General features: G+C 36.2%; 1 protein-coding gene, 1 long non-coding RNA gene and 1 pseudogene across 2 annotated transcripts; 2 read left to right on the forward strand and 1 right to left on the reverse strand.

Annotated features, from left to right (window-relative positions):
* The first annotated feature begins 543 nt into the window (after positions 1–543).
* On the forward strand, positions 544–3148 carry LOC141566303 (uncharacterized). The gene is made up of 2 exons (XR_012489276.1): positions 544–670; positions 1858–3148. It is a non-coding gene; the product is annotated as an uncharacterized LOC141566303 (long non-coding RNA).
* An 11053-nt stretch (positions 3149–14201) lies between these two features.
* Positions 14202–60435, reverse strand: PAQR8 (progestin and adipoQ receptor family member 8). Its single transcript, XM_074310661.1, has 2 exons — positions 60216–60435; positions 14202–15453 (listed from the first exon to the last, which is right to left on the reverse strand). Exon 2 carries the CDS (start codon positions 15394–15396, stop codon positions 14332–14334), a length of 1065 nt encoding a protein of 354 aa, XP_074166762.1. The 5' UTR covers positions 15397–15453; positions 60216–60435; the 3' UTR covers positions 14202–14331.
* Positions 60436–121931: 61496 nt separating this feature from the next.
* Positions 121932–122264, forward strand: LOC141541258 (large ribosomal subunit protein eL33 pseudogene; annotated as a pseudogene).
* Positions 122265–144179: the final 21915 nt, after the last annotated feature.

The raw sequence follows: 144179 nt of genomic DNA on the forward strand, positions 1-144179 counted from the left end.
TTACAAAGGAAGTGCTTTGTAATAACTACCCCCCCATGCCATCACAGCAATTATAAAAATGAGCTAATATTCACTAAAAAGGGGACTTTCAAAGAGGAAAGGAAGGAAAGTAGGGTGGAGAATTGAGAAAAATGTAAATATCTACAAGGGTGAGTTTGGAAAGAGAAAAAGGAAAAAGTAAAGATGGAATTTTAGTACTTGAAGGTGAGGTAGAGTAGGTTTTGGTACAGGGACTGGAAGCATTTTATGTTTTAATTGAATAACACCGATCCACAGAAAACATCAGTTAAGGACTATAGGATTACTTGATTGTTTAATTGATGTTTTCTGTGAGTTGATGGTAGACACTTAAAAAAAGTTGGCTCATTCCGGGTTTAGTGTGGTGTCTGTTAAGGGGTGGGGCGGGGACAGGGCTGCTATAATTTTGTGAGTTTGGGTTGAGGATTTTAGAGTAGAAATTCTGCTCTTTGACAGGCAAAACTTTTCCTTTTCTCACCTCTTACAAATTGAACTTCCAAAGCCAGGAAATGTGATTGGTTCCTTAAGTTGTTAATGAGAATATCCCATTCACCTGAAATACCTACTTTTAAGCACTTTGGCCCAAGGCAGTTAAAGTGGCTTCTCTTCACTGACAGAGAAGTAGATGAGAACTATTCTAACTCAGAGAAAGGTAAGTTTGGAGGTCCTTAGGGAAAAGGAGAGATACAAAGAAATAGAAGAGAAATTGGGATCTCGAGGGTTGTCTTAGATTCAGACTTAAGTGGCTTCTCTCCTAACTTCAAGAAAGCTCTAGGATTGTGTTGAGAAAGAGGGGAATTAATCAAAAGAACCGTGGAGTCGAGTCTTATGTCTAATTCACAGATTCTTAAGTTTTGCTGCCTAAAATCTTAAGTGAAAGAAACGTAATTATCCAGAAAGTCCACAGGTTAAGATTTCCTGCTTTAGGAAGAGCAGGGAAAAATAGGGAAAAAGGGGGAAGGGGAATTTCTAGAGGGTAACCCCCAAGGAATTGGGAGCACTTAGGGGTGGGGGAAATGCTCCATAGCATCCACTTACCAGTCCCTAGAATGTCTATGCTAAGAGAATATTATAGGCAATTGAATATTTCAATTGCTATTCAATAATTAGCCTGGATGTGTCAGCAAAGCCACTGAGATATGGCCTGAGGCCCAAAAAAATTCATTTTTACTTTTTATATGAGGAAAGAATTTCTTTCTCTTAAATTTCTCAGTCACAACTGAGAGATTCCTGGGCTCCTTCTTTGGTCCGGTGGTGGAGACCCAAATAAGAAGAGGGTAGAAATGGAACAGAGTTTGCTGATTTAATTTGAAGACCAAATTCAAGAACTAGAAGGAGGAATGTTATGGGTCAAGTCCAAGGAATCTCAAACAAACCCATTGGCAGATGGGAAAAATTTAATATGACTATGAATCTAACTAAGCTAAATGGATGATAATGGTTAGCACAAATATAGCAAAACATTTTACAAATATTATGTGATTTTTTTTTTTATCTTTATAACAACCCAGAAAGGTAGGTGTTATCCTCTGCACCTTACAGAAGGGGAAACTGAGGCCAACAGAAGTTAAATACTGGCCCAAGACCACACAACTAGTAAACATCCAAAGTAAGATTTGAGTTTGGGGTCTTTCTAACTATAAGTTCAGTGCCCTATCCACTATACTACAAGGTCTTTGGACTCCAAACCCTGCCCATTTTCAAATAAAAAAAGAAAAAAAGAAAAAAAAGAACTAAATAGGGCTTTGAAAAGCAGGAATTCTTCTGTTGCCTCCCCTAGTCACATGTGAATACTATTTTTCTCTTTTAGCAAATTAACCAAGTGTTAATCTCTTCTAGATGACCTCTACAAATGGCAGTGCATCGTCAATGGAAATTACTTTGGCTGAAGAAACTCGGGCACTGGTTGCCAAAATGGGGGGATTTATATATTTCCTTAATATAATGGAAAGTGAGATGATAAAAATGGCAAAAGTTCACTTAAATCTAATCCTGTGGATGCTTAGGGTCATTAAGAGGTGCCAGGAGAAGATAAGTCAGGTCAGAGACATAACTGAAAGTATGAAAAATCTAACAAAATTATTTTTTTACAAGAAGTGTGCCATGAGTAAAGAAATTGAGAACTGTCAGAGCCAAATCAAAATTAAGATAGCATTGATCAGGAGAAGTAAGACCCTGGCTGAAGAAGTGGGGGAAATGGTCAAAAAGGCTGCTAGAGAAGCAGCTTTTAGGAGTTCATGGGCAGCAGCCCAGGGACCAAAGGAGCCTGTCACAAAAGAAGGCAGTGAATTGGACAATATTTCTTTGAGTCTGGCTGAAAACTGGTGGACATTATTGGAGAAATGTGTGGAGTTGGCAGAGGCTCGGATATTGTCAGCACAAGAATTAATGAAAATAATGGAGAAGAGATCCAGGTGGGAAAAGCTATTGAGGAAACTCTTCGTTCAGGCTGCCATGTGTGCCCAATTTGGCAAGCTATTACAGAAAAGACGAATTGAAGTGAAAAACTTGGAGATACAGAAGATGGTGTCTGTCTACCGAAAACACCAGAAAGAAATTGTCTGCTGTAAGGCTCTGGAAGAATGTGAAGTCATGGACTTCCTGCTCACAGAACTGAGGCAGATCTCTGAAATGATTATTTCAAAACTCTCTTCCCAAGAAAAAGTGGAAAGCTGACTTCTTCACAACCCATCCTGCCCTAAACATGTGGGTTTTTTTTGTTTGTTTTTTTGTTTTGGGGGGGGGTGTCTGTATCACAGGACTTGCATTGTAAAGATAGTTTGGTTCCATTAGAAGTTTCCCAATTTCTTCTTTAGACTTTTAGTTGGCCAAAGATACCTGAAATATCTGTATGGATGAAGACAAAGGAAGAGAAATCTCAACAATGGCATGTTAGCCTCCAATTATTGTCTTATTGGGAAACTAAGCATCAGGATTTGATCTAAGAATCTTCAAATGAGACAAACTTTCGTGTTCCTCTCCTCACTTTTCAAGTGAGGTATTTTTCATGAAGATCTTAAAGTATTGAAAAACAACTTAAGAATTTTGGGGAGAGAGTAGAAAAAGGGAAGGAGGTAGTGGGCTTTTTTTTTTTTTTTCTTCTAGAAATAAAAAAAAATTAAGCAGCTGATTTTGTCTTGTCATCTATGTGACCTCACAGGGGTATAAAAGTAGCACAGATTTTTGGCTTGTTAAAGGTAGGACGTGGAGAATTTGTACTAGAGTTTTTATACTTTATAAGATGGACATAAATCCCTGAAAGATGAGAGAAAAGATTGCCTTGTCTTAGACAAAGTAGTAAGATCATTAATTTTCTTCTCCCCATCCCCAAAAGAAAAAAAATTATTTTCAATCTGTCAGAAGTTCAGGTGGAATTTCAAGAAGCCTTAAAATAATATGCTATCCAGAATTCAGTATTTGACAGAGGTAGTCAATTCCTAGTACCTCAAAAAAATTCAATTATTGTTCCTATTTTAATCCTATCTTGGATTTCTGTACTTTAAGTAAGAGTGTAGTAAGGGAAAAGGGATCTGTATTTCCTCACTTCCAGTTTTACAAATAAGATATCCCATTCTATCTTGGGATCAGAACAAATCCAATTGGGAAAAATGGAAATGGCAGAATGTGAAATTAATTGTAGGCTATATTTAGGGATGGTGGGAGTTTACTGGTCATTGTAAGAGGACCAATAGGTTCAGTCATTCAGTCAAGTCTGACTCCTCCACTAATCCCCAAAATTTATCCAAATTCATATTTGCTTTAATAATACGGTCTCATCGTCTGTTATGCTCCTTTCCTTTGTTTTTAGCTTTTTTAGTTTTTTCCAACATAAAGGTCTTTTCCAGTGAGTTCTACCTTCTCATTTTATGACCAAAATACTTAAGCAAATAGTCTGAATTAATTCCTTTAAGTATTGACTGATTTGATCTCCCTTGTTGTCCAAGGAACTCTCAAATCTTTTCCTTTTTTATGTTTTAGATCCATTCATTTTTTGTTTACGTATTTCCATATGAGTCATAGAGAGAGAGAGAGAGAGAGAGAGAGAGAGAGAGAGAGAGAGAGAGAATGCAGAACAAGAGGGGAAAACCATGGAGGGGGGGGGAAACAAGGAAAAAAAGTGAAAAATAGTATGTTTTTCCCTTCCTTTCCACCTTGTCTACATATGTACCATATATGAAGTACTTTTATATTGGAGATATATACTTATATCACATGTAATTTCCCATCAGTTCCTTAAAAATTAAAAAATAGTATCTATAATCACTAAGTGCTTTCTAGTAAACATCATAGAATTTTTCCTCTTTAGGAGATTGTCAGTAGTTGGCTCGGAGAAGCTCTATAGCAAGTGCAGCAGCCACATGTTGGTAAAACTTTCTGCAGATGGCCTCCACCAAATTGAAAGTAATGGACAGTTCTTGTCAGCTCTGCTCATTTCAGTCCAATTCCCATTGGAGTCAAGATGTCACCCTCGTGCCATCATTGGTCTCTTGGAGAATGAAGGTTAAACAGCAACATTTTATAGAGAAACTATATTTGTAATAACATTAATATAAGAAGAGGAAAACTCCCTGGACCAAAGCAAGTTGACATTCTCATTGCAACTGGTCAACTAGTCAAGTGCTTAGAGCACAGAGGGTTACTTGCCTAGAATTTCATAGTAAATGAATGCTAGAAGTGAGACTTGAACTGAAATCTTCTGACTCCGAGCCCAGCACTTTAGCCAGTATGTCCTATGTGTTCTCCTTGTTCTCTGCACCCTTTGACACTGCTGATCACCCTTTTCTCTTTGACACTCTAGGTTTCATGAAACAGCTTCCTCCAGGTTCTACCTGTCTGTCCACTTCTACCTCCTTTGCTGAGGCTTCATCCAAGCCACGTGCACTAAGCGTAAGAATTCCTTAAGATCCTGTCCCAAATCCTCTTTATCCATCCAGTGATCATCTCTATGCTGATAATTCTTAGATTGAATTATCTAGCTTTGATCTCTCTCCAGACCTTCAGTTTCTCATCTTTATCTCCTTACTAGACATCTCCAACTGGATATCCTTCAACCAACCTAAACTCTACAGGTCAAAATGAAATTCATTGTTTTTTTCCCAAACCCTGTCTTCTTCCTAATTTTCCTATTACTATATAAGATACTAAAATTATATTAGTTACTCAGCCTCACGACCTAGGTGTCATCTGTGCCTTTTCACTCTTACTCCTTAAATCCCCTCCGTTGTCAAATATTGCCATTTCTATCTTCCTAATTAATCTATTTGTCTCCTCTATTCTGATACTGCCAGCACCTTAGTAGGGGTCCTCATTACCTCACACCTGAACTACTGAAATAACCTGAAAGTGATTTATTTAATTCCAATCTTTCTATCCTCATATATCCTTCCCTTAGTTATTAAATGCATCTTCCTAAAGTACAGGTATGACCATGTCACCTTGCTATTCAATAAACTCCAATGGGTCCATATCCCCTTCTGGATAAAATGGAAAATTCTATTTGCCTTTTAAATTCCTCCTACTTTTCCAAACTTTTTATACCTTATTCCCTTTGGTCCTATCACAAAACACTATCTCTGAAAGTAGGGCATTTTCACTGGCTGTTGCCCTTCTTATTATGTCCACCCCTTCTATTCCTTGGCTGCCTTCAAGTCTAAGTCCCACCTTCTTCAAGAAGCACTTTAAGAAGTCATCCTTAATCCTAATGTCTTTCCTCAGAAAAATCCTCGGTTTATCCAGTAGAAATCCTTAGCCTTTAGAACAAAGGCTATTTTGGGGCTTTCTTTGTTTTGCTAATGTTTCACAATGATTGGCACAGTTTTATATATATAGTCTTGAGACTTATTTTCTGGTAATTTAATCATTTTTATCATAGTGACTTTTAAGAAAAAGATAGTTATGATAGCAATATATTATATATAATATAGCTTATATTCCTACTGAGTTCCAACTTAGTAATATTCATTCTCATTAATTGTTAAGCAATGAGGGGCTGGACCTGAATTTTATGCTATTTATTTCTTAATTTACTCTCAGCCTTGGGTAGTTTATTCGAAGAATTTATTCCCACCAAAACCTGAGTAGAATACTATGGCTTTTCCATCTGGGTTAAGTTCTGAACAAGAAAATTAGTTTAATCTCATTATCAGTAATATCCTTCAAGAGACTGAACTTTTAAAATCAGGCTTTAGACAAAAAGGGGCAACTCTGGATCTCCCCAAATCTTTAAATAATAATTTCTCACTAATAAGAGGAGAGTTTCATTTAATATTTTTGTTTTGCCTGTAACTTGCATGGTAAGTTTTGCATTTTTACTCCTATGATAATCATATAATAGTTGCATTTTCTAGTTCTTAAATAAAGATTTCAGATTCAGACAATATCTGCATTGGAAGAAATCTCAGAGGTCATAATGTCCAACTCATACCTAAATGAACATCATCTCTGCAACACTCAACTCTTGGAGCTAGTTTTTCTTCCTCTCTATGTAATGAAGCCTTTTGAATAGAAATATCATTATGCTATAATTATAGAGACCTCAGAAATTCCTTTCAGATACAAAGCCAATTCATATTATTTTACAACTCATGTCAATCTATAACCTATTTATTGGCGATATTATTAATTGTATAACAATCATTGAAGAACTAAAATTAGAGATGACTGAAAGGCATAATTGGGCTTCAGCCTAGTACCAAAGACCACTGGCACCATAGAAATGGTATAAGGGATATGGCTTATGATATGTATACTTAGAAAGGAGATAGGAAGGTCAAGGAGTCAGAGTTAGGGATAACAGAGATAATTTGAGTATCACCTGAATACCCACGGAACAATTAAGTGAGTTCAAGGTAGAATTGGGTTATACCATGAAAGGTTCATAGATTTACAACTGGGATAGACTTTAGCAGTCCTTGGGTTCAAAATTATCATTTTACAGAGGAGAGATGAAGCTAAAGCCAAGAGAGGTTAAACTACTTGACTAGTATTGCACAGCCAGTGAATATTATTTGACTAAGTCCAGTGCTTTCACCACTTTGGCAGAATGCCTTGATGGTCCTTACAGAAGGTCAGTTATGAGAAGGCAGAGATGGACTATGATCCATTCTACAGTATCAGATCCATGCTGACAAGGTCATAGATATGTTGAAGTACATAAAGACTAGTTCTCTTCCAATTGGCCATTAAAAAAATTGACTGTTCCTTAATTATTGAGGAAAGTGAGAAAAGAAGGAAGGTAAAAATATAGGCTTATACAAGAAATTCAAAGAATTCTAGTGAGGAGGAACCCACTGTCTATTCCATTTGGGGAGAGTACTTTGAAGAAGTTTCCTGTTTGTTAAGCTAGAATCTGTCTTTAATTTGTGACCTTGCTCTTAGTACTGTTGTCTGGAGGCAAATTGAACAAATGTACTCCCTCTTCGTGATACCCTCCAAATGAACATGGCTATCATATTTACCCTCAACCCTCAAGTTTATTCTTCTTGAGATTAAACATATGGTAATTTTCAATTCTGATGGCAAGATCTCAAGACCATTATTTTCCTGGCTTTCTTATCTATTCTTATAAACATAACACTTATTTATTAATTAAAAATTAACCTGTTATTAACAAAGAGATTTGAGGGAAGAAAAACTGAATCCCATCATTCTGACAGCATGAGCTCTATACTATTTTCACCCTTGACTCCCAATAAAATGTAAACTACTTGAAGGAAAGGACTTTTTTAGGTATCTTTGTCTCGATAGTACCTAACATAGTCCTTTGCACATAATACATGCTTAACAAATCCTTGTCTAATGAATGATTTCTATGATTAAAGAAAACCAATTCAAATTGTAGAATAGGTAAAATGATTTTAAATTGTCACAGGAAAAATACCAAAACATTTTCTTTAACAAGTTGTTCACATAAGTATACATGTATAAACAGAATTCCAGACTGTTTTTTTATTTGTATCCCCAGTGTTTATACAATGCCCAGTACATAGATGGCAACAAGTAAATGCTTGTTTGTTGATCAATAACTGAACAAAATTGTCAGAGGAAAGATCGAGTTTAATAGTTGTTGGAGAGGATTTTCTAAGAAAAGAGTGCCATCTAGTGAAACTAATTGAAATTGCAAATGCCGCACCCAAAGGTTCAATATTTGAAACCATTTGCTTTAAGTGTATCCACTTGCCAAGTGTGGAAAGGGTAAAGTGTGGAAAGGATTCCATTTTCACAGGATCACAGACTTAGAACTGGGAACAATCTTAGAGTCCCATCTTTTCTTCACAGATAAGGAAGTACAGGGTCACAGGAATATAGATTTAAAGCTAGAAAAGACTTTAGTGTCATTCCAGTCTCCTATTTCTCCCTCATTTTCAAGTTGAAGAAACAGAGGCCCAGAGAATAAATGATGTCTCCAAGGTCACACAGCTAGTGGCAAAGCCAAAATTTAAACCTAAATCCTGATTCCAGCTGCAGCATTTTATTTCACCTTTCTTTTATTATTTCTTAATGCTTCATGAAATCATTAGTTTACACTTGCCTAATTACAATTTTTTAGCTTTTTATTTTCAAAATTTATGCATTAGCTAAGTTTTCAACATTCACCCTTGAATAACCTTAGGTTCCAATTTTTTTCTCCCTTCCTTCCCTCCATCCCCTCCTTTAGACAGCAAGTAAGCCAATCCAATTACAATTTTTAAGGAAGTATTTCCTTCAGTGAGTTTTTGTATCTCCTTTTCCAAATGGCCAATTTTACTTTGTTTTCTTCAATTTTTTTGGTTTCCTTCCCTAAGCTGTTAACTTTTTTTTTTCATGATTCTCTTGCATCACTCATTTCTTTTCCCAAATATTCCTCTACTTCTCTTATTTGATTTTTAAAATCCTTTTAAAGTTTTTCCTATAAATCTTTTGGGCCTAAAACCAATTCACTTTTTTTCTTTGAGGCTTTGAATGTAGTCATTTTGCCACTGTTATTCCTCTTTCGAACTTGTGTTTGGATCTTCCCAATCATCATAGTGACTTTCTAAGCCCCCCCCCCTTTTTTCTATGCTTCTTTTATTTGCTCACTTTCCAGCTTATTTCTGTATTTTAGCTTTATGTTAAAGTTGAGCTCTGCTTCCAGAATGGACAAGACACTATCCCAAACTTCAGGTTTTTTGTTCTTGGTTTCAAAGCTAGTTCTGGGGGGAAAAGGGTTGTTTAAGTTTTCAGTTCTTCAGAGGTGGTTCAATCTAAGGAAAGGTCTGGTCAGTTTTTCTCCTGGCCTATGGTCTGTTCTGTGAGCATCCAAAGGTATTGTTTTCTGCCTTGAAACAGACCAGGATCCCCACTTCTCTGTTGCAAGGAACTCCAGTGTATTAGTATTCTTCCTCCCCCTGGGACTACAACTGGGATCCCCACATGGGCAATGCAACCATGTTCAACTAAGTTCCTGTAATCTTTTCCTACCTAGTTATTTGATCCTCTTACATTCTGCGAGCTGAGAGTTGAGGAAGTTGCTACTGAAAATTAAGTTGTTCTCAAAACCTGCTGTTGGCTTGACCCAGGGCTCTGGACTTGCTGCTGGCTTATGAAAGTGCCCTGGACTATTCTTCCCTCTTAGTGAGACGGATCTTTCTTTCCAACCTTCTAAACTCTCTTGGGCTATAGAATTGTTTCACCCTATTCTTTTGTTTGTGCTGCTGATCCAAAATTCTTTTTTTTTTTGAGGCTTTATTTTCAAGTTGTTAGGAAGGGAATTTGGGAGAGATTAGGTGAATCCTTGCCTTTAACTTGCCATCTTAGCTTCACCACTCCCTGCTTTACCTTTGAAACCTCAAATCTGCAATCCTTTTTAACAGTATTTTTTTCTAGTTATATGTATGGGTAATTTAAAACATTTACTTTTAATAGCATTTTGAGTTCCAAATTTTTCCTTGAAATCTGCATGCTTTTAGTCGAAGGCTTAAGAGCAATTTTCTTTGATGGTGTCCTTACAACAAAGTTGGGAATAAGGGCACCATTTCTTATGCAAAAGTAAATGGTTAGATAACTAATTTATTGCTTAATCTCCTTTTAAGGACAATAAGCAAATTTATTTCTATCCTGTAATGTGCCCACACTTTGAAAACTGGGATTTGAAGTCCTTAGGAATATGTGACAGCTTAAAATATTAGTTCTCCTAGATGAACTTACATATTTTAAAAGTATCAAAAATTTCATTGAAAAATCACATCTGTCAGTGCAATGGTTAAGTATATCTAATCCCAATTGGGTATCTTCTTAGTACCCTTGCTATTGTCTTATGAAAGCTTTGATCCAACCTGTTCTAAAATCACACATCCTCATTTTCTCTTTCCATTTCCATTATTGATACAAAATGAATTTATTTTAATTTAATATATATATTTTTATGTATAACCAAACTTCTTTAAATTACCTGAGATTTACTTGGAGTTTTTGTTGGTCATAGTCATTTCTTTTATCTCATCTCTCAAAATCTGTTTGAAGTCACTTTTTAAAAGCTTATTACTTTTATTTCTAAGAATATCTTGCTATTTCTTGATGCCAATCTGAAGTCATAAAGCTGTTATGCTTTTTCCAACTTCGTACCCAACCAATGTATGGGAAGCATATAACATTTCTTTTAACAATAAAAGATTAGTATCATAGGGCTTAAAGCTGGAAGAGCCCTTTAATGATAATTGGCAAACTCATACAATTGTATGACTAAGCAATCCTAGATTTTTTTTTCCTACTGCTTAAGAACTTAAAAAATGTATGCTTAGAATTTTTAAAATTAAAAAAAAGCTAGCACCCACCCAGAAAAAAGCAACTTAGAGTGTATTGGGATAAATAGCAGCTCTCTGTCAATTTTCTAGCCTTCTGTGATAAGTTATTCTTTCTAAGTGCACACTAGATAGAGTGCCAGATTGTAGTCAGATGAACTTGAGTTCAAATCCAGACTCAAGACATTTACTAGCTGTGTGATCTTGGGCAAGTTACTTAACCCTATTTGCCTTAGTTTCTCATCAGTAAAATAAGTTAAAGAAAATGGCAAACCATTTCCAGTATCTTTGCCAAAAAAATCCAAAAAGGGGTCACAGAGAGTTGGACATGACTGAAATGACTCAATAACTCTTTCTCTATTTTTTTTTTAATCACCCAATCCTAAACCATGGGGTAATATTCATTCTAGATAAAAGAGAGGGGGGGGGTGTCTAAATGTATAGAGGAACTCAGACACAGTTGGTTAAATATGAAACTTAAAATGATTTTCAGAACACCACTAGGTGGAAGTATATCTCAGTCAAGAACTAAGAAGATTTATCAACAGTCTAGGGCTCTTAATGTTCATACCCTGTATTGACAAATACCCTAACTGCATTATTGTCCAATTAAACTCACTCTCTTTGGAATCTTAATTTTTAGAGCTCACTGCTCTGGTCCTCTTTAAACCTCTGAGATGAATCTAGACTGGCTGAATTATATTTCCTTTTCATGATAATCATTTAGAGTTAATTGGCTCCAGAAAGGTCATATGATCATAGCATTTAAAACAGATGGCTGGTAAAAATACATGAATGGGGGAACAAATCTTAAATAAGCTGTGTCATAATATATGGGAAGTAACCAAGGCACACTCTGAATGTATCTAGAGCAAAGCTACTTCCTCTTCTGCATCATCACATTGACTGCTCTGACTCTTATCCCTCTGGGTACTAGAAAGTTAAATTTCACTAGTGTTCTAAACACAACTCAGATGGGGAGGCCTTCACATTATCTTGCCTATTAGCTGCAGTCTGTACATCCTTCCTTCCCCTTTTCAGTTCTTCTCTATGTATTCCCTTTCCATTTGAATGTAAGCTTCTTGAGGGCAAGGATTGTCTTGCTTGCTTGTATTTGTATTCCCACTGCTTAGTACATATACCCTTAATAAATTATTTATCTATCTCTTTTACTTCCTATCTTTAGCCTGGTACCTGCACTCAATGTTGATCAGTGATACTCTGAAATATCCTTTCCATCTCAGCAATACTGAAATCCTTTGCTTTCCTTTCTCCTTTTGTAAACATCTGGCCTTAGTGTAAAGATCTTTGGTATTAAACAGAATCACAGGTCAATCACAAAAACTGGCTTAATGAAAAGACAATTCTCTTCACTCCAATTCCTTTAAAAATAAAGTTTTTCAAGACATTATCAATAATACTTCCACCGTCATCTAGTTGTTGGGTCAAATGGCAATACTGAAACCAGGCTTGCTCCCTATGTTTGTATACTTTTTCAATGTAGGCTTAGCTCAAGCCTGTTCAGTTTATTTGGCTTTATTTGTACTGAATATCACAATTGTTAAATATATGAGAAACTTGTTTCATAATTCTCCAGAATTTAAAGTTCAATCATGAGATATCCAGTTGGTTGAAAGGTGACACAAATATGAGATTTCTTGTGATCAATTAATAAATGTAATAATAAAGTTTTCTTGAACATTTTGGGGGTCTTTAAAGTTGAAAAAACAATACCCAGCCTTTTCCTACCTTCTCTATTTGCTGGTTAGGAGAATGAAATGTTCCTTTGCCTTATTGCCTTAATCTTTAAAAAAGGAAAATCACCACTTGGTCAAATATGAAAACAATTAAAACATTTGAATTTATAAGGCACTAAATTCAAACAACAGTCAGCTTGGCCTAGAAAATAATGAGCTAGGTTGGCTTTGAGTCTAGAAGACTAGAGATTCAAGTCCTGCTCCTGACCCATACTGGCTTGAGTGACTTTGGGCTTCTAAGTACTAGACAACTCTCTAAGTAAAATGAAAAATAATAGGTAAGTTCTTTATTAGTAGAGTGAGTTTTCCCAATAGGAAACTTCTCTGACTCAATGAAATCATAGTTAAAAAAAAGAAAATTTGGTCCAATGGAAATGGACCTCAATGAAGGCTGGCCAAGAAAAAAAAGAAGAGTTAGAGCTTGTAAACATAAATCTTAATGAATGGGGGCTTTAAATACTGTTCTGAGAGGAGAACAGACTGACTTATTAAGCTTGACAATTGCTGATACAGGCTAAAGAAGAATTGGTGGCTTCTAAGAAGGAAGGATTTCATGGCTGTGCCAGAGATCTAAGTTATTCTGATCATGCAAAGTTCTCTGTTAGTATTGCCTGTCTTGACACATACTACAGGAATCTTCCATTCTGTAGTGCAATTCTAGTTGAAGTTTGTTCTTAATGGGAACATGTGTCCAAATCTAGGAATAGTATATTTAGACTCTTCTTAGATACTCAGAGCAATTCTGGATGATTTGTTCCAGGTCAAACTCACTTGGAGATTCACAGTAGACTATTTTTATAAGTTCCCTCAATGGGCTGGGATGATTTACTTGAGGAGTTGATAAAGTAGGAAAAATGATGTCTAGACAGGGCCCCAAGGGTTCTCTAAATCAATGAGAAAAACATGGAAACAGCTCACCCTTCCACAAGTCAGAATCTGGGTGGTTAAAGAGAGAAGATTCCCTGCTCAACCCATAGGGTTTCCCAGCCTAAAAGCATCTATAATATCTCCAAAGTAAGTTGGAATGCAAAAGAACAGTGCCCACCAAAATACATTCTGGAAAGCAAGGCCCTCTTAGACATTCTTAGCATTTCACTGAGGCTGAATGAGTTATCAGAACACATGGCTTTCTGAATGTCTCTGCAGACTCCATTTTGGGAAAACATAGCTGACATTCAGTCTTTTCTCCCCACTTGTACACTTCAGAATTGGCTGAATGGCCTGGCCCCAAGTAGCTGACAGTCATCCTGAGAAAAGGGCGAGGGAAGAAAATGAAAAGATCAGAGGAACCAAATAATTCAATGTATTTATAGGTTTTGATCACTGATCTCTGGGCCCTTCATGTTCTAAATTCAATTGAAAAAGTGTTCTGAGATCATCCCACCCTTTAGATATCAGCATAACTGGGCTGGTGTTCCAACAGCATTTCACTCAGCGTTTTATCCAGTTCAGTATTAAATCTCTCTCATTCTGAGGGTTACTAGCCTGAGGAGTCTGAAGTTGAAATTCTGCCCAATTAGGACCAGTCAATCTGGGTTCTCCTTGATTCGAAGTTATGTTGGAACCTACCCTTACTGTGCCATCTGAGGATGTATCACTGAAGGAAAAGAAGTGTTCCCATTATTAAAATAAGACTTTTAAGTTTTCCAATCGCTACAGCCATAAGCTCATACTCAGAAATAAAGTTTAATTTAAAGTATAACTCTTAAATTTTTTTCAATCTTCTCCCCCCCCCCTTTTTAGAGTTGTTTTTTCCAAGCAAATTTCCAAGAAACCATACAATCCCCAACCTGCCACCCTCAGGAATCCTTCTTGGTCAGTCTAGCCTTGATCTTGCGCCTTAGGAGGGCTGCAGTAATACCGCTACAGGCAGTCAAAAGGAAGAACGAGAGGCAGGCCAGATAGACAGAGAGAGGGCTGTGGCGCTGCAGAAAGATATCCTGCCGTCCTTGATAATCCAGGAGGATGGCCTCCAGTTGGGAGAGGGTGCAGATGGACAAAAAAGCATGGAAGATCTGATGGCCGTGACCCACAATATCACAGGAGCCTGGGAAATATTTCTCTGGGACCGGACAGGAGAAGAAATAGGCACTGACCAGAAAAAAGAAAATCTGCAGGGTGTGGTACCAGGCAGCCTGCTCCTGACAGCCAGACAGGTGGCACAGCGCCACTCGATGGGCCACGGGGCTGATGTCCAGAATGAAGGCCAGCCCCGCCGGCACCACCTGGCAGATCTTCCTCATGACCGGGTAAGGCCTCCGATAGCGGTACTTGGCATAGCAGCAGCCGGCACACGACAGCCAGCCGCAGAAGGCAGCCGCCGGCAGGAAGAAAAGCCAGAACCGCTCGTACCAGGCCGGGTCGGAGCTGTAGAAGAAATGCGCCAGGGCGCTGCCGTACTGGTACACGCTCACCCCGACGTAATCCACAAAATAGAACGTGTAGTGTGACAGCTCTGATTTGGATTGGAGCAGGTGGGCCAGGAGGCTGCAGGTGAGGTAGGTGATGGAGGACAAGATGAAGAGGAGCAGGGGCAAGGAGTGGGCTGAGGTCCACGGCAGGGCTTCGGCCTCGGCAAAAGCCTGGAACCTCAGGAGGACAGCCAGGGCTGCCAGTAAGTGGGTCCAGACATTGACCACCTCGTTGTGTTTCTGAAAGAGGCTGAAGAAATAGTAACGCCACTCATGGCCCGTGGGGCGGTAGCCGGTGTAGATGTAGGGCTCTCGGAAGAGCTGGGGCACATCAGTTTCTGGGACGGTGCAAGGCATTTTGGGAAGGCCATCTTCCAGGAGCTTGGGCAGGCGGCGGAGCTGCTGCCCACTGACTGAGAGCGTGCTGAGGCGTTCCAAGATGGCTGTTGTCATGGTTGCTCTTAACTAGGGACTCTCTATATAGATGGCCAGGACCCAGGAGTCTTTAACCTAGAAGAAAAAAAAATTTTTTTAATGCAGTCAAAGATTCATAGGTAATAGGGAAGAAACAACATATATGCTCTAGTCTAGCAATCAATCTATAGATTTATTTTTTATTTTTAATATTTAATTTAATTAATTTAATAATTAATAATAAATTATCCTAGAATAAAATTTTAAATGCTGTCAAGTTTTCATAGGTAATAGGGAAAAACCTATATATATGTTTTAGGCTAGCAATCAATCTATTTATTTTTTAGTATTTAATTTAATTAACTGTTAATAATTAATAATAAATTATCCTAAAAGAAAAATAATTTAAATGCAATCAAAGATTCATAAGTAATAGGGAAGAAACAACATATATGTTCTAGTCTAGCAATCAATCTATAGATTTATTTTTTATTTTAAATATTTAATTTAATTAACTTAATAAATTATCCCAGAAGAAAAAAATTTAAATGCAGTTAAAAATTCATAGTTAATAGAGAAGAAACTACATGTATTTTTTAGTCTGTGAATCAAGCTATAGACATTTATTTATATTTTATTATTGTTTAATTTAATTAATATTAATTATTAATAATAGTTGATAATAAATTAAACTAGAAGAAGAAAAATTTAATGCAGCCAAAGATTCATAGGTAATAGGGAAGAAACTACATATATTTTCTAGTCTATCAATCAATCTACAAAATTTACTTACTTTTAATTTTAATATTTAATTCAATTAATTTTTAATAATTAACAATAAATTATCCTAGAAGAAAAAAATTTAAATGCAATCAAAGATTCATGGGTAATAGGGAAGAAACTACATATAATTTCTAGTCTAACAATCAATCTCTAGACATTTATTTATTTATTTTTACTTTTAATATTTAATTTAACTAATTTTAAATAATTAATAATGAATTATTTAATTAAATAGCTTTTTATTTTCAAAATATATGCAAAGATAGTTTTCAACATTTATCCTTGCAAAACTTTGTTCCAAATTTTTCTCCCTCCCTTCCACTCTCTCCCTTAGATAGCAAGTAATACAATATAGGTTAAATATGTATATTCTTCTAAATATATTTCAACACTTATCATGCTGCACAAGAAAAATCAGATCAAAAAGGAAAACAATGAGAAAGAAAACAAAATACAAGCAAAAAATGTGAAAAAACCTATATTATGGGCCACATTCAGTCCCAACAGTCTTCTTTCTGGATGCAAATGTTGAGCTAAGTCTTGAATATATGTCATGACTAATGGGGAGTAAGGGAGGGAAGGGGGAGAGGGAAGAGAAGAAGAGAGGGAGGGAGGGAGGGAAGGAGGGAGGGAAATGAAAATACCATATTATGATCCATATTCAATCCTTACAGTTCTTTCTAGGGATGCAGATGACTCCCTCCATCACAAGTCTCAGTAGACATTTATTAAGCATCCACTATATAGCAAGAACTGTGCTAAGCACTGGGAATATAAAAAAATCTCAAAATTATAATTATAGCTAACATTTCTATTATTTTTGTTTAGTCATATCTGACTCTTCAGAAGCCCAAATGGCATTTTCTTGACAAAGTTATGGAATGGTGTATCACTTCCTTCTCTAGTAGCAGAAGGAAAATGGAGGTGAAATGATTTGCTTAGAATCAAACTGGAATAAGTCTTTTGTTAGTTCCTGTGTGGACAGCTTACCACAGAGAGCAGAAAGGCAGGATGCAATTGCCCCCCCAGTTAGATTTGGGGCCCCACTGGGGGCCTTTGTTAGCTTCAGTTTTGAAGGTTACCAATGAAGTCAATTATTTGAAGATTCCAATGGATGAAGAGTAATTCTTGTGGAAGGAGATAATCACTGACTATAAATATCCATCTCAGACAACTTCCTCTAACCAACCAGTCTCTGAAACTGCTTGGTTCTATCTGCTTTTATGACAATAAAGCTCCTTCCTTTGAGTAATGAGTCTGGGTCTCGTGGTAATTTTTATTGATCAAAACTGCTCCTACTGCAATACAACTAGTGAGTATCTGAGGCTGTTTTGAACTTAGATCTTCATGACCAAGCTTTCTTGGCTTTAAATAGATCTAACTCTAACTATTACGTGACTCCATGTTACAAAAATATGAGATAATCATCTTAATGTCATTACTAATATCAACACTGACATTCAATAACACTAATAGCCAACTAACAAGTATTTATTAAGTACCTACTATATACAAGTAGTCATTGTTCTCAAGGTATTAAAACATCACAACTGGAAAGCACTTTAGCAATCACTCATTCCCATCTCTGACTCTCTCTCTCTCTCTACACACACACACACACACACACACACACACACACACACACACATAGCAAGTATATACATACACATATGTATATATCAAGTATACATGTATTTCTTTATAGGGCAGCACTAGCAGTAAAAAGAATATTGGAACTAGAAATCAAAAGACCAGGGCTCAAATACTACCAGCTCCTTGATTTAATATCTAGAACTTGGAAAAGTTATTTCACTTATTTAGGCCTCCTTTTTCCCATTTGTAAAATAAAAAGATTGAACCAGAAGATTTTTAAAGTCCCTTCTGCATTTCAAACTTAGGATCTCAGACTGAAAACAAAGTGAAACCGGCTCAAGGTTCCACATAAGATGATGAAAGAATCCAAACTACAAAACAACCCAATGTTCTCTCACTTATATCATGCTTGCTTCCCAGAGATTCTCTAAAATAGCCAGATGAGCACAATTGACCATTCAGAAAATTGGTTATAACCATCACTAAGAGAGCTAACAGGTAAGAAACTAGATTTTCAGTATAGAATGATACTATAATGGCAACTATGTTATGCTCTTTTCCGGACAAAATCCTGACTATTTTATTCTATTCTTGACAATTATCTCTTCCTACAACTATGGCCTTAGGTTTTGGGGTTATTGCCAATAAGAACTTATTAAGCAATTACTATGTATAAGACACTGCTAAGAGCTGAGGAAAAGTTGGGGTACAGAACATAGCAAATGTTACAGGATTTGTTAATATGGTTGGGGTTATATAAAGAGTTGAAGATAAAATATTCAATCTGTCTATTAGTTTCTCAATGTCCCCCCCCAAAAAAAAAGGGAAAAAATTTAATTTTGAAGTCAAAGGATCTGAATCCTAATTAATCCCAGCTCTGCCGTTGACTACCATGATGATCTTGGGTAAGATACTAATTCTCTCTCTCTTTTTTTTAACTTTTCTTTTAAGTATATTTGATTTTTTCAAATTACATGCAAAGATAATTTTCAACATTCATTTTTTAAAATAAGATTTTGATTTAAAATAAAATAAGATCCCCCCCCACTTCCCAAGGGTACAAGCAATCTGATATAGGTTATACATGTGTAATCATATTACCTTTATTTCCATATTAGTCATGTTGTGAAAGGAAAAAAAACATAACAAAAGGAAAAAACATTAAAATAAAACAAAGGAAATGAAAATAACATGCTTTGATCTGCATTCAGATTCTATCTATTCTTCTTCTGGATGTGGATAGCATTTTCCATCATGAGTCCTTTGGCATTGTCTTAGATCACTGTATTGCTGAAAATAGCTAAACCTGTTATAGTTGATCATTGCACAATGTAGCTGTCATTGTATACAAGGTTCCCCTGGCACAGCTCACTTCACTTAGTACCCATTCATGTAAGTCCTTCCAGGTTTTTCTGAAATCAACCTGTTCATCATTTCCCCTAAGCCTCCTTAGACTTCATTTTCCTCATCTACAAAAGGAAGGTATTGAACTAGAGTAGGAGTTCTTAAGCTGAGGTTTATGAACTTTTAAAAATATATTTTTAGATAAATATTTTCTAATGTAACTTGGGATTTTTGTAATCCTATGTATTTTATTTTGTACATCTAAAAAATATTCTGAGGAGTCTAGAGGCTTCATCAGAGAGAAAGAAGCAATGAAAAAGAATTAGGAAGAGAAAGAATTTAAAATATCTCCATTAAAAAAAAGACATAGACTCTCAGCTAACAGGCAAGGGGGATTGTGCTCTTGAATTTACTAGAAAGGAAATAATTTTAGTAAGATATTTCTGAATGGACATTTTCCCAATTATTTTCTGTTGGCAGTTGGTGAATAACACAAGGTTTGGTGGACTGAGTAGCAGATAAAACAGAGAGAGTATGAGGTAGAATGGGTGACTGACAATTTTTCATGGTGTCCTACCCTGTGGAATTGAAAGGGAATCAGAGTTTCTAGGGACAGTCTTTCTTCAGTAAGGTACAAAGTTATATTTTGTACCCATATAGCATCTTCCTGAAGAACTCAAATAGCATCATTTCTTCTTTTTTTTTTTAATTTTTTATTTTATTTTATAATTATAACATTTTTTGACTGTACATATGCATGGGTAATTTTTTACAACATTATCCCTTGCACTTACTTCTATTCAGATTTTTTCCCTTCCTCCCCCAACCCCCTCTCCCAGATGGCAAGCAGTCTTATATATGTTAAATATATTACAGTATAATTTAGATACAATATATGTGTGTAGAACCGAATTTTTTGTTGCACAGGAAGAATTGGATTCAGAAGGTAAAAATAACAGTTTACATTCATTTCCCAGTGTTCCTTTTCTGGATGTAGCTGGTTCTGTCCATCATTAATCAATTGGAATTGGATTAGCTCTTCTCTATGATGAAGAAATCCACTTCCATCAGCATACATCCTCGTACAGTATCATTGTTGAAGTGTATAATGATCTTCTGGTTCTGCTCGTTTCACTCAGCATCAGTTGATGTAAGTCTCTCCAAGCCTCTCTGTATTTCTCCTGTTGGTCATTTCTTATAGAACAATAATATTCCATAACATTCATATACCATAGTTTACCCAACCATTCTCCAATTGATGGACATCCATTCATCTTCCAGCTTCTAGCCACTATGAAAAGGGCTGCCACAAACATTTTGGCACATACAGGTCCCTTTCCCTTCTCTAGTAGTTCCTTGGGGTATAAGCCCAGTAGTAGTATGGCTGGGTCAAAGGGTATGCACATTTTGATAACTTTTTGGGCATAATTCCAGATTGCTCTCCAGAATGGTTGGATTCTTTCACAACTCCACCAACAATGCATCAGTGTCCCAGGTTTCCCACAGCCCCTCCAACATTCATCGTTATTTGTTCCTGTCATCTTAGCCAATCTGACAGGTGTGTAATGATACCTCAGAGTTGTCTTAATTTGCATTTCTCTGATCAATAGTGATTTGGAACACTCTTTCATATGAGTGGAAATAGTTTTAATTTCATCATCTAAAAATTGTCTGTTCATATCCTTTGACCATTTATCAATTGGAGAATGGCTTGATTTCTTATAAATTAAAGTCAATTCTCTGTATATTTTGGAGATGAGGCCTTTATCAGAACCTTTAACTGTAAAAATTTTTTCCCAATTTGTTACTTCCCTTCTAATCTTGTTTGCATTAGTTTTGTTTGTGCAGAAACTTTTTAATTTGGTGTAATCAAAATGTTCTATTTTGTGATCAATAATGGTCTCTAGTTCTCCCTTGGACACAAACTCCTTCCTCCTCCACAAGTCTGAGAGGTAAACCATCCCATGTTCCTCCAATTTATTTATGATTTCGTTCTTTATGCCTAAATCTTGGACCCATTTTGATCTAATCTTAGTATGTGGTGTTAAATGTGGGTCCATGCCTAGTTTCTGCCATACTAATTTCCAGTTTTCCCAGCAGTTTTTGTCAAATAATGAATTCTTATCCCAAAATTTGGGATCTTTGGGTTTGTCAAAGATTAGATTGCTATCAAATAGCATCATTTCAATAGAAAGACATTTATCTTTTTGAATATGGCATTCAGGGAAAATGTACTCCTCAGCTCCATTTTACAGGTGACAAATAAAAACATACAATGATAATGATAATAGCTAGCATTTATATAATACTATATCCCAAGGCCTTATGTTAAGTGTTTTATAAATATTATCTTATTTAATTCCTGCAACAATCCTAGAAGGTATGAGCTATTATCATTCCAATTTTACAGATGAGGAAGTTGAGACTTAAGGTTAAGAGCTTAAGTGACAGCTATTCAGAGTCCAAAACTGGATCCTACAACCAATGTTCTATCCACTGTATTACTTAATGAGAAAATAGGGAGGATGGAGGAAGAGATTCCTGAATACTCTTAGCTATAAATCTTCACTATTTCATCAGCATTTGATAATGAACTGTTCCTCTTGGCTCTACATACCTCTACAAATCTGCTGAAACACAGTATCAATTAAGTTAAATGATACTGTAAATTATAAATTGACATCTAATAGGAGGATCATAAGTGCATATAAGTGAACTTCCAGATTTTACAGAGAATAACACTGAGGGCTTACTCAAGGTCACAAAGTTAGTAATCAATCATCAGAGGTAGGATTTGAATCCAAGGGCCTGTGACACAGAGTCAGTACTCTTTCCTCAGGTACCAGCACCTTTTTACAATGATCATTTCATCACAATTACCCTTCATTTCTCCTTCAAGTTTTCCCTTCAAGAAGTCTTTTTCATCTCAGAAACAGATAATTTCTATAATTTCTATTTTCCCATGGCACTTTTGGAGAAGGAAGACAGAACTGGGAACAGAGGGATAATTGGGACATTACTTATGGGAAATAATCTCAAATTTCAAGGGGGACAAAAAAAGCCTAGATAAAAAGCTAAAAGCTAAGAAGGGTCTTTTTCTTGCAAAGGGTTCCTCCTCTTCTTTCTAGGCTCTGTTTTAAAATGCATAATTGTGATCTCGGAGTCTCTTCTATCATATTATTCAGCAAAAAAGACTTGTCTATAACCAGAATCTCCCTGGGAGATTTCATACAACTCAACACTCCCTGGAAACAATCACAATTGCCTGGGAGCCATGTGCAAAATGATGGCAAGTCTTTTCTGCAAGTCTTCAACCATCACATCTGGTGTTGAAAAATAGGTACATTTCTCTCTGGGAGCCCAGTTTTTTTAAAAATTTAAAAATTATTTTTAAAAAATATTTTGCTATCTGGCAGGGATTGTTCTGTAGTCCTTTTATGGTCCAATTCACACCCCATTCTTTTCATTGAGTGGTCATCATTGCTAGGGGATCCAGCTGTCATCATCCAGAATTGAACAAATTCTTTGGAATAGATTAAGTCCATTTTCACGATGTCAGGGGAGTGCAAAATGCTTCCAGGGAAAGACTTTGCCAAGATCTATTCCCAGAACTGGAGGATTATGGATATGGAACATTGTACCATTAGACCCAATCAGTGTGTTAATTAGCCCTCCCTCACTTAAATCCAATTCCCTTGCATGTCATGTCATCACCTCCTAATGTTATTGTCCTCTTAGAGAATGAAGGATAAACAAGTTTTAGAAAACTACATTTCCTCTCTCTCTCTCTCTCTTTTTTTTTTAAAACTTTTTCAGTATAAAGTAATGGCTTTCTGGATGCGTAGAGGGATTATGTTAAAAATAACTGATGTAAAAAAAAAATCAATAGATTTTTATATAATCCATTTTACTCTATAAAATTAAACCTATTTGGAATAGGTTATTTACCTGTAATCAAACACTGTAATATACCTAACAGCATTTTCTGAATGACTACTTGTGACCCAAATCTTCCCTTTTTTCCATAAGAGAACCTATGGTAGTTAATGAAATCATCAAAACAGTATAGAGCAATGATTCCATAATGTGGTTTGGAGAATCCTGAGAAGTTTTTGAAACTCATTCAGAGGGTCTATAAATTCAAAATTAGTTTTTATTTCTAATATGGTATTTATAAATATAACCCACATAAAAGCTCTTTGGACAGATTCTCAATAATTTTTAATAGTATAAATATAAAAAATAAAAGCTTGAGAAGCACTGGTATAGAGTACAAAAATCATAGGGAATACTTGTGATTAGGGGATGGGGGCAAGAATGATGATCTAGCAAAGGAGATTCAGGAGGAGCAACCAAAACTGTAGGTAGTGAACCAAGAGAGAGCAACAATAGAGTCAAGAAGAATGAGGTTTGAGAAGAAGCCATCAGATCAAACTAGGTGAGCTCTATAATTCTCTACTCCAGTAGAATTCTATGATTCCATGTGTCAGTTGCTCATCACACACATAGACACACAGACACACACAGACACACAGCAGGACAGTCAGGCAGCTGCAGCTACATAATGAGCCAAAGTGGGTCAATCATCAGCAGGGAAAGTAGAAGATAAACTTCAAGGACTCCCTAAAGTGCTGCTTCAGGCAAGACTGCACAATCATAGATGACTGGTTAAGAACAGCAGTTAAAATGCCAATTTGGTAAGGGATGATAAGGAAAAGGATTTCTCTTTGAGGGCAAAGCCTTTGAGCTGCCCAGAAGGGGTCAGAGATGGAGCCACAAATAGCAACCAGGCTTCCCATTATAGTCAATAATGGTCAATAGAAAGAAGGGTTATATCCACATGGATCTTTTCAGCCACACCTGCCCCTGTGCAGCTCTGCACAGTTAGCTGTAATCTTTGTTTAATGCATGACTTTTAAATAAATCTCACTTTTTGTATAGCAGCTTTGCAAAGCCCTCTCTTCACAACAACCATGTGCTATAGATAGCAATCACACACACAAATACATCCCTGCTTTTATAGATGAAAGAATAGAGGCTTCAGTGGTTACATGATCTGGCCATGGGATCACATGTGTCTTAAGTGTCAAAGCCAGTATTTAAATCTAGGTCTCTTCACTCCAAATTATGGCACTAAAAAGAAGTTACTTAAAGATATGTCAAACACTAAGAGTCAGACCCAAATCATATTAAAATGCAATTGGGAAATATTTAACAAAATAAAATGTAATAAAATATAGGTAATATTATATTTTAAAACGACATCAATTTGCAGGCCATAGGGATCTTTATATATGTATTTGAGTTTCACAACAATGACTTATAATGCAGATCATATATTTACATAAATTTTTACCTTTTTAAAATTGGACCTATATAGAAAACTTTTAGTAAGGAAACTGTCTACCTAAGTAGAAGAGCATTTGCTTTCCAATTTATACTCTAATAAAAGAATTAGAATATGCCATAAGTCAAATTATATTTTCCCCTAACATTAAAGGTTGGAAAGGTTTGATTATTTTGTAAAGAGATTATTTTATCTTCTCCTTAAAAAATAAGCACTAGAAAAGATGTTCTAGGGAAAGGGACCCAGATGTGCAAAAGTGTTTATGGCAGCCCTTTTTGTAGTGGCTAAGAACTGGAAACTGAGTGGATGCCCATCAATTGGAGAATGGCTGAATAAGTTATGGTATAGAATGTTATGAAATAGTATTGTTCTATAAGAAATAATCAGCAGGATAATTTTAGAGAAGTCTGAAGAGACTTACATGAACTTATGCTAAGTGAAATGAGCAGAACCAGGAGATCATTATAAACGGCAACAAGAAGATTATATGAGGATCAATCCTGATGGACGTAATTCTTTCCCAACAATGAGATGATTGAGGCCAGTTCCAATGATCCTGTGATGAAGAGAGCCAATTACACCCACAGAGAGGATTGTGGGAACTGAATGTGGATTACAACATAGCATTTTAATTTTTGTTGTTGTTGTTGTTTGCTTATGTTTCACTTTCTTTCTATTTTTTTCCTTTTTTAATCTGATTTTTCTTGTGCAGCAAGATTATTGTATAATATATATATTTTTATGTTAATAACCAATTTTATATACAGGACCCAAAGAAGGTTTTTGGTTTTTTTTTTTTTTGTTTTTTTTTTTTACTTTTTTAGTTTTTTGTAAGGACAGGGCTGACAGAAACATTTTCTCCAATCTTGGGCAGAACCCCATGCAACTGGGAGAACATAGTTCTGATTAAAGGTTAAAGAGAATGTAATATAGGTGAACTCTGGCCCATTGTTCTATTCAAGTAGTAGCTACTGTTAAACAGTTCTTCTGTGTAAGTTGCTGTAGATCTAAGACTACTGATATGATTACAGACCTGCCCCCCTCCCCAGTCTCTCATTAGAATAAGGTCAGCTCTCATTATAATATTCATTTTCATTAACTGTTAACCAATCAGAATGGATTTCTTCCCATTAGGGACAACCCCCTTTTCCAAATCTAATTAAGCATTCAATATTCTCCAGGGTTCATCTTTGGTTGGAGAGAAACCACTGACCTCAATTTATTATTTGCTAGCCACAATTAATAAATTATTAATTACCCAGAAACCCTGTCCCTCGGGTTTTTCATTTATCACAAGAGGCACATGGTAGTGTTAAGTAGGCTACAACACAGCACAGTCCATCAACAGGTATTCATTATGCTACTAATAGCAGAAAAAAGAAAAGAAAATCTTTGAACTGTTTCAGACATCTTAAAGGGAGAAAGAAAGCACAATCTGATGAAGATCTTTTGGCTAGAACTCTTTGATAGGCTGATGATACCCTTCAATTGACTAATTTCTTATTTTCCTTCTCCTGCCTCCATTTCATTTCATCTCATTTTGCTTGAGTAACCATTTTAAAATTGTACCATTATAGGTCTTGTGAAGGGCAAAGTAAGACAAAGTAGCCCTTGTCTATTTTGTCTGATGTGTAGCAGGAAGAGAAATTGCAAACTAAGACGACTTGGGCAAGGAAAGGATCAGGGGAATGGACATCTTGGAGTACCTGAGTGACAAGGATGAAAAGTCAATACCAGATGATGGTAATTTTTCTTTTGAGCCATTCTTTTTGGGAAAAATGCTGATGACTGACATGCATACTAATTTAAGTCTAGGTAAAGAATTCTCCCAGGGCTCTCTCCTTGTGAGTAAATCAGCTCCTACATAATACTGGTATATATAGGACCTACAGTAAGCCAGGTTCAACTATGAAATCACAGATATTCCAAGCCTTGGGATAAGCCAAGAGGACCATCAAGAAATGAGTTTTTTCCTACTGACATCAAATCAGTTTTAAGAAGTTACTTCACCGAGATGGGGAGGGTGGAAAGGAGGAACAGATAGGGACTGAGAGGAATGTTGAAGACAAAAAGAGAAAGGCAAGGGGGCAGGAAAAGGAGAGCGAGAATCTGTTTTTATTGTGGAAATGTTTTGCATGATTTCATATGTATAATGGATATCATATTTCTTGTTTTCTTAAAGTTAGTGGGTATGTGAAGGGATGGAGAAAATTTGGGATTGAACTTTTTTTAAAATAAAAAGGGGAATCCCTTTTTATATCCTTATAAATAACTCCCCCCATTCCCTTGAGCTTAACTCTTCCATTTCTCCCTCTTTCTTCTACATTCTTTCTCTGGAGTAAAAAAATAAAAAAATAAAATAGAAAAATAGAAAAAATAGGCAATAGAAAAAAAGCCCATTAATAAAAGTAGTTGTTAAAAAGCTAAGTTTTGCTTGGTCCTGAAGAATGGATGATAAACTATATCTCTCTCCCTTCTTTGAAGAAACATGAGTGGGAGAGATGGGGTGAAGGAGGGGACCTGGGTGGGGACTATGGCACATACTATCAGGCTCAGTTATGGTGTTAATTTTGTTACAAGGTATGGCTTGCTGGAGACAGAGATAGAAGGAACATATGGAAATTAAAGAGGTATTAAATTAAAATTTTAGATTTAAAATGGTTAATTATTGCACAGATAACCCCAGGTCTATCATGACAGTCTTTGAATGCAGCACCAAATATGCTCTGTGGTTTTGAGAAAGTCTCAGTTCCCCCTTAAACTTCCTTCAGGGTAAAGCTCAAATTTCATAAATTCCATGAAGTTTTCTCTCCCATCCCAGCTGACTGAAATCTCTCCCATCTCTGATCTCTTAAAGTACTATCTGTTCTGCTAAAGAGCAGTCTGTTCCATTCATTTAAACACTTTACCATGTACAGTCTAGCCTTGTTTAATTGCTAAAATGCGCTTATTTTATCATTTCCACTAAAATATAAACTAAAAGGATTGTGTATTTTCTTATTCTATTTACCTTAAGTGGTAGTGTAATATAGTACATAGAAAACCAGCCTCCATGCCAGAAATCCTCAGACATATATATAGGTTGTGTGATGTTGGGCAAGCCAGTAATATGCTAATTTATATGAATAGTAGGGAGTTCCTTATATCAATGAAATCATAGGTCCAGGCTTATCTTATATAGAAGAGATGCAAGTGATACATGAAGATCAGAGAAAAGTCAATATCAACTTGCAGGTAGAAATTAGTTATCTATATGTAGGAGTGAGAGATTCCTGGGCTCTGAGAACTATGTGAACAAAGGTGTCCAGTAGAAAACATGTAGTGTGAATGAATTTGGCTGAAAACTAAGAATGGCAAAAGCTCACCACAATCTAGATGGCCTTCAATTTCAGGCAAAAGAAGAATGTAGTTTACTCTATAGGCAATAGGAAAGTGATGTGGCTAAATCTTTCAATAAAGTTATTTAGTCTAACTGTTATGTGAAGAATGGAATAAACCAGCAGGCAAATTAGAATCCACTGGATTTAGTAACTGGATGGATAAGAGGGATGATGGTGATATTAGAATCAAAACTGGCACCAAGGTTTCAAACATGGGATTTTGGATCAATGATAATACCCTTGATGAAAACAGTAAAGTGACAGATCTAGGAAGAAAAATTAATTTCATTCCAGGCATATTGACTTTGAGGTATTAGTAACACATGGGAATATAGGACACATGGGACTTGGGGATAGCAAGCCAAGGCAGGGTTAGAGATGTCTGTTCCTTCTCACCATAAAATGTGGCATTTTCTATCACCAGAAATAACTTCCTGTAATAAATAAGGGATCTGCTTTAAAACCTTGGTTATTTTTTTATAGCTCTAGCCTGAGAATTAATTGAATTTAATTCATCTTAGTGGTTTAACAGGCTAAACAACAAGACTTGGAGAAAGAGACCCTAATTCTAAATCCCGTTCTGCTACTCTTTTTGCTAAATGCTCCTTGTTAGGTAGATTATTTATCTGATTTTGGCTTCCTTTGGCGTGGAAACAGAGGTGTTATGAAACCAAGTGAAATCATATCTGTTAAGTGTTCTGATCTCTTCTAGAGAATAATTTGAAACAAATAAAAATCATTCATAAAACAAGATATAATCTTGTATAATAATAAACCTTATAATAAACAATTATTTTAAAATAATTTATTTTTAAAAAGAAGGTAGAAGATAGAGTACACAGTCTATAATTATGAAATTCTGAGTTCAAATCCAGTTTCAGACACAACCTGCTTTGTGACCTTGGGCAAGTCTTTTAATATCTTTCTGTCTCAGTTTTCGCATCTGTAAAATAAGTTGGAGAAGGAAATGGAAAACTTTCCAGTATCTTTGTCAAGAAAACCCCAAATAGAGGTAGCTAGATGTGGATAAGAGCGCCAGCCCTGAAGTAAGGAAAACCTGAGTCCAAATTTGACCTTGGACACTTAACACTTCCTAGCTGTGTGACCCTGGGCAAGTCACTTAACCCCAACTACCTCAACCCCCCCCCAAAAAAAGATTAATTAATTTAAAAAGAAATGGGATTATAAAAGTCAGACACAACTAAATAAGAAACAAATAAATAACAAAAGTAATAGGCAAAGTAATAATTTACCCACAGAAATACCCATCTATTGCTTTATCCATAATACTATGGCCAAGGAGGCAACATAGTACTATGGATAAAGCAATGGATTTGGAGCCAGAGAACTCAAGTTCAAACTTGAATTCTTGTCATTTGCCAGCTATTCCTTAACCTCTCTGGGCCTCATTTTCCTCATCTGTAAAGTGAAGATGGTGGAATAGACAATGATAGTCAATATTTATTTATAATGCCTACTATGTACTAGACACTGTGCTAAGCACCTGGCTAATATTATTGCATTCTAGGCCAGTTGCAAATCTGTAATTCTATATCCTTTGGTAAAGTAAAAAGCATGGCAAAAACACCAGATATTAGCAAAAATGAAAAATGGTACTATTGGGAGGCAAGTAGGTGGTATAGTGGATGGAAGCACAGTCTTGAAGACCTGAATTCAAATCCAGCCTCAGATAATTACTGGGTGTGTGACCCTGGGCAAGTCACTTAACCATTTAATCTTAATCTCCCTCAATTTCCTCAACTGCAAATTAGATACCATAATAGCATTTGCCTTCAAAGTTATTGTGAGGATAAAGCCCTTAGCATAATGCTTGGCAAATAATAAGAGCTTAATTAATGCTTATTTTCTTCTTACTCAGGGGATTATGGTTCAATCACAATTATTCTAATCCTTTTGGGTAGCATTCACATTCTAACAATATATAAAAAAGGAATGATCTGAGAAAAGGAGAATTATAACAGGCTCTTGTATTTCTTTTGAATAACTTAAATATCTTTTGCTACTTTAGCCTTATTATCCTTACACAGTAAATGTGGGCAAATTAGGTGAAGAGGAGCAAGGATTCTTATCTTTATTTTATGAGCAGCTCAGAGATTACTGTGTGATGCCCAAGGTTACACACAGATTCCACAGCATAGCAAGGACTATCACCATTATCTCTTGACTTTTAATATACTGCTTATTCCATTAGATAACTGTAGATGTTCTAGAATCTAGAAGTCACAAATATGGGCCAAACAATATTCCTATATACATGGGCCTAACAATATCCCTATACACACACACACACACACACACACATATATACATATATATGTATGTATGTATGTGTAATCAAAGCAGACCTATATGTGTGTGTGTGTGTGTGTGTGTGTGTGTGTGTGTGTGTGTGTGTGTAATCAAAGCAGACCTATATGATTTGACTAGCATGACATGGTGGAACAAAATTTAGAACTATAATAATATTCTGTGAACTGGTGCAGAAAGATATTTGAGAACTGCTGTCTTCATTCTGAGAGCTCAAAAATGTTTCAGGATCATTGATTTAGAACTGAGATGACAATCTTTTCAGTTTACAGGTGAGGAACATAAACCCATAGAGGTGAAATGACTTGTCTAGCTAGTGAAATTGTCTCCCTCATCCAAATTCACTGAATGATATTTCAATTTCATACTTATGCTTGGTCCAAGACAAACTGTTATCTACTTAACTGCTTAATATTTTATTTCTTCTGACTGAGGGAAGTATTTCAAAACTAATCAGCTGTGCAGGATCAAGCTACCTTTGCCCAATGGGCTAACCAATTTTCATGATATTAGGGGACAGAATTCCTAAGAGTATATGATTTTCTGGAACTGGACTATTGATTGTAAGGATTCTGAAGACTAGTGTTTAAAAAAGGAGGTGGGTGGGACATTAGGGAAAGGGCAAAGAAAAGGATTGTCACCCTCCTCAAAAAAGTATTAAGCACATCAAGACTATCTGGCAAATATTTGTACAAGTTCTTTCTGGAATTTGAGATATAACTTCTCAAACAACTGATGCCATCTGCCAAGTCAGCATACTCTCTTTCTCTCTCCAATCTCAGTTCATGACTCCAGGTGTAACTGTTACACAGCTACATTGGCTAAAGAGAGCTCCATAAACTGATGACTACTGCCCTAATCTAGTCTTGATCAGAGTAGAGAATTATGGAAGCGGGATTCTATAGATAATCATAGGATCTCAGAGCTGGAAGGAAATTTAAGAGATCATCTCTTGAAATTTTAATTTCTTTTAAAGGTATAATTTTGGTAGCTATTTTAATGTAACTGGTTGTTGTCTTAATAATCTTGTGTATTTCATTTTATGCATTTAAAAACATTATTCTGAGATGTGGCCCAGAGACTTCTCCAGACCGGCAGATGCAAAAAAAGATTAAGAACCTCTTATCTGGTCCAATCTTCTTTCTCATTTGACAAATGAAGAATGGGGCCTAGAAAGCAATATGCCTAAGGGGTCACACAACTAGTCTATAGCAGGGCTTCTTAAATTTTCTTCCTTGTAACCCCCTTTTCACCCAAGAAATTTTTATGTGTCCAAGGGCATATAGGTATATAAATAGGCATACAAATCAAACACTTACTGATAATAAATCTTAATTTCATAACTCCAATATTGGAAGCTGGTTTAAGAAGCTTTGTTTAAGAAACAAAGTTAGAATTTAAACTCAGCTCCTCCAATTCTAAATACCATTCTCTATCCAATGTATTACATGGCCTTCAAGAGGTTCATCTTTTTTCCAGGTTGAGTGTATGACAGTGTCCTACTTTTGCCCAAAGAAGAAATTTGCTCACTTTTTATTGAACTTGATAAAGGAAGGTAAAACATGGTAGAAAGTAGATTTCACAATCCAACATTTTTGTAAATTTACTTTTTCATCAGTCCATATAATAGTAAAATGAAATATACTCTTCTAAGTTGGAGGTCTTAACCAGTGATTTCATTTGAATTGTGAACTTTGGGTGTGTATATTGCTTGGAGCAATACAAATCTACTATCCTCTGGTAGCTATAAGTTTTCTGAGAATTACTTGAGTTTCAGAAGAAACAGTTTCTGTCAAGATGCAGAACTTGAAAACTCAGGTCTTGTGATTCTATCAGCCTTAGGAATAGATTAATACACAGAAATACAAACACATTTCCAGGTTCTTTTGTTTTGTTTTAAGCTGTTTACCAAGTTTCCATGCTGTGCAACCTGTGGGTAGATAATGAAAACTAAGTGAAATCAATATCCCCTACAGACTTGCTGCCAAGTGTAACTGTGCTTACGCAGCGACTGGCTGAAATCCTAAATCCCAAAGCTGAATAACTCTTTCTTCGAAAGGAGATTACAACTCACAACAAAAATAGGTTGTTTTCCCATGCCTCAATGAACTAAACCAAACTACACAAATTCAACAGTAAAACTGAAAAATCAAACTCTTGATGTTCATCATGGGTGTTCATAGCGTTTGATTTTTGAAAGGGGAAGAACTGAAGCACTAGTGTCTCTCCTGTTACACTGATGAACATTACCTCCAGGTTCAGATGACACCTGATAATAATCTGTGCAAAAGTCACTTGAGTTCCTGGGACGGTTTTCCAATTTAGTTGAAAATACCTGTGCCAGCAATTCCTCAGTCAGCTCATCCCTTGAACCCATGGTAGAAAGGTATATAGCCACTTGCCTTTTTCATTTGTGTTTTACCTAGTCACCTGCCTGGGAAAATGTACCAAGAGTACATTGTCTCTGTGAGCCAAACACTTAATGGCCTCAAATATTTACCTTTTGGCCAGTACCTACTCAGGGAAAGTATTTAGAACTAAATACTGCCTTGAGGAATAATATATTTACATCTATTGGCAGAACTCCTCCATTGCAACATAAGTGCCTTTGGCAAATGTCAAATAATTGTTACTCTCACCACAATTTATTGGGCTAGAACGAGATTTTTTAAAAGTGTAAAACCTCCCTTAGTATCCTATAGGAAATATGTAGGTGATCCAAGAAAGGGGTACAGCTCTCTAGTTGTCATCATTAATAGTAACAGTCATGAGATGGGAATTAGTCTTCATGCTACCAAGGGAAAAGAACTGGATTTGTACACGATCTAGGTTCAAAATCTTGTTTTACATAATACGTGTATGACGACTTTGGGCAAATTATCTAACACATCTGAGCTTCTGGATTTTCATTTGTAAAATGAGACAACTGAATGAAACAGCTGAACTACAGAACTTCCTGGGGTTCTTTCTAGCTATAAAGCTAAGTAACTGAACAGTTTTTTTTTTCTTTTTCTATTCTGATTCTACATTATTGGTTAAAAATCTTCTGAAATGTATTAGTTCACTTTGCTGGTTTACTGGAAATATAACTGAACTGTACAAGATTCTTTTATGGTGACTTAGACTCAGCAAACATAAAGGGAACTTTCTTTCCTTTTTCTTTTTTTCTTTGGTACATCAGAATTCTGCCATTCCTTATCATCACTCTTACAAATATCAAAGGTCATTGCCTAGGTCTCAAGACCCAGCCCTGACATTCTATGCATCAATGTACATGTGGATGATGTACAGAACTGAACTGTGTCTGTGGTGAGTCCAAGACACAGCTCAGAAGCTAATCTGGAAAAACCCAAGTTAAACAAACCCCCTAATATGAGCTTGCATTGCTGTGACTTGCCTTTTTTTTCATCAAAGTGAAGAGCAACAAAAATATTCAGCTCAGTGGAAGGTTCTATTTTATTGCTGCATTTCCAGTGATGTTTATTTATCCTAACAAAGACCTCTGACAACCTATGACAAATATATAAAGAAGTGATCTACTTTTCCTTCTAAATGACTTTTTAATCTGGTAGATAAAATGGGTCAGAAGACAAAAGACCCGAGTCTTTTTATTCTTTTGGACTTTATTGAAAAATATCATTTAAATCTGCCAAATGTACGTTAGATATTTTGCAAGACTATATATGTATAATGGACATGATATTTCTGACCTCAATGGATAGGAGAGAAGTTTGGAGAGAGGAAGAGAATGTAGAACTGAAAATAAAAATAACACTAAAAATATTTATTAAGTATCTCTTTTGTGGTCAAAGAATATGAATAGACAATTTTCAGATGATGAAATTGAAATTATTCTTATTCATATGAAAAGGTGTTCCAAATCATTATTGATCAGAGAAATGAAAAGTAATACAACTCTGATCTCAGAGTTTGGACTTACCCCTACACACCTGGCTAAGATTGGCTAAGATAACAGGAAAAAATATGTCGAATATTGGAGGGGATGTGGGAAAACTGAGCCACTGATGCATTGTTGGAGTTGTGAACAGATCCAGCAATTCTGGAGAACGATTTGGAACTATGCTCAAAAAGTTATCAAACTGTGCATACCCTTTGATCCAGTAGTGTTACTACTGGGCTTATATCCCAAAGAGATATTAAAGAAGGGAAAGGGACCTAAACGTGCAAAAATGTTCATGGCAACTCTTTTCGTAGTGGCTAGAAACTGAATACTGAGTGGATGTCCATCAATTGGAGAATGGTTGGGTAAATTGTGGTATATGAATGTTATGGAATATTATTGTTCCATAAGAAATAATCAGCAGGATGAACATAGAGAGGCTTGGAGAGACTTACATGAACTGATGCTTAAGTGAAATGAGCAGAACCAGGAGATCATTATACACTTCAACAACAATACTTTATGAGGATCAATTCTGATGGACATGGCTCTCTTCAACAATGAGAGGATCCAAATCAGTTCCAATTGATCTGTAATGAACAGAACCAGCTACACCCAGTGAAAGAACACTGGGAAATGAGTGCGGACCACAACATAACATTTCCACTCTTTCTGTTATTGTTTGCTTGCATTTTTGTTTTTTCTTCTCAAGTTATTTTTACCTTCTTTCTAAATCCGATCTTTCCTGTGCAATAAGATAACTGTATAAATATATTGTAGTTAACATATACTTTAACATATTTAATATGTATGGAGCTACCTGTCATTTAGGGGAGGAGGTGGAGGGAAGGAGAGGAAAAGTTGGAACAGAAGTTTTTGCAAGGATCGATCAATGTTGAAAAATTACCTATGCATATATTTTGTCAATAAAAAGTGGTAATAAAATAAAAAAGTATCTATTTTTGAACAGCTAGTGATACAGTGGGTAGAATGCCAGGCCTAGAGTCAGGAAGAGTCAGACTTCTTAGCTCTGTGACCCTGGACAAATTACTTAATACTGCCTCAGTTTCCTCATTTGTAAAATGAGCTGAAGAAGAAAATGGCAAACTATTTTAATATCTTTGTCCAAAAAAAATCCTAAATGGGGTCACAAAGGGTCTTCACAGCTGAAATGACTGAATAAGTATCAATTTGATTTGTTGGAAAAGATAGATAGGATCCCAGTATATGTCAGAGGGAGGATTTGAATATAGCTTTCTCTCACTGAGTCCAAATTTCTACCCACATGTAATTCTACTTCTCTCCTTTTGATACTGAAGACAAAAATGAAAAACAGAAACCCTGCTTCAAAAAGTTTACTATTTAATAGGTGGGTTAAGATTTTTGCATTACTAAATATATGATACGAAGTGTGATATGGACAAAGAAAAACTCAGAGAAGACCAAGAAAATCTGAGGAGTAGTTTTCAGCTCAAGGGAGAGAGGAAAAATTTCACGAAGGAGAGGGATCTTGAAAGAAGAGAAGGATTTCAAAAAGAAAAGATGAAGAGAATACACTTCCAAGACAGGAATGTCAAAAGGCAGAAAGAGAGCAGGATGAAAGCTAACAGTTTCCTTCTGGCTAGAATGAAAAGTATGTGAAAAGAAAGGTGGAATGAAATAAGGCTGGCAAATTAAAGGTAAAAGTGCTAAAATACCAGGTGAAAAAGTTCTTAGTTTATCCTGTATAATCCATATCTTATATAGTTCATAAAGAGCCACTTTTTTTGTGATGGGGGAATAACATGGTCTGATCTGCACATTAGGAGGATTAATTTGGTAGCTGTGGGACACAGAAGTAAAGGTCTAGTTCTGAAACAAAAACTAGTTGGTTGAGAGGCTATTGGAATTGTTCAGGCAGGAGTGGAGTAAGTGGTAAATGAAGAAAATGGTAGTGTTAGTGGAAAGCAAGGATATGTGTTAAGATACTGGGAGCATAGGATTGATATAACAATCCCTTGGACGTGAGGGGACATGGTGATGGAAAAAGTCAAAATAATGATTCAGGTTTTAAGCTTAGATTTCTAGAAAATGGTGATGCTATCAACATATATAAGAAAACTTGGTGGGATGAGGGAAATGATAAATTTTCTTTCTGATGTGTTGAGTTTAAGATTCTGGTGAACTGTCCAGGTGGAGATGCCAAAAGATAATTTGATTAGAGACCAGAGGAAAGATCTATCTAGTTTCACCAGTTTGTCCTAATTCCAATGCCTTTTCTCTCTTAATTATTTCCAAGACTCATTGAGAAGGCAGCTCTTGTAACTCCATACCAATTCAGGAAGAGAAGGCAACAAAAGGCAGTTTAATTACTTCCTACTTCTCCTATATCTAGCTTGCTTTGTTTATATCTGTATATATGCCCCCCATTAGATTGTAATCTCCAATTGGACAGACTTTTGACTCTTTTGAATCTCCCCAGCACTTAGCACAATGCCTGGGACATATTAGGCAGTTAATAAATGTTTATTGATGGTATAGAAGTAATAGGTAAAACCATGCAAGTGGAGCGGGTCAAATAAAAAGGCAGGAGATAGCGGGCTTAAGAAAGAGCTTGGGGATGGAACCTCATACACTTAGAGAATACACAGTGGATGGAGATATAGCAGAGAAATTATCAAGTCAGGAGAAGAATAAGCTAAGGATAATGTCATCATCAAAGCCAAAGAAGGATAAATTTTCAAGGAGATCAAATACATAAATCTATCACAAAAATGTAGATTAATAAATGAATACCCTATTTCATCACTTTAGATACTAGTGATCTAGAAAATAGTTTCAATAGAGTGGTCAAAGGAGAAACCTGACCAAAGGAAGTGTGGAAATAGATGAAGATAAATTAGAAAATTATAGATCTGCCCTTAGAAGAAGCAAATAACAATAAATATTCCTCCTCCTCAATATCTCAATCTATAAAATGGGCATAACATGAGTCAAATTACTTTGAGGCTCTTTAGAATTGATGGAAAAATATAATACTGGGAAAGTCATTAAAACAAAATAAATTAAATCAGGAAAGGGTTCCTTTAAAAGTTTTAACTTAGCAAAATGAATTATCAAGCTAATAATCAAATGTATAGGAAACATTTTAAAGTTCAAAGGCTAGTCTACAATTTTTCAAAAAGGCCTTGGGAGCTTTTTGAAAACAAAGGATTCAGTGCTAACAAGACAGACTTCGTAGGCAAGTTCCAGTGATCATGTGGGCTAGGAAGAGACAAGCACTTAATGTTACCAGAAAATTCAAGGTCAGCACTTGCAGTTTAATTTCCATTGCCTCAATTCTTCCCCCTGACAAAGGGGTCCGTAGTACTCAATAAAACACTGCATTCATTTACTAAGTGGTTATTTCAGATTCTCTCTGCACTCATCCCTCCGGAGGGTTCAATTATTTGGGCTGTACCCAAATAACAAGAACAAACAGTGTGATTTATTTGGCATCTGTTTCACTCTGACATTTTAGGAGAGGGAAAATGGCAGAGAGAATAAAATCAAGTAAGAGGTGATTTCATATGAAATTACATGGGTGAAAGTGCACATTTAAAGGGGACTTTAAGAAATCCCCCCAAAATCTTGTTTGTAGAGATTTTAAAAGCCAATTCAATTATTTGGCCTATAATTTTTTTTTCTTCTTTTCCAAATCGAGCAGAAAGTTCTAAAAGGAAAAAAGCATGACCGCCAAACCTTGCTATTAAATCAGAGCATTTCTGAAATGAACTTTGGTTTTAAGATTTCTTAGGCATTAGTTTAATGCTGGCAAATAAAATCCTTAATCTTAGAAGCGCTGACTGGCTGGCATCCACTGTTCCTCTTCCCAAAGACATCCTTAACTGAAAAAGGACAGTTCAAATGTTTTATGGATAGTTTAATGCTTTAATAGGACCAGAAAGTAGATTTAGTTCCTGACTTCCAGGAGCTTACCATCAGGTTGTAAATCTTCCCTCCTCCTTTGTCCCCTACTCCACAGCCCCCAAGTCTCTCTCTTTTTTTTGTAATCACATTCATTTACAAAAATATTCCCCTCTCACCTCAGCTAGCCTTCCTTTGTAACCAGTTTTTCAGCAAAATGGACACTGAAATTTGACAATATATGCAATATTTTATACTCCTAGTTCTCCTTCCCCTACAATTTGGGCTTACTTCACCTCTTTTTCTCCAGAGGACCAGGGAAGTTATATATAAATCCTCTCTACCACACCCCTGTACTGTGAAATAGTCCATGATGCTCTAACAAAAAAAAAAAAAGAACCATGTTGGCACTAAAAAGCAGTACATAATTATCAAGGGATTGTTCACTAACATGTAGGAGAGTTAGTAGGCACTTAAGAGATTATCTGGTCTAATGTTTTATTTAAATAGATGAGGAACCCAAGACTTAAACAATCCTAGTGATTGACCAAGAGAAGTCATCAAAGAGTCAAAATTAAGAGCTTATTTTCTCATCTCTAATGTTAACTCATCTAAACCTTAGCCTCTGTTCAAAATAAGGAGAGGTACATTGTTGTAGTCATTATATAAGTGTGTATATATACACATATTTATGTGTATATACACATATATGTGCATATATACTATATGTAGTATAAACTACAACACACATATACATACACATGGGAGAGAGAAAGAAAGAGTGGTTCTCAAAATTATTTCACTCATGACATAATAATTTTCATCCTGAAGACCAACCATTTAGGTATGTAAAAAGTAATGGTTCTGGGATACTGCATCTCCAAATCCATTCGTTACCTGGGTCTTGGGATTCATCTTCCTTCTTTTTCCCTCTTCTATTCTCTAAGCCAGTGGTCCTCACACTTTTTAAATAGGGGGCCAGTTCACTGTCCCTCAGATTGATGGAGGGCCGGACTATAGTAAAAACAAAAACTCACAAAAACTCTGTCTCCGCCCCTCAGCCCATTTGCCATTACACGGTGGGCCGCATAAACGTCCTCAGCCAGCTGCAACTGGCCCGCCGGTCGTTGTTTGAGAACCCCTGCTCTAAGCTATCTTTTTTTTACTTGTCCAAGACTCATTGAGAGGGCAGTTCTGTATATCTTATACCAATTCAGGAAGAAAAGGAAGCAAAAGATAGCTGGGATTAAGAGCTGCAGATATAGAAGTCACTGAATATAGGGAGGAATATCATGGCACACCCTGAAAAATTCTTAACATCCCAATATAAATGTGGTATACTCTTTAAGAACCCCAACAACTGGGGTAAGAATAACACTGGTGCACGCTGGAAAGATTCTTGGACTCATGTTAAAAAGGGAACAGCATGGAAAATTGACTTCTAATAAACTTTACATTAAGTTTTAGAGGTGTGACTCTGTGGAATAGGCTTTTTCTTTTGAAACCTTTTTAAGAGATAGCCAATTTAATCCGGTTTGGAAAGAATTGGGTAATCTTTATTACTTCCTCATTAGTTCAAGTAGAGTTCAGTGTCTGTATCGCACCTGTTCTCCAAAAAAATGTCAGGTCAATTCTTTTTTCCAAGGCTGACCATTCCCAGGATCTTTCCTTGATGCATCATTACCACATACATAAAAAAGTAGGACACAGAAAGTACAATGGCACTTCTCTTAGGACTTCAATTTTCTAAATTAAAGACAAATTCACTTCCAGCACAACCCAATTGGCCTGAATCCAAACTAGAATTGGCTGAGAAGGGTTCCCTTCACAGAGGCCTGCATGAGCTTGGCCTACAGCAGGGTCATTCCCAATTCCTGGAGCCCCCAGAGACAGAGAATTAGAGGTCTGGGACCTATATGGAAAGTTTCAATCTTCAGTCCTTCTATGAGGTCATTCATCCCCTAATGAAATGAATCCAAGGTCATCTCTTGATGACCTCATTATGAGAATTGACTAGATATCTGTGATTACTTCCTAGGCCTAATTCCAATATAAATATATATCTGCATATTCAGGGCTAGTCCCAAAAGAAACTGACCTTCAGGACTGGAGTCTTCAGAACCATAGAAAATGACTTCCCTGAATTCTATACTATATTGACATGCAAGTAGTATTCTCTGTCACTCTGCTGGAAGCTGATTAAATACTCAAAGCCAGCCACTCAGAGCAGAGATACCCAAGGAGATTGAATACCTTTTAAAGTATCTAGTTGCCTCCACTGATTCCATGTAGGGAGAGTATTTTGATATGTTGGTGGACCTGATACTTCATCAGTGTGGGTACAGATTGCAAGCCATTTATTTTTTTCTCATCTCATGTGATTCTTGTCACTGTTCTCCCATAAATCTTAGAGAGTAGGAATGGGGAAGATGGAAGTCCTGCTATGCTGGGAGATTTCCTCTAGGTCTAAAATGGTCTAATTATCTTCATCACAATAGGCAATACCAGTCTCAGATCATTTTACACAGTTCAGTCAGCAGATAAAGTAGCTTCTGAGCTAGGAAAAATAATGATTATGATTATGTATTGCCAATATTGATAATTTGGCCTTCTACTGCTAAAGGACTATAAATCTTGAGAGATTATCCTTGTTTTGGCTGAGCATATGGCTAGTGGGGACATAGGATACGATGAATATAAATAATGAAACCAGAAATTTATTCACAAAAACTTTAGGGATGGAACAGCTAGGTGGGACAGTGGATCTCACCAGCCCTCTAGTCAGAAGGACCTAAGTTCAAATTCAACCTCAAATGTTTGACACATACCTGGGCAATCAGTTAACTCCGACTCCCTCAATTAAAAAATATATTTAAAAAGAAAAGAAAAGAAAATATAAAGAATTTTAGTGTCAATCTCATTCTTCTAAGAATGCATTTTCAAGGAATGTAGTAGAATTTGTGTCAGATTTGGAGCCTGAGGACAGGGATTTAAATCCCAGTGTGGCTACTTACCCTGAGCAAGTCACTTAATGTCTGCCTGCTTCAATTCCCTTAACTGTAAGTGGGGGGGGGGGAGCTAGGTGGCACAGTGGGTAGAGCACCAACCCTGAAGTCAGGAGGACCCGAGTTCAAATCTGATCTCAGACACTTAACACTTCCTAGCTGTGTGACCCTGGGCAAGTCACTTAATCCCAGCCTCAGGGATAACAAAAACAAAAACAAAAACAACCTGTAAGCAGTGATGACAACAGCACCTATCTCCCAAGATTGTTAGTGAGACAATATTTATAAAGTGCTTAACACAGCCTAGCACATAGCAAGATTTAATAAATGCTTTTTTCCCTTTTCTACTTTCTCTTATCTCCCCCCCCCCCGCCCCCGGCCCAAATCTTGATTTTGGATTCTAGATGAAATTACTTCCTAGACTTCTGAAAAATAAAATAAAATCCCAAGATTTTTTGGGGGGAGCAACATAGGAGTTACTTTTCAGTCTCAGGAAAAAAACCTAATAGCTACAATATTGTCCAACTAGGTGGAGTGTGGGAGGAATAATATCCTAGCTATCAATTCAGATTGTGTGGCTATCAGAAAATATAATACCTACATTCACCTCAAGCTCTATACTAACATTCTATCATGTTCAGAGTAGTTGCTTACCATAATTCCCTTAAATATGATGTTTGTGCCTCTCCTCCATCCAGCCCCTGCACCATTCTATGGCCATACGGTGCTGAGAAAAAGAAAGTTCTTGCCACTAAAGTCTTTGGGCACCATCCCATGATTCAGCACCAGAAAATGATAGAAGTTTACCCATGGAAATGACATCAAAGGCATTGCTATCTTGTTTTTGTCTCTGTATCCTAAAGAACATGGGACTCTTCCATCTTTGTAACTGAAAAATCCCCTAAGTATTGTCTCCTTCATTTGAATCCAAGCACCTAGGGAGTGGGGACTCTATTTGTATCCCCAACATTTAACACAGTACTTTGCACATAATGATTAATTTGAGATAACACTGTGGATAAAGCATTCTGCTTAAATCAGAAAGACTCATGTTTAGGAGTTCAAATCCTGCCTCAGATACTTACTAGCTGTGTTACCCTGGGCAAGTCACTTTAACCCTGTTTGCTTTAGTTTCCTCATCTATAAAATGAATTGGAGAAGGAAACCACCAGAAACCTGCAACTGGCAATAAGTGATTAATTCATTAGTTCATCCATTTATTAATTCAGTCATACTCCCTACAAGGCTCCCTCTATGCAAGGTGAGACTAAAGTCATAATAAACAATGAGATTTTTCACAGGATCACAAGCTACAGCTGGAAAGAGTCCATTCTAAACCATTCATTTTATACACAAGGAGACTGAGATTATACTTACTACATAGGTGAATAAACAGAAGTTTATACTACAAGAGTCTCTTCCTAAGTCCCAACTTCCAATGTCTTCCCAACTCCCTGATATTTAATTAATTTATATTTATTAGGGCATTTAGGTGGTACAGTAAATAGAATACAAGGTATGAAATCTGTTTGTCTCAGTTTCCTTACCTGGAAAATTTTGGAGAAATAATAGCAGCACCTACCTCTCAGGATTACTTAGAGGATGGATCAAATTGGAGATAACAATTGTAAAGTGATTAGCACAGTATCTGGCATATAGCAGGCACTTTATTAGTGCTGGTAGTTATTAATATATAGCTATCCCTTCCACAAAGCAAAAATTAGGGACACGGCACCCCCACCCCATTCCCATGATCTGGAAAATTTGTGTGAAATCTTTTTACCTTTCCTTCATACCAGAGAAAAAGTATGAATTAGTATGGTATTAAAATATAAAACCCATTGATATTATACAATACTATATATATATTTTATGCATTTTTGCATTTCTAAACTTTTCTGTGATATTTGTAGCTCCCACAAAACTCCCATTTAATTTCTTATGCTGAACCGTGATATATCAAAACCGTGATGGGGAAAATCTTGATGTGGAAGGGATAACTGCATTTATATAATGTACATGAAGTTAGAGATCATCTCCTCCAACCTCCTCATTCTACAGATAAGGAACATGAGGCCAACAAGAGAAGGAAAGGAATTTGTTCAGTATCACAGAGGAAGAAAAAAGGCAGAACCATAGGTTGAACCCACTTGTTTTGATATAGGTTTCAGTGTTCCTTCCATATGATGCATCAATATCATCTAAAAACTTGCCCTTCAAAATGTCAATTAAAAATTCAACATAATTACATCTCATCTTGTTTTCTAGCTACTCTGAAAGGGAATAATCAGGTCTTTCCACAGATTTCTGAGGAAAAAAAAAGATGTCAAGTGCTCAGATATTCTTTATGGTGGGCTTATGTTACACATAGACAACACACACACACGACTAGATACTACTTTTCTAGAATGGTACAGACCTTGAATGATTTGACCCTTAAAAAAAGTCTAATCCCACAGCTCTATAGGGTACCCACCTTCTAAAGGGTGCAGAAAGAGAAATAGATTTTCACATACAGCCAATGTGGGAGTTTGTTTTGCTTGACTATACATATGTGTTACAAAAGTTCCCCAATACTGGGGGCTTGATAAAGAAAAATGCCATTCTTAACAAGGGAAGAAATGCTAGATACCAAAGCAGGAACTGCTACAGTCCTGGATGGAATATGTAATCAATGCCCAGGTTTGAATCAAGGAAGGAAAGGGCAGCTAACCACAATGTTTAGAATACTGGCCCTGGAATGAGCCTCAGATACTTGACCCTTACTAGCTGTTCGGCCCTTGGCAAGTCAGTTAACCCTGACTGCCTTCCCAAAATTTAAAAAAAAATTGAGAAAAGGGACAAGAGAGCATAGGGATAGGCACTGGATCTGTAATTTCATTGGCATAAAGAGTTCCTGGGTTAGGAAACTCCCTCTACCAAAGAAATACCTTCTCTGTAACTCTAACTCAATCTTAGAGTTGATCTTAGATGTGAGATAAGTGACTTGCTCAGGATTGCCCAGTGAATGGGGGGCTGAGCAGAAACAGAAGACCTGAATTTAACTCTTGCTTTAGATACTTAATAGCTACATGATTCTGGGAAAGTGTCTTTCTCGGTTTCTTTTTAATTCTGCATTTATTTGTAGATATACATGACCTTAGAGATCATAAAATTCAACCAGTAAATTGATAAAAAGACAGAAAGGAGAAGCAAGTTACCCAACGTCAAATCTCTTGCCATTGTGTCACAAGGCAGGAAAACATGGGCAAAAGTGCTACATATTGACATAGCAATAGAGTGATAGGGCTCCCTGTTGTCTTGAGGAAATTTATAGCCCATGAAGTTCTTTTCTATGGCAGAGGGTTTGGATAAAATGTCACTATTTTAAGATGGCATGTGTCAGGCATCCAGAAAGCAGGGCAAGTGTTCCTAGCCTCTAGATTGGTTTGGTTCCAGGAAGTTTCCAACCATTCACGTTATAGAAGAGCTGAGGAGGACAGGGATAGTCTTGAACTACTGGATAGTTAACTGATCCCATTGCCAAGTCCATCATCCTGTTTTCTCTTCTTGCTCACCAACTTTCTAGGAGTTAATTGTTACCAGTCTCCTGATTGGTGTCATCTGCCCAGACCACTGTTTCAGGAGGGGTCCCCACCATGCTTCATATAACAACCAACTCAATTCTATAGATTTCTTTTTCTCCTCCTTAACAACTTTCATGTTCTCCATTCCACTTCCAGTTCCCCTTTATTTGTGGTCTTTTCCCATTAGGATGTTAGCTCTTTGTGGGTAAAGACTGGTATTTGTAGCCCTAAAAGTCAGCACATTGTCTGACATGTAGCAAGAGCTTAAAATGTATTCGATCTATATCTATTTATCTGTGATCTTAAGATCTGTCCCAAATCCTAACATGAAATAGAATTGGATATCTGGGCTGTCCTAGAATTAATTTTAATCTCTTGAGAATACTCTGTACTGAGGGTATCGGAGAATGTTAAAGCTAAGAAAGAACGTGAAAACATTCTGAATCCCAGGGATCAGTCCAGAATGGTCATGGATTTGGGGATGGTGGAGAAGGAAGAGAAATGAGTAGACAAATTAGGCTAGACTAGTCAGAAAGGGTATTATGGAAGAAGCTGGACTTGAGCTGAACCATAGATGATTGTAAGGATTTTAATAGGCCTAAGAATTAAGGAAGGGTCTTCTACTGGGGGAATGGGAAAAAGGAAAGAAAATGATAAAGGTAAAACATGGGATTATAGAAATAGGCAGAATGTATTCAGAGAATGTAAGAAAATGCAACTAGCAAGAGTGGAAAATTAGGAAAGGGGAATGATGGAAAGCAAGTTTGGCTAGGTGGAATAGAAAAGATTATATAATACTTTAAACAGCAGGATGCTTAATTTGGGCTTTATCCCTTAGGGACATGACTGGAGATTTTCTCATTACATATATATGAGCTTTCAGCCTTCCCAAGCCAAGTTTCACCTCTGGCTTTGTTCACCTCATCTGCACCTCAGTCACTTGAGAGCTCTTCCGTCAAGAACGACTAGATCAGCTCAAATATCAAAACTTAGGAGTATTCAAGTGTCAAGGAGCACTTTATAGAGTGTTTATAGACCAGGCTTTCTATAGCTGCTAAGTAACAAATAATGTTAATAGGGATAGAGTGACCTTGGCCCCTCAAAAGAGCTTCCCTTTATCTCATCTTCAGACCCAATCAAAATTTTTCTTTTAAACAACCTGGTTGCTTAATTCCCTGTATCAGGACAGTGTCTCCTCTAAACTACGTGCTCTTATAGCCAAATAAATCTTTCTAAACCAGTTTTCATCATTTTATATCACCATTTTCCCCTCCAGACAATGGATCTCTATTGCAGAGCACATCAAAAGCAAACTCTTTTGCCTAGCTTTAGCACTCCATATTCCATCCCAACTTTACTATTCCCCTCCTGCTCTACAAATGCCCTCTGCTCTCCAGGCAAGCCAGATTCTTCCTGCAAGCACTCTGCTCATTCTGCCTAAGGCCTTTTACCTGCCTCTGCCTTATCCAATGCTTCTAAGATTTTTATGTTTTCATTGTCATTTCCTCCTCCACCTCAGATCACACCCTCTTTATACCTTTGTATATGATCTTTGTAACAGACTGGCCAATGGGCAGGGGATTGTGATTCAGTCCCTGAAGCATGAACAAATATTCCCGCCTGCTTCAATTTAAGTGACTCCTAGGAAGCTTGGAATGAATCTTTTTCTAGCCACACATGACTGAAAGGCTGGTATTGTATGAAAATGAAAATTCTTCTAATCAGCTGTGAAGTCTAAAGAATTGATGACTCAGCCTTTATTAAGCCAGAATGGAATAGACATAAAAAAGGGGGAACCAACTTTCATCATTCTCTTTTTTTGGGTGTGTATGGTTACGAGCAGAGAAAACTTTGAATTAACTCTAAGATAGGCACAGTAGAAAGTATAACCACCCTTTCTCCCAATGTGCCATGTGGCCATTAATACATGGCCTTTATCTTCTATGTTCATTATTTCTTAATCTGAGATGAGTAAATATTTGGAAATGGAAGTCTCCAAGCAACCTTGTGATTCTGAAAGATCCAGAGGTCCTATTACAGGATTTTCCATTAATCAGAGTTAAATGATGACAAAAGGAATGACTACTAGGAATAATGATATCAGTCAAAGTGATAGCAGATAGATTCAAAAATAGTCACCCAAGAATGGTGGCGGCATTAAGGATCATGATGACCTCAAATGATACATAAAAGTAAGGAATATGAACTCTAAAAATGCACTGGCCTTTGAAGCTTGAGTGATATATTTAAGGGGTACTTCATGAGGTTGCCACAAATGGAGAAAAAGACTTCCATGACCAAGAGTGAGAACATATCCCTACATATGTATCTCACTACCATTGTACTCTACATTTGATCCAATTTTCCCCATAGATTTGTTTTTGTGAAAATGTGTTGCTCAGATTTTAAGGAGAATTTTTTACTATACCATCTTAATAAATGTCTTTGCTAAAAACTAATTAAGCCTACTGGCTGATTATAAATGAGGATTAAACTGATAGAAGTTTAAGATTCCTAAAGGGATACTGCATCTGAATGAATTACTACAACTGAAAAACCATTCATCATCTTATGTCCAATGGTCTAGTGATGAGGTATTCTTAAGTTAACTATCCTGGCTCTTAAGACAAAAGTCAAAATCTCTTGCTAGGACTACATACAAAGCATTTCTGAATTTGCTGGATTTATTAGAGTCCCACTACAAGGAGCACAAGACTGTAACAATAAATCATCATTCAGAATGAACATAAAATCAGAGTTTACAGAGAATTGTCTTAAATTTTGAGAAACCAGAGTTACCTCTAAGTTATTATTAAACATCAGACAAAGGAGAAATAGTGAAGACCTGTCATCCAAATGGAACTTGAACTTGATCTTAAAAAATTAAATAAAATTTGTAAAGTAAATAGAAGAGGGGCATAGAAATCTCTTTTTGCAATGTTAAGAGATCAAAAAGCTCGCCTCTATGTTGGGTGGATCTCCAGTGAAATATGCACAGGTAGAATGAATGAATGAATGAAAAAGCATTTATTAATGTCCTTCTTTGTGTGTAAGGTATTATAAGGAGAACATGAAAAAGAGTTTTATGAGATGAGAGGGCCTATACTGACTGCAATCTGCATCTTTCAGGGTAGCCTACAGTATCAGAGGAAGTACCTAAATCAATGAGATCACAGATCCATTCTTTGATGATGAAAGATTTCAATCTCACATCCTTCATATGAAGCCTGAAGGCAAACTTCTTCAGCTCACATGGATCTCTTCACCTGAACTCCACCTTCACTCTCATTTCACACCTAAAGGAATCTTGGATTCTACTCCTGGGACACTAGACTCTCATAGGCAAGCTTTTGTTTTATCCATTATTCATTTGCCAGGAACCAGGCTTCTGGGTCACCAAACCCCCTTGCATGTTTCTCTGATCACCCCTTTTCTTTTCAGCTCCCTGTACTTTTATGTGTTTTCTCTATTTCACATTTTATGCGCATTCATCTCCCCTTCTTCCAAGCCTCCATTTTCCAGGCTGACTATGGCAAGAAAGAGTCTGGAGGAGTGATGTCCCAGTTAGATGGAAAGATGCCAGAGGCCAAAGGAAGGGGTCATGATGACTCATTCTGTGGCAAGATTTCCTCTGAGTCAGATCTGTTAGAGAAGCAAGCTACAAGAAAAGAACATCATTCAGGATGAACATAAAACTTTTGTCACCTAGGGAATATTGTAGTGAATAGCACCTTTTGACCAAACTCCATGATGGAGAAACACTCTCCCTCCTTCAAAGTGTCCTACTGTGAAAGATGGTGTTTAACTATCTCTGAGGGTATAGAATACTCTAATGAAGCTACTACTTTGCATCAACTCCATTAGCACACAAAGGGAGCTCCCAGTTTTTAGAGTGATTTGCAATCCTCCAAGGCTTAAGAAGTGATTTCACACCCAAATGTGTTTGTTTGTTTTTAAATTGTGGTTGTCAGCTAAGTCTGACTCTTTGTGATCTCATCTGAAGTTTTTTCAAGGCAAAGATATTAAAGTAGTTTGCCATTTCCTTCTCCAGCTCATTTTGCAGCTGAGGAAACTGAGGCAAACAGGGCTTGCCCAGAGTAACATAGCTAGTAAATATCTAGAAGTCCAAGGGACTAGATTTAGACTTGCTGGAGGACTTAAGAGGAGTGGAAAATCTACATTTCCTAACTCAAGAGCCAATATATTTCTGCTATTATCTTTCAAATTATTATTATTTTTGTACTAGTTCTCCCTTTACATCCTCTCTTTAGAATAATTTTAGGAATATAAATTCAGAAAACAAAAAATACATTATATTTTCCTAGAGAAACATTCTTATGGCAAGGGCGCTTAAGCAATCTGATAAGGTTTACAGATCCCTTCTCAAAGAAATGCTTGTAAATACTAAAATAAAAGACTAGGAAACCAATAAATAATATTTTTCCCCCTCCCATCCGGATTTATGGACCCCATGAACCCATACACTCCTCGAGGAGATGTAAACCCCCTGTTAAGAACACAAATTCTATGCAGGGGCCAACTTCTGATTTCTACATTACAGTTGCTGTCTTTCAGTTCAACCCCTCCCAGCATTTCCGGATGACACACTTTAACTTGCAGGCTCATTAGGCAGCACAAACAGGATTTAGTTGAAAAATGAGGATGCAAAGAGCAATTTTCATTACCCTTTGACTTCACTTTTTAAAATTGGGGGCACAACTATTCTGAAAGAAGTATCATTCCCATTCCACAGACACCATTTATCCCAAGCAAGAGGAACCAAACCCCTCACCCCCCCCAGCCTAAACATCTAAAAATACCCTGTCCAATCACACAAATTCTGATCTTCCTTAAATTCTTACAGATCCACAGTTTAGGGGTTGTTGCATGCTCAGGAAATGACTCAGCAGGGGGAAGGGGACAGATCCGGTTTTATATAATTTCATATATTTAGAACTTAGAGGTCACCTACGCCAAACCTCTCATTTTACAGAGTAGAAAACCGAGGCTCCAAAAAGTTAAATGATTTTGCACACAGTAATACACAGAGTAAATTCAGCTAAGTCATAAAGTGGATTGTCCAGTCCAGGGTCTGGAAGACCTGAGTTGAAATCTGATCTCTTATATTTAGTACCTGTGTGATCCTGGGCAAGCCACTTAACCCTGTTTTTCTTAGTTTGTTCATCTGTAAAATGAACTGGAGAACTGGTACTGGGTTACTAGGTGGGGTTGGCAGAGAAAATCTGAAATGCTGATAAGATTATATCCTGAGTCAAACAGGGAAGGCACTGCTGGGGAATAAGTACAACCTTACAGTTAGTTCCACACCTTATGGAGGTCATGCGGAACTCCACTTTACTGTATCTAAGCGGAAAGCTGAGTAGATCAAACCTCTGAGATTAAATTTTCCCTATAAATCTGCCCATGGCCCATGCCATTTTGGGATGATAGCCTACTATGACATTGTGCTTCATGGTGTCTTTCTCCTTGTTATAGCTAACTAATTCTTTTAGGGTGCTAAATCTCTCTTAGGATTTAGCCTACCAGTCAATGATACTCTTTCTCTGGTTAATTCTGAGTTCCATTAGGGAACTTGTCTTTTCCATTGCTAATTGTTAAAAAACTAATGGTAACTAATGCTCTCCCAAATCTATTTCATATTAACCATTCTTGTTGTCTATTGTAGCTCTTCATTTTGTCTGTAACCACTTCTAAATAAATGCCCATTTTGGCAAAGAGAATGGCCATTGTGAATTTGTCATATGTTTATTTTGAACTAGGAATTGCTACCCTGACCGAACCCCAACATTTGGTACCAATTGCTCTCCTCTGTCTCAACAATTAGTGTGAACATCATTTGGTGCTAAACTCAAACACATTAAAACAATTATAGTATCTCTGCTAAGAAGACCCTAAATGAGATTGTGAAGAATCAGATATAATTAAATAAAAATCAGTATACACAGAGTAAACAATAGCAGATATAATATAAAATGATACAAGTAGAGTTGGAAAGAATCTAAAAGATCCCTTCCATTTTACAGAAAAGGACACCAAAATCCAAGAAGTTAAATGATTTTTGTCCATGATCTCACTGTTAAAGTTAGAGTCAACAATTCAAACTCAAGTCATCTGACTACAAATCTAGTGGTCATTGTCCTAGGTCACATTGATACAATGTGGTGTAGTAGAAATAACACTGAAATCTGAGTAAGGGGGCATGAGTTTGAATCTAGATTGTTACTTACTTCTTGTATATCTTGGGCAAATCACCTTAATAAAGTTTCCTTAAAAATAAAATAGAGGTAATACTACTTGTACTAACTAATTACATCACTCACCAGTTAGAAGGATCAAAAGTAATTGTGCATAAGGTGCTGCTTAATTCTAAAGCAGAGATGCAATTTTTTAGCCTCATTACCACATTATGATGAGGTTGTATACATTTCAATTCAACATTCATTAAGTACCTACCACAAGCTAGGTGTGGAACTAGGAGATGAAGACATTGAGGTTAAAATGAAAACAATTCCTGTCCTCAAGGTATTTACTTTCTACTATGTACATAGATCAGTAAGAGCTAAGTAATTTGCAGATGGAGACAACTGTAACTAGGGAGAAGAGAAGGAACGGGGATAGGAGCAGACACCCAAACAGAATCCTGAAGGACTCAGAAGAAATGAATGCTTATGTGAATCAATACACCAAAGTGGGGAAAAGAGTTTTGAGCCTATTTTGGCTTGAACATAAAATTTCCAACAAGGTCGAAATGGTAAAGTGGAATCCTATTGGAAAGCTTCTTAAACTGTGGATCAGGATACCACATGGATTTGCATAACTGAAAGTGGAGGGTTGCAAAATTATGATTTATTACCAGTAAATGTTTGATTTGTATACCTATTTTATATACCTGTATCCCTGAGGTTTTGTAAAAATTTCTTAGGCAAACAGGCATTATGAGTGGAAAAAAGTTTAATAAGTCCTGCCCTATATAGTACAGAACTTCAAAGAGTTTATAAGAGGCAATGGGGAGCAGTGAGTTTTTTTTTTAAACTCTGTAAAATAACAATAAAAAATGTGATATAATCACATGCACCTTTTTGAAAGCCCAGCCAGATTTCTTTTCAGTATTTACATAAAACCTATAAAATAGTGCTTAATGAATAAATGTTTATTGAACTAATTAATAAATATAAATATATATGTATATATATATATATAATTGGAGCAATTTCATATTTCTGTGAAATATGTTATTGGTTTTTCCTCTGTGGATAAACTAAATTTAAGAATTAGAAAAACCTGAGTTCAAATCTTCTCTCAGATACTTCCTGCTATGTCACTTTCTTCATTTTAGTTTGTTTTTCTGAAATAGTGGGGGAGGGGAAAACACTGGGGAGTTGGTCTGAATCGTCTCTAAGATTGCTTTAATCTTTAAATATATGACCCCATGACCACGAAACCTTCAAGAAAAATATCTATATATGTGTGTATATAAAATCTCCCCTGTTAGAATGCAAGCTTTGAAAAAGGTAACTTTGAATTTTCTTTGTATCCCTACTTTTTAACACAGTACCTAGCAGATAAACAAGTACTTAAACAATGCTTTTTAAAAAAAAAAATTGATCTGATTAACTGTACTTCTGAAACCCCAAGCTGAAGAGTTTGGATTTGGGATTTCTTCTCTCCTTAACAGATGTTCTAGACACACCATACTCTGCAGGGCTGTAGGACCTGAGTGATGTTTCAAAGGACTTTCCTAAACACTTTGTCAGCATCCAGCTCTATCTCTTCCCTCACCACTAGAGGGCTCTAGGCTGACATATATTAAAAAGGGGCCAAATATCTGCAGCCCACTTCTCTACACCCCCACCCTCATCATGAATCTCCAGACACTCGGAAGAGACACGAACTAAAGTGGCCCCAAGAGATCAAGTCTAAAGCCAAGTAGTAGCAAAAGCCCCTTCCTACTTATAGCTTCTGTGCTATTTCAATATTTATTCAATATTTAGGACTTGGTAACATTCAGTAATGTTCAATATGTAAGATTCACCTCAGCAACCTCATTTGTAAAATGAGAGAATTGAACTTTATAATCTTAATCTGAAATCTATGAATTTATTTAAAATATTTTATAGCTATTTCATTATATTTGATTTTCTTTGTAATCCTATGTACATGCAACATAAAATGTTAGTATGTGAAGGGGATGATAGATTTCCATCAGACTGCCAAAGGGCAGTTCATGGGACAAAAAAGAGACTGACTAAATGATCTCTAAGATCCTTAATAGAAAACAATGGATAGAATGCCCAACATGGAGTCAGAAATACAAATCCAACCTCACATCTTCCTAGCTGTGTGCCCCTGGGCAAGTCAATTAACCCTGCTTGCCTCAGTTTCCTCATCTATAAAGTGAGGTGCAGAAGAAAATGACAACAACTCCAAAATCTTTGCCAAGAAAACCCTAAATGAGGTCATGAAGACTCAGAAACAACTGAAAAATAACTGAAGAACAACAAGGTACTTAACTAGGTCACATCTTATGAGCTCTAAGGTACCAAAGAATAGTGAATTTATAGACAACTTCTAAGTTCTGGAAATAGAAAAATAATGCTCTTGCTTAACTACAGTTGTCAATTACCCATATGCACTGAAAGAGTACAAAAATCAAAGAGCTAAAAGTGAGATGAAAAGGGCAAAGGGCCTTCTTTTAGATTTGAAAATTCATATCGTCATAGATTTCTGAATTGGGAAGGACCTTAGAAGTCACAGTGCATCTCCCTCATTTGTGGTTTAGGAAACTGAGCCCCAAAGGCTCAGTCCAATAAGTGAAAGATAGGGGATTGAATTCAGTTCCTCTGAGGTTGGAATCCCACTCTTTCTACACCGATCAAACAATCTCATCCATTTTGAGGACGCTGGAGATGTGTTAATTTTGGAATAAACAAAATTAACAAGAGAGTTCACCAAAAAGATTGCTTAGGGAACTATGATTGAAGAAAAATTATCAAACTGTCTTCCATCCTAATCTGCAACATCCCATTCCAACCTCTACCCAAACCTATTATATAGTCAAAGACAGCATTTTAGATTATAGATTGGGACCATCATAGTAGAACAACTAAAAACCTACAAGTGGTAAACATAGGCATTCCTAGGCATGATAGTCTTACATTCTGGTCAAAGCATTAATATGAACTATCATGATATTCTCTATTCAGTTGTGTGTCTAAATATGAAAAAAAGCACAACATGTTGGGGTAAAGTTAGAACATCATTCCTTCTTTCTTGACTAGTCTCTCTCCTTGTGCTAAGAGAAAGATAGGCCCCAAAGCCTGCCAGCAACATTTTTGATCCTGTATAGATAGGCTTAAAACTTAAACTCCCAGAAGTATAATCAACTGATGATAATACATTAGCAAAAGTCCAGAAGGAAGACCTCGGTCATGAATATGGCATTGTCCTTCCTTTTCAGATAGAAACTCAGCAATCTGAAATAAATAATCTGCATACTTATTATAGGAGTGTTCTTAGATTTGGTGCCAAAAAGCCCCAATAGGTACTTTAAATCTCTGATTCAAAAGGCAGCAAAAAACTAGGAAGATGATAAGAAGTCACATCTACAAATAATGAATGTATTCATTTGATAGGCCAGCAAGGCCTTCAAGACAGAATGGTAAAAATTAATTCAAAGAGATAATATATGCAAATGGAATAAAAATTACTGGAGAGTCCTATTAAATTAGCATTCATGAGAAAATTAAGGGAGAAGCTAGAAAAATCATAAGTGGCCTCATGAACATAGAAATTCAAATTGCCCTTGACTACCACAATCCCTGGGTGGAGAGGAAATAAAGAATTCCTTCTCCATAGAGGAACTTTCCCAAAATATAATATTTAGAGACAACAGGGAAGGGTTAGTGGAGGCCATTATCATTGGCTTAATGATAACACCCAAGTCTTTAATGATACCATGAAGAAATTTATTACATTTTTCCAGAAGTTCACTCCAGACTTCTTAGTTTTTTATTACATTAATAAAACTCATAAACTGGAGAACTATAAAAATTTTCAATCTGATATTCAGACTATGAATCAGAATCAAAGCTCTGGTTATGCTTCCATATTGTAAAAAAAAAAAGGGGGGGGGGACCTTAATTAAACTGGAATCATCTCTTTCAATAACTGCCAAGGGGACTGCAGTTCTTTTTTGGAAGACTATTTTCGTTGAAATGGCAAAAAAAAAATTTTTTTTGGCAGGAGCAACTTTTTAATGTGATTCTCTCTTCCCCTCATGTTCACTCTCATGGCAGAACACCACCAATTTCTAATCATACTTTTAATAAATGTGCCCCATTGAAAAGTCTGTATTCAATATGTCACTTCAAAAAGGGCAGCTTTTAAGGTCACCCTTTAGAAACCAGTAGGTGGCCATGAGGGTGAAAACAAAATGTATCCAATCCCTGGTTCCAAGGGAATGTATTGTTCCTGAAGATAATGTGAACTTTGGGGAGAATGATAAATTTCTACAGAACACCAGAGGGGCTTTCAGATGTAAGAAGAGTGACAGTAGTTAGCCTCAAAACTTGAAAATATCAGGAAGTTTAGGAAATGAAGAAAAGAAAAAGAATAAATCCAAAATATTAAGACTAGAATCATCTAGTTTATCCCTCTGTCACCAGATAAAGTTACCATCCAAAATCTCAGAAATGTACATTAACCAATCTCCATGCATTTCCTGGCTAGGATTTCCTAGCATTCAATTTTGGTGGTCTATTTTTTCAGCTGTTGTATATTATCTGCACAGTAGGGGAAACAGTTAAACTAAAACAGAAAATGAAGTATGGAGACAGGAAAACTTTTCTTTGTGTCTCTCTAGGATCACTGACCAAAGAGACCTAAGAGGACATTCAAGACAACTGAGAGATCTGAAACCTATCAAACTGAAGTGATGTCCCCAAGGTCTCACAGGTTAATAAAAATCTGAGACGGAATCCAGGTCTTCTCACTCATAGCCAGAGTTCTTCCCATTATACCAGAATGCCTCCCTAAGGGTAAATGACCATAAATTAAAATTTCAATCAACAGACTTATAGTTTATCTGTAATTTCCATTCATAGAGAGTTGATTGGGAATGATGAGGGAAAGATTACAAGCTTACTTAGCATGTAGCAGTAAAGGAAAAACTAGAATCTTGCTTTGCCTATATTTATTTGATTTCATCTAGCTCTCCCATTAAAATTAAGGGCATGGACTGTCTTCTGCCTCTTTTTGTGTCCCCAGCACTTATCATGGGTGCCTGGCATATATTAGGTACTTAATAAATGTTATCAACGGCCCGATTAAACCATACACTTCTCCCAATGATGCTGCTGCCATTTGCTTAAAGCCTTAGGGGAAAGTCCTCTTTTGAAATTACTTTCACATCTGGTTCTGAACTACACAAGAAAATTATCTCATTATTTTTCAGCAACACTAAGTCTACAAACCAGTTTGATCACCCACCTTATTTCCTCGAGTTGGCTCCAAAGAGACTCTTGGCTATTAAACAACAACAACAACAACAACAACAACAACAACAACAACAACAACAACAACAACTCACAACTTATAGAAGTCATGTAACAAAATAATATGCTCCCAAGTTTTAAAAGCAATTCAAGAAGAAAAAAAAATGTTTTTGGCAATGAAGCATTGTTAGAATAAGTGCATAGTCTCCTGAAGTAACTACTGTAAAAGGGAATAACACTGAATGTGGATGTTTAAGCTTTGTGTATTAAAATGTCACATTATGGTATCACTATAATTTATCTAGATTTGCCCTTTTGAGCTTAAGCAATTTTCCCCAGTCTTTACATTTTGTTTTGCTCTCTAATATATACACATAGAAAAGAGTATTGTATCCTTGCCGTGAAGTTCAAAAGGGCTGGGTTCAAATTCTGCTTCTTATATTTAAAGTCTGGTATCAGTTGTCATGCTATTCTCCAATTGGATTTGGACCTAGATAAATGGAGGAAAGAATGGTCAAGTCATTTAATTTTTCTAAACTTCAAGCAGCTCTCTAACACTTAGGAGGCTGCAATCCACACCAAGATGGCAGCCAGACAATAGAGTGCTAGACCTGGAGAGATTCATCTTCCCGAGTTCAAATCTGGACTCAGACACTTAATAACTGTGTGACCCTGGGGGCAGCTAGGTGGCGCAGTGGATAGAGCACCAGCCTTGAATTCAGGAGGACCAGAGTTCAAATCTGCTCTCAGACACTTAACCCTTCCTAGCTGTGTGACCCTGGGCAAGTCACTTAACCCCAGACTCAAAAAATAAAAAAAGTTAAAAAAAAAAAAAACTGTGTGACCCACTTACTTAACCTTGTTTGCCTCAGTTTCTTCATCTGTAAAATGAACTGGAGAAAGAATGACAAACCATTCTAGAATTTTTGCCAAGAAAATCCCAGATAGGGTTACAAAGAGCCAGTTAATTACAGAGAACTAAACAATAAACAAGAAATTCACATCAATGAAACCACAGATCCTGAATGTATTGACACTTATTTTTTATTGTTTTGTATCATGGTTATAGTTATATATATATATTCTATTCCCCCCATGAGTCTCCATAAGGCCTAGTCTGGAAGGACTCTTAGGAGCTACATTACAGGATCTAAATTATCACAGATTTAGAGCTACAAGGGGCCCTTGGAGTCAGATTTGGTGGCTAAGTCACACAAAGGTTTACCCAAGGTAATGAAGGTGGTGTCAGACTTATAATTTGAACTCAAGATTCCAGAGCCAGTGTTTCTTTCACTGTATTCTATTTCTCCCCTTAAATTTATTCATGAAGAAACCATAATTCATAGAAATGAAGAAGTGACTTGCCCAAGATCATGCAGGCAATAAAGAAGAAAAGTCAAGATTCAACCCCAAGTCTTTGGATTTCAAATTAACACCCTCAAGATGCTTCCCCTAAATTTCTGCTCCAGTGCTTAGAGAAATGTTCTGCACCTAAAAGATACTTAAATGTATCTCTCCCTAAATTGAGATGAAAAAACCAAATGAATATACATTCAGGGCAATAAAACCTGCATTTGGCATATGATTCTGATTATTAGACATGATCTGGTTTGCCTAACAAAACAGAATGCTTCCCTCAAAATGTATGAAAGCTTCTTTTTGTAAAGCAAATCATGTGTTCCTATTATTTCAACAAAATAACTTTAGGATTTCAACTCCATTAAAATAAACATTGCCATATTTCCCCCCTTCTTAACATATTATATAACAATCACCTTCAAGTCTTAACACCTGTCAGAGGCTGGGAAAACATTCCCTAAATTCAAGTAAATGGATCTTGGAGCAAGATTCTACTCTAATCTAGAAACCATCCAAAGGAGATGAAAACTTGTCAAACGGCTGAAGTGTGGACTTGTGGGGGCAAGATATATAAAGATAAAGTGGTGGAGGATGCCGGTTTCTATTACTGATTGTGGGCTATCACTCCATTTCTCTGAGTCTCAGATTACTCCTCTAAATTATGAAGGGTCTTAATCCTAACAGCAGAGCCCACAAGCAGGAACTCTCTAGAAGCAGCCTCCGTAGTTGTATGCAGGAGATGTCACTCCAAAGAACTGTAACTTATTACATGATTACCTTGATCAGCCAGGGTCCCAAAGTCTAAGTGCCGTTTTAAGCCGTATGTTTAGAAACCATCCCATCCCATACACCCTACATTTTATGCATAAGGCAAGTGAAGCCCAGAAAGATTCAGTGACTTGGTCAATGTAACAGGTCTCCTCTGATGACAAATCCTTTGCTGAGATGAGAGACCGAGGAAAAGGGAGAGAGAGCAGAAAAACCAAAAACCAAAACCAAAACAAAACAAAACAAAAAAACAAAAAACACAAAACACAAAAACAGAAAGAGAAGGCAGCTCTGGAGGAAGCAAAGAAGAGAAGGAAGGAAACCTTTGTGATTATTCAAACGACGGAGGGGAGGAGTGTTGCTAATACAAACAAGGGGCAATCCAAAGGGTTTAGTCCCATATAGGATTGCCAGCCATCCATTCCTCAGCCCTTGCCCCACCCTGAACAGTAGCGCCCAGGAGTGTTCCATCGTCCGTAACCCGGGATACCGCCGGTCAGTCAGAGGCAGAATACAAGTTCTGAACAGTGCACTACTGCCTGACAGGGACAATCCACGTGAATACGGTCAGCTTTTTATGATGGTTTTTAAATCTATGACCTCAATCAACCATGTCGGAGCAGGGTCATGAAAAACTCAAAAAGTGGATGATGAATCTTTCTTTGGCTTATTTGGAACGCTGTGTGGACTATACTTTAGCTTTAATTTCCTAATTATGGTATGTTAAAACTGACTATTAATAGCAGTATGCATTTCATGGAAACAAGGGAACCTCAAAGAATGTTCCCCACTGGAGAGAAGACGAGGCTCTAAGACACAGATAATCCACATGTGCACATTAAAAACTGACCGACTGGTCGTTTGCAAAGAATCTTTGCAGACACATTTGAAGCCGGAACTTTTTTCAACTCCTGCTTCTGGAACATATTGGCTGGGAAAATGCTTCTCCTAGGTTGGCAACTGAGACTGCAGGTAGTCATACTGGCCTTCTTTGGTGGAGGAAGTGGCCCAGGGCTCCCAATGGAACCTCAGACCGGCGGCTCACCCCTCCAGTACCGATCTCACGGAGTTAGGTAGCTGCCAAACAGCATCACGGCTCGGCTGGAGTTCACAGAGGTTCTCCCAATCCAGGCCCACGTGTTTCCACAGTGCCCAATTACTTCCACTTGTCCACATTCAAGCTGGCTTATGACAGCCGTTTCCCAAAATGTCACTCCCGCAGTGGGATTATAAGGGGAAGCACTTGTAAATTACCTAGGACGGACCATTGTCTAAGGGAGTTCTTGTGTATTTCCCCTGGGAGGGACACTTCCAGTGCGAGTGCTTCCATTTCCAATGAGGCACTCTAAGGTCAGAGGCCATCGGGTGCATCTCTCCGACTCCGAGTAAATTCACACCTAAAGTGACAAGGCTGAACTGCAGAAACGAGGGGAAAGAGCCAGGTAGAACCGGATCTTGGGAGAAGGGGGAGCAGGTTTGTTTTTTTGTTTTTTTTTTTGGAGGGGGTGGGTGGTGCAGTGGTTTCTTTTCTTTCTAGAAAGAAGTGGACGCTTGACAGGGCTCACACCTGGCTCGCCTTACCTAGTCACATAAAGTGCGTCCTTAACGCGAGGACCCACTGCCCCTACAGTGGGTAAGACCGTCACTCAGACCTGGCAGAGCCTGGCCCCCCCCTCCGCACTTGTAAGTTTCTGAGTCTGGCCGCTTCGACCACCCCTACCCAGCAATCCCCAGCGCCCGCCCCACCCCCACCCCGTCTAAATTCTCCCGGTACACAAGTCCCTCAGCGGACCTCTTCCCTCTTTTCCCACAAGCCACACCCCTCCCGTACCCCATCCAGCAGCTACTTTCCATGCCCTACTGGGCCCCTTCCCCGCCCCCGCCCAAGGCGTTTCCCCCAAAGAACGCAGGGTCTCCCCCACAGAAGCACCCATCTGTTGAAAGGTCAGCTGCCCTCCAGCTCCAGCGCCCTCCCGTGCTCCCACTCGGTGCTCCCGACATCTCCTCACCGCCCTTCCCCCTGCATCTTCTTCCCCCGCCTCCTTTCCCCCATACACTTCCAGAGCAACAAGCCGCCAAGACTCACCCGGGGCAGGAAGGCGGGCGGGCGGGAGCAGCGGCCGGAGCCTCCAGCACTGGCTCAGCCCAGCCCAGCCAGCCCTGCCAGGACCAGTCGCGCTCCGGGCTTCCGCGCCGCCGGGCAGCGCCACGGCTCCCTGGGCACTCAGCGCGCCCGCAGCAGGCGGGGACTGGGACGGGATGCTGCTGCTGCTGCTACTCGGCAGCCGCGGACCCGAGAAGATTCCGGGGAGGGCGGGGTCAGCCCGGGCTCCTCCTCCTTCTCCGAGACCAGTGCGGGGCCGGCAATGGGAGGGGGTGGGGGGTACTGGGGCAAGTACACCAGCCCCGCAAGCGCTCCGGCCGATGGAGGAGAAGCCCAAGAGCGGGAGGAGGAGAAAAGAGGAGGAGGAAGTTGGCTGTTTGTCTGTCCGGCTGACCGCAGTTCCAGGGCTGCCCTCTTCTCCTTCCTCTCTCACCCCTTCCAACTTTTCACCCCCGTCTTTAAAGTAACACTCTGCTTGCGCTGGTAGGTATAGTATGACCTCCATCAACAACCCCTCCCCAGAAGAGGGTTTTTTTCTTTTTGGAGGGGAGGGTGTTGTGGTGGTTATTTATGTGCTTTTACATCGGAAGTAGCACGCTGCTAACTGCATATTTCCATCTTCTAAAGGTTAAACACGGTTTGTTCAATATCACACAGCCGGCCTGGGGCAACAGGCTGGCCTTGAACCCCTCAGGCCCGGAGGCCAGCTCTCTGCGGAGCCACACCGCTCATCTCACCGCGAGAGGTGAGGGTGTGGGGGGTGTTTTAATCATGGCCGTCCGCCAAGGGAGAGGGTGTGGCCAAGAAAAGTGTAGTGGTGGACCGTGAAAGACTTCCCCACGGTGGGTGACAAGGCTAGTGAATGGCACAGTCCTCCTGAAACAGGCTCGTGCAGGTCTCCTTTGGGTGGAAAAAACAGCCAAGTCTGCCGAGTGTGCTATGTAAGCACTTTTCCCTTACTCCTTCATTCCACTACCCCTAGAAAAACAAAAACAAAACAGGAATGTGTGTGATGTGTTTGTGGTGAGTGTGGTGTGTGTGTGTTTGTGGTGTGTGGGTATGGGTGTATGTAGTGGGTGTGTGTGGTGTGTGTGTGGTGTGTATGTATGTGTGTGTGTGGTGTGTGTGTAGTGTATGTATGTGCTTGTGGGTGTGGTGTGTGTGTATGTTTGTGGTGTGTGTAGTGTGTGTATGTGTGTGTTTGTGGTGTGTGTATGTATGTTTGTGGTGTGTGTAGTGTGTGTATGTATGTGTTTGTGGTGTGTGGTTGTGTATGTATGTGTTTGTGGTGTGTGTGTGTGGTGTGTGTATGTATGTTTGTGGTGTGTGTGGCGTGTGTGTTTGTAGGTGTTTGTGGTGTGTGTGGTGTGTATGTGTGTGGTGTGTGTATGTGTTTGTAGTATGTGTGTGGTGTGTTGTGTGTGTTTGTGGTGTGTATGGTGTAGGTGTGTGTGTGGGGTATGTGTGTGGGGTATGTGTGTTTGTGGTGTGTGTGTGGTGTGTATGTGTGTGGTGTGTGTGTATGTGTTTGTAGTATGTGTGTGGTGTGTGGTGTGTGTTTGTGGTGTGTATGGTGTAGGTGTGTGGGGGGGTATGTGTGTGGGGTATGTGTGTTTGTGGTGTGTGTGGTGTATGTGTGTGTGGTGTGGGGGGTTGTGTGGTTGTGGTGTGTGTGTGTGGTGTGTGTGTGTTTATGGTGTGTGTGGGGGGGTGTGGGGGGGGAAAGGCAGGAGGAGATGGTGGTTTATTTATTCAGACCTGCTCATCTGGCTTGTGCATAGTGCAAAGGAAAAAAGACTACACTTGAGGGGTAAGTTCAAATAACAGCTCAGCCACTAAGCAGTATGGCCTGGAGCAAGCTACTTTACCTCTTTGAGCCTCAGTTTCCTCATCTTTAGCACGAGAGGATTGGTTGAGCCAAGCTCATTTTCAGTTTTAGATCTGTAAAACTCCACACCATGGTCAGTCATGTACCAGAGATTACAGGCATTCCTATTTATAGTCACTCTACATATGAATCCCTGTTCACATTTAAAACATACCTTTCTTTTTCGATTTTTCAAATGAACAAAAAGTTCTTGAAATTGTGCAGTGGAAAGAGGTCAGAGGCCCTGTGTTCGAATCTCGGCTTTGTCTAGCTCCTGCCCCTGTCATTTACTAAATGTGAAATGTGGTCAAGTCACATTAAAGGCCTCACCTGTAAACGGAGAGCGCTGACAAGGCGCATTCCTAATGAGAACAGAAACCAGAATATGGCCTCAGAATAAGACTGCATACGATGTCCTTTTTAGCTCTAAATCTGCATGAAGAAAAAATAAAGTTCCTGTCTTCAAGAAGCTTCTAATTTAATATCAACTATACTACCAAAAACCACATTTAATTAAGCTTATATGCTGTATCTAAGGGTTTTTTTTTTCTTTTTGGGGGGAGGGGAGAAATTAGAAGAACGAGATTAAAGAAGACTTCATGGAGGAGGTAACTTTGAACCTTGGACTTGAAGAATGAGTTAGATTTTTAACCAGCAGAGATGGTGAAAGGGAGGAGAGGTATGGTATTTTAGGGAACAGTAAACAAAGTTGGGGAAGTAAAAAGAAAAAAAAAACAAAACTCCAGTGTTTGCACAAAGGGAGGCTTGGTTTGGCCGGAGTATAGACTAAGTAATTGTGTGTTATGTTAGATAAAGTTGTAAGGCAGATGGCGTGGGATTGTAGTCTTAAACGTCAGGCTAAGATGTTAGGGAGTTTATTCAATTAAGCAATCGGAAGCCGCAGAGGGATCCTTATCAGTGGCTTGAATGATCTGATGGATGTCTAAGGAAGTGGTATGAAGGGTGCATTGGAATGAGTAAAGTCTAGACAATTTTACTCTTGAATTGTTAGACAACTTCAGTAAACTGGAGGGGAGAGGTAATGAGACATAGCTGTAAAAACAGCAGGCCGTGAGAAAATAGAAGCTGCTAGTATGATCCCTGCCCGTTGGTAATTGGTATATGCTCTTTCCTTATTGATGGAGTTGGTGGCCTCCTGCTTGTGTGAGGGAGAGGCCGAGTTGGTGAGAGCAGGAAAGAAGAGGATTTCTTTAGCTTCTTTCAGCGTGAGAATCTCTGATTTCTGCAGTCAAATCGGACACGTCTGACTTCTAGCTTTGAGAAAGATAGTGCACAATGTCCTCTCCATTTCAGGTTGTTGGAGGAAAAGCCAATGGGAAGAAGCTGACACGACTGGGGCTGGCAGTCTCTGTTATTCCATCCTCAGCTTGCTAGACTAGGGAACTTTCTTTTGGGTGAGATCTAGGACTTCCTCTCTTATTTGAGCTGAGTTACTCAGTTACCAACAGAACTACTTCCCCCTGTATTGTGTGCGTGGGTGTCTTTTATTTGGTTTGTTACTGATTCAGATAAAATGGGTTTCTTTGCTAGTTGCTATCCAATATGTGACTAACATCAAGGGGTCAAGTCTTAGATATAGCATTTAGGGTCCTCCCTGACCCTCCAATAAAAGTGATCATTTGTTATCTTAAATCTGAAAACCTCATCCCCTAGACTAATGATATTTAAGGGATCGGCTAGATATAATTCTAGCCTGGTAACTTACCTCCACCTCCCTGTTCCCCTCCTGGTATAAAATTGGGAGAAAAAGCTAGAGATACCTATTCTGCCTCCTTTTGAGCCACACATTGACAGTGCATACTACTTATTGGGAATAGTCCTTTCTACATGAGTTCAAGAGATAGTTTTGACAGATGAAGAAACCTTGTCTGATATGCTCAAAACATGGTACGATGGAAGGTCAGTTTTAGAAGTCTGAAGACTTGGTTTAAATCCTGGCCCTGACATTTCCCAGCTCTACAAGCTTAGGCAAGTCATCTAACCTCTTTTTAAGTCTCAGTATTCTCCTCTGTAATATGGGACAAATTGACCTTTATGCCACCTACCCCTACATTATTGCCTCAAAGCCCTATAGAAATGTGAATGAATTCAGCATGTTCAGCCTTGCATTCAAGAATCATAAGCAATACACACTTACAAAGAAACTAAGCTCTCAGGGTCTGAAGAGACTTAAGAATATTTTTAATCCAGCACTGTTCCACTTTATGAAATATCCTACAAGGATTCAACAAAGTTATTTACAGAGGTACGTACAAAAATGTTTAAAGAATTTCAGAGCTGGAAGAGACCTTGGTAATTATCTAGTTCATTTCCTATCCCTCTCCACAAATTCCCGCTACAACATACCCTGCAAATGGTCATTCAATCTTTTCTTGAAGACGCCTAGCGAAGTGGGACCACTTCTGTATAGCTCTAATTATTTCCAGCTATCAAGCCAAAATTTATTTCTTTACACCTTCTACATAATCTCCCATGCTCAAACCAAAACAAAACCAGTCATCTTCCAAAATAGATTATCAAATATCTTTCAAAAATATTAATACCACTCATATCCTCAGATGCCCTCCCCTCCTTAACCTTCTTTTCTGGCACACATCCTGAGTTCTTTCAACCAGTCCTCATACAAAATCCTTCATTCAACATTTTGATTGGCTTCTCCTGGGTAATTAAAGAATCATTGCAGTCTCTTTCTTGTACTTGTACTTTTATAGCATTAGTTTACCTATCATCTGACTTGTTTTCCTGTTCTTCTCATCCATAAAATAAAAATTCCACTATCCCAAACCTTTCTCACAAGGCTTTCTGTATTTCTCTGAGACAAAAACACATTAGTGATCCAGCTCATCATTTACTAAAGTAAATTGGCTTTGCTATTAAAGCAAAGATCATTAACCACAGAAAAGGGAAACAGAATGGATCCTAGGTAGGCGCCCACACTAATATCATTAGAGTATTTCTCTCTGGCATTTTTGGAAAATCTACCACTCTTAATCTTCATAAAGAATAGAGAATTACAAGTGATTTCTTCCAACCTATTCCGTCCCTAAGTAACCTCCAATATATAATTGAAGGAAGGGCAAATACAGAAATATATAGAATATTTAACTAGAAAATAGAGAGTATTTGTTCTTGTGCTACTTGTAGTTGTATATTCATGAAGTCTCATCAGTACAGCTTTTATTTGGAAGAATACTGTCGATTAATCTAACCTCAGATTGAGACTAAATTCTAATTAATTTTCTGAGAATGACACAATGTAGAATGTTTAGAGATCATATACCTAAAGCTGTAATATTAAAGAGACATAATTGACACCTAGTTAAGGAAATTGCCTAACATAACATTACTAGTTAAGGGTAGAGCCCAGAATAAGACCTGCCCCAGGCCTACTGCTTCCCAGAGAAGTATGCCTTCCACTTTCCACATTGCTTCTTTTCATCAGATGGTCACATGTTTTAGTTTTGCTACATCAACAGAAAACAATATCTAAGTAATACCTTATATGTGTTTTTGTATATGTATCTTGTTCTTAATCATATATTCATATTCATTATCTTATTTCATTCTCACAATAACCCCGCAATACCAGCAGAGTAAATATTATCTACAATTTACAGGGGAGAAAATTGAGGCACAGAAAACTTAAGTGATAAGTTGGTAGCTGAACAAAGACTAGAAACAAAATTCAATTCTTTCTACTCAGTTTTGTATCTTTCCTTTTCTTTCTTTCTTTCTTTCTTTCTTTCTTTCTTTCTTTCTTTCTTTCTTTCTTTCTTTCTTTCTTTCTTTCTTTCTTTCTCTTCCTTTCTTTCTTTCTCTTTCTTCCTCCCTCCCTCCCTCCCTTTCTTTCTCTCTTTCTCTCTTTCTTTTTCTTTCTTTCTTTCTTTCTTTCTTTCTTTCTTTCTTTCTTTCTTTCTTTCTTTCTTTCTTTCTTTCTTTCTTTCTTTCTTTCTTTCTTTCTTTCTTTCTTTCTTTCTTTCTTTCTTTCTTTCTTTCTTTCTTTCTTTCTTTCTTTCTTTCTTTCTTTCTTTCTTTCTTTCTTTCTTTCTTTCTTTCTTTCTTTCTTTCTCTTTCTCTTTCTCTCTCTCTCTCTCTCTCTCTCTCTCTCTCTCTCTCTCTCTCTCTCTCTCTCTCTCTCTCTCTCTCTCTCAGTCCAGAATAAATGAGAACCTTTTGATCCATCTTTTAATTAAATTTTCCTTTTCTGGATCCTCATTATCCCAAGAAACTCAAGGAATTTCTTATCTAAAATCTAAAAATTGTAGAACGATAGTCACTTTATTTCATCCCAAGGACCTGGATAAAATGTATAGCAGACATAAGTGTTGATCAGGAGAAATATTCTGACTTTGTTTTGTTTTTAGTTTAGTTTTGTGTTTTTCCTCTACTATTCTGAAAACATAGTTACAGTATCAGTAAGTTTAAAAGGGGCCCACTGCAATTGGAATGGACTGTTTGGTGAGAGCTGATAAGCCTAAAAATGTGGAGGATGTTTTGTTTGATATTGAAACTTTTCTATTCTTAAACGAGTTGGGGAACTATGCCCAAAGAGTTATCAAACTGTGCATACCTTTTGATCCAGCAGAGTTTCTACTGGGCTTATATCCCAAAGAGATCTTAAAGAAGGGAAAGAGATCCACATGTACAAAAGTGTTTGTGGCAACCCTTTTTGTAGTGGCAAGAAACTGGAAACTGAGTGGATGACCATCAGTTGGAGAATGACTAAATAAATTATGGTATATGAATATTATGGAATATTGTTATTCTATAAGAAATGATCAGCAGGATGATTTCAGAGAGCCTTGAAAAAATTAACATATATTGATGCTAAGTGAAATGAGTAGAACCAGGAGATCATTGTACATGACAACAACAAGATTATAAGATGATCAGTTCTGATGGATGTGATCTTTTCAACAATGAGATGATTCAAATAAGTTTCAATAATCTTGTGATGATGAGAGCCATCTACACCCAGAGAGAGAACTGTGGGAAGTGAGGGTGGATTACAACATCAGCTGGCATCCTAAAATCAAAGCCTAATGTGAAGTACATCTTTAGAATAATGAGTACATAGATATCAGTCCTTAATGTATATTTTTGAATTGATAAAATAAATAATAATAGGTCTAGAAGGTGTCAAAACAAAAACTTGCACATTTTCACTCTTTTTGTTATGGTTTGCTTGAATTTTATTTTCTCTTTCTCTTTTTTACTCTTGATCTGATTTTTCTTGTGCAGCAAGATAATTGTATAAATACATATGTCTATATTGGATTTAACTTATATTTTTACCATGTTTAACATATATTGGATTATATGCCATCTAGGGGAAGGGTGGGGGGAAGGGGAGGAACTTTGGAACACAAAGTTTTTCAAAGGTCAATATTGAAAAATTATCCTTGCATATGTTTTGAAAATAAAAACTTAAGTAAAAATAAATTTAAACAAAAAACAAGAATTTAAGCAAAAAAAATAGAGTTAGACAATTCACAAAATGGAGTGCTGATTGTCTTCCTGCCTTTGATTACTGGTATTGGTTCTTTTTCTTGAAGTGAGACCTAGCCTAATTCATTCCTTCTATAGTGGTTTAATTGGGAAGCTTTGTCTTTTTTTCTAGGAGACATGTATTAAAGATAGTTTACTTCCTGTTGCTAGCTAGAGCCAAAAGCATGCTTTCATACTATGAATTATCTCACAGGTATTTCATCTTTCACTGCTTTAGTAGTAAGTAGTAGGTCAAAAGAGTTATTTTCATTATATACTATAAGATAGGTGCTTATTGTATTTTCTCAAGGTTGGAAAAGAGAAAATGAAGAAAATTAAATTGCTCTTTCTCTTTGCAATGCCAATAGTTAATTGTTACTGGTAATGGACAATGATTTGGACCTTGAAGGGAATAATAATAATAATAACAACAAAAAATCTCAAGAGAATAAAAGGCAACTTGTTAACTGGGTGATTATTTAATAAGCCTCTCAAAAATGTTATAATATCTGCATTGCCTTTATTGATTATTACAGTCTCACATGAGCAGTTTATTTATGTTCTCTAAATTTATAAAATAGTATAATTTAAAAAGTATAGTGAGAACACTGGATTATTTGACATCAATGTGGAAAACTGTTCTTCATTTAAAATGGTAAAAACAATTGATATAAAACACAGCATTTTTCTGGGAAAAGGTGTAAGCCCATTATAGGTTTGTCTAATGTTAAATCTCTTTTCCCACAATTGGATTAAATGTAGCTCCCACGTAAAAGAAAGATTTATACAAAAATGTGTTATTAATTACTTGATATACATACATGGATGACATCAAGTCATATGGCACCACCGAAAAACACATTAATTAATCCAACTCCTGGCATTTTTCTTAAAGGATATCAGAATGTCATTTGAATTGGATAAGTGCAAAATTCTTAATATACATCAAGAAAAGATAGAAACAAAGTACCAAAATTTCTGAAATGCTGTTAACAGTTGTCAGGGTAAAAAAATTATATCTTTATAAATATATGTTAACAAAATAAAAAGGATTAATAAACTCAAAAATAATTTTTTAAAATTAGATATCCAACAACCAAAAAAATCTAAAATAACAAAAAAGAGGAGATAGCAAAAATTAGAGATAAAATAAAATTTAAAATCCCAAAGAAATGATCAAGACAACTAAAATCTGGTTCTTTGTTATGAACTACCAAAGTTAATAAACAATTTGATTAAAAAGAAGAGAGCAGAAAATGAAATCAATAAAATAGAAAGCAAGCAAGAAGAAATTTGAGCAAAACTGGAATACATAAAAAGAATAGTCAGAACTCACTATGGACATTTATATACTGACAAAATGAGAACACAAAAGAAATAGAAGAATGGTGATTCTCAAACTGTCAGAACATTTAAAAGCCCCAAATTGTGTATAATGCTATGATAAAGTAAATATGATAAGTAAAACTGATAAGCATAAGCAAGCACAAGATATATAGAGAGATAAAACAATTGATGGAGAGTATATTCCATTCATACCAGGACAGATTTCCATGTTGGAGTACAATTAGACTGAACTGAGTATAGGAATCAGCAATTTTAGAATTTTGTCACAACTCTGCCACTAGTTGTGTGACGTTGTTCATTGTCTTTAAGCTTCAGTTTTATATAAAAGGAAGGGGTTGAAATTGTCTTTAAGATAACTTCTAGCTCTTGAAAATTGTATAATTTTCTAATGATGTCTCTTGTTTTTACTTTCACTAAAATGTAATTAAGAAGGAGAATAGGATTGGAAGAGCTAGAGAACAATTGGAATTAGCAGTCTGTGTTAGGATAGAACTAGGGAAAACAGGGATTATAATTTGGCATGATTTCTTAGGCAAACTGGGATTCTTGGGAGCATTGAAATGAAGAGAAAGTTGAAATAAAGGGGGGGGGCAAGAAACTTTTTTAAAATAATAGAACTATTTATAAATTCTGCAAAACTAATCCATCTGAATGTGGATTATTTTAATTGAGAACTCACAGGAAATCTTCCTTTGTACTAGATTCATCTCACTGGAATAATGGTTCTCTTCCCCCTAAAGAATTTGCTCCTGTTAAGCAAAAGCTCTTGGCATCCACTTAGGCTTATGGTGCATTAGACATGCCTCTTCTCAGCTAGGTGATAAGGCTTCTGAAAGCTACCAAAATGGTTTTATTATAATTCAACAAATATGTGTTCATTATATCACAGAACTAAACACTGGATACATGAAAATGAAACATTTTTTTGCCCTGGAAGAGCTTATATTCTACTTGTTTCTTCACAATAGAGAACGGAACCATATGTCCACGGAAGTTAAATAAGATTGTTTTTGTTTTGTAATTGTTGGTGTCAATGTAAGAAATGCATTAGAACTGATATTTGAGAATTGATGAATTGGTTCAGTAAAACTGTTGGAGAAATGGACTTTTCTTATCTCTATTTATTAAATATCCTGAATTCCAGACATATTATTTTCTTCAAAAAGTAAAATAAAATTAACTGTTTTGCAAAAAGAAAAAAGAAAAATGGAAGAATGCTTTCAAAAATATAACATATCCAGACTATAGAAGACCACTTAGAGATCTTCAGCCCAAACTTAAAATTAGGTCAAGGTGTAAAAGAGCTACCAAAGGAGAGGGGAAAAAAATTCTCAGTCTTGATGTAATTACAGGAGAATGCTATCAAATTTTAACAGAATAGTACCAATATTTCACAATTTTTTTTTCAAAAATTGAGAAAGAAAATATCCTACTAGAATCTATTTGAGACAATTTTCCTGGTCTTCGGGTTTGGAAGAAAAGAAAGACAGTACTAGGCATCCATTGACACCTTGTACAAACTGTCCTGTCCTTTAGCTTCCTTGGGATATATCAGAGTAATATTTCTCATTTTCAGGTTGTCCTTTCTCTTTGTCACATTCTATCAAATTCCTCATTCTCCATACAGTCATATCTTTGTCATGCTCACTTCTTACCTTCCCTCTCTCATTTTCCCTCCTCATCCTGTCTTCTCTGCTGCTTCTGATTCTAGGCTTAATTAGGTAAAAGGAAGGCTGAAGTGGAAGAACATGTGATATTACTGTGGAGCATTTCCTACTTGAATTATTTTAATAATAAAAGGAATATTTCTGATGCTGATAATTGAAAAAAAAAAGTAATGTCTAAACCATGGGTAGGGAACTTCATCCTATGGGCCTATAAGGCCCTCAAATGCATTTGCTAAGACAATAATAATAAGCAATGATGAGCTGAGAGCTAGGTACAAAAGTTTTCCACTGCTCGAGTTCTATAAATTGGTAATTTTGTATAACTTGTGGATGATGTTATAAATATCCAAATGGCTTTTGGCAAAAAAAAAAAAAAAAAAAAAAAAAAAAAAAAAAAAAAAAGTTTCTCACCCCTGGTCTAAATTAAGAATAGAGAAAATACAGAAAGAAAACCAAAAGCCATTATCATTAATGAAAACTGACTCAAACATTTTAAACAAAATGTTGCCAGTCTACAGTGACTTATCTAAGAAATCATTCATTATGATCAGGTGAAATTTATATTAGGGATATCACAATGATTCAACCATAGGAAAATAATCAACATAATTAATCATATTAAAAATCTAAATATCCCAAACCATATGATTATCTCAATAAATGTAGAAAAAGTCTTTGATAAAGTACAATACTCTTCCTTGCTATGCTAAAGAAAAAATAACAACTCTAGAAAGTATAGACATACATTTCTAGTATATGAAATTATTATCGATTAGAGAAATGTGAATTAAGAAAATTCTGAGGTACCACTTCAAACCTTTCAGATTGGCTAAGATGACAGGAAAAAAATAATGCTAAATATTGGAGGGGATGTGGTAAAACTGGGATACCAATGCATTGTTGGTGGAGTTGTGAAATGATCCATCCATTCTGGAGAGCAATTTGGAACTATGCCCAAAAGGCAATAAAACTGTGCCTATTGTTTGATCCAGCAGTGTCACTCTCAAAAAGATTTAAAAAAGGAAAAGGACTTATATGTGCAAAACTGGTTATATAATAGGTCTTTTTGAAGTGACAAGGAATTGGACATTTAGTGGATGCCCACTAGTTGGGGAATGGCTAAATAAACTGTAGTTTGAGAATGTGATTGGGATATTATTATTTTATGAGAAATAATGAGGAGGCTGATTTCAGGGAAGTTAGAAAAGACTTACATAAACTGATGCTGAGTGAAACGAGCATATCCAAAAGAACATTGTACACAGTAACACCAAGATTATGTGATGATCAACTGTGATGAACTTGACTCTTCTCAACAATTCAATGATCCAAGGCAATTCCAATATTCTTGGAATGGAAAATGTCATCTGCATCCAGAGAGAAAACTATGGAGACATTGTGGATTGGAGCATAGTTTTTCAATTTTTTTTCTCATGTTTTTTTCCCCTTTTGGTCTGATTTTTCTTGCATGATATGACAAATATGGAAATATGTTTAAAAGTATTACAAATATTTAACCTATATCACATTGCTTGCTGTCTTGGGAAAGGGGAAGATAAGGGAGGAAGGGAGAAAAATCTGGAGCACAAAGTCTAAGAAAAATAAATGTTGAAAATTATCTTTACATGTATTTGGAAAAATAAAATACTAATAAGAAAAAAGTATAGGTATAGAGAAACCTTTATTTAATATCATAAAAAGCATCTACCTGTAACCAAAAGAAAACATTGTATACAATGGAGAACAATGGAACAAGCAAAGATACCCATTCTCCCTACTATTATTTGATATAGTTCTAGTAATGCTAGCGACATTAATCAGTAAAACCCGAGAAATTAAAGTATGAAAATAGGCAAAAAAGATAAAACTATCCTTATTTGCTAGTGATATGGTGGTTTTGGGGGAATTCTTAGAGAATTAGTAAAGATATTAATTAAAACAATTAATAGATTTAACAAAGTTACAGGCTGCAAAATAAAATTTCAAAAATCAATAGCATTTAGAACCAAAATAGCAGATCAGAATCATCCACTCAGCTGAATTTTATTAACATTCCCTTCTAAACAACTTTCAAATAACTTTTCAAATCAAATCTTGATTGGATAGGCAGAACCAAGAAAAGTTTAAATTGAGACATTTTCTCAGCTTAAAACAAAGCATTTGCCACAGCAATAGCTTCAGGAGTTCTCACAGTTCAGAGACAGCAAGGGGATTTGATTACTGGTCAGAAACAGATTACTGTAGCCACTTTGCTGGGGATTGGGTGCAGCATAGTTCAAGGGTCAGGAGACATACTAATACTTGCTGCTACAAAGAGATAAGATAAAAGTCAGAACAGAAACCAGAAGGGCAGTGACCACACTTCTCCCTATATCACATCACTTAGAAAGCACAAAAAATTTGCAGATTCCCAGAATTAGCTCCGAAAACAGTAGCATGAAAAAGTCTGAAGGTTGGGGCAGTGCCTACCTATCCTCAGGTGAGCAGAACCCAATTTCAGTGTAAGTTCAGCAAGTAAGAGGCTAGAAAAATGAGTGAACAACAAAAAAAAGAACTTGACCAATCCCTCCCCCCACAAAAAATTTATTAAGATGGAAAGGAAGAATAAGACATAAACTCAGAAGAAGACAATAACATGAAAACGGCTTACAAACAAGGCCTCAAAAAAAAAACTTCTTATTGGATCCATGCCCAACAAAAATTTCTGAAAGAATTCAAGATAGATAGATGTGAGTAGTAAGAGAAAAAATTGGGAAAAGAAATGAATGATGCAAGAAAATTATGAAAAAAAAAACCCTAAGTTTAGTAAAGGAGAACAAAAAATACTGAAGAAAATAACATTTTAAAAAACCCAACTCAGAATTGGCCTAGTGGTAAAAGAAGCACAAAAATTCCCTGAAGAAAAGGATTCCTTAAAAAGAGAAATGGACAAATGGAATTGAAAAAGAGGGGCAAAAATATCACTGAAGAAAAGAATGCTTTAAAAATGAGACCTGGGCAAATAGAAGCTAATGAATGACTCTATGAGACATCAATAAATAATCAAATTAAATCAAAAGAATGAAAAAAATAGTCGAAAATATGAAATGTATCTGACCTAGAAAATAGATCAAGAAGAGCTAATTTAAGATTTATTGGACTATTTGAAAACAATGATCCAAAAAAGAGAGCTTAAACATCATATTTCACGATACATACAGTGTTAAAGGACAAAACCAGAATCTTTTATGCTTTAGTTGAAGTAAAATATGATAGATATGGCTAGCAATCATGATTTCAGACAAAACAAAAGCAAAAATAGCCCTAATTTTAAAAGATAAGCAAGAAAACTTCATTTTGCTAAATGGCACTATAAACCACGAAGTAATATCAAAAATTGTTAGGGGTATATTTCTCTGATAAAGGTCTCATTTTTAAAATATATACATTTTATAAAAGTAAATCTCCCAATTGATAGTCAAAGGATATGATTAGGCAGTTTTCATAAGAAAAAAATAAAAGCTATTTATAGTAAAAATGCTTCAAATCACCATTGATTAGAGTATGCAAATTAAAACAACTCTGAAGTACCATCTCATATCAATCAGATTGGCTAATGTGAGAGAAAAAGAAAATAACAAGTGCTACCGAAGATGTGGAAAAATAGGGACACTAAAGCATTATTGGTGAGGTGGTCAACTGATCCAAACATTCTGGAGAACAATGTGTATGTGTGTTTATGTTTACACACACATCATTCTGTAATAAATAAGGAGTCAAATGATAGGAACAAGCAGTTCTCAAAAGAGGAATTGCAAAATATTTATAACCACATGAAAGAGTTCTCCAGACCACTATTAAGAAGAAAAAAATCAAATAGAAACAACGCTAAGGTTTCCCCTTGTACCCTGCAAATTGGGGGGAAATGTCAAAAAATAGAAATAATTAATGTTGAAGGGTTTAGAGAATGATCGACACACTAATTCATTGTTGGTGGAGCTATGAATTGATAATCCATTATGGAAAACAATTTGGAATTTTGCAAATAAAGTGACTAGAATATCCCTATCTCTTGTAGAGGACTTGATCACTTTGCCTCAAGAAAGCCATTGATAAGAAGAAAGCCCCTATATTCTTTTTTAATAGCTTTTTATTTACAAGATATATGCATGGGTAATTTTTCAGCATTGATTCTTGCAAAACCTTCTAAAGTATATGTTAAATACAGTATATATATATATATATATATATATATATATATATATATATATATATATATATATATATCTCCATACAGTTAGAAAGTCCCCATATTCAACAAGATATTTATAGCAACATCTTTTGTGATAGTTAAAAATTAATCACAAAGTAGATGCCCATCCATTGGGAAATAACTAAACAAATTGTATTATATTAATATAATGAAGTAGTACTGTGCTCTAAGAAATGATTCATGTGATGATTGTAGAGAAGCATGAAAACATCTATATGAACTTACACAAAGGGAAGTAAATGGAAGAGAACAATACACAGCACATATCATTCTGTCTTGTGTTGTGTGGACCTGCTTCTTCTCTGAGCATAAATTTTTTATATGACTTGATTGATTGGATTGGATACTTTAAAAGATTTTTCATTTTTTTTTTTGGTTCTGCACACACACATACACACAAATAATATGCACATTTTCAAATATAACTGAAAATCTACATACTTTGAGTTGGATGGTAATACAATAAAATTTAATATTGTTTTATCATAATATTTATAGTCATTAGTTACAATATGGTTATTTTTCCTTCCTTGACAGTTTTATCATTTTCATAAAGTCTTTGAAACTATCTCAAATAACTTCAAGTTTTACAGTTAGATGACTTTAATCATCACTTTTCCTCCCTTTAAAAATAGAAAAGCTTCTTTTGAACAATGAGGTGACTGGCAATTTTAGTAGACTTGTGATGGAAAGAGTTATACACATCCAGACAGAACTATGGAGACCACACGTGGGTCAAAGAATAGTATTTTCACCTTTTTTGTTGTTATTTTTATTTATTTGTTTTCTTTCTCATTTTCCCCCTTTTGATCTGATTTTTCTTGTGCATGATGAATTTGGAAATATGTTTAGAAGAATTACACATGTTTAACCTATATTGGATTGTTTGCTGTCTAGGGGAGGCATGAGGATGGGAGAGAAGGAGAAAAATTTGGAACATAAGGTTTTGCAAAGGTGAATGTTGAAAACTCTTTGTATGTATTTGGACAAATAAAAGCTATTATCATTGGGTTTTTTTTTTTAAGAAAGAAATAAGAAAGCTGACTATTTCCTCACCTAAGAGGTCTTTTGGCAAGCCAAGATCACATGGTCCTAGCTGGACTAAATCAACTGTAGTTGATAAATTAATTCAAATATGTAGAGAGTCAGGTAATGAAAGCAAAAATGACCATGTGTGACATAGAGTGATTTAGAACCAGCAGTGTTGTTAAAAGAAAATTTCAGATGTCTGGCCACAATTCAGTGTATTGAAGCCATCTCAGCCACTGCATGGTTGCTCTTATCAGTCTAGAGAGAACATTGTCTATGCACCCAAAAAATAATGTAACAAAATTATAAAGATCAATTAGGACTCAAAGGAAGACATAGTCTTAACAGTCTTGAAGATTTATCCAGAGCAATGAGACATTAAATGTCTCACCCAGTGTCACATAGACAGTACTTGTATTTATCATAGGAATTATTTCACTCAGGAGTTTTCTTGCATCAGTGAAATCAAAGGTCCAGGCTCTATCCTTATTAAGTCAGACACCTTTCCTATCTAAGTATCTTTTCTTTGGCTATGTCAATAAAATTCATGAAAAGCTACCTCTTTGTGGAAATAGAAATTATACATATTATACAAGTTTTTGGACTTCTTCAATGTAGTGATCAGTTGTGTTGTTTTTTTTTTCTCCTAAAAATAATAATTGTTATAAAGGATAGCTCTCTGGGTGGAGACAGGGAGAGATACTTAGGATAATTGGAATGATATTCTTTTAAAAGAAACTCAATAAAGGAAAAAATTTATGTGATAATTTTATTTTATACTTGGAAAGAATAGCAAATTGTACATGGGAGATTTGGAATTTCATGTGCAGTTATCTTTTTTATTGTGCTATGTTTTGGAAATGCTTGTTTTGTGAATTGAAAATAAATTTTAAAGGAAAAAAAAATTAAACCAGAAGCTAATTAAACCAGCATAGTAGATAAAGATCTGGCCTTGGAACCAGAAAAACTTGAATTCAGATGCCTCTTGACATATTGTCTATATGACCCTCGATGAGTCATTTAATGTTTCAAAAAATATTAACTTGCAGAGAAAAATCCCCACTTGCATCAGTAGTAAGGAGTATCTTCCTGGAGTTCCCATATCAGTGAAATTACAAATCCATTCTCTCTTCCTATTAAGTCAAATGTTTTGTCTTCCCAAGCAGCCATTGTTTGGTGTGCACCAAAAAAACCCTGACAAGGGTTGCGACAAAGTAGGATAAAACTAAGGACTCAAGCAGCACACTAAGCTTTAGAAAAGCAAAGGCAAGATAGAGCATATCATTTTTTCTCGTAACTTTATGTCTAAATATTTTTCCTTTCATTTTATGTGGTATACATACCATACTGACACTTTTTATACACAACTACTTTGTTTTTACATAGTATTACTTCCAAAAAAACTCTAAGACATACAAACATTATTTTATTCTACTTTGTAGTCTTTTTTGGGGAGATATTCCTCACTATCTATCAAGGTAGCCCATTCCATTTGTGTATGGTGCTAATTAATAGGCGGTTTTTCTTTACGTCAGGTCTAAATTTGCCTCTGTATTTTCCACCAATTGCTTCTAATTCTGCCCTACAGAGAGCCAGCAGAAAAAGTCTAATTGTGTTTTCTCAGATAACAGTCTTTCAAACTCTCAAAGAAAGCTACCCCAGCACTTAGCACAGTGCTTGGCATGTAATAGACACTTTATAAATGCTTGTTGATTGATTATTCATAGACTTCTCCAGAATAAACATTTTAATTCTTCAACCAAAGTTTATCTGGCATGAATTCAAAGCCCTTGACAATCTTGGATGTCCTCTCGAGCTTATTAATGTCTTTCTTAAACTATAACACCCAAAATTGTAAACAGTATTCCAGATTTGCTCTTATCTGGGAAAAGTAGGTAGGAAAGTAGCAGAAGTCATTACTTATCTTTCAGATACAGAAACTGAAGCATGGAATTGATTATACTATTTTTCTGGTATAACCAGTACTTCCCTAAAGGGTAAAATAATAATAGCCAACATTTACATAGTGTTTACTTTGTGCCAGATACTATACTAACTAAATGCTTTACAATTCATCCAATTCTTACAACAACCATGGTAAGTAGAGGTTATCATCCAGTTTATGGATGAAAAAATAGAGGCAAACATGTCAAATGACTTACCTAGTTACATAGTATTACCTGTCTGAAACTGGATATGGACTCAGATCTTCCTGATTCCAGGCTCAGCACTCTATCCACTACACCATCCTAACTGCCTCAAGAATAGAATAACATGCAATTGCTTGTACACCAACTTATTGTTGGTGTATTCCTTTTGCTTTGGCATGTAATATAAGTATTAAAGGTCATTGATTTATCCATTTTAATGGTCTGGAATAGGACTTAGTGACACATGCCAAAATGGAGATATAGATATTGGCAGGGACCTGCTTCTGAGTGAAGGCATTGTGTGTCCCCTTGTTGTGAGTGTAGAATCAGCCTCTTTCCATCAGCTAAGGATGTACTCACTACGAAAGTGTTCAGGGAATTGAAAGTTTTGTTCATTCACATCTCAGGTACAATAAACTGAGCTAGGTGAGGGGAAGATCTAATTTTCCTTCCCCATCTCCCTCATAGGCCTCATGGCCCCAAGAAACAGACATGGGATTTTGTTGTTTGTTCTATTTGCCCTTTTCAGTTCTAGCCAGGTACAGTAGAATTCCTTGTATCCTGATTTGTGCCGTGGTGACTTTGGGGCAGAATTCTAGACCAGATTTCTGGCAGCTTGTTACTGCCAGCCCAGAAATGAAGCCATGAGAAGCACCCTGGCTTAAGCCCAAGGAGGAGACTTTGGGTTTAGAACTTGGTGAGCTGATGCTATATAGCAGGATTTGTTAAACTTTTCCCATTCGTGATCCCTTTTTGTCTGAAAAATTTTCATGTGACCAGAGAATATAAGTATATGAAGTAAGTATACAAATACATTTACTGATAATAAATCATAATTTTAAACTCCCACATTCAGTCACATGACCTCAGTTTAATAAGCGTTGCTATACAGGAACTGAGTTATGAACCTAATTTATTTCTTCTCTAGAGACTGAGATTGAGTAAGAAGGGGATTTGACCCTCTTATGTTGAGGAGAGGGAATGTTTATGTATTTTTTTCTTGCTGTACCTTTAGGGTAAATTATTCCTTTGTAATTAGCTGGCTAAATAGAACTGGGGTACAGAGGACCCTTTAAAGTTGAGGGAAGACAATTTCTCAAGGCTGGTGCCTATGATTTAAAAAAAAAAAGCTAGCTGCATTCCAAATGCTCTTAAGGTACTAGAGAATCCTGGGAGAGGGATGAAAAGTAAAGCTGGCTTTCAGGCTGGAATAATCATTGTTAGCTGTATACTAGGAGCAATGACTTAAAATGGAGAGATTCTCAAGAAATCTTAGCTCTGTTCCATCCTATTTAAAGAACAGGTTAGGTTGGCCATGGGTCATACCTGTGATCACTGCTACTCTTGGGAAATTGAAATTGATAGATTGCTTGAATTCAAATCTCTGAGTTGTAATGGAGCCTAAACCCAACTTGAGCTCAGATACCCTCACTAAGTTTAGCACAATTATGGTTATGAGAAGGGAGGATCCGCCAGGCTACCTAATAAAGGACAAACTATTCCAGGCCAGAAAAATAAAACAGTTTAAAGCTTTTGAAAAGATTGACATTTGGATCAGGTTGTGTGAGTAGGCACTCTGCTTCTAGCTTGGGTCATACATGGAGACTCAGTGTCAAAAAGATTTTTTAAAAAGCAAAAAAGCAAATGGGCAGTTCTAGCAGATGGCATGAAAAGAGTAGGGGGAGAGGAAAAAAGGACCTTATTGTAACCACTAAAACCTAAACAGCTAGGTGGCACAGTGGGTAAGAGGGTAGTTACAAGAAGTCAGGAAGAACTAGTGCTTTGAAAACATTAAAGTGCTGGTGACTTTGTTATTAGTAATAACTGATACTGCTTATTATTGTTGTTGTTATACCTTCCACGTAGACTAGTAAATCTATTGTCACTCAAAAGCAGCCAAAAGATTTATATTTCATTAGATAGCCAAAAATACGAGCAAGAGAGCTAAAATGAGAAAGGCTAAAACTATTTCATATGTAAAATTAAACAATTATATATAGGTAGGGATCATTAGAATATAATTTGATTTTAATACAAAATGGTTTGATATATTAAAAATAATCAAAGAACAGAGATGGACTGACATGTGGGAAAGGGGATTATAATGATTGAGTTCTATGTGGCCTGAGAAGGTAGAACTGTAAACAATGGACGAACGTGGAAAGGATTTGGAGGCCACACCTGGGTTCAAATACTGGCTCTGCCACTTATTATCGGGGTGATATTGGACAAGTTACTTAATCTCTTTAATTTCCTCATCTATAAAAAATTTGGGGTCTCTTCCAGTTCTAAAAACATGTAGATGCTCTGTAGATAAGAGGTAAATTTAAGCTTGCTATGAGGAAATGCTTCCTAACAATTAGAACTATCCAAAAGTGGAACAGACTTGGAGAGATAGTGGGGTCCTCCCACAACTGGAGATAACCACATAGAAGTCAGATGACCATTTATCAGGTGCATGTAGTGCAGGGTTTTTTTAAAGTAGCATTTGGACTAAATAGCCATTAAAATCTTTTCCAACCTGAAATTCTTTGATTCTATTCTGTGAATTTAGAAATGAATGGATGGGTATATGTAGAACAGAGAAAGAAGACACATACAAATATGTTCTGAATTATCTTGAATTTTTAAAAAAATCATAGCATCCTTTCTGGGACTCTTTTCCAATTACTTGCACTAATGAGGTTGCTATGTAGATTCTAGGGGTTGCCTCATGGAACTATATTACTAATACTATCATTCATGAGCCCCCATCAATATGCTTTCCATTAAAAATAAACCAGTACATTGAATTATGTTTTAGCAAAGGTATTTACTAAGACTGTATAGTAGGAAAAGTTGCTATAAAAGGTGCATTCTCCCATAAACACACACAACATCTGTAGGCATATTCTAAACTTAGAATAGACTGATCCTGTGTATTATATATTGTATATTTGCAGTTTACATACATGGCAAAGGGCAATTCCCAAATCTTGCTACTGATTCTCTTTGTAGCATCTGTACAACTCTCCTTAGGTGCTGGTATCTAATGGACAAGCTGCTCAGCTCAACTCCAAAGATTTGTTTCCTTCTCAAATATATAGCTAGTGCTTTTCTGTCACAAAGGGTCATGTTTCATGAAACTGCTTAGTATCAAAAAGTCATAGTTCTAAATTGCAGATAGTTCTCTATTGATTTGGAGTGCCTTGTAGTAACGATTCTCAGAAAAGTCTAAGTGGCATGGTTCACAATTAGGAAATTAACATTCTTCCATACTTTGACCATACAACTTAACAAACAGATACTATTCTACAAAGTTATAATAGGTTACTACCTGTTTTGGTGCTTGAAAAGTTCTTTCCAATCCCAAAACAATGAAGAAAATAAAGAAAAGAAAATAAAGCCTCCCTTCTTAGAGTGAAAGCCTGGTCCTCACAGGTCTCCACATGATTCCCAGAACATGTGGGACTCTTTCCACAGGGATTAAGGACCTGAAGTTGACAACAATTGACCCACTCACCCATGTGAGAACACAAACTTCTTTGACTCGGTACATGTGTAACAACTCTGACCTACTGGCACCATGTGGGCTGAGACACTTAACCTCTCCCTCTTACACTCAGAAGCTCAGTCTTGTATTAAGTACTATAACAAACTGATACTTGATGTGATCTGGCGTGAGTCAGGGTTGTGGTTCTTATCTTCCTCCTCTCCCAGTTAACAGACTTCTTCTCTAGAGCCACAGGTTCAGACCAGGTTTAATCCTGAAACATTCCTCCAGTGTTCTTGAAGCACTTAAAATTTCCTCAAAGATCTCTGAAACACATAGGAAATCCAATGGCAGGTCTAAATTCATCCCTCAAGAGAAAAAAATAACTTGGAAAACAAAGCAAATTTGTAAAAACAGCAAATTGGTATGAGGCTCCAAAAAAAGATTTAAAATTTTGGGATTAAGTAAAGTTTCTAGGTCAGTAGACAAACTTTTATCCTATGAATCTTCAGTCCATAAGGATCTTAGAATAAGCCATCTAGATTCTTGTCTTAATAAAGCAAGCAATCTTAATCTACTTAAAAGTAAAAAAAGAAAAAAAGAAAACTTACAAACATATATAATCTATCATGTTATGCTTTAGGCAAATGGCTGGGCACCATTATTTTAGGGATTCAAAATACATAAAGTTCATATTAACTATAGTATTGATAATAGATAAAGTGGCATAGAAGATAACAGTACAAAAGCATTCAAATAAAGTTATCTTAAAGGAAATAATCTGATTTGGAAAGGAAACACACCAGAAAGCTAACTGTCCAAATATAGTCTAAAGGAAAATAAAAATGCACTGATTTTTTTCTCTAGGGGATTCCTGTGAAACTAGGGTAACCAATTATAAGAGTCCCAGATAGAGAATCTCCCCAGTGGATTCCTGTAATTGAAAAGGGCACCCAAATATGTTCTAGATAAAGCCCCCAAAGTGTAATATAGCCCATTGCTCCCAATGACTTCTCCCAACTCATCAGTTACTCAGATGAATAATGTTACCTTAAGTTCTAGGGACAAAATTGTGAGGCTATAACTTCTTTGAATTTATTCCTGTCTTGAGTCCATAGCCTGCACACTCAAATCCCCTGAAAATCATAAGGGCTTATGCTCTCTCTCTCTCTGCTGACTATGTTTGTCCTCTATCTGTTTCTCTGTAGCTGGTTGGATGTATTGTCTTTTACTATTCCACTCTCTCTGATGACATGGCCAATGGAATGTGGGAAAGAAGGAAAAAGAAATTTGAATACTGGCTATAAACTTAAAATAGGATGACAGGGCTTAGGGGAAAATATAATAAGTTCAGTTTTGAAAATGTTGAGTTTAAGATGCCTATAGGACATCCAGTTCAAGATGTTTAACAGATAATTGGAAGTGCAAGACTGGAGGTCTTGATTTGGCTGGCTAGATAGATTTTAAAATCATCATAATAAATGATAATTAAATGCAAGGAAGCTAATGATTTCATCAAGTAAAGTAGTATAGAAGAAGAGGAGAGAAGGGACTAGGAAAGGAAGAAGGAAAGGGAAAGAAATGAAAGGGAAGAAGGGAAGGGAAGAGAAAAAGAAGGGGGAAGAGAAATAAAGAGACAATAAGGTAACTGATAAGGAGCAGTCAGATGGTTAGGAGTAGAACTAGGAGAGAATAGTGTTCTGAAAATCTAAAAAGAAGAGAATATTAAGGAGAAAACAATAATCATCCATGTCAAAGCCTGTAGAGACTTTAACAATAGATGCCTCTCACACTTTTCTTAACTCTCTACAATTTGACTTTCAACCTCATCATTCAATCATTTCCACTCTGTCCAGCAATTTGGAACTATGCCCAAAGGGCTATAAAACTGTGGTCTTCCTTTGTTTCAGCAGTGTCAATATTGGGTCTATATCCTAAAGAGATCATAAAAGAGGGAAAAGGACCCATACATACAAAAATGTTTATATCAGCTCTTTTTATAGTGGCAAGGAACTGGAAATCGAGTGGATGCCCATTGGTGGGGGAATGGCTGAATAAATCATAGTATATGAATGTGACAAAATATTATTATTCTATAAGAAATTGTGAGCAGGCTGATTTCAGAGAAGCCAGGAAAGACTTACATGAACTGATGCTAAGTGAAGTGAGTAGAACCAAGGCAACACTGTACACAGTGTCAACAAGATCATATGATGATCAACTGTGATGGAGTTGGCTCTTCTTAGCAATGAGAAGATTCAAAACAATTTCAATCGACTTGGGATGGAAAATGTCATCTGCATCCAGAGAGATAACTGAATGTGGATCAAAGCATAGTATTTTCCACCTTTGTTGGTTTGCTTTTCCTTTCGCATGTTTTTTTTTTCCTCTTGGTTTGATTTTTCTTATACAACATGATAAATAGAAAAATATGTTTGTGTCTTGAGAAGGAAAAAAATTTGGAACACAAAACCTTATAGAAATGAACGTTGAAACTATGTATATTTGAAAAAAAATAAAAACTATTGAGAAAAAACAAAACAAAACAATAACAACAACAACAAAATCCAACTACTCTATCCAAAGTTACCAATGATCTCTCTATTGTCAGATCTAATGGTCTATTTCTGTTCTTCTTTGACTATGCTATGAAAGGATTTTTAGAGAGAATCCCTTTGTTTTTGTTCCAAAGGGGTAACAGGGAAGAAGGACCAGCCAAGTTCATCAGAGTGAAAAATTGGGACAGGGTTAAAGTCAACATATTTGAACCCTTGGGCTTTGCAGTAGGACTTGCTGAGACGTGTGTTGGCTTTCTCTGCAAGTGCACTGCTTATCACTGCTTAATTTTATCTGCCTGTAGATTTATAATTTAAAAGTCTGGAACAATGGCAGAGGTACACTTCATACCCTGCTGCATGTTATAAATTTCCTCAAGTGGCAGAATGTCCTGTCCCAAGCTGCCAAGTTGAAATTTCTGTTTGGGGACATGTATTTTTACCTCCATGGCCCTTTAATAAGGTAGAAAGAGGAAAATGGAAATCATTGGACAAAATGAATAAGAACTTCATTATTCATGCTGAATTCTGGCCACTGTCCATGAGCAAAGTTGGTCTCAAGGCTTTGACAATTTTTAAAAAATGGAAGTGTATTCCTTTCCCAATTGTTCCTTTTTGTCCTCATCCCCAAAAAAGTAGGTTAAAAATATCATTTTTTTTTCTCTTCAGTTTCATAACATTACATTCTAGTATTCAAGTATTCTGGAGCTTGGATGCATGCTGCCACCTGATTTACTCGCTCAAGTTCTCATGGTCTTAGCATTTATATAACAGCATTTTGTGTCACTGTGACTTAGGGAAGCCTTAGCCCAATATTCTCCCCTTCTCTTTAGCTCTTCTCAATTAGATTAAAAGTCTAGGACTGACCCTTCCACTTGCTAGTGATATTCCAAACCAGACAAGGTTTAAGATTCAGAAAAGATCCCTAGAAGTAGCTTTGTATTTGGTGCTCTGAGACTAGTCTATTCTGAATTTGCTCTAGTGGGGTAATGTGGAAGGTTTAAAACAATTCTGTAAATATAGGATGGGGCAATGAACAAGGACACAGTGCAGAAACCATGGCAGTGTTGAATGGTGTTCAAATCAGACTGCTTGCTAGAACATGCAGATGGTTTTGACACATTCTTGGATAATGAGTATCATCAAAAAGAAACACTGATGTTTTGTTCTTGGTACCTGGTTCCAAAGATAATAATCATAATCAGAAAATCAGTTACAATTAGTTGCAGATTACAACAGGCTAGAATCATAATTAACTTAATTATAATAACTATGACGATCCTAGAAAAGGTCTTGTATTCTGAGGCTTACTGCAGTCAGCATAATGTCTTCCACAAACATGAGCATCTGGATGACCTCATCCTTTATTAAGAAATCTTTCTTTCATTTGGGCTTTTCATAGGACATCCTCCAGGCCAGTGATGAACCTTTTTGGCAAAAGTCTATCTCCTTGTTTTATGATTGATTCTATATTGATTATCAATGGAATATTGAATAATGTTATGGTTCTCTGGCACCATAATGGCATTTCTGAAAGAAACTTGGATTTTTTTGTTATGATCTTAACATATGTATTAGAGGGTGCTTTTGGGAATAAAAAAATTAAGGCTATAATTTGCTGCATTAAGTCAAAGGTACTTTAATTTTTACAAATTATTTTGTTTACAACCATCCTTGGAGTAAATATATTCATTTTATGATGTAGAAACTAATGATCAGGGAAATTAAGTGCCATACAGCATGTATCAGGCCCAGCATTCTGTTCATGAGATTACTTTGCCTTCCAGCAGATGAGCCTTTTTCTAGGCTCATCCTGTCCAAAAGAATGTTAAGAAATCTCAAAGCTATAAAGAGGTTCAAGATTTTATTACCATCTCTTCTGACCTAGCCCCCTCCACAAAGTGACAAGAGTGGGTTTACATTTTAGGGCCAGCATTAGATATGATGGAATAAGGAACATTGAAGTTCATTCTAGCTAGCTCTGAAGTCCTGTTATTTTTACATACACACACATACACACACGCCACGCTTACATACACACCTACGACCTCAAAGTGAATCAGACATTTTTCCACAGGAGGAAAAGACCTTGATTTTATACATTTAGAGCTAGAATGGCAAATACCTGAGAGAATTAACTCATTTGTGTTAATGTGTTTTAGTTTAAGTGTAAGGGTTAATGGTGTATGCAGCAAAACTTTGTCTCCTCCCTCTATTCTCCCAGCTTAGTAGCCCCAAAGGATTGGAACAATGCAGTTGCTCCCAAAGGGACCACAAGGTGGAAGAAACAATTGGGAAGAAGTGAAGGTGTTTTGTTTGCTACTAGCTCATGGGAAATGCTGAGATAGGAAAGAAACAATGGCTCTTGTGTGCCTAGAGAAAGCAGGACATTATTCTCATCATGTCTTAATCTGGTATTAAAGATGGAGACCTTCTGAAGGATGAGTTGTGAGCTGTGGTTTTGATTCCTGGACAAACTTTCATGTGAATTAAGATTAATCTGGGGCAGCTAGGTGATGCAGTGGATAGAGGACCAAGCCTGAGTCAGGAAGATTCATTGGAGTTCAAATCTTACTCAGATTTTAATAGATATGTGACCTTGGGCAAATCACTTAATCCTGTTTGCCTCAGGTCTTCATCTATAAAATGAGCTAGAGAAGGAAATGGCAAACCTCTTCATTATTTTTGGTACTTCTCCCCCCACCCCAAGTTAAGTGATTTGCCTAGAGTCACACAGCTATTAAGTGTTAAATGCCTGAGTCTAAATTTGAACTCAGCTCCTCCCGACTTCAAGGTCAGTGCTCTGTCCACTAAGCCATCTACAATATCTTTGCCAAGAAAACTCCAAATGGGACCACAAAGAGTCAGTTTTGATTGAAAAACAATTGAACAAACTGAAAGACAGCAAGAAGAAGATTCATAGATAGATTGATTAAATAAGACTGAACAGGAAGATTTACATGTGACAAAGAGTCAGGGACAGTTGAGATTCTTTTTCTGACTTCTTATCTAAGAAATGCTTAAATAATTTAAGATTCTAAATAAATTTGTATATTCCATAAGACAGGTTTTGGCCAGGTGAGATTAATATTAAGTCAGATTTAACCAACATTTGAAAGAGGAATGGCCCTGAGTCCTGAATAATGAAAGGAAATAAAAAATTCCCATGACAATATTTTAGAGTCAGCCCTATTTAACTTCATCTGTGTATAGTCAAATAGAAACTGGAACAAAGATATTCCACTTTTATGTATGTGCACATGCAAACACCCATGGACTGAGCTGGTCAGCCCACTTCACCTGCTCCACTTTATGATGCATATTATGCAGGGTTCCTGACCCTCTCTTAGACTAGAATGTTTACATTTTATCAAGCTGCCTGTTCCCACAAAATCTTTCAGGTAGTTTCTTTTGTTTTGCTAACCTATGAGTAATCAAGATTGTGTCAGGATCTACCCATATCAGCAGCTATCCTTTCTACCCTTATTGTATCTCCATTTACAGATACCAGGCTAGTCTCTCTTGAAAATTAGAAGCAATGTCTTACAGTGCCATATCATAACTCTATAATAGCGCTTTGTCATATATTTTTTCCTTTTAAAAAAATCTTTATTAATATTTGATCAGGACTACTACTCCTGGTTAGGAGTTTATTTGGCTGACTGGACCCTGTCTTCATGGTATTTTAATATTAAATGAACTGGTTGGTGTCTGTCCAATGGGATATTAAAATTTGCTGAAGGCTTAAGATGTTTCTGAGATAAGAAGCCAAAAGGGATTCCAGGTTTCCCAAAGTAATTTAACTTTCTTTCTTGATGGAAGGATCCCAACTGGCTTGGATTCTGTGGTTATTTTTGTCTCAATTAACCCATTGTAAACTCTAAAGTTTGCAACCTTATCTGACTTAAGGATTCTAATACTAAGTCTTTTAAACTAAATAGGTTTTATTTGAGAATGTATCAGATTATGATTCTGTTTGACTAAGTCTCTTTATCATATAGCCTAAAAGGATGTCTAAGATTACTAAGTGATCAAAAATTATTTCTGACTCTCTGATATAACTGAAAATTATTTAAGTTTTGTAAGAACCCTCATCAGGCTTCAGAATTATTTTTCTGAGTTTTCACCCTCTGCTTAAGCATAATAAAATATGGGACAAGAGGCCATTTTGATCACCCTTTCCCAATTCCCCATATTTTACAGATAAGGAATCTAAGCTGTTAAGTAACTTGTCCAAGTTTCACATGGATAGCAAATATCACTGTGAACCACTCTCTTCTTGATACTCTCTTCTCTCTAGACTTTCAGGACATCATTTTCTCCTGGCTCTCCTCCTACCACACACTCTGACCATACTTCCTTTCTGCCTCCTTCACTGGATCTCCCTCCAGATCTCATCTTCTCTCTCCAGATATCCCTCAGGATTTTGTCCTAGGTCCTCATGTCTTCTCCCTTTATATTGCTTCATTTGGTGATCTAATCATCTCCCATGGAATGAATTACTTTCTCTTTGCTGATGAGTTCCATATCTGTTTTCTTATGCTAACCTCTCTGCTGATCCCCAAACTCACATCTCCAACTATCTTTCAGACATCTCCAACTGAAAGTCCAGTGGACATCTGAAACTAAACATATCCAAAACTGAACTTATTATCATTTCTCCAAACTCTCTCTTCCTTTTATCTAGTCATAGTGTAGAGAGCAACACCATCTTCACAGTCCCCCAAACTTCTAACTTAGGAGATATCCTGGTTTCCTTAACATCTCTCATTTTTCTTCTTCACCTTCCATATATAAGATGTTTCCAGTATCTGTTTATTTCACCTTTATAACATCTCTCTCCATAAACCTTTTTTTCTTCTGACACGGCTACCACCTTAGTGTAGACCCTTATCACCTGTTATCTGGATTATTATAATAGCTTGCTGATAGGTTTGTCTGCCTCCAGTATTTTTCCACTGCAATCCATTTCTCCATTCAGCCACTAATGTGATTTTCCTCAAATACAGGTCTGATCATGTCATCTTGCTACTCAATAAACTAGTGACTTCAAATTGTCTCTTTGAGCAAGCACAAAATGCTCTGTTTTGATCTTCAAAGTTCTCTCCTCTCTTTGCAGTCTTCTAACACCTTACTCCACAAACGTGTAATCTTTGATCCAATGACACTGTAACCTGGCTTTTTCCAGGATCACACTTATCTCTTAGTTTCAGGCCTTCTTCCTGACTATCTCTCATACCTAAAGTACTTTTCTTTCTCTACTCTGACCTCTAACTTTTCTTGGTTCCTTTAAGTCCCAATGAAAATCCCATTTCCTATAGGAAATCTTCCCCAATCACTTCTTAATTCCAATGCTTTCCCTCTTTTAATTAGTCCCTATTTATTTTGATTATATCTTGCTTTGTATATATTTGTTTGCATGTTGTCTTCCTCATTAGATTGTAAGCTCCTTGAGGGCAGGAGTTATCTTTTTGCCTCTTTTTATATCCCTAGTATTTAACACAATGCCTGGCACTATTCTTGTTTGTTCTTGTTCTGGAAGAAGATCAATACATCAGGGAGGGGATGCCATGCTTGCAAGTGAGTTGGATTTAAGTGAGGAGGGCTGTGCAAAGTCACCAGTTTCACTTATTCCTTGGGAGCAATCTGTGTCCAGTGGCAAGTATAGATCAGGATGCCTGGAAATGGCCCTGGATGCAGTTGAAGATCTTGGCCATTTTAAGCTAAGATCAGTAAATACTTTGTTAATAAATGTTTATTGAATTGAAAGTCAGAAGCAAAACTTGAATCCAAAATCTCTGACTGTGGGCCTAGTGTTTCATCACTCTGATTTTCCCTGTGTTTTTAATCCCTGGATTAGTGGGAAAAAGTTTAGAATTTGCAGTTAGAGGATTTGGGATTTAATTCTGGCTGTGATACTTACTCTCTGTAGAAACTTAAATAAGTCATTTCTTAGTTTCCTCATTTACAAATTGAACAGTGGAAAATGTACTGGATTTGGGCTGAAATGTATTGGATTCAAATCCTGACTGTGTTTTCTATTTCCTATATGACCACAGGCAATTTACTTAATTTTGCCTCAATTTCTTCAAATGCAAATGAAGAAACTGGACTAAAAGAAGCTGGTCTTCCAGCTTTAAATCTATGGTTCTTTGAAGAAGTGATGTTAAAACTCTTGCTATTCTATATCCATGCATGCTCTCTTCCTGGAAACTGATATATCTATTTATCTGGTTACCTGCATCTGACCCATTGCTTGATGCTGACTTTTATACTAGTTCATATCTCAACTCTAGAATCCTTACCTAAGGCCAGATCTTTGGCTCTCTAGAATGCTGGTCTGGAGTCAGGAAGATCTACATCCAAATCTGGTCTTAGACATTTACTAGTTGTATAATTTGGGGCAAGTCACTTGATTTCTGTCTTACTCAATTTCCTCAATTCTAAAATGGGGATAATAGCAATAGCTACCTCTCAGCATTATGCTTACCCCATTATTGTTGAGCTGTGTCCAATTATTTGTGACCCTGTGGACCATAGTATGCCAGTGATGGCCATGGAGTTTTCTTGGCAAAGATACTGGAATGGTTTGCCATTTTCTTCTTCAGTGCTTATCAAACAGAAGATGAATATTAAATGCTTCTTTCTTCCCTTCCATCTTGACTATGACCTTCTGGATTCATAAGTGGATATATACTTCCAACTTTTCCTCAGTTCTTCCAACCAGTTTCTCAAACTATATAATTACTCTGCTGTCCATTCCGCCAAGGACATGAAATAGCTTATATTATTTTTATGGAGCTACAAAAGTATTTTAAGATCCAAAGTTAAAGGTCATTATTAGAGGATCAGGAAGATTTTCTTGGAAGAGATGACATTTAAGTTAAACTTTAAAGAATGGGTGGGAACTGAACAGGTAAAGAGGCATTACAGTGAGAGAACAAACAGTAAGAGCAAAGATGCAGAGATAGGAAAGCAAGGGCATAGTCAGGGGGCAGAGAGTACAGGCAGGAACAGGTCATGCCAGACTAACCTCATTTCCTTCTTTGATAAGATTTCTAAACTTGTAGGTGAAGGAAACGTTGTGGCTGTAGCTTATCATAACTTAAATTTGAATAAAATCTTTCAGAAAGTCTCTCAGACTATTTCCTGTGAAGGAGATGGTGAGATATGAATCAGGCAATAATATAATCAGAATAATTCAGAACCAGTTCCATGGCTAGACTCAATGATTAGGTGTTAATGAGTCAATATTAACACAGCAGGAGGAACCTAATAGATCTCCAGAGATCAATTCTTAACTATGCTGTTTAACAATTTTGTCAGTGACTTGGATAGAGATCATGTTTATCAAATCGGAAGAAGGTTCTGAGGCAGGAAGCATATCTAATATCTAAATCTAAAGATTCTTGATAATCTAGAGCATTGACTTGAATCCAAAAGATGAAATTCTATAGAGATAAATGGAAAGTCTTGCATTTGGATACCGAAAAAAATCATAAACACAAGATGGTGGTAAGTGGGAGTGTAGGTTTGAGAACAATTGTTTTGAAAAAGATCTGCAGAGGGACATTTAGGCGGCAAAAGATGAAATTCTACAGAGATAAATGGAAAGTCTTGCATTTGGGTACCAAAAAAAATCATAAACACAAGATGGTGGTAGTTTGAGTACAATTGTTTTGAAAAAGATTTGTAGAAAGACAGCTAGGTAGCACAGTAGATACATCACTGGCCCTGGAATCAGGAGGACATGAGTGCAAATTCTATCTCAGACTCAGAATAGCTTGTGTGACCCTGGGCCAGTCACTTAATCCTGATTGTCTCAAAGAAAAAAGAAAGGAAAAGATTTGGGGGTTCTAGAGGACTGCAAGCTCAATATAGATCAGCAATGAGATGTAGCAGCCAGGGGAAAAAAAAAGTTGATACAATCTTGATATTTATTAAGGTATACTTAACTTCTAGGAACAGAGAAAAATTCTAGGATTAGAGAGAGGATGCTCCCACTGTACTTTGTCCTTGTCTGGCCCCTACTAGAGTATTGTGCTTGGTTTTAGGCACCATGATTTAAGAAGGCCATTGCTAACTTGGGACCTATTCAGAGGAACACAACAAGGGTGGTGTGTGGCTATAAGTCATATTATGTGAGTCATTTAAAAGAAATAGTAATATTTAGCTTGGAGGAAAAATAGCCTCAAGTGAGATATGATTGCTTTCTATTTGAAGGGCTATTTGAATGTGTAAAAACCTATTATATCAAGAGAGGATTCTCTTTGCTGTTCTTGGGTCCTAAAGGACAGAACTAGGACTAATGAGTGGAAGTTGCAAAGGGCTCAGTTTTGGTTTTACTCAGGAAATTTTTTTTTTAACAATTAGAGATGTCTGGAAGTAGAATTAGCTGTTTCAAAGGATGGAAGGTTCTGCCTTCTTGAAAGTCTTCAAGAGGAAGCCGAATGATTACTTGTTAGATATTCTGTTGTGGGGACTCTTTTCATTTGATAGTGGCTGGGATCCATTTCTGCTCTAAAATTCTGTAATTCTTTGAATAATGCAGTTTTGTTAAAGCATGGAGTTCATGAAGAATATTCTAAATGAAACATAATTCAGAAAAGGTATTTGATTCGGAGATAGAGACTGAGCTCAGGTCTCATCTATAACCTTACTCTGTGATCTTGCCCAAGTCACAATTCCTTAGATCTCAGTTTCTGTATCTTCAAGATAATCTCCGAAATCTCTTATGGTTCTAGATATGAAGGCTAAAAAGGTGAGTTGGTTCCTCTACTGCAGGCTGATCAGCTTCTAAGCAGAGAAAATTGTAAAGATCTGTGGCTCCACAGCTCAAGTCACCAGGTCAATCATTTTACTGGTCCCACTCATTTGGCACTTCAATTCAAAGGCTATTTAGGACATGCTAGACTTTTGTCTTTTAGACCTAGGCTCAAGCCAATCAGCAGGTCCCTGCACAACTATAAGAAATAATTTGTTAAATAGACTAAAGATTAGCAGTCAGAGTGAAAGTTCATTTGGCCCAACCCACTTATTCTTCTACAGAAGGAGAAAAAACTGTGGCCCTGTGAAAGTTTATTCTTTGCTATGCTAGAAGTAGAGCAAGGAACCAAGTTTCTAGTATATCGCACTATCTGCCAGCAGCTCTTTAACAACAATTAATTAACAATAATTTTAACAATTAATAATTGTAATAAACAATAGAATTTATATAGCACTTTAAAGTTTGAAAATGATTCTATGAATGGTATCTTATTTGATCTTCAAAATAACTCTGTGAGATAGGTGCTATTATTATTCCCATTTTATAAATAAGGAAGCTGAGCAGTCCTAGTTATCACAGCAAAGGGATAAAGAGTTGTCACCCTCTCAAAAACAGAAAGATGGAGAGCCTTTGGGTGGTGCTCATAATAGCCACCCTGATCATAATCACTGTTGAGTTAGGAAGGTATTAATTATTTTTTATTTTATTTTGCAGTTTGATCTTCACTGTATCTAACAAATACAAACTGATGTACCCTACCACTGTGGCCTAATCATGTGTTTCCCAACTCCCCCCCCCATACACACACACACACACACACACACACACACACACACTATTAAAATATCATAAGGGAAAGAGCATTAGATTTGGAATCATAATTAACCAATCAGCATTTATTATGTAACTGTTATGTCTTAGACAATATGTTAGGTGCTGGAGGTACAAAAATGAAAGAGAAATAGTCTTTTCTCTCAAAGAACTCACATTCTGTTTGGTGTAGATAACTTGTACATGTAAAAGTACACACAAAATTAATGCAAAGTGATTTAAGAAAGGGGGATTTCCTGTAGAGGTGGCTCTTGAGCTAAGTATTGAAAGAAACCAAGAATTCTAAGTGGTGGATTCTAAAGACCAAGGCTTGTACCCTGATTCTGTTATTTACTTTCTATGTGACTTAAAGAAGGGAACTTCATGCTTCTGGTCCACACTTTCCTCATATATAAAATAAGGAAACTTACAAGTCCAGTACAATTAATATCCCTCCAAATCTTATGTATCCATGATTTATGAATTCACCAACACAAAATGAATGGGCATGATCTCTTTGCTCTCCCCATTAGCTATCCATTTGAACTTGACAAATCCATATGCATTTTTGTTATCCCTATGAACAGAAAAACCAACTATCATTTTATCTCTCTTTATCATGAGTCATACCAGAACCTGCTGATTCTAATCTCCTGAATAAAAACTCACGGGAGAGAAAGAAACTTAAATGTTAGGGCACATTAAAGATATCTCAATTCATTGGTTTGCAAAAAGTAGTTTAATAATCTAAGGATAGATAGAGAAGGTAGAACTCAATTGGACCCTAAGGGTGTATTAAAGTTGAACAAATAGCTGAGGTATAGTAAAAAAATGGAATGAATTCAAAGAAAGAAGACGGGTTTTATTCTCAGCTATCACTTGATAACTTGATCATTCAATCTTAGGAAAAATCACCTTCATTCTCTTTATAAAATCAGGGGATTGTATAAGGTAGATTCTGAGGTCCTTTCTAACTTTATGTTCTTATGCTTTTATGTTGAGTAGAACCAGATTATGAATAGAACAAAAAGCCTTGGGCTTCACTGAAGATCTCTCTCCAAGAGGATGCTTTAAAACTCTTGTGGTCTGTTTAGTTAGTCATCTGACTTTAAATCCAACTAACAGGTTTCTCATCCAGCTCACATTTCCTCAGCTTGTCTACAAAGTTAAGATTATTGGACAAGAAGGCCTGGGAGATAGTTTTCAGATGTCTTGATAAAATATTCAATATACTTGGTATTTCCCTGATTTACTTAGTAACTTTATAACTTTACTTAGTAACCTTATTTAAGAAATAAAGGAAATGAGATTAATTTTGTACAAGTTGTTCTTAATGCATCATTAACTATCTCTTGGTAATTACTTTTTCCTTTTCTAAATGTTTACAAATGTTCCTTTTAATAATTAGTTCTAAAGTTTTGCCAGAATTAAGCATAAAGGTCTTCAGTCTATAGTTTAAAGTGTTTCTTCTCTCTAGAGATTATATCAACTCCCTTAACTATCATCCCCTTGTGAATAATTCCCAAATCTGTATTTCCAGAACTAGCCTCTCTCCTAAATTCCAATCCAACATTACCAACTGCCTATCATACATTACCAAGCAGATATCCAAAAAGAATCTTCAATGTCTAGAACAGAACTCATTATTTTCCCTACACTCTATGCCCCAAACCCTAAATCCATTATTCTTTTTAACTTCTTTATTTCCATCAAGGACATCAGAATCATTGCAATCAAAATTTCACAACTTCATAGTCATCTACTTTCAGCTCTCCCTCATACCCCATTTCTAATTGGTCACTAAATTTTAACCAATTTTTTAGCTATATGGCATTTCTTGCATCTCTGTATTGCTTTTAGGATAAGATGTAAACTCCTCTAGTTAAAGACTTCACCATCTGACTTCAGACTACCCTTCTAGGTTTATGTTGTTCTATTCCTCTTCATGCATTCTAAAGTCCTGACAATTGGGCCCATTCATGTCCTTTAGTCATGAAATTTCATCACCAACTCCATACTTTCATATAACCTCTTCCACACCTGAAATTTATTTTCTCTTCAAATGCCTCTACAGATACTTAACTTCCTTCAAAGCTCAACTCAAGTGCTGTTTCTTACATGAAACTTCTGATTTCCTCCCAACTTCTAGTGCTTCCTTCTCATGATATTTTTGTTTTTACTTTATATATCTTTATTAATTGTGTATGTAAGAGGCAGGCTGAGTTGTCATTTATCCAGTAGCCAGAGGATCTATTGAATATGCTCATATGATTTGTTCCCCCCTTCCTTAGGAGCTATATCTCTTTTAGGGGCATGATTTTCTCTTTTCAAGTATCCCACTTTCTCCTCTCTTCATATGATATGACTTACCTTTATTTTTTGGTGCAGGGGTGGGCTAGCAGTTTGGTGATCAAGTGACTTGCCCAGGGTCACAAAGCTAATAAGTCTGAGGCTGGATTTGAACCTGGGTCCTGGGCAGCTAGAACCCAGCCAGTGTTCTATGCACCATGCCATCTAGTTGCCCCTATTTTTACTTTTAAAAACTTAGAGCAGCATTTGACCATAATGAAGAAAACAGAAAATGGAAAGAAAATATGCCCAGGCTTTGCCTCCTTCATAGTCTGCCCTTCCTGGCCAGCCAGCGATTTCATCTTTAGAGATATATAGATTTCATATGGATTGGTGGGCTTATATGGTTCAATACTATCCACTCACTTTATTTAACTTTTCTGAAGTAGCTCTTATACCAATAAGTTTAGTTCAGCCCAAACATATAATAGTGATTCTCAATTTTTTTGGTCTCAGGTCCTCTTTCTACTTTTAAAAATATTCCTGAGGATTCCAAAGAGCTTTTGTTTATGTGGTTTTAGCTACTGATGTTTATTTTATTAGAAAGTAAAATATGTTAGTATTATGAAACTGGTTGGCAGACCTCTAATTCTGTGAAAACTGCCTCTTGTAGAAAAAAGAATGGTCTATCTCTTTTCCCTCTACTTGTGAGCATTAAATAGAATATACAGGGAACTTGACATTTCTATTAATCAATAAGCTTATCTTATCTGCGGGTTCAAGAAATAAAAATAAACTTAAATTTCTCTCAAGCCTAGAAGGAAATGGACAGGGGCTAAGGATTAAAATGGATAAATGACCAACTATACTCTAGGAAGAGAGAGGGGGAAGGGAGAATGACTATCATAACCCCTCCTTCCAAACAGACCTTAGCCCTTATTTAAATTGTTTTTACTATTCTGGCTCAGGATTTACTAGACCTATAGATTCTGTTTTCTCAACCTTTTTGCTTTTAATCAAACATCTTCTTTCTTTGGTTTCCAAGTCTCCTACCTCTAGGGTCAATTGTATTCTGGGTTGCTGGTCCTCAGGTCAAGTCTGAAAATTCCTTTCAGTTTAGGAAATACTAAAAGGAATATCTGTCAGTAGATAGTCTCCTGGTTGTCCTTGCCTTATGTTCAAGACTTTTGGTAGTGGGTAATAAATATGTTATTTTCCCTGGTGGAATATGTGTATTTTTTGAGAATTTCCTCATTTCCCAAAAAAATCAGTTATTCCAAAAGGCAACAAAGCTATCCCTAGTGCTTGACTAGCCTCTTGAAGCATCTTCCAGGTGACCTAATAGTATAAAAAATCCCACCCACATAGATTTTATGGCCCTTGGACTTGGTGGATATCCAAATATCACATAAGTCACCATATCCTGCTGTTCTAATCAGTTGCTTTTCCATTTGGAATCAGAGACATCTGTATATAGAGAAGCTAAGTTGTACTATATGCTTGTTGCAAATTCTTATTATGCTAGGAGTAAAATTCCTTTGGCTAACTTGTCAAGACTTCTTGGTGCTTGGTACAACGACATAGGTAATACCAATGTTGAACACAACGTTAGGTCAACCCTAGAACACAGAGACTATTTCATTTTTGTCTTTGTCTTTCCAGCAGCTAGCACAGTGTTGGCATATGGATGGCATGTCATAAATACTTATTTATTTGTTCATTGGTTAAGACTGAGGGCAGCTAGATTTAGTGGATAGAGCTCTGAGCCTTAAATCAGGAAAACTCATCTTGCTGAGTTCAAATCTGACTTCAGACACTTACTGCACAGGTCACTTTACTCCATTTACCTCAGTTTCCTCCTCTATGACATGAGCTGGAGAAGGAATTGGCAAACCCCTCCAAAATCTTTGTAAGAAAATCCCAAATAGGATCAGAAAGAATAAGACATAACTTCAAGAAGAAGAAGCTTAGCACAGAGCCTGGTACATATTCTCTTCCTAGTCTTTGTTTTTCCTCTTTTTAAAAATTGGGACTTTTTATCTTTTTGGTTCTATGTTCTTTTCCCTTAAAGAAGTTGCAGTCACATCTCCCAGTTCTTTCAATATATTGTGATATCATTTATCAGGGCCTGGTATCTCAAACTTCTCAAAGGCAATTAGAAATTGGTTGACTATCTATTTCTTTGGTGTCTCTAATAGCTTGCATTTTAGCTTACTCCATGGTGACTATTTAGTCTATTGCCAGGTTCCGATACAATCAGGCAATATTCATCTGTCTACATTATAGGCATGTGTTTTGGATTCCAAAGAACCAATATTTCTGGAGGATAGGAGAGTGAGTGTCAGATCCAATAGTTCTAAAATCAGGACTACAAGTTCCATTATAGTGAGTGGGTCACTGAGTCTTTCTGCATCTTATGTCTGTTATGTATAAAGGAAGCATAAAATTGGCCTACTTTCAGGACCTTGGGAATATGGAATATCTTGTAACACTGTGTGCTTACTACATGCCTATTCAGCTGTCTGAATCTTGATGTCTTATCTTATTAGTGTTATCTGTTTACTGTGAAAAATTCCAAAGAGGTAGGGACTGTTATTGCCTAGAACACAGGCAATTTCCTTTAAAATAATATCTTCAAAGTGACTGCTTCATATAAGAAAGACTTATAAAATGCCTTCTGTGAGAAACATTGTGCTGGTGTGTGTGTGTGTGTGTGTGCAAAACCAAAATGAAATATTCTTAAATCTTTTCATTAATGAAGGAGTCTATATTCTATATTGGATTTATGAGATATGTGCTAGTGACATTTGTAGCCATTATCCTACACAAGACTCACCAACCACATCCCATGGTCCCTGAATTCCAAGACCTGTTAAATAACCCAAGAGCCCCAAGCCTCTCTAGGGCTTCCCATAGGAATCCCATAGGAATTGTAACTTATGATTCAGTGGTTCCTTCCCCCACACTACTCCAATTAAGGCCTATAACTCAAGGATCCTTTTGGTGATATTAATAAAGGTCTAAGTACCCCTAGGATAAACCATTATATCGTTCTTCCTCCCAGAAAAAAACAAACTCAGCCCCCCTCTCAAACATACTTAAGATGCACATTCAGTCTCCCCCTAGTACTTTTTGACATAATGTGTGCTCCCATCTTCATATTTCAATATCACAAGGTTTTAGTATTTGATAATATTTAGTTTAGTTTTGTTTTTGTCTTCAGTCTCTTATTTTTCCAATTATGTGTGTGGTTTGTTTGTTTTTTTTTTCCCGTTGGTGGGTTTGTGAGTATCAGTACATATATACCCTTTGGGGACCTTTTAAAATCTTTTGTGTGAGCTTTAAGCATTCAATTCCAGAAGAATCTTAAATCTCACGTTCCCACTGAACACTGCCATGGGATATCTTCTGCTTAATATTCTTTTTGCTTTCTTGTTAGTTCTTTTAAAAATAACAAATTAGTTTTTTTATATAAGTAAAATTCTTACTGGAAACTGAGTGGACACCCATCAGTTGGAGAATATTTGAATAGCTGAATAAGCTACGGTATAAGAATATTATTGTTATATAAGAAGTGGTCAGCACGATGATTTCAGAGAGGCCTGAAGAGACTTACGTGAACTGATGCTAAGTAAAGTGAGTAGAACCAAGATATCATTATATACGGCAACAACAAGAAGATTATATAATAATTAAAATTCTAATGAACGTGATTCTTTCCAACAATGAGATGATTGATGCCAGTTCCAATGATTTTGTGAAGAAGAAAGCAATTTGCATCCAGAGAGAGGACTATGGGAACTGGGGGTGGATCACAACATGGCATTCTCATTTTTTTTTTGTTGTTGTTTGCTTGTATTTTGTTTTCTTATCTATTTTCTTTCATTTTAATTTGATTTTTCTTGTGCAGCATGATAATTGTATTAATATGTTTACATATATTGGATTTAACATATATTTTAACATGTATGATATATATTGGATTGCTCACCATCTAGGGGAGGGGGTGAGAGGAAGGAGGAGAAAATTTGGAGCACAAGGCTATGCAAGGGTCAATGTTGAAAAATTATCCTTGCATATATTTGGAAATAAAAAGCTTTAATAAAAATAAAATAAAATTCTTAAGTGTATAGAAAAATAATTTCATGATATTTTTGTTTTGTTTTCCCTTGAAAACAGGAATGGTGTCATTTGCTTCTTTTGTTATAATCCAGGGTAATAGATGAATAAGTAGATATTGAATAAATCCAGGAATTTGTTGAGTTGAACAGAATTTTTCAAAATATTGAACCCACATTTAAGAGAGGCAGCCAGCTACATATTCATCATTTGGTGGATTATAGGGCAGTCAGTCACTAGCACATATAAAGGTTTACCAAAGTGTCCATAGGCAGCATAACTGTGTGTTCTGCTCTACAGGATGTAGTCAGCAAAGCACTTATCACCATCCCTTTCCATCCTCCTCAGCTCCTTTATTAACATACATGATGCCTTCTTTTTTAGTCAGACTCCTGGGGCTTGCAAAGTGATTGCTCAGGGTGCATGTGAGTGTGTAATGACATGTTTGTCTGGGAAGATTACAGGTTACCTCAAATCTCTGAGACAAGCAATCAAGAAAGATATCCAACTCTAAGTTATCCCTTAGGAGACAGAACCAATCCCAACCCTCTCTGGGGACTGACTCAACTAGGCCTGATATCAGCTGGAGGCAACAGATAGGAGTTCAAAATTCTACCTCCACAGCTGACTTGATAATGTGGAAAGAATACTGGCATATATATCTTTTACCAATACTGGTCAAAGAACTGGATTGAATCCTCACTTCACTACATTTGTGTTTGTTGTTAGCCAAGATGAAATCTCTTTGAGTCTCATCTTCTTTCATCTGGAAAACAAGGGAGTTAAACCAGATAATATTTCCTTTCAGCTCTAAATATATGATCCTGTGACCTCATTCTACTCACCATTAATGAATCCACAATTGGGATTTCATTCAGGTCAGTGTGAACCTTAACCAGTTTGATAACTAGGAAGGAGTCTAAGAGCCCTATATTTCCAAGTGTAAAAGGCCCCCTCTCATTAATTGTAAAAAAAGTTAACAGCACAATAATTTTCAGCTGGTGGAATTAGGTGGCAAAAATAAATGGTTTTTCCTTAGCAATAATATACATTAAAAACAACAATAACAATTTCATATAGCCAGTATATCATTAGCCTTTTTCTGTTTCCTTCTCCAGTAAGATTCAGATTGGGGAAGTAGGATTGAGTGGGGGAAAGGGGAAGTAGGCTGGGCTGGAAGGGAAAAGAAATCCTTTTGCCCAGAACTAGAGGTGACTTTCTACTTCAGATAGAATCCTCAATTTTTAGAAATGGAAGAAATCTTGTTCAGTCCAATGTTTCACAACCATTGACTAGTTTATGGCAAATTTTAATTGGTCCATCAAAATTTTTTTTTTCAATCTTCCTCTTTGTATCCTATTTCTCTTATTTGATGATCATCTTGGTATTGGTCTCTGCTCCCTGAATCTCCTTCCCCAAAGAAAGATTGGCCAAAAATAAAGAAGTTAGTTTTGTCAATCAGTTTAGACATAATAATTGTACATAATAATAAATCCCTTCATTTTGAAAAGAGGAAAGTGAAGTTCAAAGATCATAAATGACTTAAGTATTTTTTTTTTATATATAGAGCCTCACTTTAAGGTGGGTTTTGTGATCCCTTAAAGGATATAGTTGTTGGGCAAAATGACTCATGGGAAACTGAAAAATTTTGGAAATAAAAATAGAGGAACTGAGCAAGAGAAGGAAAATGTAGGTTCTGAATGGTAAACAGGAGACCCCACATGCACCCTGGAGCTATATGTATAGGATATATGTAATTCCAGCATCCTAACATGTATCGTGTTTTCCAGCATCTATATCCCTAAAGATTACTAAGAACAGACTCTTCTGGTAAGATCATTCTCTCCCTAGTTGAGTAAAGATTTTGTGGATTCTACTGTTTAAATTACTCTGATATAGTTTTTTCCATTACTGTTTTATTTGCTTGCTTTAGTTAATGTTTACTCTTTACCTGTGATTTTCTTTTGTGCAATAATTATATTGTGGGAGGAGAAGTTAAGTGGACAGAGATTAGCTCTTGTCATTTAGATCTGGGTCAGAGATTTCTTCCTGGAGCTACCAGAGACAGTGGATTTTGCCTGAATCCAATAATATTAATGCCTCTAGATTTCAAATATCTGATATGTGATGAACAGATATAATAACTTTTGAAGTTAAAAGGGTGTCGAGTGATTAAATAAACCACTCGTGTATTCTGCTTTCATAAAGATGGGACTCTAGTCTCTCTAAGATTTAGAAGGGGATGCAGAATTCCACTTAAATTCCTATGGCTTGTGAGTGGACCACCTGGTTCTATATACATGGTTCACTTGCTACATGTACCTAATAACTATCCAGTAGAATATTAAAGAGCTTCGTGTAAGCAGGAGTGATTTCATTTTCATCCTATCCTCTGCACCAAGCATAGTGCCAAGACAAAGCAGGTAAATGCTTACTAATAGAGCAGCTAGATAGAACAGTCTGAAATTATGAAGACTCATCTTCCCTAAATTTAGATCTGGCCTCAGACATTTAATAGCTCTGTGGCCTTGGGTAAGCCACTTAAGTCTATGTGCCTCAGTTCCTCATTTGTAAAATGAACTGGATAAGGAAATGGCAAACCACTCTAATATCTTTCCCCATAGAACCCCAAATGAGGTCATGAAATCAGACATAACTGAACAACAATAAATGCATTTTAAAACATTAAAAACATTTATCTAAGAAGACATCTATAGGTTTAACCAGATTACTAAAAGGGATCCAAGACCTCTTAACAAAAAAGTTAATAATTATAAAAAAAATCTTACTGATTAATGAATAATGGAAGAACTTTAGACCATAATCCATCTTTCTTTGCTATTTATTATGTGTGGAATTTATATGCACTGCAAATACACATAGGCTGGCAGAGGAAAAGGGGATATGTCAAAGAAACAAGGATTTTGAGGAGGAAATTTGCATTGAAATGGAGTATTATTATTTCTACTTTATCAGACCCAAAAGATTTTGTACTTGACACTAGAATTTCAGACATGATAATACTCTGAAAATGGAACCGAGCCTTCCATACTATATACATAACCCTAACTGGGGAAAAACAAACAAACAAAAAACATTTTAGGACAAAAGTATAATAGGAGAATCTTTTCTGTCTTATGATTAGCTTAAAGTGCTTAAGTTGGCCATGAATAACCTTTAAATCCTCCCATGAACATCTGGATGTCTGACTCTAGTAAAAGCTAATAATAATATACATACATATACACTGAAACATACACAATGGAGGTGACAAGGATTGCATGTAAGAAGTCCGGTCATAAAATGTCAAGGAGCCACTTAATCACTGAGATATTGGAAGAATTGAGGGAAAAAAAGTTTGCTCCTTTGGAGTCCTTTCCTAGTGCTTTCTTTTCCTTGAGCTTCTGTTAACCAAAATTATAATCATCTAAAGCAAAATATACCAAAAACTATCACAGAAAACTTGGATAAGTTGCTTCTCATCTCTGGAGTTTATGCATCTATAAAATGAAAGCATTGGACTAGATAGAATTCCAAGGTTTATTTAAGTTCTGTGACCAATGTTGTACAAGGTAGAGAAAATATAAAAGGCAAAAATGATAGGCACACTTCTTTCTAGATTTCTTGGAAAAGATATGTAGGATATGACCAAAGCCAGATAGAGAATATTTAGTGAAACTGATGGATCATATGAACAGGTTAGTATAGAGACAGGAGTTAAAAAAAAATGAATTCTCACTAGCTATGTGTGATGTTTCAACACCCAAAAGGTGATTTATAGGTATTCAGGACACTAAAACATAACAGGCTTGCTCTGATAATGGAGTTTCTTACTTGCCCTTTTATGGAACAAGTAACTTTGACAAAGTTCTAGGAAGGAGAGATTTTCTTCCCTCTGGGCCTGTTCTCCTCATACTATCCTCCAAACCCTATACTAAGTTTTTTTATTTTGTTAACCCAACAATTCCCAGGGTTTTATGCAAGATAAAATTGAATTTGTTCTAGGTGGGGAAATCTTTTATAGGACAAACCATGAACCTTTGGGGCACTACAACACAAAGGCATAATAATTCTGAGCAGTTAATTGTTTATTTCCTTGAGAATAAAGCCAAGGTAAGAATAAATTGTCAGAGTTCAAAAGGGTTTTTTTCTAATAAGATGTTCCATTGATGTCAATGAAAAGTCTTGGCACAGGGGCCTCTGAATTAAGGAATTTTAAGACATCATTAAATTTTATGACAAATTTAAATTTAAGACAAATTAAATTTTAATTTTTTTCATCAATCTGCTCTATAGAGACTGAAAAGAGAATTTTAGGATGTAGCAATGTAGGACTTATTCCAATAATGCAGAAGGGACCAAGGTATTTCCAAATGGTTGAGAGATCTTCTACTAGTATGGGGGATGGACCAGTCATTACCATCTTCATTTACTAATGGAGAAACTGGGAGGCTTGCTTGAGGATACAGAGGAGAGAGGCAAGTAGCAGTGGTGGGAGAAAATGATCCAAGTGGCCATGCTACCAAGTCTATCCTTTCCTTAGACAGAACTCGTGAATAATATTGCCAGTGATCCTTAATTTTCTCAACAAATACTCTGAAAATAAATAGTCTGGTATGGAAAAAAATCCACTTGATATGATCTCATGAGCAAATCTCAATATTCCTCTGAAGTTCTATTTGAAGATCGTACCAAGACTGACAAGTCTTCAAGGATGAACAAGGTAACATTCTGCCAGTCACTCCATATGTAGGTTTCTGTTAGTCTGTCCTTGCACACACACATTCACAAAGTTTGGTCTTTTCAACTGTCATTTCAACTGTCACCCTATATCTCTTCTATTACTGATGAGGTCCTAGTTTTCTAGGTGAACACAATCAAAGAAAGCCTAAAGCATAGATAGAGGTTATAATACTTCCTGGGGCAAATAGGGAAGAGCAGAGTTGGAATCAACTGAGTCTTAATGGACCTTTTTTTTAAGTGGACTTTTGATTACAGTCCCATTCTTGGTGTAGGGCTCTAGAAATCCCTCTTTTTTCTATATCCTATCTGAAAACCAAGTTATGATGTCAAAACCCTGAGGTTTTTTTTCCTATAAAAGACCTGCTCTTAGACACTTAAAGTTTGCTCATATGAAGATGTATTCTGATGGAAGTGGAAATCTTCAACATAAAGAAGATCCAACTCACTTCCAGTTGATCAATGATGGACAGAAACAACTACACCCAGAGAAGGAACACTGGGAAGTGAATGTAAATTGTTAGCACTACTGTCTATCTACCCAGGTTACTTATACCTTCGGAATCTAATACTTAATGTGCAACAAGAAAATTGGATTTACACACATATATTGTATCTGGGTTATACTGTAACACATGTAAAATGTATGGGATTGCCTGTCATCTGGGGAGGGAGTAGAGGGAGGGAGGGGATAATTTGGAAAAATGAATACAAGGAATAATGTTATTAAAAAAATACTCATGCATATATACTGTCAAAAAATTTTATAATTATAAAATAAAAAAAAAGAAGAAGTTTGCTAACTTTTCTGTAGTTCAGCCCACTGGTATACTATAATTTCCACCCCCCACCCTTTCCCCATATGTGCCTTCCATTTAATGGCATCTTCCTCCTCATTAATTGTGAGTTCAACTAGGGTACTTGTCTTTAGCTTTGTTAATTGCTAAAACTTTTTTTCTTGCTTTCTTTTGAAATTTAGCCTGATCTTAGCAGTATAATAAATCTTTGCATCTTGATTTGGAGGTCTATACTTAAACCAGATAGAATTTGGAGGGTGGGATGAAGATGACAGGTCCAAAGGGAAGAAAACCTCTCTTCCCCAGAACAATTTTATCTATCCCATAGAAGGGCAAGTAAGAAACCTTATTATCAGAGTTTTTTATATTTTAAAGTGTCCTGTATGCCTGTATGGGGATTGAGACATCACACACAGCTAGTGGGAACCCTATACCTCATCATATTGGTGGCTAATGCCATCATGATAGTGACCTTGTAACTGGAAAAGTTTGAATGTACCCGTAACCTCAACAATATCTTCTCAATGTACAAATCCACCCACTCCCATTAGATTTAAGCTCCTTGTGGGCAGGAATGATTTCTATTTTTGTCTTTGTGTCTTAACACTCCATCTACAATACACAAAATCCTACTCTTATGCTTCAGGGTCTGATTGGAGTTGCCAGCTCAGTTTCCTCAAATATAAAATGAAGGGGTTGGATTCTAAATCTAAGATTCCTTAATCCTAAAATTCTCCATAGAGAATAACTTACTGTATTGTGGGAATATAATTAACCAATCTCAGGATATGTTCTATCACTCCGTTAGGATGAATCATTGAAGAAAAAGAACTTAAGTAAATCTCCATCATTCATGGAGCTCCAGACCTGTGTCAGCTCTATTCTGTTATTGAGCTAAGGAATAGAATCAGTCTGGGGCAAAATAATTCACAGCTCTAAAGAGACAGATAGGATTCTTTGAATCAGGAAGAAGCAATTGTAGCTGAAAATTCCTAGAAGGTAGATTAACTCCTAGAAAAATTTGAAATGTAAAGGCTAAGTGGTGACTCCAGAGAACTTACTTAGAACTAACTTAGAACACAGAGGAAACTGAACTTCTCTGGAAAGGAAAATTAGCCTCATGATTAGCTCATAAATATAATTCAAATAAATGGGACAAAAGCTAGAGAAATAGAAAAGAGGTAAGGATGAAATTTATAGGGATCCAGAGACCTAGTGATCTCCAAGACAGTTTAAAAACATGATTATGTTCTTAATGAAGGAAAGACCTGGTATAGAGCAATAAAGAGGCAGTTGAATGGCTCATGGGATAGAGTGCCAGGTTTGGAGTTAGGAAGGTAAAATCTGCCCTGAGACACTTGTGAGATGTGTGATACGAAGCAATCACAGTTTGCCTCAGTTTCCTCCTCTGTAAAATGAGCTGGAGTAGGAAATGACAAACCATTCTAATATTTTGCCAAGAAAATCCCAATTAGGATTACAAAGAGCCACAACTTAAGGAAATAAGATCAATAAAGAAATCTCTAGAGATTAGATAGGAAAATGCCCTCCTCCTTCAGATAATCAGGAACTAGACAAGCACTCTCCCTCCCCTCAAGAACAGAATAACTGCAAAGGGGAAGTATAACTTTATTTGAGGCTAGAGGAAATGTTCAATGGGGCCCACAGCCAGAGATAAAATGAGAAAACAGTTTGCTGGAAAGGCTGAGGTTTTACCAAGCCTAGAAACTAGATCAACTCAAATCTGCCTGAGGGGAATTAGAAGATTAAGTATTTTTGTGTATTTTCCAAATCAGTTCATAACATTATACTCAAAGATATTCTATCTTGTACTTTCATCTATTTTGTGTAATTGGTAGTATAGTATAATAGAGAAAACTGCAAGTGGAATTAGGAGACTTGCTTTCAAATCTGGTTCCATTGCCTTCACTGCTCACTAGCTATGTGTCTTTGGGCAAATCATTTAACTTCTGGACTTCAATTTGCTTATCAGTAAAACGGGCACAATAAAACTTGTCTGCCTTACCTTAAGGGGTTGTTGTAAAAAAAAAAAAAAATGAAGAATATTAAAGCAACCAACAAAGAAAGGTGAAGGAAGGTGGCCCAGCAGAACCAGATCTCAAAATGCAGCACAAAGCAGTAATCATGAAAGCAATCTGGTACTGGCTAAGATATAGAATGGTGGATCAGTGGAATAGACTGGGTACAAAATACACAGTAGTAAGTGGCCATAGAAATTTAATTTCTGATAAACTCAAAGATATAAGCTTTTGGGACAAAAGCTTAAAAGTCTCTCTCTGACAAAAATGCTGGGAAAGCTAGAAAGCTGTTTGGTAGAAGTCAAGTATAGTCCAACATCTCACATTGTATATCAATGACAAAGATCAAAATGGATACATGATTTAGACATAAAAGATGATATCACAAGCAAATTAGGCAGCATGGAATATTTTATGTCAGATCTATGGATAAAGGAAGAATTTATGACAAAAAGAGATAGAAAAGATCATGGTAGATAAATGGATAATTTCAATTATGTTAAGTAAAAAAGATTTTGTAAAAACAAAAATTAATGCAGCCAGTATTAGGAAGAAAGCCAGGGGAAAGTTTTTTTTACAAGAAGTTTCTTTCATAAAAGCCTCATTTCTTAAATATATATAAATATAAATAAATAAGTCAAATTTATAAAAACAGGAGCCATTCCTCAATTGATAAATAGCTAAATAATATGAACAATTTTCTTTTTATTATTTATTTATTTTTATTTAGAAAAAAGAAATGAACATAGCATGTGTTGATTTTATATTCAATCTCCATAGTTCTTTTTTTCTGAATGCAGATGACATCTCCTATTCAAATTCTATTGGGTTTGCCTTGGATCATGAACTACTGAGAAGAACGAAGTCTTTCATGGTTGATCATTGCACATTCTTGCTGTTATTGTGGACAATGTATTTTCAATTCTGCTTGTTTCGCTCAGAATCAGTTTGTGTAAATCTTTCCAGGTCTTTCTAAAATCAGCTTGTTCATCATTTTTTGTAGAACAATAATATTCCATTGCCTTCATATATCACAATTTATTTAGCCATTCCCCAACTGATGGGCATTGATTCATTTTCCAATTCTTTGCTACACAAAAAGAGCGGCTATAAACATTTTTGCACATATGGGTCCTTTTCCTCTTTTATGATTTTCTTGAGATACAGACTCAGTAGCGGGACTGCTGGGTCAAAGGATATGCACTGTTTTGTAGACTTTTTGGGCATAATTCCAGATTGCTCTCCAGAATGGTTGGATCATTTCACAACTCCACCAACAATGCATCAGTGTCCCAGTTTTTCCACATCCCCTCCAACATTTATCACTATCTTTTCCTGTCATCTTAGCCAATTTCAGAGGTGTGAGATGGTGCCTCAGATAAACAGACAATTTTTAGAAGAAGAAATCAAAGCTATCTATAGTCATATAAAAAAAATGCTCTAAATCACTACTGATTAGAGACATGCAAATGAAAACAGCTCTGAAGTATCTCACAAGTGCTAAATGACAAGTACTGGAGAAGATGTGGAAAAGTAGGGATACTATTGTACTGTTGGTGGGGTTGTGAATTGGTTCAAACATTCTGGAGAATAATTTGGAGCTGTTCCTAAAGGGTTATAAAATTGTGCATACATGTTGTTCTAATAATACCAATATTAGGTCTGTATCCCAAAGAAATAGAGGAAAAAGGAAAAGACATATATGTACAAAAATATTTATAACAGCTCTTTTTCATTCTGGCAAAGAATTGGGAACTGAGGAGATACTCATCAAATTAAGGAATGGTTGAACAAATTGTAGCATATGCTTATAGTAGAATACTATTAGGTTATGAAAAATGATGAAAAGAAGGGTTTCAGAAAAACCCAACATCTATATGAATTTTTGCAAAGTGAAGTGAGAAGAACTAGGAGAACATTATACAAAATAATACCAATATTGTATGTTGGATCAACGGTGAATGACTTAACTAGTCTCAGCAATAGAATGTTCTGAGATAGCTCCAAAAGATTAGTGAAGAAAAACCCTATCCAGCTTCAGAAAAAGTACTGATGGAGTCTGAATGCAGATTGAAGTATAGTTTAAATTTTTTTTCTTTCTTTTTCTTTTTTAATTTGCGTTTTCCTTCACAACATAGCTAATGTTTTGCATTATTGCACATATATAATTTATTTCAAATTGCTTGCCTCCTCAAAAAGAAAGTAGGAAAGAGTAGAAGGGAGAGAATCTGGAACTCAAAATTTAAAAAAAATACTAAAAATTGTTATTATATGTAGTTGGAAAAAATATACAAAAAGTGTCACATAGAAAAAACCCTGGGGAATTAATATGAACTAATGCAAAATGAAGGGGAACAGAATCAGAAAAACATTGTACACAGTAATAGCAACACTGTAAGAAGATTGACTGTGAAAGATTTAGCTATTTTGGTCAAACAGTAATTAAAAACAATTCTGAAAGATCTATGATGAAAAATACTCTTCAGGTTCAGAGAGAGAACAGCTGGACTGAGTGCAAATTGAAGTATAACTTTCTTGCTTTATGCCATGCTGAATGCCATGAAGCTTATTTTTTTTCACTTTCTTTGTTTCTTGCTTTCCTTCCCGACCCCCAACATAGCTAATATGGAAATGTTTTTCATGATTTCATATCTATAATAGAGATCACATTTCTTGGCTTTTCAATGGGTGAGGGAAGGGTGGAAGAGAGGCAGTGACTTTGGAACTCAAAAAAATTTTAAATTAAGAATGTTAAATTAAAAAATAATAAAAATTTATTATTTTTAGGAGGACCTAAATTATTTTTTTTTAATTTTTAAAATTAATTTTATAATTATAACATTTTTTGACAGTACATATGCATAGGTAATTTTTTACAACATTATCCCTTGTACTCCCTTCTGTTCTGAATTTTTCCCCTCATTCCCTCCACCCCCTCCCCTAGATGTATGTGCCAAAATGTTTGTGGCAGCCCTTTTTGTAGTGGCTAGAAACTGGAAAATGAATGGATGTCCATCAATTGGAGAATGGAATATTACGGAATATTATTGCTCTGTAAGAAATGACCAACAGGATGAATACAGAGAGGCTTGGAGAGACTTACATGAATTGATGCTGAGTGAAACGAGCAGAACCAGGAGAACATTATACACTTCAACAATGATACTGTACGAGGATGTATTCTGATGGAAGTGGATATCTTCAACATAGAGAAGAGCTAATCCAATTCCAATTGATCAATGATGGACAGACTCAGACACACTTAGAAAAGGTACACTGGGAAATGAGTGTAAACTGTGAGCATTTTTTGTTTTTCTCCCAGGTTATTTTTACCTTCCAAATGCAAATCTTCCTTTGCAACAACAACAACAACAACAAAAGATTCGGTTCTGCACATATATATTGTACCTAGGATATACTATAACATATTTAATATGTATGGGAATAATAAAAATTTAAAATTAATGTCCAATGAAACAGAATTAACTAAACTCTATTAATCAGATACCCATTTCCCTGATTCCTCTCACATAAGGAAGTATCAATAAAGCTTTTAAAATAATTTATTGGACACCAACTATGAAAAGTTCCATAGAGAACACAGAGTTATTCCCATGAACATTATGTTTAATTAGTATATCAATCAGGACATAGCCACAGGATTAAACTAGCTTTAAGAAAGTTGAATTTTAAGGGGAAAATATGCCTGTTGATATTGTTTATGGTGGTACTAATCCCTGTTTACTCCTAACATGGTGATATTATGCAACAAGGGAACATCTGCTTGGTACTTCCCCTTTCACAAGCAATAATTAACTGACAAACCACATGTCACCATTCTGTTGACATTCCTTAAAAATGTCATGAGAAGACAGAAAGTTTGGAATGAGAAGCTTCATCACAGCAGCAGACTGTGTCAGGTGGGGCTTGTGTAGATATTTTGGTCTCTGTGACCCTGAAACCAGACAAAATCAAAGACATCAGTGACTCCTGACTTCTGTCTGCTGGATGAAAACAAAACCATTTTCCGTTTCAGCCACAGCCAAAAAAGGATATATAACAAGCTCATTTTGTTTGTAGTAGCTAATAGCAAACTTTTAGCCTATTTTTAATATCCTTATGACAGTCTTCCTTTCAGATGAAATGAGATTTTACTGTAGCTTTTTATCTAGAGAGACCTTTGGATCAGAATGAAGCCTCAAAACTTGTCCAAACACTGCTATGTTTAACTATATTTATAATCCTCTAGATATGTATGTTATTAAGAGGCAGGGTATGTAGTAGATAGAGAACTGGCCAGAGAATCAAGGAAAACGGCTGGGTTAAGTCCCATTTCTGACAAATGCTAGCTGTGTGGCCTTGGAAAAGTAATTTTGTTTCAATTGGGAGGCAACTCTTTAAGCCTATCAGTTATAAAGTAGGTTCGGAGGTGAATTAGCAGAAGGAATTTTCTAACTGGAAATTTCTTGCACTAGAAACATCAAAGTCAGCATAACTAGATTAAAATAAAATTGGGAAATATTTAACAAAATAAATAAAAATAAAATACAAAACAGATAATGTTAATTTGGAGCAGCAAGGTAATATAGTCACTAGAAGGTCAGGCCTGGAGTTAAATCCAGCTTTAGACACAAGCTGTGTGATCTTGGCCAAATTACTTATCACTGGTTGCCTCAGTTTTTCATCTATAAAATGAATGGGAAAAGAGAAAAAGGCAAAAGACTCTAGTATTTTTTCCATTGAAACCCCAGATGGGGTCACAAAGAGTCCTATACAACAGAAAAATAAGTGAACAACAACAAATGTTAATTTGAGGTTTTCTAAGTCAATATGCTACCTGCAGCGATCTGTTTCTATTTTAGTTTGACTTCACAGACTTATACCAGTGAAATCTCAGATTGGATCAAAATAAATCTTTGTTAGTAAAAAAAAAATGTCATCATAGTATGATTTCGGGGGGGGAATGTTTTCTATACAATAGAACTATGTTATCAATATTATACCTCAACTATTACTTTAATTATGGAGAGATGTCATAATGTCAGGAAATCAAGAGCTAAATCAGAATCTTGATTCTCATATTTGTCTGCTATAAGGATAATAATTTGTGCTCAATCTACTTTATGGAGTTAATGTAAGAAAAATGTCCCATACACATATATGAATATGAATTATTATTTCTGTTTTACTTTTTGACAAAGTGCTAAAATTTTTAATTTCTTTATGTAAATATGCTTTGGGCAGAGCCTAAATACAGGCAGCAACACAGCTGAACTCTTCCAACATTCTCCTCCAAACAACTTTAAACAATTTAGGAGGTTAGCAGATGAGGTCTGTGACATCAGGATGGAAATACTAACTGCAACACCAGCAGCGGTGGGCTATGTGGGTCATGAACGTGGCTGCAACAGCTGTAGTAGCCTTGGCAGCTTTAAGAGCTTTCTGCTTAGAAAAAATGATAAGAGGACTGAACTACTTGTCATAAAGAGATTATGAGGGACCCTTTGTTGCCAGTGGGTACAACTGGCATTGGCTGGCAACTCTACATACCGTCCAAGTCACAGTTCCAGGATAGAGAAGAACATATGTGATTGGCCACAAGGGAATGGAAATTCTGGTCATAGTTTCAGGGACAAGAGGAGCACTAGTACTTGTAGTTGCAGAGGAACAGGAACTTTCTTGGGTAAAGAGCAGACTATAGATCAGAAGAACAGTGACCATACCTTTTGGAAGAATTGAGCACTTGCAGATCCCAGAACTAGTTTTGAAAACAGAAGCACAAAAAAAGTCTGAAGCTTGAGATAGTGCTCTTTAACTTTAGGTGAGTGGAGCTCCATTTTAATATAAAGTTCCAAATTAAGAAATAGATTAGAAAAAATGAGCAAACAAAAAAGGTGACCCTTCTAAAAAAAATACCATGGCAGAGATATAAGATATGAAATCAGAAGACAACAGTGTGAAAATGGTTATAAACAGAGACTCAAAGAAAATTGCTAATTGGACTCAAGCTCAATAAGAATTCCTGGAAAAAGACATATTGACTTAGCAGGTAAATATCAGCTACATCCAGAGAGAGAACTATGGAAACTGAAAGTGGGATTGAAGTATAATATTTTTACCTTTTTTTGTTTGCTTTTGTCTTTCTCATTTTTTTTCTCTTTTGGTCTGATTTTTCTTGAATAATATGACAAATATGGAAATATGTTTTAAAGTATTGCATGTGTATAACCTATATCAAATTGCTTGCTGTCTTGGAGAGAGGAGATATTAGGCAGAGAAGGAGAAAAAATTTAGAACACAAAATCTTACAGAAATGAATATTGAAAACTACTTTGCATGTTTTGGGGGAAATAAAATACTATTGAGAAAAACAATTCCTAGAATAATTAAAATAAGAGATAAGAGTTGTAGAGAAAAAAATTGGGGAAAGAACTAAGTCTCATGGAAAGAAACTATGAAAAGACAATTAACAGCTTGGTAAAAGAGGCACAAAAAATACTGAAGAAAAGAATTCTTAAAAAAAAAAAAAGAAAGAAAAGAAAAATTGGCCAAATGAAAAAAGAAGTGCAAAAGCTCATTAAGAAAAAAAAATGCCTTAACAATGATTCCACGAGACATCAAGAAACAACAAAACAAAGTTAAAAGATTGTAAAAATAGACAAAAATGTGAAATCTCAGCTGAAGAATGACTAGCCCAGATAATAGATCAGGGTGATATAATTTAAGAATGATTGGATTACCTGAAAAATTATTTTTAAAAGGCCCATATTTCTAGAACTTATAAAGGAAAACTATCCCAGTGGATAATTGTTTACATTTCTATATGGGAAGAGAATACATGTTACTTCAAAAATATTTTTTTCAATTACATGTATTCATTTTTGGAAGATTTTGAGTTCCTATTATTTTTTTTCTCCATCCCTCCTTTAATTTTCCCTTCCCCAAGACAGCAAGCAATCTGTTATAGATTTTATATTTATACATATATGTACAATCATTTAAAACATTTTCATATTAGCCAGGTGTGAAAAAAAATCAGAATGGGGAAAAAACCGTGAGAAAGAAAAGGCAAACAAAGAAACAGAAAGGTAAAAATAATATGCTTCAATCTGCTTTCAGTCTCCATAGTTCTCCCTTTGGATGTGGAAGGCATTTTCTATCCCAAGTGTAATGGAACTGTCTTAGGTCATTGTATTGCTGAAAAGAGCTAAATGATGATCAATTATACAGACTTAGCTCTTCTCAACAATACATGTTACTTCTAAGAACTTTATCATTTTTAGTGCAGTTAGGAGAAGTCTACATAGGGCCTGGAGGTGAATCAGTTATGTTGGGACGATCTCAAAAAAAATGAAGGGATGAGAAAGAAAGATGCATTGGTTGAAGGGAAAAGGGAAAGGTAGAATGAGGGAATATTCTTTCATAAAAGAGGTGCACAAGGAAGAACTTTTAAAATGAAGGGGAAATGATGTGTGTTGGGGAAGGTAGGCAATACCTGAACTTCACTCTCATCAAAATTGATTCTAAGAGGGCCTTATTTATATACAGAAGTTCATCTTAACCAGTAGATAATTAGGAGAGGAAGAGGATAAGAAACTGGGGAAAAGTGATAAAAGAGAGGGCAGATTAAAGGAGGCAGTGGTCAGAAGCAAGACTTTTGTGGAGGAACATGATAAAAAGAGGGAGAGAAGGATAAAAAGAAGAAAATAAGATGCAGAGAAATGCACAGTAATAACTGTGAATGTAAATGGCATAAGATTATCCATAAAATGGAGTTAACAGAATGAATTAAAAACTAGAATTCAACAATATATTGAAATACAAAGATGCATACAGAGTTAAAATGAAGGGATGCAACAGAATTTGTTATGTTTCTATTGAAGTAAAAAGAGAAAAGACTAACAATTATGGTTTCAGACAAATGAAAGCAAAAAGTAGACTTAATTAAAAGAGTTAAACAGAAGCAGGGAAATTACAAAATTTACTAATGCTCCCATAGGCAATGAAGCAATATAAAACATTTTTAAAGTAACTTTTTCTGATTAAAGGTTTCATTTCTCAAATATAGGGAACTGAGTTAAACTTGTAAAAATAAGATCCATTTCCTAAATGATAAATGGACAAAGGATATGAACAGATAGTTTTCAGAAGAAATCAAAACTATTGATAGTAAAAAAAAAAATGTTTTAAATCATTGACTAGAGAAATGCAAATGAAAACAACTCTGAAATAGTACTTCATACTTATTAGAAATGGCAAGTGTTGAAGGGTATGAGGAAAAGTAAGTCTACAGATTGCTGATGGAATTGTGAATTGGTTCAAGCATTCTGGAACACAATTTATAACTATGTCCAAAGAATATAAAATTGCACATACTCTTTGGCCCAGAAATAACACTTTTAGATCTTACCTCAAAGAGATGAAAGAAAAAGGAAAAAGAACCCATATATACAAAAATATTTACATCAACTCTTTTTGTTCTGGCAAAGAACCGAGTTGCTTATTTGAGGAGATGCTTATCAATTGGAGGATAGTTGAACAAATTGTGGCTTACAATTATGATGCTAATACTATTGTGCTACAAGAAATGATGAAGGAGATTGTTTTGGGAAAAACACAGCAATATTTGTGTGAATTGATGAAAAGTGAAGTGAGAAGAACCAAGAGATCATTGTGCACAATAACAGCAATGTTGTAATGATGATCATCAGTGAAAGACTTGGCTTCTTTGATTAATATAATAACTCAAGACAATTTCAAAGGACTCATGAAGAAAAAAATGCTGTCCATCTTCAGAGAAAGAACTGATGGACTCTGAGTACAAATTGAAGAATAACTTTCTTGATTTATTTAGTTTTTGCTCCCTCCTTTTTTTTTCTTTTTTTCTTTTCTTTCTTTTTTTTTTCTTTTGTCAATCATCAGTTATTAATCAGCTGCTATCATGGGGCAGTTAGTTGGTGTAGTGGATAGAACACTAGCCCTAAGTGTCTGGCCTCAGACACTTAATACTTCCTAGCTATGTGAACCTGGGCAAGTCACTTAACCCAATTGTCTCAGCAAAAACAAAACAAAACAAAAAACTGCTATCATTTGTTTGCCTCTTCAGTGGATGGAGAGGGGTAAGAGGGAAAAAAATGAATTTGGACCTCAAAATTTAAAAAGAAAAGAATGTTTAAAATAAACTTATTTATTTTAAAAATAAGTATAGTTCAAGATAGTCACAGTAATAATAACTAACATTTACATAGTGCCTTACAGTTTACAAAATGCTTTGCAAATATTATTTCATTTTATTCTCACAACTACCCTGGGAAGTACCTAGCTATTTATGCCTATTTTACAGGTGAAGAAACTGAGACAGAATCACTTGCTCATGGTCAATAGTAAGACTATGAAACCAGATGTGAATTCAGGTCTTTCTGAATTCTGTCATTTTTATCCTCATAGCAACCCTGGGAGATAAGTGATAATATTATTCTGTTTTATAGATAATGAAACTGAGGCCAAAACAGTTAGCTGTCTTGCCTAGAATCAAACATTAAGTTTCTGAAGTTGAATTTGAATTCAGATCTTTCTAAATTCAGATACAGCAGTGTACCAGCTAGTTTTCTCTAATTGTACCACAGTCATATAATGTTTTTAGGAGGCTATAGATATTCATTAAGACTTTCAAGTACAGAGAGTATTTACACTAATTTGTTCCTGAAGTAGAGGGCTAGGTTCTGGCAAATCTGTGAAAAGATGATCTAGGGGAAGCTATCCAAGTGTTCATCCTGCATATTCTGTCTAGGATGAGGCATTCATCATAATATGCTACTGGGCTTAAGGAGACAAACCCCGGGATGAGGCAACAAAAATAACTTAGTGAAATATGTAACTCCTTGGGAATTCTTTTTTTTAATTAATAGTTTTTTTAATTTTCAAAATACATGCAAAAATAGTTTTCAACATTCACCCTTCAAAACCTTATGTTCCAAATTTTTCTCCCTCCTTTCCTCCCACCTTTTCCCCTAGACAGCAAGTAATCCAATATATGTTAAACATATGTAATTCTTCTGTACATATTTCTAATTTATTATATTATACAAGAAAAATCAGATCAAAAGGAGGAAAATGATAAAGAAAAAAAAAGCAAGCAAAAACAACAATAACAACAACACAATACTATGTTTTGATCCACATTCAGTCCCCGTAGTCCTCTGGGTGCAGAGATTCTATTGGAATTGGCCTGAATCATCTCACTGTTGAAAAGAGTCACATCCATCAGAGTTGATCATCACCTAATCTTGTTGTTGTTGAGTATAATGTTCTCACTTCACTCAGCATCAGTTCATGCAAGTCTCTCCAGCTCTTTCTGAATTCAGCCTGCTGATCATTTCTTATAGAACAAATATTCCATTACAGTCATATTTATTCAGACATTCTTGAATTGATGGGCATTCACTCAGTTTCCAATTCCTCGCCACTTCAAAAAGGGCTGCCATAAATATTTTTGCACATGTAGGTCCTATTCTCTTCTTTATGATCTCTTTGAGATACAAACCCAATAGAGACACTGCTGAATCAAAGGTTTGGGAATTCTTTAGAGAAAGGTGGTCTGCCTTAGTAACAGGATTTTTCCTTTGGCAAGAGTATATAAGACATTTTCCTCCAGTGTTTTTTTAAGAGAACTATGGGAACTTTGCTGTGGAAGGTGGGCTTCAGAGATCATGATTTTGAAGAGTGTTTCAACTGAGCAAGTATGAAAGGAGCATAGCAGAAATTCAAGGCCAGATAAAAAGTCATAAAGTCTTAGAAAGTGGAGGTTAAAGTACGGGTGACACCATGTTGGAAGACATTTTTTTTTTTCTGCCATTAAGTCCTAGGATTCATCTGGCTAAAGTCTCTACTAGTTTTTTTTCACTGCTACTCTTTGGTTTCTTCAATTCCACACAACACATGTAGATTGTAGGAGGGGAAAGACTTTTTTCTGTAAAAATATCCTACAACTACTCTTTTCCTTTAAGACTTTATTGCTATGGACTCCATGGAATAGCAAAGAACATGAGATGTGCAATAAATCAAAGAGGAAATTTACAAGGCTATCATACTAAAAGTGAACCTTGGTTTTATATGCCAGTTTTAGGAAAATAGATCTTATCCTTAGCTTCCTCTGTGTTCCTGACTGACTTTATTGCCCCATTTCTTGTCTTCAGGTAATGCTTCTTCACCTGGTATTCATTCTATCTGATGGATCTCCTGGAGTTTGCAGCCTACAACCCTCTGTTCTGGGTGTGAGAAAGCTAGAGTTTTGGTCCTAAATAAAGCTGGCTATCTAGTCCAACCAATACCAGAAAAAAGAAACTTCATTACAATCAATACACTTGAGAAGTAGTCATCTAGCCTTAACCTGAAGACCTCCAAAAACAACCCATTCAATTTTTGGACAGCTCCAATTATTTAGAAAATTTCACTTAAATCTAGCCTGAATTTGCCCTTTTAAAACTTGCAACCATTTTCTCCTTTTTGCCCTCACAACCAAAGAGAAACAAATTTAATTCCTCTTCCAGCTTCTCCAGGCTAAACCGAAATAGGCAGCTTTTTCCTTCATTCCTCCATCAGACATCAGTTCAAGGCCATATTATCATTCTGATTTCCCTCCATTGGATGCTCTCCAACTTATGAATATCCTTCCTATAACATGATGTCCTCTCCACAAAATATTTCAAATATGATCTGGCCAGATCACTAATCCCTTATTCTTAGAAGCTATCAAATAAGATAATATTTGAAAAACTGCTTAGCACAGTGCCTAGTATATAGTAGGAGATTTATAAAAAACTCAATTTCTTCACTTTCCCTTCTGCCCCTCCTTATGAAGGCCAAGATTATATTAGCTTTTACAACTCATAATTATAATGTTTCATATTCAACTTATGCGCTTCTGAAACCCACAGATCTTTCCCAGGAAAATTGCCACCTAATTTATTTGTCTTTCATCCTATACTTATGAAGTGATTCCTTAAGCCTGAATGTAATTTTGCATTTATTCCTATTAAAATTCATCTTATTTGAACCAAATCAGTTCCAATAGAGCAGTAATGAATTGAATCAACTATACCCAGCCAAAGAACTCTGGGAGATGACTATGAACCACTACATAGAATTCCCAATCCCTCTAATTTTTATTTCCTTCACAGGCTAATTGCACACTATTTCAAAGTCCAATTCTTTTTATACAGCAAAACTGTTTTGGACATGTATACATATATTGTATTTAACTTATACTTTAACATATTTAACATGTATTGGTCAACCTGCCATGGGGGGGGGGCAGGGAAAGAGGGGAAAAGTTGAAACAAAAGATTTTACAATTGTCAATGCTGGAAAATTACCTATGCATACATTTTTTGTAAAATTTAAATAAATAAATAAATTTTTAAAAAGATTAAAAAATTAATCTTATTAAATTCAGCCCAACTTTCTAGCTTATCCAGAATTTTTATGCCTCCATATAGAAATGTTTGGTCCAAACTACTTTTTATTTTGTTCTATGAACAAACAATAAAATAAAATAATAAAATGACAAAACATGCTTAATCACTAAATCTATGAATGTAGCAAGCAGTGAATTGAGAGGGGGGAGTTACCAGGGTGGTATGTATGATCAAAGTATAGGCAGCAGATTTCACCTTTTGAGGAATATGCTAATTTATCTCCTAGATTAATTTCAGATTCAGTTAGCAAAAGTTACAAGTGATTTTTCTAGCCACTACACAGAGTTTGGGGTTGAGGAGAGAGATTGGTAAAAATGACTGCTCTCTGGTGGTGGGAAGAATATTGCACATGGACCAGAAATCTGGTCAGACCAAATCTAAGCTTGTAGCTCAAGTAGAGGGGCACCTAGTGGATAACTCAGATAGTGTGCCCCTTCCTGCATCATTAAATAGAATGGTATGCTGTCTTAAAGGTAGGATCCTCTAACTTTAAGACTCTCAAGTCCCAAAAAACGTACTTGCTCTGTTTTCCCTTTTCAAAACTCCCTGAAGGTCTGTAATCTTTGGCTTTTCATTCTTTTTTTTTTTTTTTCCCCTGAGGCTGGGGTTAAGTGACTTGCCCAGGGTCACACAGCTGGAAGTGTTAAGTGTCTGAGACCAGATTTGAACTCGGGTCCTCCTGAATTCAGGGCTGGTGCTCTATCCACTGCTGCCACCTAGCTGCCCCCCTTTCTTTTCTTAAAAAAATACACACAAATATGTTGTATTTTCCCCATCCAAGAATATATAGCTGTAGTCAATGTGTGTTTATGTGTGTTTGTGTGTGGGTGTTCTGATGCTCCAGATTTCTCCTGAAGGAGAAGACAGAAACAAGCCAAACTGCACAGGAATCTAGAAAGGCATCAGTCCAACCACAAGACTTCTATAGGAAATCATGAGCACCTCAGCAATGATGGCAGATGGAGATGCCCAGAGCCTTAATGAGGAAGAGAAGAAAGGAATTCAGAGTCTTAATGAGGGAAGGTGATAAAAGAGATAAAGATGCTCAACCTTATTTGTACCTAAATTATCCTTAGGGAAGAAAAACATGTTTTCCATAGCAGTAAATTATTTATGCTGAGGAACAAACCACTTCTATTCCTTTTCTAGTAACCTGAATGAGTGTGGGGTTTTTGGTCCAGTTAAATAAAATCTGTCCAGTCTCTGTTGTCTTGTCAGTCTAAGTACTTGTAGGGGACTTGAGAGATTCCAGAGTCATATGCTCAAATATCTGGCAGAGACTGCAGTGGTTGGTTACAACAGGAAAAAGACTACTATTAAAAGAGGGTCCTAAGATGAATCTGTTCTGTTGGGTTAAGATTTATGACCCAAATATGAGTTATATAACATTTTCACAGTATGTTTCTGGAGAAGTACAAGTAGTACCTTCTCAATCATAGTGCTGCACTATGTTGTATTATATCATAAAAGATTTCACAAAAGCCAAACATATGAAGAAGAGACTGCACTCACAAATCTTGTTCCTACTGGTATCGCTGAGATTGTGAAAGCCAATGTTTTACCCCAGTGTGAGCACTGCTTACAAGAGCCAATTACTTTCAGTCATAAAAACCATCTTATCCTTCAAAATTCTCTTTTGAACATCATCAACTTTGATTAGTAATACCCTCCATTAAGCCTTAAAAATATCTTTGCAACTATGAGTGAGTCAATAAACTTCTTAGAGGCTCTAGGTTCCTCCTGAAAAAATTTAAGGTTTTTCCTCTATATTGGAGTTGAAGGCCTGCTAGAAACAAGATTTCTAGAACACCAAAATGTCTGGAAGACTGTGGTCCAAAGCTATTTTTGTTGGCTACAAGTGAGACCTACAAAACCAGAGGGAATGTCCTGCTTTTCCAAAAATTGAAGGACTCTGTGCTTCGGATGAAACTGGAATCTATTTGGGCAAGAGATATGCTTATGTATAAAAGCCAAAAACAACACAGTGACTCCTGGTGGGAAACCCAACAGAACAAGAATGATCTGGGGAAAAGTTATTTGGGCTTATGGAAACAGTGGAATGGTTTGAGCCAAGTTCAGAAACAGTTTTCCTGCCAAGGCTATTGGACACAGGAATCCGAATGATGTTCTACTCCTCAAGGATCTAGACTATGAAAAATGATTGAATAAAATTACACACTTTTTTGAAATATATAATAAAAGTATGAGGATTAGAATCAATAATTTCTAAGATCTTGTCCAGCTCTACTTATATTTATAATATACTTATTATATGAATATTTATAATATACTTATTATATGAATAAACATGAGTATAAAATATGACAGAGAAATTTCAATACATCAAATTCTAGACTTTATTTTTAAGGTTCACTCATTCACTGATACCACAAATATTTATTGAGAAGTTATTATTTTATAATGTAATACAAATGCAGAGATGTTAAGGGCAGATTGGAAGAAAAGTAAAGAGGGACATTTAGATTTCATGACTTTAAACAGTTGATCTTGGTTGGAAAGAAAAAAAGTTTTTACAATTTAGATAATACTTTCACTTACACAGCCAAGTATGGGCCCAAGCATAGCACAAAAGTGGGCAGAATGATCTCCCTAAAGTCAGGAAAACCTGAGTTCAAATATTGCCTCAGACACTTACTAGCTGTATGATCCTAGATAAGTCACTTAACTTCTGCTTGTCTCAGTTTCCTCCATTATAAAATGTCATACCTTGTAGGGTTGTTGTAAGTATCAAATGAGATATTTGTAAAAAATAAATAAATGAAAGAAAGAAAGAAAGAAAGAAAGAAGGAAAGAAAGAAAGAAAGAAAGGAAGAAAGAAAGAAAGAGAGAGAAAGAAAGAAAGAAAGAAAGAAAAAAAGAAAGAAAGAAAGAAAGAAAGAGAGAAAGAAAGAGAAAGAAAGAAAGAAAGAAAGAAAGAAAGAAAGAAAGAAAGAAAGAGAGAAAGAAAGAAAGAAAGAAAGAAAGAAAGAGAAAGAAAGAGAGAAAGAAAGAGAGAAAGAAAGAGAGAAAGAAAGAGAGGAAGGAAGGAAGGAAGGAAGGAAGGAAGGAAGGAAGGAAGGAAGGAAGGAAGGAAGAAAGGAAGGAAGAAAGAAAGAAAAAAGAAAGAAAGAAAGAAAGAAAGAAATAATAATAATAATAGTAAGTATTTTATAAATGTTTATTCCTTTCCCTTCTCCCCCAGTGACTTTATAAGTTACTGAAGGTGGCCTCTAAAGGGAGAAAGGTTATGGCTCTATATTATATGTGGGCTCAGATTCAAGACCTTTGTATCTTTTATCATGTCAATAAAACTATGATGTTTTGAAGCCTTGTAAACCTGAAAGCTTGTAAGGGAAGCTGAAGACTTTTCTCGCTTGTCACATTACACACACACACACACACACACACACACACACACACACACACACACACACACACACATTTACAAAGTTGTGTGCATATATACATAAAATATGTCATAGCTATTTAAATAAAAATTTAAATAGTTAAATAATATTTAAATAGATAGATGGATAATGTTTATATAGTTCACAAAGCACTTTCCTGACAATTACCCTATGAGGTAGATAATTAGCCCATTTTTATAGATGAGGAAACTTAGAATCAGAGTTCAGTGACTTAACAGCTAGTAGAAAAGCAATAAACTTGTGATGGAAAATACCATCCACATCCAGAAAGAATTTCACCTTGTTGTTGTTCTTGTTGTTGCTTCTTTGTTTGTTTGTTTTTCTTTCTTTTGTTTTTTTTATCCCTTTTGATGGTATTTTTTGCATAGCTTGATGAATATGGAAATTTATTTAGAAGAATTACACATATTTAACCTACATAAGATTGCTTGTCCTGTCTTGGGGAGGGGAAAGGGAGGAAGAGAGGAAGAAAATTTTGGAAGACAAGGTTTTGTAAAGGTGAATATTGAAAACTCTCTTTGCATACATTTGGAAAAATAAAATATTATTTAAAAAAAAAGAAAAGCTAGGCTTTGAAGAGGAGGTTTAAAAAATTCCAAATCAAGACTTCTTCCCATTTTTATCTCTATTGGATTATCTCTGTAATTTTTCATAGAATCATATAACTTAGAGTTAGAAAGACATTTTATAGTATAGAAGTCAGAGGCTCAGAATAAGAACGTTCCTTTCACAGAGTTAATAAGGCCAAAGCCAAAATTCAAACCTACGTCTTATGACTTAAAATCTAATGAAAATTCCATATTTTACTACATGTAAGTGAAAATAGCACCAAATGTATGACATCCACAAAAAATTACTGTGAGGCTAAATTACATGTTAAAAATATATTCTTTTTAAAAATAGTATTTTATTTTTCCTAATTACATGTAAAGATAAGTTTTAACCTTCATTTAAAAATTTTGAGTTCCAAAGGAACCACATGTGCAAAAATATTTATAGCAGCCCTTTTTGTAGTGGCAAGGAGCTGGAAATTGAGTGGATGTCCCTCAGTTGGGGAATGACTGAATGAATGATTTATGGTATATGAATGTAATGGAATATTATTGTTCTATAAGAAACAATGAGCAGGCTGATTTCAGAAAAGCCTGGAAAGACTTATATGAATTGATGTTAAGTAAAATGAGCTGAACCAAGAGAACATAATACACAGAAACAACAAGATTATGTGATGTTTAACTGTAATGGACTTGGGTCATTTCAACAATGAGGTGATTCAAAGCAATTCCAATAGACTTGTTATGGAGAGTGCCATTACATCCAGAAAGAGAACTGTGTGAACTGAAGGTGGATCAAAGCATAGTATTTTCACTTTTCTGTTATTGTTGTTGTTGTTATTTGTTTACTTTCCCCCCTTTGTTGTGTTTTCCCCCCTTTACTTTGTTTTTCTTGAGTAGCATAATGAATTTGGAAATATGTTTAGAAGAATTGCACATGTTTAACCTATATTCAATTATTTGCTATTTAGGGAAGAGGAAAGGGAAGAGAGAAAAAATTGGAATACAAGGTTTTATAAAGGTGATTGCTGAAAACTATCTTTGCATGTATTTGAAAAAGTAAAATACTATTAATTATTAAAAAAAAAATTTTGAGTTCCAAATTTTTTTCCCTTCCTCCCTCACCTTTCCTATCTCTAAGATGGGAAGCAATTTGATACAGGTTACATATGTGTGATCAAGTAAAATATATTGAAAATATATTCTTACAACTCAAATATATTAGTTTGTCTTCTTTAAAAAAAAAAAGACAACAAAGAACCCGAACACCTTACATCTCTTTTTAATGGACTCTTATCCAAGGAGATTGATTTGTTATTTAGCCATTTTTTTTTGTCTTGTCTAACTCTTTTGTGTCCCCATTTAGGGTTTTTTTGGGCAAAGATACTGCAGTGATGTGCCATTTCTTTCTTTTTACAGATGAAGAAACTGAGGCAAACAGGATTAGGTGACTTGCCCAGGGTCACACAACTAGTAAGTTACTAGTAAGGCAGGATTTCAACTTAGGTCTTCCTGAATCTAGCGTTAGATGCTCTAACCATTGGACAATCTAGCTTCCTTCAAAGAATAGAGAGAAATAAAAACCTATGTCCTGGACTGAACTCAAGTACTTAACTTTCAAGGATGCTTCACAGCATTTTGTAAACACACACACACACACACACACACACACACACACACACACACACACACACAGTTGTTCATTGCCAGAATTCAAAGCATTATTCATAAAAGAAAAGGATTGTTATCATTTGTTTATTAAAAACTTTGACCTTACTGGAAGAAAGACATTTTTCAATGATGAGGTCTTCCTAATTAAACAACTTGGACTAGTTAAGTAAACGATAAAATCTTTAGCCATTAAAATTTTTATCTCTTAGGCTACAATATATGGGCAAGACTATACCTGTACAAGGTACATCCTTTGTATGTATAACTTGGGAGCTCTCCCAAGTTATACTTTACTTTTAGGATTTTTTTTATTTCTGCATTAATGATTAATTTCTGAGCTACCAAATCTTTGGTACAAACAGTTTCAAGCCATCCACCCACGTTGGCTCTCATTTAACTTTTCATCCAAGATCAATTTGGCTCTCAGAAATTAATCCCCACAATCTGTAAAATTCACATGGAATGAACCTTTTTTCACCTGTTTCTAAAAGAAAGTCCTAAAAGACTAAATTATTTGAGGGACAGGGAAATGTAGTTTAGAGCATAGAGGTCAAACTTGTAGCCTACTGACTCTCAACTGCCTGCCAAACTCCCAAGAGTTGTTATTGCTGTTTATTTGTTTTGTTTTTGTTTGTTTATTTTGCAGTTTTCTTGGCAAAGATACTGGAGTGGTCTTCTACTTTGTTTCCAGTTCATTTTACAGATGAGAAAACTGAGGCAAAAGGGGTAAGTAACTTGCCCAGGTTCACAAAGCTTATAAATACTTAAGGCTAAATTTTAAGTTATGAAAATGAGTCTTTGTGATTCTAAGTCTAGTATTCTATCCACTGCTCCATTTAGGAGATCTTCCTTAAAGGCTCAAACAAAATTAAAGTGCAAATGGAAATTTTTTATCAAAAGAAACAAAAATGCATAAATATTGTTAATTTTTTCAAGTTAACATGCAGATTGCAGGGTTCTATTTGTATTGAGTTTGACATCATCATTGTAGATGATAGCCCATTACAAGTTGGGAGTCAATCCAAAAGCTAAATCACCTTGTTAATTGACAATCAGAGTCCAATTGATAGACAATATTTGATTAAGACAGAATTAGCAATGTGTAGCCAATTTGAGGCAGCATGGTACAGTAGAAAGGATACTGACTTTGGAGTCAAAGGACCTGGGTTCAATTATCTGATGCTTCCTTTGTATATGACCTTTGATTTCTCATGAGTCTATACCAGGGAAATACATTGTGTAAAACAAAAGGATTGGACTAAATGGTCTCTAAATTCTCTTCTATCTTTAAATTTACAAATTCTCTGGTATCAGAATAAAGACAGGGACTGAAGCTATGCAGGGATAACTCCAAGATGAAGAAAAATACAGGTTGACATCTTTGCAACTTGGATACTTAGAGAGTTACCTAAAGCTGTAAGCTCAGATGCAAGTCCTTTTGGATTCTTTTACTATGCAAATAAAAATATTTCATTTTGAATACTTGTAAGTTTGAATGCTTATAAGAGAAGCTAATGGCTTAAGGCTACCAGATACTAAAGTTCTGAGGTTGCACTTGGATTGGGAAATGAGCCAGATAAATGAAAAATCACAAATGTAATCTCAGGCCCTTCAATTCAACTTGAACTGAGTCTGAACAAGATTAAATGACTTGCTTAGGATTCTACAACCAGTGTATATTAAAAGTGGCAGCACTTCCTGGATGGTTCCCTGTCCACTGGGCCATATTGCTGCTCTCCTTTAGTGAAAAAACAGGAAATCTGGATCCTGCTGCTTGTCTAAGCGTCTGTTCTTATCTGTAAGAACTGGGTGAGGGATACTTCTATAATCAAAGAAATTTAATGTAAATTAATGCTTTGCCTCAAATTAAAATACTCTTGATGATAAATATAAAATAGTTCAAGGGTAACAAAGAAAATTTAAATGAAAGTTGTCATATTTTTTGAAAGAGAGACACAGAGATTAATGATTAAATTTGTTGTCTGTTCAAACCTAGTTCTCCATGTTCTCAACTATGTGGTTTGTAACTCAAATCAAAGATAAAAAGATAAACTCAGCACTTTGCTTATCACTGTGAAGGGTACAAAAGAAATAGAAGGAAAACACTCTTTAAGAGTTCACAAAACCCCTGTGCAATAGCTCTCTAATGAACTCTATTTCTAGTCTTTCCTTTTTCCAGTTAATATTGGATGAAATAGATTAATCTTTTGAAACATTGCTTTCATCCCTTGGTTCTCATATTTAATGGCTTTCTACTACTTGAGAACAAAATTCTAACTCCTTTGAGTGACTTTCAAGGCCCTCCATAATCTATCTTCACTCTATTCAAGTTAAACTAACTCCCAGTGGGAACCTTCTGCCAAACCAATCTCCTCATCCTTTTCTATAACCATGCTCAAATCATCCACAACATTGCTCACACTCTAACCTTCATCCTGGAATATCATCCCTCTTAGTTTCCCCTTCCAAATTCTACCTATTTTTCAAAATCCAAGCTCATTTTCCCCCTTGAAACCTTCCTCAACTTCTCCATCTTATGCTCCATTTCCTTTCTCTTAATACCTTTTGCCTTCTCGATTCTATCCAACTGAAATAGTTATTCTCCTTCAGGGATTGTTAAACAATCCCTTTTGCTTGTAAAACTCCTTTGAAGGAGAACCCTTTAAAGGACTACTGCTCTCCCTGGCTCCTTTTAAGTCCCAATTTATATCTCTTACCTTCCACAAGAAGCTTTCTCTAACCCCTTTTACCTTTAATGCCTTCTCTCTGTTATTTATTATTCATCTTGAATATAGCTTGCTTTTCTTGAATATAGTTTGCTTGTTGTCTCCCCTAAAGATTAGTAAGGTCTTTGAGAACAGGGACTGTCTTTTCCTTCTTTTTGCACCCCCATCACTTAGGACAGTGTCTGGCACATAATAATAGATGCTTAATAAATAATGATTGATAGATTGAAGCTGAGTCCAAAAGTATTCAAATCCCTCTTCAGATACTTAATAGCTGCTTAATCCCATATCTTCTCCCAGCCTCAGTTCCACAAGTGTAAAATGAATCATTTGGGATAGGTGGTTTCCATGGTTGCTAACAGCTTTAAATCTATGATCTCATGCTCAAAGAACTCTTAATTGTTCAAAGTTTTTTCCTCACAGAAATCTTAAACCTGACTCTTTGCAATTTCAATTCATTCTTTCTAATTCCATCTTCTGGCCAAATGGCTAATTTAAGAATATTTATATGGACCCTATCCTACCTCAAGTCTTCTATTCTTCATTGCTCTTGCAACCTCCTGTTTCATCAGCTGATATCCACATTATCTTAAGGTTCTTTACCAACTTCCTTAACCTTCTCTGGCTGGTCTTCAGTTTATGTGGACAGAGAACAATGTTATTATTGTTTTTCTGGTCCTGGCCTTTAAGTCTCTCTGTGCAAAGCCCAAAACGGCATTAGCTCTTTTGTCTGCCATATCACATCCTTGATTCAGTTGTGAGGGCTAAGTAATACAATATGACAGAGGAAGGAAAGGGAATATTTATCAAATGCCTACTATGTTCCAGGTGCTTTACAAATATTAACTCATTTGCTTCTCATGACAATTGTGAAAAATAGGTGCTATTATTATCCTCACTTTACAGTTGAGGAAACTGAAGCAGATGTAAGTTAAATGACTTACTAGTAAGTGTTTGAAACTAGATTTGAATTCAGGTCTTTCTGATTCCACACTCAGTGCTTTTTCTGTGGTGTCACCTAGATTCTTGTCACTTAGGGTTGAAACTAATATGATACAATTTTATCAAGATAAACATAAAGTCTTATATTTGGAAAAAGAAAATCATCTTGCAATATATATAATATTAGGAAAGTGAAACTAAGCTACAGTACATCTTAAAAAAATCCTAGTGTTTTAGTGAATCACAGACTTAATATAGGTAAGCAGGCATTCAAATATTTATTAGTCCTTTTAAGTATTATTGATAGTAATGAAATACAAGAATAACCTATCTATTTATTTTACTCTATATTAGTTCATATACGTCTTCCCATGCTTTTATGATTCTTCCTATTCTTTCTTATGGTATAGTAATTTTCCATTGTGGTTATGTGTCACAATTTGTTCAGACATTCAGAGAGTATGCTGGTAAATGTTTAACAATCCCTGAGGGGAAATATGTACTACAGCATACTTTTTAAAATTAATTTGCATTATTAACATTTTCTCCATTATTCTTTTAAGTTTAGATAATGAACAATACAACAAATCAAACTCTGATTTGTAGCATTTGTTAATATCCAAGATATAAATATTCACATTGAAAATTTAACAATTAGCTCTTAATAGTAGGAGACTGCTCCAGAATACCACTACCATTCTCCAGTCTATAAAGATTTATTTTATTTCCAGTTCTTTGCTTCCTGCCATAATTTTTATGTTTAAAAATACTTATTGGGCACATATTATGGGGGAAAACAAATAAAGATGACAAACTTTAACCTCAAAAGAGATTAGAGTCGTTAAGAACACACACACACAACTATGTAACATATAAAATAGAATCAAAATACTACTGTATTACTTATTAGTAAAGTTTATGAAAGTTTAGAGGAAGAAAGAGTTAAATTTCATCCCTTTTCAATTCTAGAAATTGAAAGTTTCCAGAGACATGAAATATGAGATTAGCTCAATGGAAGTCAAACTGAGGAGAATTGACCATGATTTTTGGCCCTTGTCTCAGACCAACATAAACTTTACAGCAGGAAATGGGAGAGAAGTCTGGATAAATAATTCTGGTTTTTCTTTTTGTGGGTATTGGGCTTTTTATTTTTTGGCGGGAAGGAAAGGTACATAGCCGGTGAAAACAGCATCATGTTGTAATGGAAAGAGTACAGATTTGGGGGTTCAAAAACCTGAGTTTGAATACTGGTCAGATCATGTCTCAATCTCTTTATGTCTTGATTTCCTTGTATATAAAATAGGGATAACAGTTTTCGGTATAATCTAAGTCACAACGTTGTGGGGAAGAAAAGCCCTTTATAAATAATTGTCCTAATCCTTTGCAAGCTTTAAAACATTATATAAATATCCACTATTATTACTAAATCAGGGGATGGGACTACGTAATTCCCAGGTACCTTTTCATTCCTCCCATCCTCCTCTCTCATCTTCTTGGGTGAATATCCTTTTTTATCTATCCATCTATTTTTGTGAATATCCTTCTTAACTATAGTTCCTCTATTGCAATTAATTGGGTCTCACACCTCCAAGTTTACTTTTGGACAAAGAAGGAGAATCTGGGGAAACGTGGTGAAAGGTCGAGGGAGAAGGGAAGGGGATGAAGGGATGGGGGGAGGAGAGAGACAGGGAAGGAGATGAGAGAGAATGAGGAGGCAGAGCCCTCGAGTCCCTACAAGACACAACATGGCTCTGGCAGTCCGACTGCCCGCTTCTCCCCACGCTGGCCGTAGCTGCGCCGGCCCCTGGTCCCTGCCCCGCCCTTGCCAGGTACGCAGTGGGTGCTGCCCCGCCCTTCTAGTTAAATCTTATCATTTTCCCTTCGCCGACAGTTCCCCCGATCCCCCTCAAAGCTCCTCTACCCAGAGTTTTCTCACTCCTCATCCTACACTGCCTTTGGTGGATAACCAAGGGATGTGATTTAATGACATCCTGGATATGCGTTCATGTTTCTCCTGGTCCTTTGGGGAGCCCAGTATTATTAGGAAAGTGGGAAGAGATGGAAAGAGGCAAAGTAGAGCAAAATTAGAGGTGTGTAGTTATGGATGGGGAAATGCCAGATGCAGATATGTAAAATTTTGCATTGGTGGATGTGGAAAGCTTGGGTTCTGACCAATCTTGGTTGTGGGTCTTCCAGTTGGGTTAAAAGGGCACACCACAAGGGGACAGCTAAGTAGGTCATGTGTGGGAACCTGCAGAACCAGACCACTAAGGTGCTCTGTATTTACCGGGATATATCTAAGCAGCTCCAGGTGGGCAACAATCTAAGCAGATGAGAGAAGTGCAAAGAGGAATGGTTTTTGATCTGTTTAGAAATCTACAATTAAAAAAAAAGGAATTTATTCATTATTTTATTTATTATTTCATTCATTATATTATTAATAATTTATTTATCATTATTTTTGAAAACCACAAATTTTTAATGCCAGAAGGGACCTCCAGAGAGCTAGGTCCTCATGAGAAAAGCTGAGACCAGAGTAATATGACAGACTTTATGAGCTCTGAGATGTCAACCTGCCAGCAACTTGGCTGAAAAATGATTAAAGAGGAAAGGGTGATGACAACCAACTTTACCTATTTATAGGGTGTGAACTTTCAGGAACAGGAAGGGTTTTTAAATCCAAGGCATAAAAATGGATCGTGGGGATTAAAGAGTTGAATGAGGCAAAAAAGAATTTAGAAATGAAACAGTGCAGAAAGTATTTCCTTCTGGTCAGTGGGTATAGAACAAGGAATCCTATTGCTAATAATGAAGTTATTATTATATTATATTATTAGCATTTTAAGGTTTGCAAAAAGTTTTAAAGATTACCTTTTTGATTCTCACAAAAACTCTGTGAGGAAATGATGCTTTATCTCATTTAATCTCCCTAGGTCTGAGTTTTAGAGATGAGGAAGTTTTATAGATGAGTCCATTTTATAGATGATGAACCTGAGATTCACAGAACAAAATAAGATTATAACTAGTAAGTATCTGAGAAATCATGGAAACCCATGAGTTTCTGGCTCCAAGATTTTCTAGATATACTGGAAAAGTAACTGTTAAGATGATGATGATGATGATGATGATGATGATGATGATGATGATGATGATGATGATGATAGTCTTTACTTCAAGATTTACAAAAGACTTTACAAATGTTGCCTCATATACAACAACCCTGGAAGGTAGGTACTATACTAGAAGGAAATTGAGGCTAAGGCAGTCCAGGGTCACATAATTAAGTGTCTGAAAATGGATTTGAATTCAGGTCTTGTGAAATTTAGGTCCAGTACTCTATCCATTGTACCACCCAGCTGCCAGACTTCTAAGACTATGAAAAATGAAGCTGCATGGAGTAGAAATGGAATTCATTCTTTAAATCCTAAGGGTAAGAATGGGACTGATGATGGGTGGTTGCAATTCTAGGAACTATGCCCGTTACCCTAAGAGCAGAAAAGAATTGCTAATCAAAACTAAGGTTACAGTATCGCTGGGGTGTCAAAGATAGAGTTGGGTCCTAAAGTCAAGTCAGTATGTCAGAATATTTACTAGACCCTAGGCAGTCATTTATCCTATTTGTAAATTTACCTCATGTGTAAAATGAGCTAGAGAAGGAATAGGCAAATCACTCCATTATCTTTGCCAAGAAAACACCAAACAGGGAAAAAAAGAATCAATAAGACTAAAATGACTAAACAACAATAGTTAACAATAATCTAGAAGGTGTTAAATCAACCTCATGTCTCCATCTTTTTTGCTGATACATAGAATGGTACTTAATATATCATGACATATTTTAGTCTAAAGAGCTAGTATTTCCCAAATAGTTTAGACTATTACCTAGTCTAACTAGGTAATTACCTAGGAATCAAATACTATTATATCCATTTTAGATATCCATATATCCAATGAGCAGAGGGTTCAATTCACACCCTGAATTATTGGATCAAAGCCCAACTTTCTCATTTTGCAGATGAATAAACAAGGAAAGAGAGGTCAAATTATTTATCAAGCATCATACAACTAGTAAGTATCTGAGGTAGGCTATGAACCCAACCTTCCTTTTGCCAAGTTAGGACTATATTAATCACACCATACTCTCTCATTAAACATTCAGATTGAAGCTTTGCCAGGGATTCCTGTCTTTCCTTATTGAATATTTTAACATTAATTATGGAATATTTAAGCTAGAAAGGACACAAGAGATCATTTTGTTCAATCTCTTTATATTTGGGTGAGGCTACTGAAGACCAAGAAAGATTATGCTTTGCCTGATGGTAACACAATTAGTAGCAATGTCTACTAATGGCGCAACCTTTGTGCTCCTCCCCACTCCTTTTGCTTTAGACATCATGATCATGTGGAGCAAGAAATAGTAGTAAGGAAAGGAATTGATGGGAATGTGGTATAGAGGAAAGAGCCCTGATTCTAGAGTCAGAAGATAATGGGATTTAGAGCAGGTGAGAACCTAGGAGGTCCTTGGAATCAATTCATTTAAGAAATAATAATTTATTATTAATGTTTTCTGTTTCTCACACCACTTCAGTATCCTAATTATAGTTTGTGTCTCTAAAATTAAGCAGTTGGACAGAATGACTTTTGAGTCCTCTCCTAAATGCTAACTCATATTAACAATGTTTTATAATTTTTGTTTGAGAGATCGAGAGAGAGAGAAAGAAAGAGAGAGGGAGGAAGGGAGGAAGGGAGGAAGGAAAAAGAATCTATATAATAGATTGTTATATTGGGAAAGTCTGGAAACATGTGCAATATATAAATTTCATGAAGAGGTAGTTTGGGATTCTCATATTCATTCAAGTTCTGCTTGATCTTTATAATTTTGTTACACTGACTTTTGACTTTTTGGCATGTGTTTTTTTTTTTCTTTTCCATTTACATTGTTGCAGTTGTTGTGTATGTTGTTTTCTTGGCTTTGTTTACTTTATTCTGCCTTAATTCATATAGGTATTTCCATGCTTCTCTGTATTCTTCCTACACATTATTTTTTATTCCACAGTAATATTCCATTATATTAATGTATCAATCACTGGGCACCTACTTTGTTTTCAATTCTTAATTGTGCTATAATAAATATTTTGGAATATATTGGAGACTTTTTTTAATTGATGACTTTCTTGGGATATAAGCCTTGGAATAAAGTCTCTGCTTCAAACAACATGGATACTTTTAATCATCTTATTTGCAAAATGGTGGTACCATTTTACAGCTTTGCCAATGATCTATTAGTGTGCCTGTCATCTCTCAACCTCTCTAACACCGATTGTTTTCATTTTCTTTTTTGCCAATTAGCAAGGTATAGATCCAACCCATTTATTTTTATAGATGAGAAAATCAATTCTCACAGAGGTTGTGACTTTAATAAGATTACAAATATAGTAGTATCTGAGATAGAATTCAAATCTAGATTTTCCTGATTCCAAGTCCAGCCCTCTATTACATCAATATGAGTCAAAGTATAATATAACAATAATAATGTCAAAGAACCAGTGTTCAAATTCTACCTCTGCCTGTGTGATATTGAGAAAGTCATTTAACTTCCTTGGATCTACATTTCTTTATCTGTAAAATAAAGAGTCAGTGACCTGGGAGGTCTCTAAATCTATAAGGACCTGTGTTCAAATTCCCATTCCTAATACTTATTACTATGTAACCTTGAATAGATCATTTAAATTCGGTGTATCTAAATTTCTGTGTCTTTAATGACTTTTGACCTTACTTTCAGCTCTAGCTAGATAGAGATTATTGCAAAAATATTCCTCTTGGCACTTCTTGGGTCTACAAGCATGCAGATCATTTAATAGTTAAAAAAAAAAAAAAAGATTTATTGATAACAGTCATTGCCTTGGCAAACTGAATTTATAGTTTTAAATCTCAATCCCGGATATATCTTTCGTCGTGAAAACTCCAGTCCCTAATTTGCTCTTTTTGTTCAACCCTTGTGAAACAGGTGAAGAGGAGGTATCCTATCTTCTCACAATTGAAACCTAGAGTTAAAAATTCGGCTAAGAACCTGAATACAGATGTAAGGAAGTGACCCTTGACAGAAAGGAATTGTAAACATAACTGGGAAAAGCAAGTAAGACTGGTTGGTCAAGTAGCCTGCTTATTTTTTTTTTTCATCAACACTCCCTGATTTGGAGAATAAGAAGAAATATCCTATATCTTTTCACCAATATGTCTGCTTTTTTTAAAGGATGGGAGAAGGGGGAAATGCCTGCTTATAAGTAGAATATTTAAAATAAGGACATATCAGTGTGTAGGAAGGAGAGCAAGCCTATATGTCTGTTAGCCTATCAATTGTCATTTGCCTCAAACTGTCTCTTTAGCTCTTTCAACAATGCCAATAAGAAGATGGAAAAGAATATATATGTATTTACGAGGGTAGAGTTACTTTAATAAGGCTCAGTGGAAAACCAGTTAGCCCCATCCCAGGACTTCTGTCTACCTCACTTTTTTATTGGGAGGACAAGAATTAAGTTGCCCACCATCTGGAAAGGTGCTTCTCAGCTCCAATGTCTTCTATGACATCCAAATCCTATTTCATGGAACAAGCTCAGCAAGGTCTACAGCTTCTTACAGAAGCAGCTCTGCAAATGGCAGCCATTGCAGAAACTTTTGTAGCAGAGAGTGAAGAAGCTGAGAAGACTGCTGTTCTGGCCCAGACCATGCAGGCCAACCTGAGTCAAGCCATCCTCCACACTCAGAGGACCCTAGAGCTCATCAACTCTCTGCTCATAGAACCCCAGATGCCTGCCGTGTTCCAGTCGCTTGAAAGAAGAGTCCAAAGGGTCTCAGCCTTCCCCACCTTCTCCAGACTTTAGTAGGAGGGCTGGCAGCCAGACCGTAGTACTGCAGCAGGCCTTCCTAATGTCTCCGGAGCTCTTCTATTACATCTGGGACCAGCTGGCCCCATATCTTTGATGTGAAGTCACCCTTATGAAGCTCCCTCTCTCAGGACTCTGCAAGGTAGCCATTGACTCGCACTGTTTGGCTTCTCCTATGCTTTTTTGGTGTGTTGCTTAGCTCTCTGGGGTGGGGAGATCTACTGCTAGACATGCCTTTCATGAGGCTGTGGATGTTGTTTACATGGGCTTTTGACACGTCCTGGAAAACCAATCTGATCTTAAGAAGGATATGGAGATGCTCTGGGCTAGTACAGTTTCCCAATGTGTACAAGGACTGTACAAACACCCATATTGAGGTGTGCTGCCTCAAAGGATGGAAAAAAAACTAGTGGAAATAGCTCCATAATTTTTCATTTATCCTTCAGTTGGCTGATCCCAGATTCCAGCTCAGCATCTGGACTTTGGTAGTTGCCCAGGTTCCAGCTATGACCCCCCACGTGTTGAATGTAAGTTGGATCTGCCAAAAAGGGAGTCATGGGCACCCTCTTCCCACCTATCCATAAAGAATTGGAGGTCTGTTCTGGTTGGTGATGAGACTTACCCTCTTGAGAATGGCTGATGATTCCATGTCACCATCCTGAGGAAGTGCATTTTAATAAGAGGCTATCTATTGCTCAAAGAACAATTGGCCAGGCAGCTGAGAGGGTGGTGCCAGCGTCTTTTGGCCAAGGTGCCTTTTCAGGCTGAAAGCACTGGGGAGGTTCCCACTGGTTACTGCTTACTTCACAATCTATATATTGATTGAGGAGAGGCCTTCCACCATGTGTGGGACAGGGGCTTCCATCCCTGATACTGCCTTGAATGGCCCCAGACAGCAGAGTCACCAGCTAATGATGAGACACAAAAGAAAATGAGGCAGAAAGAGTGTCCAACCATCATTCAATATATAACCCTGGAGGCTCAGCAGGACAGAGTGAAATCTCCCCTACTCTGTCCTTTTTTATTTCTTTCCCCAGCATCTCATTAATAAATCTATGTTATTAATATTTACAACACTGTTAGTGATTCACCTTCTTCCTTCCTCTTCCACTTTTTTGAGCATCAAGAGTAGTTGCATACAGAGTAAAAAAAAAAAAAAAAAAAGGAAGTATATATTGTTTGATGTATTATTGACAATACTTGTAAAAATGGGCTTAGGAAGTAGATTTATAGTTTACAAGAATTTACAGTTTATAGTTAAAAGAAAATTATAAGAATTGCCATAATTGTCTAACAATCTTTGATAGTGGAAAGGCTTGGTGCTTATTATTGCTTTCATCCTAAACTTCCTACCATCCTCACTTTTTTTGACTTGCAGGGGAAGATTAGAAGGGAAGTAACAAATTGGGAAAACATTTTTACAGTTAAAGGTTCTGCTAAAGGCCTCATTTCCAAAATATATAGAGAATTGACTCTAATTTATAAGAAATCAAACCATTCTCCAATTGATAAATGGTCAAAAGATATGAACATACAATTCTCAGATGAAGAAATTGAAACTATTTCTAGCCATGTGAAAAGATGCTCCAAGTCATTATTAATCAGAGACATGCAAATTAAGACAACTCTGATATAACACTACACACCTGTCAGATTGGCTAGAATGACAGGGAAAGACAATGCGGAATGTTGGAGGGGATATGGGAAAACAGGGACATTGATACATTGTTGGTGGAATTGTGAATATATCCAGCCATTCTGGAGAACGATTTGGAACTATTCTCAAAATGTTATCAAACTCGGCATACCCTTTGACCCAGCAGTTCTACTACTGGGCTTATATCCCAAAGAGATCTTAAAGAAGGGAAAGGGACCTGTATGTGCAAGAATGTTTGTGGCAACCCTTTTTGTAGTGGCCAGAAACTGGAAACTGAGTGGATGCCCATCCATTGGAGAATGGCTGAATTAATTATGGTATATGAATATTATGGAATATTATTATTCTGTAAGAAATGACCAGCAGGATGAATACAGAGAAGCCTGGAGAGACTTACATGAACTGATGCTGAGTGAAATGAGCAGAACCAGGAGATTGTTGTATACTTCAACAACAATACTATATGATGATCAGTTCTGATGGACATGACTCTCTTCAACAATGAGATGAACCAAATCAGCTCCAATAGAGCAGTAATGAATTGAACCAGCTACACCCAGCGAAAGAACTCTGGGAGATGACTATGAACCACTACATAGAATTCCTAATCCCTATATTTTGTCCACCTGCATTTTTGATGTCCTTCACAGGCTAATTGTACACTATTTCAAAGTTTGATTCTTTTTGAATAGCAAAACAACTGTTTGGACATGCATACATATATTGTATTTAACTTATACTTTAACATATTTAACATGTATTGGTCAACCTGCCATCTGGAGGAAGGAGTGGGGGGAAGAAGGGGAAAAGTTTGAACAAAAGATTTTGCAATGTCAATGCTGAAAAATTACCCGTGCATATATCTTGTAAATAGAAAGCTATAATTAAAAAAATTCACATAACAAGCTTTGAATTTTCAGTCATTCAGTTATTGATGGATATGTCTTTTGTTTTTGCTTATGGAATTATGCTACCAAGAGACTAGATGGCACAGTAGATAGAGCACTGGGCCTGCATTCAGGAAGACCTGGATTTAAATCTTACCTTATCTAGGTGATGAACCTGAGCTTAACTTACTTAAACTTTATCTTCCTCAGTTTCCTCAACTACAAAATGGGGATCCTGTAAAATGGAGATCATAATGTCCCAGAATTGTCCTGAGGTGAAATGAGATTTTATTTGTAAAGTACTTAGCACAGTGCCTGACACATAGTAGATTTAATAAATGCTTGTTTCATTCTTTCCTAGCACAAATGAAAAAAGTCTTTGGATATTTGGGTATATATTGGATTTGTTTTGGTATCTTTAGTTTCCTAGGATTAATGTGCTTTATTACAGGGTTTTTGGACCAAAGGGATAACTGCTTTAAACACTCTTCTTGAAGAACTCCAAATTGTTACTTAAAATGGTCTCTAGGGTTTTAGATTTTTATCAGTGCTATTTCATGAAAGTGTTTTAAAATATGATTGTATCCTTTCTTATTCTATGTTCATTTTGTTTGTAAAAATAAATTTGTACAATTAAAAAAAAAAAGAATTTGTGCTTTAAACTTTTTTCTTCCTTTCTTTCTCCCTTACCGCTCTCCTACCCAAGACAGCAAATAATTAAATAATGTATACAGTAAACACATATATTTGTATATGAGGCTCTGACCTTGGTTCAGACATTACTGGAAACCTCCAGCATTTCAGTATAAAGATATCACCTTCTCTCAGGTTTTGTCTTTCTCCTTGTGCTCCTTTCACTTTGTAAAACACATGCACATAAGTTTCGGAACTGCATCCTAGATTTCATAGATGTTGAAAATGCCCAATGTGGAACATCTTGTATCAATGCAATGTATAGTTTTAGAAAACTGCTTTGATGATAATTGTGGAAATATGTATAGAAGAATTGCATATGTTTAACGTATTGGATTACTTGCTGTCTAGGGAAGGGGATAGGGAGAAGGGAGGGAGAAAAAAAATTGGATCACAAGATTTTGCAAGGATAAATGTTGAAAGCTATCTATCCATATGTTTTGAAAATAACAAAAAAACTTTATTTAAAAAAAGAAAGAAAATTGCTTGGAGGTCTATGAGGTTGTGAGCTACCCAAGGCAATGCAGCCAGTTTATGTCACTGGTGGGTACTAAATCCAGGTCTTCCTTAATTCAAGGCCCCTCTATTTCTCTATACACATTTTACCTATAATTAAGTAAAAACTTTTTAACAGGGAATAGAACACAATGAGTAGTATGCAGCAGATTTTTAATAAATGTTTATTGGATTTGAGGGAGATGATCTAATATTTGTGTATTTCCAAGGAGATTAAAATTATTTAGGATGGGGAAGAAGGGGAAGGTAAGGGTCACTATCTAGCATTCCTATGACTATGAGGAAATGACATCTTGAAGAATATCTGGAGTCTCAAAGGGTATTCAGTAGCCATCTGTTTGGAGTCCCCTAAATGCTAATAGGTCATCTTGTGGGAGTGAATGTGGGGGGGGGGAACCAGCATGAGCATATATGCAGAAATGGGAAAGACACAGGGTATATGTGGGTCATAGTAATGAGTCTTCACAGCAGAGGAAGATTCACTTTTGAGAGATACATTTAGAGTCATCCCTTTCAACATTCTAGCATGGGTAGAAAATGACCACTAGTTCTGATAATAACCACATCCTTAAAGTTATGATTGATCCCCAGATCAAATAGCCTTTGCATCTTCTCTATTGGATAGTGGATCTATAGTCTCAGCCCCATGGAATTCCAGGAGATATAGTTTTGGGGGTTCTCCTTTCAACCTCTCTTTTGCCTCCTTTAAGTTCTTTCATGTCCCTCCTTCAACCCACCTTTCCCATCTTCCTCTTCCTCTCCCAAATTGAAGGTTGGATAATAGGCTACTTTCTCAGAAAACTACAGTGATCAAAATAGCTCTGGAGTGAAAGAAATCCAGACTGATTAGATTTCGACAAAACTAGAGTGTGTAACATGCCCTCCTGGCAGTTACTATTACCAGTCTGTCCTAGGCCCAACAGAGCACCTTTGACCACTGACCTTTGCAGTGTCAACTCTACCTGGCTCGCCTCCTCTGAGGCCTTCAAAGGTCTCTGGCCTTGATTTCTTGAATCTATAGTTTAATAACCAATAACACGCTCAAGAACAGCCACGTGTAACTTTAAAAGCCTTTATTATACTTACTCACATAATGCTTTGACTTGTTAACTCCCTAGTGAACACCTGGTCTGAAGACCCACGTCTTCACTACCAAACTCCTTACCTCTCTCTGCTATCCATCAGCTTGGCTTGGCCACCCCAGGCTAGGGAGCCAGGTTAAAGAACACCAGGTTAAAGAGAGGGACTTGCTGCAAGCAGTGGGCTTATAAAGGGCCTGTGAGGTCACACACACACACAGCCAACCAGCGAGAGCCATCACCCATTACGAAGCTATCTCAATATGGCCAGGATCCCACCCACAGGGCAGTCCTATATCCACAGAGAATACTTCTGGGCCACTCAAATCTCCTGTTGCGCTGTAACCGCCCATTTAAAGGGCCCTTACAAGAGTGGGTTACCTTCTTGGCAAGTGAAAGCCCCCAAACCAAGCTTTTATTCCATTTGTTTTTATCTAATTATCCTCCTTCTTCAATGCTTCCTTCCTGTAGGGTTTCTTAGCAATGAAAAATTATAGAAAACCAGGGTTTACATTTTTAAAAAAAAATCAAACCCAAGTTTTGATAAAATGCTGTTTGGAAAATGTGTTTCCTTGAGGATGAATGATGATTCCATGAGGAGAACTAGATTTGGAATCAGAGGTTTAGTCATGTCAGACTCTTAGTGACCCCATAGGCTATATTCTCCATCAGGTTTTTCTTGGCAAAGATACTGGAGTGTTTGTCATTTCCTTCTCCAGTGTATTAAGGCAAATAGAGGTTACATGACTTTCTCACACAGCTTCTCCCCACACTTTCACATAGCTAGGAAGTGTCTGAAGTTGCATTTGAACTCAGTTCTTCCTGACTTCAGACCCAGCACTTTATCCACTGAGTCACCTAGCTGCCTCCTGGAATTGGAAGATCTGAGTTCAAATCCCAATACTGTTTGTTTGTTTGTTTGTTTGTTTTGTCATTTGTGGTATTTTTAAACAAGGGATTTAGTGTCTCTGGTTTCCACCTATAGAATGAATAGGTGGGATTAGATCATTTCTGAGCTTCCTTCTAGCTCTTAAGTCTATTACCAATAAACAAACATTTATTAAGCACCTACTATGTGTACATAGGCTAGGGACTGGGGCTGGGTATGCAAAGAAAGGAAAAAAAGACAACAACAATTATCCTAAGACAGTGTAGCAGGAACATAAATATACAATCAGAAATATGGTGTTGTGGTAAGAATGCCTCATTTGGAGCCCAAAGACATGGGTTCAAATTCTGCTTTTGCTGTTTTCTACATGTGGGATATTAGTCCAAGGTCATTTTAATTCTCTGGAACAGAGCTTTCTCAAGTATAAAATAAGAGGCTTTAACTAAATGCCCTTCTCAAGTTTCTTTCCGTTTTAAAGCTTTGATCCTACAAAGTAAATTCTAGGGATGGTTAAGATAGTTTTTTTTTTTTATCCCCAAACAAAAGCACTTATTGAAATAACATTATAAAAACAATAGTAGTAAATCATTTTCCCTATAAACCTCGGGCAGGTTTTTCCATTGATGTGCACAATGTAAGTGAAGAGGGGATATACAAATCAAATACACTATATGAGAGGTACATACATAGGTAGCATAGATATTCTAGGCAATTAATACTCCTGGCATTGCTGGGTCTTGATATCCTTTCCCTTTTTGAATTATCTTTCAGAGTTTCTCATGCTTCCAGTAGGTATACACCCTACATCTCTGGTAGCATTTACTGTTTAGCAAATAATTCTGTTGTGAGAAGTCACAGCTAGTGGAACAGGAGAGAGAAATCCCTTGCCCCTAAAAAGCCATGGTTATGGTCTACTTCTATAATTGGTTCTTTTCTTTCTTGCCAGGGATCACATTCCTCAGAGTTACATCTTTGATTTTCCTTAATGGTTAGAGACTATATTTTAATTTTTTTTAAATTTTGATAATAGCTTTTTATTTTCAAAATACATGCAAAATAGCTTTTAACATTGATGAAGATAGTTTAGAGGAAAGAATATTGGATTTGAAGGCAAACAATCCAGATCTAAATCTCAGGTCTTACCACCTATGTGGTTTTAAATTTTTATACAGTTTCTGGCACATTTGGGGCATCTTTAGTTCCCACTTGGCTGTACTCTTTTGAATTTCTCTATTATCCCCTGGCATCTGGTAAATTTCTCCCTTCTCTTCCAGTCCTTTTGCAGCTTCCTTTTCTGGAGAGTTTTTCTCCATTAGACTGTAAATTCCTTGAGGTCTTTTCTTTGTATGTCCAGTGTTTATCATAATGATATATAGTAATAGTTTATTAAATATTTATTGACTAATAAATGCTTATGGATTATTGGTTTTATGGTCTTCAAGAAGTCAATAGATCCCCAATTTTTAAAAATGTCATCTCATAGACTTAGGTGAAACCATAGTAGATAGAGTGAATCACCTGGAATCAGGAAGACACTTTTAGCTGTGACCTCAGGCAAGTTACTTAATCTATTTGTCTCAGTTTCCTTATCAATAAAATAGGGATATTAATAGCACCTACTTCCCCCGGTGATTGTGAGGATTAAATGAGACAACATTTATAAAGTGTATAGCACAGTGTCTGGCACATAGTAGGTACTTTATAAATGTTGGGGCATAGAAAAATATCATCTAGCATTTTGCATTAGTGGGAAGTATAAGAGGTCAGGAAAACTGGGATATCAGACCTATCACTCATAGTGGCATCTTGGATATAGTTGTTTCCTGTAAAATTAGATGATGTCAAATTAGATGAGGCCTTTGTAATTCTGAAATTAAATATTTTCCAATCTGTAAAATCTGGATCTTTATACATTCCTTTTTAGAATTTAGAGAAAGAAAAAGGAGGGGATCTAGTTGAATTACTTCATTTTATAGGTCAGAAAACTGAGGTACAGAAAATAATATAACTTGCATAAGGTCAGAGGAGCAGTTAATAATACAGCTGGTTTCTCAACAAGGCAGTGAACCAAGACAATTCCAGTAAACTTGAAATTTCTAATGGAAAATGCCATCTGCTTCCAGACAGAGAACAATG

This window comes from Sminthopsis crassicaudata, chromosome 4 (assembly GCF_048593235.1).
Source record: "Sminthopsis crassicaudata isolate SCR6 chromosome 4, ASM4859323v1, whole genome shotgun sequence".
In the NCBI taxonomy this organism is placed as follows: domain Eukaryota; kingdom Metazoa; phylum Chordata; class Mammalia; order Dasyuromorphia; family Dasyuridae; genus Sminthopsis; species Sminthopsis crassicaudata.

Excerpts from the sequence above, each read along its gene's own strand:
- PAQR8 (XM_074310661.1), bottom strand. The coding sequence starts at position 15,396 with ATGACAACAGCCATCTTGGAACGCCTCAGCACGCTCTCAGTCAGTGGG.